Below are 144,179 nucleotides of genomic sequence, written 5' to 3'. Positions count from 1 at the left end.
GCCTATTCTTAAAGATGGGAAAGAGTTCGTGACTTGGGGCCTGCGCTTCTGCTTGGAGAGCACTGGCGAAAGTGAGACGGGCCACAGACAGACGGGCCAAGGGACGCACGCAGACGCAGACGCGCCCTGGACGTGGGCTGGCTTTCGGGGCCATCAGAGTTCTCACAGTTCGGATCTGTGCCTGGGCCCTGTGGTCGTTGATAGGTGATGCTGGTGTTTCAGAGTTCTTTGAGTTCGTTGAAGGGGGCAGATCATTGATGGTGGTGGTGGGGAGGGGTTGGGGAAGTGGAGGAACAAAAAGTGTGTATTAAGTGAACAAATGAATGGGGTCTCCGGGCTTGAGTGGAGTTCTCCGGATGGTGCGAGGGACAGAATGAGAACGGTTCCCCAGGAGAAGGGATGAGCAACGTCTTAATGTGGCGTCTGAGGGGAGGGCTCTGGAGTCTGGTTGCCTGGATCTAAGCTCCACCTGAATAAGCTTGTGGTCTCTGCGCATCAGTGTTACCATCTGCACAATAGGGCTAAGCGAACCAGCTGCCCCACCCGGGAGCTACAAGGATGGAACAAGAGGTAAAGGACCCGCACACAGCAGGTGCTCAAAAATGCTAGCTACGAAAATCCCTTTTAAAATGCTCCTTTGATGAAATTTAAATAATATTCTGGAGTCTAGTTAATACTCATGTACCAATGTAGGTTCCTTAACGGTTACCATAAGGTTTCTGTATAGTGGCTTATATATATATATATATATATGCCGTGCTGGGCTTAGTCGCTCAGCTGTGTCCAACCGTTTGTGACCCCATGGACTGTAGCCCTCCAGGCTCTGCTGTCCACGGGGATTCTCCAGGCAAGAATACTGGAGTGGGTTGCCATGCCCTCCTCCAGGGGATCTTCCCAACCGAGGGACTGAACCCAGGTCTCCCTCATTGCAGGCAGATTCTTTACTGTCTGAGCTACCAGGGAAGCCCATATATATATATATATATATGTATGTATGTATGTATGTGTGTATGTATATATATTTTATGATTACTTTAATTTGTTGATCTCTTAATTTCAAACGCATTTTTAAAATCTTGCATTTAGAGACTTTCTTGGTGGTTCAATGATTAGGACTTGGGGCTTTCACTGCTGTGGTCCTGGGTTCAATCCCTGGTCGGGGAACTGAGATTCTATAAGCTGCAGGAAAAAAAAGGAAAAAAAAAACCCCAAACCCTGCATTTATATTCTCCTCTACTTACAATTACCAATGACGGTTTTTGATATCATATTTTATGCTTCACTGTCTGCTTCTCACAGGGGACAAATGTGTCCCTGGTGAGGGTGAGCAGGGCGAGGGGCAAATGGGGACCCTCTGTACGGTTCCTGCAACTTTTCTGTTAATCTATCAATAAAGTGATGAGACAATAAAAAGTATATTTAAAAATCACATTTGTCTATAGACAATACATGTCCCTTTCATCAGTGGCAATTCCAAATATTTACTGAAATTAAGAAAATCATCAAACACACCCTCAGGTTTTCACACACCGAGGCCACAAAACCTGCATATGCCATAATTTCCCAAATGGCTTTTTAAAACATGTGGCAATTTTGGGAAACAGCACTTTCCAGATCATTGGCTGCCCCAGTGTCCTGACGTAATCAGGTGCTAGTGAGCCAGGGGTTTTGTCTATTCAACCATTTATTTTATTATGATCCCCCAAACTAAATGAGAAAGCATGATTTTAAAGAGGTCTACATGGATGGATGTGCTAGGCATGTGAAACTTAAGTTTCAAAGGCCCCTTTTGTGGCCAAGTAGATTTGGGATGGGGCCCAAGAATTTGCATTTCTATGGGAATTCCCTGGCAGTCCAGTGGTTAAGACTTGGTGCTTTCCCTGCTGGGGCCCAGGTTTAGTCCCTGGTTGGGAACTAAGATCCTGCAAGCTGCACTGTGCAGCCAGAAAAACAAACAAAAAAAAGTAGATGAGGTTGTGCATATGGAGTGCTTATCAAGATGACTGGTGCTTCATAAATGTAAAGCATCATTACTATCTTCATGCCTCAGTCTTATCAACCTCGAAAATGGGTCTATGGGAGGATTAAATGAGATTTTGTGTAAGTCCTTGGTTCATGCATGTCACTTGTGATGAGTATTAGTCCATAGGTGTACAACATACTTGTCATCAATGATAACTGTTTGATGGTGCTCAGGGTGAGCAGGAGCCCTGGCTTCCTTTCCCAGGAGCAGCTACAGAATTGGCAGGACCCAGTGTGAAATGAAAGTATTGGGGCCTCTTGTTATTTCTCTGGTGGTCCAGTGGTTAAGACTCTGTGCTTCCAATGCAGGGGGCACAAGTTCAATCCCTGGCCAGGGAACTAGGAGCCCACATGCAACAGTCACTAAGTAAAAACAACAACAACAAAAATTGTTAAGAATTTCAAAGAGGCCTTCCCAGTGGCTTAGTGGTAAAGAATTGGCCTGATAATGCAAGAGACATGGGTTCAATCCTTGGGTCGGGAAGATCCTCTGGAGAGGGAAATGGCAACCCACTCCAGTGTTCTTGCCTGGGAACTCCCATGGACAGAAGAGTCTGGTGGGCTATGGTCCACAGTGTCACAAAAGCATTGGACACGACTTAGCGACTGAACAACAAGAATTTCAAGATGGTAACAGCAGAGCCTTAAGTCAAGCATGGGGCCCTTCTGAGCATGAGAGCAGCTGGGATGACCCTGAAGTTGGCCCTGTCCTCTCCCAAGGTCCTCTGGGCAGATAGCTGGTGTACGGTCTTGGAGAAGGATGGTTATAAAAGCCTCGTCGGTCCCTTCATGCATTCGCATGCTCCCTCCTTCTAACTGATTCCAGGACCTTGGAATTCCATCTGACCCCTAAGGCTGCTCCTAATGCAATCAGGGAGACACTAGATCCCGAGTCAGCCCCCAAATCAAAGGCCGGGACGAAATCTTGGATAAATTACAGCTGTTATAAAGAAGCCACCTTTCACCTCGCTCCCCTATTCCTTCTGTTTATAGTCGTAACTCAGTGAAGCCCGCAACATTTGCCATTGATAAACCTGGCTGGGTGAGCAAGCCTGATGGGTTAAGAAGGACAAATAGAGCAGCTTCAAAAAGCGACAAAAGAGAGGCCAAATCATACTTTTAAATATGCAAATCTGTTTTTTAAAGGAATGTGGGCTGATACAGAGAGACGCGGCTAGGAAGAACATTTGTCCATAAGAAACTGTTGAATGACTTTGCAAGATGAAACCAGCTTGTGCGCTGCGTGTGAGCCGGCGGGCCTCTCCGAAGTGCTCCTTCTTCCTCTGCTGCAAACGCCGGTCCTGTCCTGCACCAACAGGAAGCACACCACCTCCCACGCCAGCGCCTTCACTGGCCAGGGGCTTGACGAGGGTGACCTCCTTCCGCTTGCTCAAATACCCTCTGGTTACCAAGTGACCCAAGTTCACTAGAAGTAGGTAAGAAGGTTTCCAGCCTGCCTGTTTGATGAACCTGTATTCTTTTAAAAAAAATTTATTTTTTATTTTAATTGGAGAGTAATTACTTTACAATGTTGTGTCGCTTTCTGCCATACCTCAGCATGAATCAGCCACAGGTGTACATATGTCCCTGCCCTCCTGAACCTCCCTCCCACCTCCTCCTCCATCCCGCCTCTCTAGGTTGTTACAGAGCACAAGATTTGAGTTCCCTGCGCCACACAGCAAATTTCTACTGGCTATCTTAATTTAACATATGGTAATGTATACCAAACCTGTGTTCTTAGCCACCATCCAAGAGAGTCATCTGGTCATATAAATGTGATTGACAAAAAAAAGATACAGGAATAACCAACATATATATGCAAATTGTGCCAAGGCTTTGTACATATTGCATTTGTACCTCACAGGTTTTGTGAGGGAGCTAATGATTATCCCCACGAGACAGATGAGGAAACCAAGGACTGGGGAAGGTGAGTGCTAAGGGCCACACAGCTTTGTGGATCAGCAGTTATCTTAGCTCGAGCTGCTGTCATGACCTACTACAGGCGGCGTGGCATCGTGACCGACTTTGACTTCTCACCGTTCTGGATGCTGCGGTGTCCAAAATCAAGGTGCCAGCAGATCTTTCCTGGTTTGCAGATGGCAGAGAGTAGAGAGAGAGAGAGGAGGCAATCTTCCTGGTTTTTCTTCTTGTTAGGGCATGAATTCTGTCCTGGGGGCTTCACCCTCATGACTTAATCAGTTCCCAAAGGCCCTACGACCAAATACCATCATACTGGGGATTAGGGTTCCCGCGTATAACTTTGGGAAGGGCACAGGCATCAGTCCATAACAGAAGTCACAGCTTAATGGACTTCCCTGGTGGTCCAATGGCTAAGAATCTGCCTGCCAATGCAGGGGACACAGGTTTGAGTCCTGGTCTGAGAAGATGCCACATGGCAAAGGGGCGCTAAACCCGTGAGCCACAACCACTGAGACCATGTGCCCTAGAGGCCACGCTCTGCAATGAGAGAAGCCAGAGCAGTGAGAAGCCCGCACATCACAAATAGAGAGCAGCCCCTGCTCGCGACAACTAGCAAAAGTCCACACGCAGGAATAAAGACCCAAGGCAACCAAAATTAAATTAATTTTAAAAAGCTTTAACTTGAGAAATCAGAAAAGAGGAATTTATTTACTTTCTTTGCAGCAAGGGAGAATCGTGCTGCCAACTGTTGAATTTCCACTTAATTTTTTTGTTCAACATGGAACACGTTTGGTCTTCAGTGCTCCAGACACAAACAGCGAGAGGCACAGGGACACGCAAGTCTTCAAAGTCCTGAAGCCACAGGGAGGCAAAAATAGGCAGCCTGATGTCAGCAATGAAAGAGTTAAAAATCCTCTTGATTGTTAGCCTCAGACATTGCAAAACCAGGCCAGCAACTTTTTTTTTTTTTCCAGAAAAGGTTATAAGTAAACACAGTATGTAATAGATCTGTACTGTCTAATTCTAAGCCATGGTCAGCGTCGGAAGGTTACAGAAAATGCAAGACAGGTAGCATATGAGGACTGAGGGTGACAAAGGTTTTCTTTTTCTTTTCTTACGATAGATTTTTCTTTTTAATTTGGAGACTATTCAAATCAGCTGAAAAGTACAGAGCACAGTATAACAAACACTTATAGTCCCACTGCCCCCAATCAGCAAATATGATCATTCTGTTGTAATCTTGGCTATTTTTAAAATAAAAAATAAAACATTACTGATTAAGCCAAGCCCACTGAACTTTTTCTCAAGGCCTCCTCCAGAAGCGATTGCGATCATGAAATTTATGTTTCCTTTTGACCTATGCTATGTTACAATAATTTTAATATTCTATATGTATACCTCTTATATATCTGTATATTTAAATGGTATAAGTGAATTTATAGAAAGAGTTTCTTGTTCTTGAGATGAGTCATGTTGATACATATGATTCTTTTCAACCGCGGGATCATATTTCCTCTCAGAAACATATCACGTTCTATTTATCCTTTCTCAGACTGGTGGATATTCAGGCTGTTTGCGATATTTTGCTTTTCCAGCAGTGCTAGGAGACTTGCGATGACCTTGTGACATTTGTTGGTGTGTGTTCCTAGCTTGTCTGGGGTGAACATATGCAGTGTTCCCTCCTCTCCAAAGTGTCACAGTGAAACTTAGTCCTACTCTGAGTCCCTGCCTTCGATGCGGGGACAAGTCAGCTTACAGTACTCACAGAGCCCAGCGCTCTGCCCAGCCTGAGACCCGGCAGACCGGCTGGAGCCCACCCTTGCCTCCGCTCCCCGCTGCAGTCCCACGAGCCCCTCCAGGCCCGGACCCCCACCACTTGGCCCTCCAGCCCCGGACCCCGACTAACGGGCCCCTCCAGCCCCGGACCCCCATTAATGGGCCCCTCCAGCCCCGGACCCCCACCATCTGGCCCCTCCAGCCCCCAACCCCCACCGCTGGGCCCCTCCAGTCCTGGACCCCCACCTGGCCCCTCTGAGCCGCCCTGCAGAAGCTCCGGGCCTCCCCCCCAGAGCTGAGCTGGCCCATCATCACCATGGGTCTCGGGGACACGCGTGCAATGTGGCTGCTGCATCCACGGAACTGGACTTCTAGCTTCCCTTCCTTTTAAATTAAAACTTCAGAACCAGTACTTCACTCAGCTATTAGATCACTTGCAAGTATCTTTAGGACAATTTGGGTATGTGAATCTACCTTTTCAATCGTAAACTTGATGAAATCGAAATTCAGATCAAATCTTTCCCATGGAAATTTAGTGTCCAAATAGATATGCTGCTGCTACAAAATCTGTACCAGACTGCAAAGACTTAGTATGAAAAAAGAAAAAAAAAATGTAAAAAATCTCATTTGTTAGTTTTTCCAAAACATTTTTGAAAGGATCATGTTTCGGAGACACTGAGTTTAGTAAAAATAAAATATGTTATTAAAATGAGTCTCAGTTGTTTATGTTTCACCCTTTTTAGCCTGGCTACTAGAAAATTTAACATTACATATGAAGTTGTTTATAACAAAATGTATTATTCAACAAGTGTAAAAACAAGTAAGTAAAATGAAAAGAAATTTAAAAACAGAGCTTTGAAAACTCAAAGAAAATAAAAATGATAATACAAGTGAAATAAAAGATATAATTAAAATAAAATATAACTTTTAAAATATTTAAGTATTAATGAGTATAATTAATATTTTACAATATTTATTCAAATAAAAATAACTTTCAGTTATTTCCACCCATTTCTTTTTCCCTCTTTAAAGCTGGCCACTAGAAAGTTTGGCACTGCTTATATGCCTTGCATTATATTTTGAAGGCAGAGCTCTGGAGAGTATCTTCCTGAGGCTGGCTCCTCACTCAGATGTTTGCTGTAACATCAACTCCTCAACGACGTTCCTCCTGACTGTACAAACTCGAGGTCCCCATCCCACGGCCTTGTCTATTCTCATCACAGCACTTATCGCCACCTGCCCTTCTGGGGCGTTTCTGTGGTGCTTTTCTCAGCACGGGACATAAATGAACATCTCGATAGTAGTCCTCCGACTCTGGCTCAAGCAATCCGCTGGGCGCTAGAATCGTGTCTGCCTCGTGGGTTATGTGCATAAATATTTGTTGAGTCAACTCACCTCCATCATTTCCAAGGAACATTTCCAAGAATTTGCAAAACAAACTATCCGTGTACACACACCACCCACCCAAGGTCTCAGGACTAGGTAACTAAAATCTAACGCCTAGAGGAGACATTTTCCATTCTGGATCCCAGGTGCCATCTGATCCTGAAAGGTGGAACCACGGGATGGGGAGAGAGAGAAAGCGAACAGCTTGGATTTACGTAGGAAGCATGCTTGCCTGCAGCTTGATAAAAGATCATGGCTGGAAGCAAAAAAAAAAAAAAAAAAAATCAATCAATCATTCCTTTCTTGATGGCTATTTTAAATATTTAGCTGAAATTGTCCTCATCTGGGTGTCAGCTGTTTTCTCTGCAAACACCCGTAGCCCTTGTGCTCACACACAACGCAGGGGGCTGGAGGCCCAGCTGCAGGACACCTTTTGTGTTTCCAATTTAAAGCTTCTGGGTTGATAGTTCACATTAACATGGAAAGAAATATACAACTTGTGGGTCGGGAAAGCAGTTTTTACTCATAAAATCCTTTGATAGTTTAGCCATCTGGTCAGAGTGCAGCCCCGCATAAAGGAGGCCCGAATAAGGTTAAAGGGCGCACTCTCTCGGGGTCAGGGGGCCCCACCAGAGTTTGCGCTAGCGGACGCCACTAAAAGGATGCCTGACAAATTATTGCGCATTCCATAGCTTTTTGCCTAAGTATTTCATTACAGTGGACAGGAATGTTGTTAATATTTTCAAACTCGAGGCTGGGCGAAGGCGAGGACGCAGCTCTGCTCAGGAACTCTTTTCGGACCACACCCCCCTCCACTGCCTGCTCCCCGTGGACGAGCTCTAAGCGTTTTATTGAATGGGTCTTTGAGGCATTGGTGCATTCAGAAGCCTTCTGGCTTTGGCAGCGGTGTGAAGAGCTATGTCCCTCCCTCTCGGGGAGAAAAAGGAAACACACTGCCTTACCCTGAATTGCCAGGAAAGCCCCTCTGCTATTTTGGGTGGGGGGGCTGTTTGGTAATAAAATAGGCAAGGAACAGCAATACTTGGAACTCTGTGCTCTTTCCGGTGTGAATGTCAACAGATGTAAACATATTTATGGCTTTATTTCTCAGAGGGGATCACAGACAGAAGGGAATTTGAGGCGATTAAGTGTCATTTTCTCCAGAGCCCGGGACAAAAGCGGAGGAAATCACTTGACTTTATGGGGTCTTTGATAACACAAGTACAGTAAGGAAATAGCGGGTCTTTGAACACTAGGAGTACACGTCTTGGATTTCTAAAAACTGCCAAGAAGTCACTCCCATCCCTTGAAATGAGAAGAATGAAGATGTCTGTGAACATGAAGATGTCTTGGTGCAGCTTCGGAAGGTGACGGTCGTTAGGTGTTAGCAACAGATCCATCCTGGTAAGAGACACAGCTTGGAGGATCATTCTGCATAAGACATTTTCCAGCCAGACATTAAGGCCAGGAGGAAATGAAGAGGTGGGACAGGTAGATGGACTGATCAGTCCAAGGGGAGGTGAGTCTGTGAGTAGGGCCCCAAGTCTCGGTCAGGGGGAGTCAGCAGGAAGATTCACTGTGGTGGAAGGTCAGAGCTTAGGGAACCCTATCCCCTCTCCAAGTCTCCCTAAAATTGGACCAGAAAGCCCCCTGGACTGCTTTATGTATCAATCCTAAATATTCATTGGAAGGACTGTTGCTGAACCTGAAGCTCCAATGCTTTGGCCACCTGATGCGAAGAGCTGACTCACTGGAAAAGACCCTGATGCTGGGAAAGATTGAAGGCAGGAGGAGAAGGGGGTGATACAGGATGAGATGGTTGGATGGCATCATTGACTCAATGGACATGAGTTTGAGCAAACTCTAGGAGATGGTGAAGGACAGGGAGGCCTGGTGTGCTGCAGTCCATGGGGTGGCAAAGAGTCAGACATGACTTAGTGACTGACCAACAACAAATAATACAGATAATGTAAAATTTACCACTGTAACTTTTCAACGTGTAAGATTTGGTGGCATTTAATCCATTCACGATGTTGTACACCTAGAAACATGATTTAGTCGCAGAACATTTTCATTAACTGAAAAGGAGACTCCCACGCCCATTAAGCAGCCATTCAGGCCTTTTTTTAAAATAGCAATTTTACTCCCGGTGGGCACAATGCAATACACACATCAAAGATGGTGGGAAATTGCTTATTGGATCTGTTTATTTATGGTTCTATTCCTCATGATAGGCTGCAAAGTCAGGCATGAGATAAGTGAATACACATGCATACATATATATATTTAGGTATGTGCATGTGTGCATGTGAGTGAGAGACAGAAAGAATAGATCAGGAGCTGGAGAAGGGCAGGGCCATTTCTCCACTGCCTGCGCTGTGCGTGCTCAGTCACATCCGACTCTCTGCAACCCCATGGACTGTAGCCCGCCAGACTCCTCGTTCCATAGGGATTCTCCAGGCAAGAACACTGGAGTCGGTTGCCATGCCCTCCTCCACGGAATCTTCCCAACCCAGGGATCAAACCCAGGTCTCCCACATTGCAGGCAGATTCTTTACTGTCTGAGCCGCCAGGTAAGCCTAAGAATACTGGAGTGGGTAGCTTATCCCTTCTCCAGGGGCTCTTCCCAACCCAGGAGTCAAACTGGGGTCTCCTGCATTGTGGGCAGATTCTTTATCAGCGGAGCTACCCGGGAAGCCCTCTCCACTGGCTGGGCACCTGCAATTGTATGTTCTGCAGACACCGAGGGCCGCACGTGTCATGCAGGCTGTTTCACCACAGGTCACATTAAAACATCACCTCGAGGGACTTTCTGGTGGTCCAGTAGCTTGTGATGCAGGGGACAGAGGTCTGAGCTCTGGCTGGGGAACTAAGAGCCCACGTGCCACGGAGAGACTAAACCTGAGTGCCATAGGCAGAGTCTATGCAGCAGAGTGAGAGACCCTACGTGATGCCACGGAGACTCTGAATGCCACACCCAAGACCCCGACACAGCCAAAGAAATAAGTCAGTTAAAACAAACAAAACATCACTTTGGTAGGCCTCAGTGGTACCAAAAGTTTATGAGAATGATTGTGACTTAGAGCATGAACGAAAAAGCAAAAAGAGAGAGAGAATTAATGGCAGTACTAACTATGTGTGAGGAACAGTACTGGGTGCTCAGGCGCTTTGCCTCTTTAACCCTCCAGAAGACTGAATTTGCAGAAATGACAAGAGTGGCCCTTTACTCTAGGTTACAGATTAGGATATAGAGGCTCCTAGAAGAGAAGGCACGGTTGAAGGTTATACGATTAATTATTGCTGGAACCACTGGGTCTAAACTCTTACGTACGAAACTCAGTGCCTCAAAGTGTAAATTTAGTGTAAACCATATACTAAAATTGCCAACATCCGCTGGATCATGGAAAAAGCAAGAGAATTCCAGAAAAACATCTATTTCTGCTTTATTGACTATGCCAAAGCCTTTGACTGTGTGGATCACAATAAACTGTGGAAAATTCTGAAAGAGATGGGAATACCAGAACACCCGATCTGCCTCTTGAGAAATTTGTATGCAGGTCAGGAAGCAACAGTTAGAACTGGACATGGAACAACAGACTGGTTCCAAATAGGAAAAGGAGTTCGTCAAGGCTGTATATTGTCACCCTGTTTATTTAACTTCTATGCAGAGTACATTATGAGAAATGCTGGGCTGGAAGAAACACAAGCTGGAATCAAGATTGCCAGGAGAAATATCAATAACCTCAGATATGCAGATGACACCACCCTTATGGCAGAAAGTGAAGAGGAACTGAAAAGCCTCTTGATGAAGGTGAAAGTGGAGAGTGAACAAGTTGGCTTAAAGCTCAACATTCAGAAAACGAAGATCATGGCATCTGGTCCCATCACTTCATGGGAAATAGATGGGGAAACAGTGGAAACAGTGTCAGACTTTATTTTTCTGGGCTCCAAAATCACTACAGATGGTGACTGCAGCCATGAAATTAAAAGATGCTTACTCCTTGGAAGGAAAGTTATGACCAACCTAGATAGCATATTCAAAAGCAGAGACATTACTTTGCCAACAAAGGTTCATCTAGTCAAGGTATGGTTTTTCTGTGGTCATGTATGGATCTGAGAGTTGGACTGTGAAGAAGGCTGAGCGCCGAAGAATCGATGCTTTTGAACTGTGGTGTTGAAGAAGACTCTTGAGAGTCCCTTGGACTGCAAGGAGATCCAACCAGTCCATTCTGAAGGAGATCAGCCCTGGGATTTCTTTGGAAGGAATGATGCTAAAGCTGAAACTCCAGTACTTTGGCCACCTCATGTGAAGAGTTGACTCATTGGAAAAGACTCTGATGCTGGGAGGGATTGGGGGCAGGAGGAGAAGGGGACGACAGAGGATGAGATGGCTGGATGGCATCACTGACTTGATGGACGTGAGTCTCAGTGAACTCCGGGAGTTGGTGATGGACAGGGAGGCCTGGCGTGCTGCGATTCATGGGGTAACAAAGAGTCGGACATGACTGAGCGACTGATCTGATCTGATCTACTAAAATCCTAGACTGGAATCCACCTGCAATGCAGGAGACCCCGGTTCAATTCCTGGGTAGGGAAATTCCCCTGAAGAAGGGATAGGTTACCCACTCCAGTATTCTTGGGCTTCCCAGGTGGCTCAGATGATAAAAGAATCCACCTGCAATGTGGAAGACCTGGGTTCGATCCCTGGGTTGGGAAGATCCCCTGGAGGAGTAAATGGCAGCCCACTCCAGTGTTCTTGCCTGGAGAATTCCATGGACAGAGGAGCCTGGCGGGCTACAGTCCACGGGGTTGCAAAGAGTCAGACAGGACTGAGCTACCAGCACAGCATAGCATACACTAAAAGGTCCATCTAAGCAAAGCTCTGGCTTTTCCAGTAGTCATGTGTGGATGTGAGAGCTAGATCATAAAAAAAAGGCTGAGCACCAAAGAACTGATGCTTTCAAACTGTGGTGTTGGAGAAGACTCTTGAGAGTCCCTTGGACAGCAAGGAGATCCAGCCAGTCAATCCCGAAGGAAATCAACCCTGAATATTCATTAGAAGGACTGATGCTAAAGCTCTAATACTTGGGCCACCTGATGCGAAGAGCCAACTCACTGGTAAAGACCCAGATGCTGGGTTTCAAATGACAAACTGTACTCAAACGACAAAGAGATACAAATATTCAGCGCTACACAGGCCGTATGTATAATCTGAGTTCTTGGAAAGTGTCCAGACATTCTTGCTTGCCTGCTGGACAACCATTTCTTCTCATTCCTTAGAACGAGATCTTGACTTTGTGCAGACCAAATGATGCCTATCCCTTGGATTCATCTAAATAAGTAGTTCTCAACTGCTTTGATTTGAAGATACCAACTGAGAAATGAACACTGTGAAAATTTAAAATGTTTATTTATTATAGCCAGTATGGGTAAGTCCTGTATCTTCAGACACTGACAGATAATCATCCCATTTTATGTAAGGACTTGAGCACCCATAGATTCTGGTGTTTGCAGGGGTCCTGAAGGATACTGAGCAGCCACTATAAATCATTTAAAATAATAATAATCCAATTGAAAGTGAAAGTGTTAGTTGCTCAGTTGTGTCTGACTCTTTGAGACCCCCTGGACTGCAGCCCATCAGGCTCCTCTGTCCATAGAATTCTCCAGGCAAGAATACTGGAGTGGGTAGCCATTCCCTTCTCCAGGGGATCTTTCTGACCCAGGGATCAAACCTGGGTTTCCCGCACTGTAGGCAGATTCTTTACCATCTGAGCCACCAGGGAAGGAAGCCCATATAATTCCGTTACATAACAAATAAACATTTTATGAAATAGGAATATTAAAAAAAAAAATTATCCAGAAGAGTGGCCTTTCTTCTTTTACACTTTATGCAAATCTTCTCCAGTCTGGCTTTAATAGAAGACGCTGGATTCTCAGATTGGCTTTTGCAGCATTTGTGCAAATGTCCACACAGTGAAAACCAGCAAATAACTTTTTAGTATTATTATAAAAATTGTTCCGCCTTCATGGCCCCTCCCACTTAGAGGGTCTCAGAGACCACAGGATTCGTGGACTGTACTCTGAGGACCTGCTGGGCTGTAGCAATCAGAGCAATTCTGTTGCCTTTCCACGGGGATTGCTGGGGAGGAGATCATGTGACCAGTCTGGCCAGAGATGGACACAAGTTGGGGAGCCTCTGGAAAAGATTTCCCTCCCTGACAAAAAGAGCAAGCCAGGGGAGAAGAAGGCACTACACTTCCTTTTCCCGTGTGAGAAGATGAAACTGGTTCTGCTGGCAGCCATCCTGCAACCATGAGGCAAGAACCTGGGAAAACGCCAAGAAAGGGGAAACAGACGGTGGGAAAGCCTGTGTCCTGCAGGACGTGACTGGATCCCCGCCAAACTGAGAGCAAGACTTGTTTCTGGAGATAATTAAATCTTTGTCTAAACCACCCTGAGTGACCTTTGTATACAGATGCATTCTACATAATACATGTAGACTACATAATACATGTATTATGTCAGTCAGTCAGTTCAGTTCAGTCGCTCAGTCGTGTCCGACTCTTTGCGACCCCATGAATTGCAGCACGCCAGGCCTCCCTGTCCATCACCAACTCCTACATACTACAGAGACTAGCAGTAGATTTTGGAAGGGACAAGGTTGGAAACTCTATTTAGGACTTTTGCCAAATTAAACAAAGCTTGAGAAAATGCTTTGCCAAATGCAAAGCTAGGAATGTAGGTACAAATTTTCAATTTATTTAGTAAAGAAATATTTATTGAGCCCTGAATTAGATAGGATTGGGTCTGGCTGTGCAGAATAGAAAACCTGAAGTAACGGTGGTTTAAACAGTTTACTTCTCTCAAGCTCACACAGGCAGTAGAGGGCCTGGTGTGTCAATTTCACGACTGTCGGGCACTGCAACTCATTCCATCTAGCCATCCTATTCTTCTCAAATCATGATCGTCATTGTCCAATAAGGAAGCGTGAGCTCCAGGGACCATGTTGGGCTTCCTACATGGTGCTAGTGGTAAAGAACCCACCTGCCAATGCTGGAGGTGGAAGAGATGCAGGTTCGATCCCTGGTTCAGGAAGATCCCCTGGAGGAGGAAATGGCAACCCACTCCAGTATTCTTGCCTGGAGAATCCCATGGACGGAGGAGCCTGGTGGGCTACAGTCCACAGGGTTGCAAAGACTTGGACACAACTGAAGTGACTTAGCATACCGGCAAAGAGGAAGGACAGGGACCACCTTCCTTCCCTAAAGCCATTACTGAGATGCTCCATGGGATACTTTCTCATAGCTTATTGGCCTAAGCATAGTCACATGACCACCTCTACCTGGAAGGGAGACTGGGAAATGTAGTCTTTATTCTGAATACCAGTGTGTTCTGCCATCAGTCATGTTTTCTGCTTTTATAGAAGAATGGATACTTGAAGATATAGTACCTACTACATGCCTCTGCTGCAACACTAATGTGTCAGCTTGTTTTAGGAAAAGTATATTTTTTATTCACTTAAATATTTTTATTCAACAATGATTACTTGAGGGCTATTTGTTCAGCCGATGAGGTATAACACAATGCTGATAGAAAAACAATCAGAAGGATTTGTTATCCAATTAGAAATAGCCTGGTTGAGGAGAACAGTTATGTTTATAAAGTTAAAAAAAAAAGCCACCATGAACATTTTTTCTTAAAGAGATAATTAAGGGCTTGTGCAAAGTTCTAGCTATAAGGGATCTCACCGTATTTTTTCTGTAAGCCTATGAAAAGTGGAAAGCAACTAAATATCTAGTTATTGTTAAAATCAATCATGGTATATAATTAACAGAAATGCTATTAAACAATACTGGTTTATGCCATTTACTTTATGCCAGACACTGTCCCAGCTCTTTACCTATATTAAATAAGGTACACTTTAAGGTAACTAGTTCCTGTGAGATAGATAAATACTATCCCCCTATTTTACAAATGAGGAAACTGTGGCCCAGGAGAGTAACTTGCTCCAGATCATACAGCTAAATGGCAGAGCTGGGATTCAAACACAGAGTCCAAACTGTAATTTAGCTTTTTTTCCCCCCTTGGTTGTGCCCTGAGGCATGTGAGATCTAACTGTTCTCCCCAACCAGGCTATTTCTTGTTGGATAACAGTTCCTTCTGATTGTTTTTCTATCAGCAGTGTGTTATATCTCATAGGCTGAACAAATGGCCCTCGAGCAATCATTGTTGAATAAAAATATTTAAATGAGTGAAAAATATACTTTCCCTAACACAAGCTGACACATTAGTAAATTGCACATTCGTGGAGCAGAAGTGGCACATAGTAGGTGCTATGTCTTATCAATCTTCAGGGATCGAACCCTCACCCTCTGCATTGGAGGCATGGTCTTAACCACTGGACCACCAGGGAAAGTCCCTCTAAAGTTGTTATCACTATTGATTTGGGCATCAGTGAATGTTTCATTTAACTCTTACTATGTTCTAGGTGTGTTCTAGGGGCTTGGGGTACCTCCTTATGAAACTTACATCCTAAACGGGGGGCAGGTTTCAGACAATGAATAATAGGTATAACAACCAATTACATGCCTAGGAAAAGCATAGAGGCAGAGGGAAGAGTCAGGGCAAAGGCCCTGGGGCAGGAACACAGGTGACACGCTAGACAAAGCGAGAGGCCAGCACGGCCACTGTGGAGTGAGTCACGGGGAGAGCGCTGAAGGGACCAGACTTTCAGGGGGCTGGGGGTGGGGGCTGGTGCCGTCATCAGGCCTCCCAGCGCAAGGCAGAAACTCTGAGCGAGGTGAGCCCAGTGGGGGGTTTTAGTAAAGGAGGGCTTTTTCATTGTTTAGTCACTAAGTTCTTTCTGACACTTTTGAGATACCATGGACTGTAGCCCACCAGGCTCCTCTGTTCATGGGATTTCCCAGGCAAGGATACTGGAGTGGGTTGTCATACCCTCCTCCAGGGGATTTTCCAGACCCAGGAATTGAACCCGCGGCCCCTGCATTGCAGGCGGATTCTTTACCACTGAGCCACCAGGGACATGAAGGAGGCTGCCATCCTCCTCAGATGTTAACGGAACCCCTCTGGCTGCAGAGTGAAAACGAGACCACGGGTGCAAGCATGGCACCTGGAAGAATGGAAATTAACACATAGAAGGATGTTCACACTAGAGCATGAATTTTCTTAAAAAGTTACACAGCAGTGTGTACAGACTGTTGTATTACGGTCACATGAGCTGTGGCTGCAGGGGGAAGCTGGGTGAAAGGAATACAGGGCGGTCTCTCTGTGCTCTGTGCAATGTCCTGGGAGTCTAGAATTATTTCCCCCAAAAGAGTACGTATAGAAAAATCTCCCAGTTGTTTAAAAAAAAAAATGCAAAAAAATGACACAACACGGAAATCTTTATCTTAAAAATGGAACACAATTTTTCTTGTGTGTATATTTTATGGTTTTTTTTTTTCAGTGTTCCCTTACTACTTTTGTAATTGAAAGAAAAAAACCTTTAAAAAACCATCTAGACTCATCCAGACCCAAGGGATCACAGACAGTAAAGAGGAAGAATGAGCTAAGCTCAGGAAAACAATTCTTTCCAAAAAGGCTGACCCGGGGCCAAGAGTAAGTGGTTTGACAGATTTGGAGGCTGACCTGACCCGAAGATGGCACATTTGAACGTCATCCGATTTATGGCCACGGCTTTAACACGCTGCGTCCAGCCCCAGTCATCGCATGTCATGCTTGCCTTGGAGGAGGCTGTCACCCCCCGGTGGTTCTATTTGTCACTGGAAACTGACATGTTTGGATAACACGCCAGCCCTCACTGCGCCGACCAGCGCTCCTGGGTGTTCGGCCCGCCCCCTCCCCCGCCATCTCTGTAACGACGTGTCTTGGGGTCTCAGTCCCCGTCCAGCAGGTGAGCTGCTTGTGGGCAGGGCTGGGGGCTTCCTGGGCCCAGAGCTGGCAGTGTGATGCCCCCTGTCAGAAGCAGGAGTCCAGGACTTCCCTGGCGGTCCAGTGGTGAAGAACCCACCTGCCAATGCCAGGGACAGGGGTTTGATCCTTGGTCTGGGAAGATCCCACAAGCTGCAGGGCGGCTGAGCCCACGGGCCACAGCTACTGAGGCCTGAGGGCCCTCGAGCTGCTGCTCTGCCGCAGAAGGAGCCGCTGCGATGAGAGGCCCACACGCCACAGCCAGAGAGAACTTTCGAGCAGCGATGAAGACCCAGCGTAGCCAAAAGTAAAATAATTTTAAAAATATAAAAGGAGAGCGACTCCAACATTTGCTTACACAGAAAGTAAAGTGAAGTTCCCTTTTGTCGATTGTGCTTAGTCTTTTCAAAAAAACCCCTAGAGGGAATAAATAATAAACAAACATGGGAGCAAAATATGAGAGCTGGTGGTTTACAGTGAGCTGAACAGGTGTCCCTCCAAACCCCGAAAGGAGCCTTGATGCATTATTAAATATCTTTTCAAAAAACAAAGCTCTGGATACAATTTTTTCCTCTCTCCCTTCCCTTGTCCCTTCTTTTTTAACACATATATACAGAACATCTTCTGTGTTCTAGAACACACACCAAGTAGGGCAGTATCGTGGAAACTAAGAAAGACAGGATCCTTGCTCTCAGGAAGCTTTCAGGGTAGGAGGCCGATGCTAAACAAAGATGCAGATAAAAACAATTAAACTACCGTGGTGACGAGTGCCGGAAAATAGACGTTCTCAGCACAGGGAGAGGGTTGAGGAGGATGGGGTGGGCCGTGAAGGCGTCCCAGGAGAAGCAACTTGTTTTGTTTTCTAGATAAAAATGCTATTTCTTATTTCCATATTCAAGTGCTTGGGATACTAGGCTAGGAGACATTTGAAAGAAGTCTGATAATTATTCCAACCAATAATAGCCAAGTTTGGTTTCAGGAGGCAATGAGAATAGGAAAAAAAAAAAGCAAAGGGCGTGCTTGGACACAATTACAGCAAGAATGTACAGGCCAGATTTAACTGTATCAGACGAGAGAGAATGGAAGTCCACCTTAGTTAACATTAAGGCCAACTGTGGGCAAGCAAAGGGCGACATGGGCGCGAGTGACGTCCCTACAAGCGAACATCCTGCAGACATCAATGCCCCAGAAGACACAGGAAGCTGGAGAGGGTGTAGCTGTGGTGTGGGGCGTCTCGCACACCGAGGACATCTGTCATCCCTGGTCGCAGGGAACAGTCTCTCTCGCCACTGTGACAACCACGATCACCTCACTGATGTCCAATGCACCCCCTGCTTGCGGCCGAAAGTCCTTGGATTGGCTAAAAGAAATGTCTTGGAAGTCCTTGCTTCCTCAGAGGGCTCCTTCAGTAGACTAGGGCTGGGTAGTGGCCCAAGGATGGGGTTGGGAGCAGGGGTTTAGGGGAGGGAGCAGAGTAGATGAAATGGGAGGGCAAAGCCTTGCTAAGGTGGGACATTCTGAGTGCATTTCACAGTGGGGAGGGGTCTGCACTGACCCCACAGAACAGGCTCCTCTTAGCATACGTGTGCCCCACTCACCCTCTCTGGGACTCCGGGCTGTGACGCCCCGAGCCTTGGGTCCTGGGTCTGCAGAGGGAGAGTCTGAAGGCGGAGCCTGATGAGTGAAGGGCACATGGTCCAGGTGGGGGCCTACGCACTTTCCGCTTCCTGGTTTGCAGACGGCTGTCTTCTCATTGTATCCTCACATGCTTGCTTTGGACCAGAGCGGGAGGAAGCAAGCTCTCTGGGGTCTCTTCTTACCAGGGATTGAATCCACGTCCTTGGCAGTGAAAGTGCCAAGTTCTAACCACCGGACTGCCAGGGAACTCCCTGTCCTACCTCCTAATACTATCACACTGGGGGTTAGGGTTTCAATATATGAATTTGATGGGGGGGAGGGCACAAACATGCAGTTTATAACAATGACTTATTTTAGTAAATCCAAAGCCTTCTACAAACGTTAGTTTAAAATATTTTTTTAAAAATTCTAGAGCTAAAAAAAAAAATTCTTAAGCAGTTTTTTTATCTGGTGTGCAATGCAGTGAAAGTGAAGTCACTCAGTCATGTCTGACTCTTTGTGACCCCATGGACGATAGCCCCCCAGTCTCCTCCATCCATGGGATTTTCCAGGCAAGTATACTGGAGTGGGTTGCCATTTCCTTCTCCAGGGGATCTTCCCAACCCAGGAATTGAACCTGCATCTCCTGTGTCTCCTGCTTGGCAGGTAGATTCTTTACTATTGAACTACCTGGGAAGCCCATAGAATAGATTAAAACTATGTAAATGGCATTAAGTAGGTCAATGGTTTAAAAACGTTAGCTTTCTCTAATACTGTTGATATGGGTCAATGTCCAAGATGCATATACAAGTGGAAAAAGCAGATACAGATCAGTGTGTCTAATAGGCTTCATTTGTGAAAACAAATAAAAGATCAGATCAGATCAGTCGCTCAGTCGTGTCCAACTCTTTGCGACCCCAATAATCGCAGCACGCCAGGCCTCCCTGTCCATCACCAACTCCCGGAGTTCATGCAGACTCATGTCCATCGAGTCAGTGATGCCATCCAGCCATCTCATCCTCTGTCGTCCCCTTCTCCTCCTGCCCCCAATCCCTCCCAGCATCAGAGTCTTTTCCAATGAGTCAACTACTCACATGAGGTGGCCAAAGTACTGGAGTTTCAGCTTTAGCATCATTCCTTCCAAGGAACACCCAGGGCTGATCTCCTTTAGAATGGACTGGTTGGATCTCCTTGCAGTCCAAGGGACTCTCAAGAGTCTTCTCCAACACCACAGTTCAAAAGCATCAATTCTTTGGCGCTCAGCCTTCTTCACAGTCCAACTCTCACATCCATACATGACCACAGGAAAAACCATAGCCTTGACTAGACGAACCTTTGTTGGCAAAGTAATGTCTCTGCTTTTGAATATGCTATCTAGGTTGGTCATAACTTTCCTTCCAAGGAGTAAGTGTCTTTTAATTTCATGGCTGCAGTCACCATCTGCAGTGATTTTGGAGCCCAGAAAAATAAAGTCTGACACTGTTTCCCCATCTATTTGCCATGAAGTGATGGGACCAGATGCCATGATCTTTGTTTTTTGAATGTTGAGCTTTAAGCCAACTTGTTCACTCTCCACTTTCACCTTCATCAAGAGGCTTTTTAGTTCCTCTTCACTTTCTGCCATAAGGGTGGTGTCATCTGCATATCTGAGGTTATTGATATTTCTCCCGGCAATCCTGAGTCCAGCTTGTGTTTCTTCCAGTCCAGCATTTCTCATGATGTACTCTGCATAGAAGTTAAATAAACAGGGTGACAATATACAGCCTTGACGAACTCCTTTTCCTAATTGGAACCAGTCTGTTGTTCCATGTCCAGTTCTAACTGTTGTCTGTTGTTCCATGTCCAGTTCTAACTGTTGCTTCCTGACCTGCCTACAAATTTCTCAAGAGGCAGATCAGGTGCTCTGGTATTCCCATCTCTTTCAGAATTTTCCACAGTTTATTGTGATCCACACAGTCAAAGGCTTTGGCATAGTCAATAAAGCAGAAATAGATGTTTTTCTTGAACTCTCTTGCTTTTCCATGATCCAGCGGATGTTGGCAATTTGATCTCTGGTTCCTCTGCCTTTTCTAAAACCAGCTTGAACATCAGGAAGTTCACGGTTCACATATTGCTGAAGCCTGGCTTGGAGAATTTTAACATTACTTTACTAGTGTGTGAGATGAGTGCATTTGTGCGGTAGTTTGAGCATTCTTTGGCATTGCCTTTCTTTGGGATTGGAATGAAAACGGACCTTTTCCAGTCCTGTGGCCACTGCTGAGTTTTCCAAATGTGCTGGCATATTGAGTGCAGCACTTTCACAGCATCATCTTTCAGGATTTGGAATAGCTCAACTGCAATTCCATCACCTCCACTAGCTTTGTTCGTAGTGATGCTTTCTAAGGCCCACTTGACTTTATGTTCCAGGATGTCTGGCTCTAGGTCAGTGATCACACCATCGTGATTATCTGGGTCGTGAAGATCTTTTTTGTACAGTTCTTCTGTGTTTTCTTGCCATCTCTTCTTAATATCTTCTGCTTCTGTTAGGTCCATACCATTTCTGTCCTTTATCGAGCCCATCTTTGCATGAAATGTTCCTTTGGTATCTCTGATTTTCTTGAAGAGATCTCTAGTCTTTCCCATTCTGTTGTTTTCCTCTATTTCTTTGCACTGATCGCTGAAGAAGGCTTTCTTATCTCTTCTTGCTATTCTTTGGAACTCTGCATTCAGATGCGTATGTCTTTCCTTTTCTCCTTTGCTTTTCGCTTCTCTTCTTTTCACAGCTATTTGTAAGGCCTCCCCAGACAGCCATTTTGCTTTTTTGCATTTCTTTTCCATGAGGATGGTCTTGATCCGTCTCCTATACAATGTCACAAACCTCATTCCATAGTTCATCAGGCACTCTATCTATCAGATCTAGGCCCTTAAATCTATTTCTCACTTCCACTGTATAATCATAAGGGATTTGATTTATGTCATACCTCAATGGTCTAGTGATTTTCCCTACTTTCTTCAATTTCAGTCTGAATTTGGCAATAAGGAGTTCATGGTCTGAGCCACAGTCAGCTCCTGGTCTTGTTTTTGCTGACTGTATAAAGCTTCTCCATCTTTGGCTGCAAAGAATATAATCAATCTGATTTTGGTGTTGACCATCTGGTGATGTCCATGTATAGAGTCTTCTCCTGTGTTGTTGGAAGAGGGTGTTTGTTATGACCAGTGCATTTTCTTGGCAAAACTCTATTAGTCTTTGCCCTGCTTCATTCCGTATTCCAAGGCCAAATTTGCCTATTATTCCAGGTGTTTCTTGACTTCCTACTTTTGCGTTCCAGTCCAGATGAAAAGGACATCTTTTTTGGGTGTTAGTTCTAAAAGGTCTTGTAGGTCTTCATAGAACCGTTCAACTTCAGCTTCTTCAGCATTACTGGTTGGGGCATAGACTTGGATTACTGTGATATTGAATGGTTTGCCTTGGAAACGAACAGAGATCATTCTGTCATTTTTGAGATTGCATCCAAGTACTGCATTTCGGACTCTTTTGTTGACCATAATGGCTACTCCATTTCTTCTGAGGGATTCCTGCCCACAGTAGTAGATGTAATGGTCATCTGAGTTAAATTCACCCATTCCAGTCCATTTCAGTCCGCTGATTCCTAGAATGTCGACATTCACGCTTGCCATCTCTTGTTTAAAAGTCAGTGTAAAAACCTTTGCTTGTCAATGTATAAAAATCTCCAGAAAGATAAACAAGAAACAAGGGTGGCTGCCTTGGGGATGGGAATTAGTGACTGCATAACAAGAGAGGCAGGTGTTTTTACTGCACAGCACTTTGTACCTTTTGAATATTGAAGCTCATGAGTGGATGGCCTCTTTTAAATAATTACACACACACACACACACACACGCAAACGATAAAAAAAAAAGACAAGCAAAAATCATAAACACCAAGACAACATAGGATTATCTACAGCAAAATTAAAAGATTCACTTGGAATTTGGCTCAAACCCTACGTCATATTTAGGGAGTGAGGCCGTCCTAACAGAAGCCATTCGAGGAATGGAATGCCTTCCACAGTCTGGTGTTGGCCCCAACGTTCCGGGATCAGTGCCGAGCTCTGTGCTGAGCTTCACCATCACAGCGGCACACAAAGGGGCTTCCCAGGTGGCTCAGTGGTAGAGAACCCCCCACCCATGTAGGCGATGCCAGAGATGCGCTTTGATCCCTGCCTGGAGAATCCCATGGACAGAGGAGCCTGGCGGGCTACAGTCCACAGGATTGCAAAGAGTCGGACAGGACTGAAGTGACTTAGCACGCACACACACACGCAATGGTGTGCAAAAGACAGACACATCCTGACATCTCTGAGGCTTTCCCTGGTGCGGGTATTCACAATTGTTTGTTTTGCTCCTCTGTGCCTTTAAAAACATTGTGTGTGTGTGTGTGTGTGTGTGTGTGTGTGCTGCCTCTTTGGTAATGAAAAGTGGGAAAAATGAACGCTGCTTAGAATTAATATAATGACAACTATATTCCCATAAGAAAACTCCCAAAACGTCTTTAAACTCAATGAAAAAAATAAATAAAAACAGACTTGTCTGGCCCTTGAGACTGTAAGGCGTCTTTTCTTTCTTAAAAATATTAAGCTCCCAACAAGTAGATTAAAAACTTTACCCTCCATTAAGTCCTAAAACAGTGAAAGTGAATGATCCATCTCCCCAGTGTCATATTTCCGGAGGGGACAGTGATTATGAATGTCTCTGGGATCTGTACGCTCCATTAAGTCCTGTTAGGAAGAATACTTTCCAGCTCTAAGACACAATTAATATCTTACCGGCAAAGGCATTCTTGAATAGATGACTGAGATTTTAATTACACTCAAGCAGAAAGTAATACTTTCTCAGGCTGGGTAAAAACACTCTTCGGAAGTAAATTTGGGGGCCATAAAGACTGGGGATTAGTTTAGCTAGTCATTTGTAACAGGTAAGTGGTTGTGCTTTAACTTCCTGGACTTAAGGCTGGAGAAGCAGAAGAGGGTATTTCAGGAGGAGGAAGGAGAGTCCAGATGAAGGAGGGGAAGGTCTTTATGAATTTTTCCACGGCTGAGAATTCATAAATAACGATAGTACTGATTGTAAAAAGGACAAAACTTCAGGATCAACATTCCTGCAAATTTGTAAGTTAACCATTCGTTCTGTTTACCCAGCGCATCCATCGTTACTACAGGGAATGCACGCATCTCACCAAAGCTGGAGAGAGACACTGGAAGGCAGCCACCAAACCTTCAGATGGCTTGCAAGTCTAGCCCAGTGGTTCTTTGTGGGGGGCAAACATACAGCCTGTGGGATCTTAGTTCCTGGACTGGGGATCAAACCAGCAACCCGCATCCTCGGCAGTGAAAGCGTGGAGTCCTAACCAAGGTACCGCCAGGGAATTCCCTAGGCCAGTGGCTCTTAAGCAGCTATGGTCTTTATCCAGGGCATATTTCATGCTGTCTGGAGATACTTTTGGTTATCACAACTGGGGGGTACCACTGGCATTTAATGGGCCAGGGATTAAACATCCCTGTTAAGCAGCCCCCACAACAATGAACTCAAAAGACCAAAAGCGCCAGAGTGGAGAAATCAGGTCTAGAGTTTGTTGAGTCATGTGTTGGAGGGTGTCCCTCGAAGGTGACAGAGATTTAGAGTAATCTCCTTTTAGAAGGGGGTCTCATCCACGATGTATCATTTCACCTGGGGGGAATTATTCAGATCCCAGGAGACACTGCAGTGACAAGAAAAACACTGGGGATCAGTTGGGGAACAAAGAACATGTTGTCATTTGTCCCAACAACAGACAACGTAGACCCGTCACCTAAGGAACAGTTAAAAAGGCGTGGAAAATAAGAAGTAAGATATTTGGCTTCTTCCTTTTGTAGGGAGGCTGTAGGGAAAACCAGAATGCTAGTTAAAAGAGGAAGTGAGGCCTCCTGGGAGCCACTCTAATTGCAATCTAATTCTTTAAAACTCTTGGCTGGGGCTCGAGGTCTGTGGGTCCCCTTGAAATTAAATGCAGAATATAGTTTACACATGTGCAGTGCGTACTTTCATCGGATCCTCTGTGGAATCTATAAGCCCCCGAAGACCAAGAACCATGACTATAAAGGGTCCTAAATACCAGTTGTGGCTAAATGCACTTTACCCCCTATTTTTGAATAAGTCACACTGGCATGTGGTGAAAATAAAATTAAACCAGGGTGAAAGAGGAGTGAGAACCAAGACTGAGGGTCCCTCACTCATCTTGGGCACAAAATGCTAAGGGAGGGTTTAAAGAAATTCAGTAATTAAGATAAATACTGTTTAAACGTAGTATCTTAAAAATGAAATTATAGAAACAAAAATATTAATGGAAAAAATCCATGATGAACAAAATATCAAAATTCAAATGAAAGCAAGGTCAGTACTACAGACTTTTTTCCTTTTGCCTCAAGCTCCACTATGACTCGGAAGAGCACGGTTACATTCATGGCTTATACAGGTTTCTTGTGTATTCTTCCAGAGAGATTCTATGTAATTATAAGCAAATACGTATAGATCAGCCACCGACCTGTACGCTTTTTGTTATACTAGCTTTACCATTTCATACCTTGACTTCTTCATTTGCTATATCTTCAAGGTTGTTGTTCCATAACAGAATGGAACACAACGTAGTATCTATTTGCGTTATACACATAGACAGCTGCCCAGGTGACTCAGTGGTAAAGAATCCACCTGCCAATTCAGGAGATGCAAGTTTGATCCCTGTGTCAGGAAGATACCCTGGAGAAGGAAATGGCAACCCACTCTAGTATTCTTGCCTGGAAAATCCCATGGACAGAGAAGCTTAGTGGGCTACAGTCCATGGGATCACAAAAGAGTCGGACATGACTTAGTGACTGAATAACAGCAAAACGTGTATATTTCATATGATACAGTTATGCAAGAAAATGTACTTATTGTCTTCTCTTTTAAAGCATCAGTCTCACTAATTGCTTTATTAATTAAACATTTTTGTGCAAAGCACCATCTTTTCCTTGAAAATCCATTTCTCGAATACTGGATGCTACATTTGTTTGCCAGGTCACATCCTATAGAAAGAAACCTCCGGAGAACCATACTTAATTAGTTCTCTGTTTTAAAAAAGTGCAGGCCTCCTTCCCTCCCTCACCGGGCTTGGTAACCTATCTAGAAATGGCTGGATGGACGTGGCGAGACTCCCAGGTAAACCGAGTGTCCTAGAGGGCACGCTGGCCTCCTCAAGTTACTGGTCACTGCTAATTAGTTTAGAGAGTGTAAACCCTTCATATTCTCAAATTCCGTTTTCAAAGAAACAGGAGGCTTAAGTCGCCACAGATGTGAATGATGTCATTAAGAGGGACTTCAGGAGACACAGTTGAAACCATCTGAAGCTGGCAAGGCACTGCAAACCCACGGAGTGGCCCTGTGCTAATTCATTTAGCCAACACAGAACCATCCAGCTGAATCTGGCAGGAGCTTAGTGCCTCTAATGGAGTCTGAAAAAAAAAAAACCTTTTGTTGTTTCAGTTTGGGCTTAAGAAAAAAGACAGTAAAGAATAAAGTTGGAAACGCATCTTTTGTTGGAAATTTGACCAGTATGTTATCAGAGGGTATTTTCCATACTCCAGTAATAGCAGTAATTTCATAAAACTTAGTTTGTGCAATCCCTTTTATTGCTTTCCTGGTTTCACATTTACTATATCGTGCAAAGTTGCTTCTCTCACGTCCAGCTCTTTGCGAGCCCATGGACTGTAGCCCGCCAGGCTCCTCTGTCCATGGGATTCTCCGGGCAAGGATACTGGAGTGGGTTGCCATGTCATCCTCCAGGGGATCGTCCCCGACCCAGGGATCAAACCTGCGTCTCTTACGTGTCCTGCATTGGCAGGTGGGTTCTTTACCACTAGAGCCACGGGGGAAGCCCATTGATTTCACAAAAAAATGTGCCGAGGGTCTGCTTTGTGGTTGGCATGCTTCCAGGACTGGTGATGTATGATGAAGAAGGCAGACAAACAAAAACTCAAATGTTACAAAATGCATTCCATAGAAAGGCAAGGCGACGAGCCCACCCACTCCAGGGGCCGTGGGTTTCTCTATCTTTTTTCCTTTCGAAGCCTCTGCTAACTTATAGTATTTTATAATATATAGTATATACACATAGTATTTTATAATGATGGGGGTTTCTTGTATGGATAGGCATATACTTATAGAGTCATACAGAGAGTCACAATAACATCTGTGAGGGGAATTAAAACCTCCCAAATTTAAAAAATATTTTAAAAATTCCTTTTTATCTCTAATCTTCACATGGATTACAATTGCTGACACTTTGAACTATATTCTACATTTAAAAGAGTTCTCTGCCTTTGATCACGGGTCTGTGTTGCCACATTTACAGGGATAAAAATGACGGCGATAATAATAAAAATCACAGAAATAAAAACGCTGCATTACCGAGGTCTGGCTGCCTGACGTGCACACTGTAAATCATGTACACCACTATAGAGCTTACACACAGCCCAAGCATGTACCGATACTCGGGCTGGCTCTTGCAATCACACAGCAGCCCCGGGATGCTGGGGGAGACCCACCCTCCCCCTGCCTCCCCACCCCCAGGGGAGATCAGAACAGGAAGGGGTGGGGGGCTGGGGCTCAGGGCAAGTCCTTAGCCATCCCAGCACAGACCTGTTCGGCTTCCAAGCACCGCATTTCCCACTCTAACATCATGTGAGCAAACAAGGAGCATCCATAAAGCTTATAAATCAACATGTGGAAACCTGGGCTGACACTTGTCGGCTGCTGGATCTGATGGAGCAGGCACACTGATTTCTAAGCCTCCAGTTCTGTGTTGTTACTAGAGGGTGGCAGTGGGTGAGCTGGGCCTCCCGGCTTCAATATGAAATGAGATAAACATTCAAAATATGGACCACAAAGGGGTCCTGGCCTATGAGGATCAAGCCAGATGCAGCACGTTAAAAAAAAAAAAAGAAAATCCATAAATTTTACAGTGCTCTCCAAATCTTTATTACTATATTATCTTTTGTTTTTGGTAGGATTATCTCATTTTTATTTTTGATTCACACACAATTTACATCACGTGAGATTAACTGTTTTACAGTGTATAATTAACAGGCATTTAGCCCATTTGCGATGTTGTGCAACCACCAAGTTATACTATTTTCATGAACATACATATACTCACATATATACACACACGTCAGCCGTGACCACGTGGGCACCTGACGGGCCTCCCTGGTCTTTGATCCTCTGGTCATTTAGTGCCCTCAAGGGCACTAGGCTCCTGCAGAAGTCTCCCAACCCCTAGGCCTCTAGCTCACACAGGGTTTCCCGCCTCTTCTCAATCCTGTCTTTGAATTTCAAAGCCTTACAATTGCACTCAACAAATTGCTATGGGTATTTAAGCATGGTCTTTGTGATATTTGCTGTTTTACAGAGCAAGTGAATGTCAGGGGCTCTGATTAGTTACAAAGCCAAAAATAATTCCGAGATAGAAAGATGAAATTTTAATTATAACCATCCTTGGTTTTAAAGACACCCAAATACTGAATAACTGTACACAGAATGCAAACAACACCCCTACCCCCACCCCCAGTGTTGTCGGGTTGCTTGGGGGTAGGACAGACACAGTGCTAACTGTTGGAAAGTTCTAGAAATAAAAGTAAGGCTCAATGACATTTAAGATCTTTGTACAGAAATACAGAAGCCAGTTGAAAGCCTTTTCCATATCTGATAACTGGAGCTATCATTTCTTTTTAAATGCAAAAAAAATGATTTGGGGCATGATTAGAAAAAAGTTGAACTGGAGTATTTGCAACAGAGTGCTAGAGGATGACTTTTAGCAGCGACACATGTGTCCACAGGAATCAGCCCTGTTTTAATTTCTAGACTAGGAATTGTACAGATTTACAAATAGGGAGAGGCCCTGGTAATTTCTAAAAAGCCACAAACAAGCTGTGCGTTTCTGTTCCCTCTGATGAAACGCTCCAGATCGGGCAGTGTGTTCGTGATCACACCAAAGTAGCAGCATCCAGTTCAAAGTGGAGGAAAAACAGTCCTAACAATGCAAGAATTTCCCAAAGTCCAAACATCCCAGGCCAAAGCAGCTCCCACAAATGGAAATGGTGTCAGATCTGCATCATAATCGATCCTCCAGATTTCCATCCACAAAAGAAGGATGTGGTCAAACAGAACAAACAACGCCAGGGACAACAGAGCAGCCTTTCTGCAAAGGTTCCCCTCCCCTCCGCCCACCAAAGTTTAGAAACTGACATCAATTTCAGCGTAATCGCTCAAGATACAATCACGGCGGAGGGCAGGGGACTAGCACATCTGTGCTATTTTCCTCTGAGAGATGTGAGCTGCTGATAAATATTCACAGCAGGGGTTTTTCCATAATTCTTGGAGTCTTCAAAAGCAAAGCCATTTTGGGAGCCCAAGCTTTTTGCTCCTGCCCCCGCACAAACATAAGGGGGAGGCAGGAGAAAAAATTAGTGAAAATGAGGGAGAGTAAGAGAAAAAAGAAAAAATTATTGATATAGATAAAAGAAATTAAGCGAGCCATAAAGTCTAGGCTTTGTTTTAACTGGGTTGTAAGGTCCTGCTGTGCTGCCCATAATCCAGCTGGGAGAGGCACCCCTGCTGGGTGGCTAATTAAAACAATTATAAATACAAAGAGGGTATCAATGGCATTCCAAGATTCAGACAAAGAGATAAAGCATTGAAGATTTAAATTGTCAATGGTCAATCTCTCTTCAGGCGGTTCTGAAGAGGAGTCAGAGTCCCCAGGAACTCCAAACTCTTTTCTATTACTGACTTGTGTCTGGTTATTCAGGACTCTGCCTTCTGTTGGGTTTACAAACATCAAAATATGTCAATGATGGAATTAAGGGAAATTTTTAGGCACAAAAAGACTTCAGTGTCCAGCATGTCAGGACGGTGGCTCTGAATTTTAAAATAAAATCCTATATGGGGAAAAAGGCCTCTGACCTGCCTTTGGAATCACTATTTTCAAAACAAGAAAACAGAAAAGATCTTGAGACATTTTCCCCGAATTCAAAGCGACAAAATGAAAGTCAATGAGAAATGTGATTAAAGAACATTTTATAAAGTACTATGGGAAATTTAAGGAATGTTGAAAAGGTAGCAAGTTTGCTCGGGTTACCACTTCAAAGTATTTTTTAAAAGTGAGTTGCACGATTAAACAACAAAAGTGAAAATCTTTCTTAATTTCTTAGAACAGACTTCTTTTTATTTTCCCCCTTTCAGGCTTTTACAGCTTGAACCCTGTGAAAGGAACACTCAGAAGTATAATAACATAGAGTTGTGTAAATTAGTTCGCTGATTATGGTAAAGACCCTCAAAGGTGTGAAACTCTGAAAGCCACAGGCAAGAGCTAACAACCTATGCAACTCTAGGAAAACGTCTGGCAACTTTCAATAGCTACAGCGCAGGACAAAATAAGTGTCAGATGTAAATTCAAATGTGGGAAGAGCAACGTCCCTGATTCCTTTAAAGAACAGGATCCAGATACTGTTCAGCAGGCGCCTCGCACCTTCTCAGCCTGTAGGGACAGTCGCTCTCTGCATATTTGGAGCTTCTCGGGACTCAACCCCAGAGCAGAAGGCATCACAGGTGTTTCCAGGGGCACCACAGGGAGGGTGGTCTGATTGCTGTCTCGAGTGGAGTGTGACCACTGAGAGCCTGCATTTCGGGGCTGGTCGGCTGGGCATCAGGACAGAGTCCCCAGAGCTCCAATTCGCCAAGGCTCACCCTTAAAAGGAACAATGTACCTCTTCCCATCCTGATAGAAAGGAACTGGTGTAGCTGGTGAAAGCGGTTCAGGAGGCAGCGGTCAAGGCAGATGCGGCTAACAAGGACCCAGTGGGAGACAGAGCCAGGGGTGTCCTTTCCCGCACCCCCCCCCCCAGCTCCTCCCCTACCATTTCTCACTTTCTCTCTCTTTTCCGGTCTCATTTTGCCTCCAGTGGGATTGAAACTTTTTGTGGGATTATCAACGCTCTCCCATTCTTCTTCCATCAAGTAACTGGAAGACGTGTATCTTTCCTGGTGTTGAAATATTATCAATAAAAAGGTCTGGGAGACTGAATGGAAACACTGGCCCAAAGCACTGGCCACACACGACCGATTAGTAAAAAGAAAGGATTTGACCAAAATGACTCCCCTGCCCCAAGGATAGAATGTTGCCTCAAAAAAAAAAGTTGCCTCTCACATGGATGGACCTAGAGACTGTCATACTGAATGAAGTAAGTCAGACCTAGAAGGAGAAGTATCCTATAACACCTGGAACCTAAAAAGAAGTGATACAGATGAACTGATTTACAAAACATAGACTCTTTTAGAGAACACACTTACTGGTGTGGGAAGGGGGAGTTTGGGGAAGAATGAGGAGAAGGGATAGTTAGGGAGTCTGGGAAGGACATGTACACACTGCTACATTTAAAATGGATCGCCAACGAGGACCTGCTGTTCAGCGCAGGGGACTCTGCTCAGTGTTATGTGGCAGCCTGGACGGGAGCAGGGTTGGGGGGAGAATGGACACGTGTATGCGTGTGGCTCAGTCCCTGAGTCCCTTCATTGTGCGCCTGACGCTATCACAATGTTGTTAATCGGCCATGCTGCCGATCTTAGTCGCTTTGGTCGTTTCCGACTCTGTGCGACCCTGTCGACTGTACCCCGCCAGGCTCCTCTGTCCATGGGACTCTCCAGGGAAGAGAACTGAAGCGGGTTGCCATGCCCTCCTCCATGGCATCTTCCCAACCCAGGGATCGAACCCGGGTCTCCTGCATTGCAGATTCTTTACCACTGAGCCACCAGGGAGGCCCATTAATACACTGATACAAAATAAAAAGTTTAAAAAAACTGTTGCCTCATAAGACACCTTTGATGCGTTGGGTATTTTGAAGTTATTATATATCCAGAGTATTAATGAAAAGTACAGAAACTTCTTTACTTGTGCACGTTCAACTCAGAGCTTTTCTGGATTTGAACAAAACTCCACACGGAGGCAAAAGCATGACAAAAACCTGCTCAACAAAAACGCCAACAGACAGTGACAGGTTCTGGGCTCTGTCACTCGAGGTGGGTCAAAATTTTTAGGCTAAGGCAAGGCTGAAACTCAGATGCATGCACTCAAGGCGCAGAGGAAAACAGGTGGCAGGTCTTCCAACGCTGGGCATGGCCTGCATCCCGCACGTCAGGAGGCATACAAGTCATTAAGCAAGTCTTCAAACATCTGAGCTTCCCATTTGACACACATACATTCCCAATGACAAAAGCAAAGCATGAATCAAGTTATTGTGGGTTTTTTGTTTGTTTTTAAATTTGGTGACACTGAGTGGCATGCAGGGTCTTAGTTCCCCAACCAGGGATCGAGCTCAGGCCCTGAGCAAGTCCTGAGCACTGGGAATTTACTTACTACGCACATGTCTGTGTGTTCTGAAGATGGGCCTTGATAGTCACGTGAGTAACAAACGGAATTCATAAATTATTATTTATCCCATTTCCTTTCGTTGCTTCCATTTCAATAAAATCACAAAATGTGTAGTTTTAGTCAGGTTTTTCCATAAAGTTATATTCTATTCACCAAAGACTATAAAATATTTTTGTAAAGAGCCAGATAATACATGTTTTAGGCTTTGTGGTCTACATATGGTCCCTTTCATATGTTTGTCTTGGTTTGTTTTTACAAACCTTTAAAAATATAAAAACCATTCTTAGTTCATGGGATAAATATAGCCCTGAGGCTGTTTGAAATAAAATCCTGTCATTTGTTGACCGCTGATTTTGACAATAATCATCTAAAAAGTTTTTAAAAATAAAATACAATGATCAAAGTATAAAAGATTTGAATCCTCATTAAAAAATTAAATGCTAAAAAGTAAATATTTCATAAACATTTTAAAATATTTTTCCTCCAAAACATTCACAATTATTTAAGATGGAAAGGTAAAATACAAATGATAATTGACATCAAGCTTTATGTAAAAATTATTTAAACAAAGCTGAAATACATAAAGTATTTGTTAAAGCCCATTAAATATGTTATAAAAATAAAACTATTTTCAATTCCAGCAGTCAGTGTTCCTCTAACTGTCAGTGTTGAGAATGTAAGCCTGTTACATCAAGACCAACGTATATGCAAATGGAGAGTAATGTGAATTAATATTATAAAATGTTCTCTGTTGCCGTGTGCAGCTGGGACCGATATCGTGCTGTTTGTAACACCTCTCGAATCATGCACTGGGACAATGAGAAACGAGAAAGGGGAAGCTCCGGCATTGCCGGGGCGATGGCCTATACAAGCATGTCACTAATCTATGGCACGGGAGAAGGCTTCGGCAGCCAATTCAGTTGTCTTTTCTGTTTCTTAAAGCACTTCCCCTGCTCAAATCCTCTATATACCATAGAGTGTGGGCCGATATTGGCAGCAAGACAACCATAAACCTTCAGGGTGTTCAGAAGCAAGTGCCTTTTGCTTGGCAGAATAGTACCAGAGATGTGAAGACGTCAGTAAGGGTAAGGATGTTTAATGCCATGGCTCGCAAGATGCCATCACCGAGAACCAGGTGCTGAGGGGCTGACTTGCCCATGATTTTAAGATTTTTTTTTTATATGGACCCTTTTTAAAGTCTTTATTGAATTTGTTACAATACTGTTTCTGTTCTGTTCTGGGTTTTTGGCCACAGGCATATGCAATCTTAGCTCCCTGACCAGGAATTGAACCCGCGTTTCCTGCACTGGAAGGTAAAGTCTTAACCACTGGGCCAGCAGGGAAGTCCCTGCCCGTGATTTTTAATAAATATTTTGTGTGCATATTTTATATTCAGAACCACAGAAGTGAAGCGTCAGGGCAGGGGTCCTTCCTGCCCAGGTCTAAAGGGAGACTGCAAAGCAGATTAAACAAACAAGGCCAGGTGGAAGGTGAAGAGCCGCTGGCACTGGGGGGCAGACAGAGAGAGGGCAGACGGGTGGAGCAGCAGTGGTCTGGGAGGCCAGGCCCTGTCTAAAGAGAACTGCCAGCGCTTTGCCCTTGCCAGTTACCGACATTAGTGAAGTGGAACTGGTGTTGCTGAGCCCTCCGACTTCTCCAGGCAATGCTAAACTCTGGGGGTGTATATTAAAAAATTGACATTAGAGATAACCCAGATTGAAAACTAAAAAAACCACATTTGGCGGCATCACATCTTTAGGCTGGACTGATGACCAAAGCCACTATGAGCAGCCTTCTGGTCTACCGCATTTTCCTATTTGTACTTATTTTTGAAGCATTTATGATCACTAATTCTTCATTTTGGATACATACTAAAGTAATGACAGAGCCAAAAGTGGGGAAGAACAAGTATGTGATTGGGTTAGAGGAGAAAAGTGAAGGTTGGGTTTACACTGATGTGTCACAAGGGCGACCTGTGTTTGGCCACTTGAACTTAGTAGAACATGGACTCAGCGGGTCCTATTTCCCGGTGGAGAAGCTTCTATAACCAAGCATGTTAGCCTGTTTCTGACTCTGCCACTAAGTTCAGACAACTTCTGAGAGACCTGCATTGTAATTCAACTCATTTTCAGTAACAGGAGAGTGAGTGGCAAAAACTGTGAGATGAAAGGGTGGAAGGATGAAGTCGGAGATCTGCGGGGAATACTTCCAGGAGATGTGAAGACTCAGGATGTGGGGTTACATCCCGTGGTTCTGGAGAGGCAAACGGAAGCTATCTGGCCTGAGAGTGGGGGAGGGAGGGAGAGAGGGGGATGCACCCAGTGCCGTGTCAGGCCTTTTGGAGCACAGGTGAGATACCTACAGAGAGGTTAAGAGGTCAGACTGTCCCAAGTTCCAAACCCAGTTTTAATGCTTACAAGCTGGAAGAAGTTGCTTCTCCCTCTGAGGTTCTGTTTCATCATTTGTGGGAGGGTGACAATGGCGACCGATCTCAAAGGGCTGCTCTGGGAAAATAAGTGGGCGGACCAAAGTCAAGGCCCAGTGCTGCTGCCGCGCCACTTCAGTCGTGTCCGACTCTGTGCGGCCCCACAGACAGCAGCCCGCCAGGCTCCTCTGTCCCTGGGATTCTCCAGGCAAGAACACTGGAGTGGGCTGCCATTTCCAGGGCACGTCCCCCAGTAAGTACTCAACCAAGCTGACCATTGTTAGAAGACTCACTGGGACCACTGGTGGGAACTTGGGAGCCATCAGCAGGAAGGCAGGCAGCTGAAGTTGAAGAGCACAGCTTGGAGGGGGCATATGTATTGGGGAGCATGCGGTGGTGCCAGTGGTGAAGAACCCGCCTGCAGATGCAGGAGATGTAAGAGCCACGGGCTCCATCCCTGGGTGGGGAAGATGCCCTGGAGGAGGGCATGGCAACCCACTCCAGTATTCTTGCCTGGAGAACCCCACAGACAGAGGAGCCTGGCGGGCTACAGTCCATGAGTCACAAAGAGTCAGACATGACTGAGCACGGCCACAGCCACGTGGATCTGGGGGAGCAGTGGAAGCAAGTGAAACCCTCAAAGGGATCAGAGGAGAAAGTCAGGTAGGAGAAAGGCCAAGACAGGATTTGGGGAAGGTCCCTGTGTGAGAATGAAAGAGAGATTTAATTTTCAGGGCAGCGTGAAGAGTAAATGTGAGGTCAGGTCAGTTCAGTTCAGTCACTCAGTCGTGTCTGACTCTTTACGACCCCATGGACTGCAGCACGCCAGGCCTCCCTGTCCATCACCAACTCCCGGAGTTTACTCAAACTCATGTCTGTTGAGTCAGTGATGCCATCCAACCATCTCATCCTCTGTCATCCCCTTCTCCCGCCTTCAGTCTTTCCCAGTATCAGGGTCTTTTCCAATGAGTCAGTCCTTCGTATCAGGTGGCCAAAGTATTGGAGCTTCAGCTTCAGCATCAGTCCTTCCAATGAATATTCTGCACTAATTTCCTTCAGGATGGACTGGTTGGACCTCCTTGCAGTCCAAGGGACTCTCAAGAGTCTTGTCCAACATCACAGTTCAAAAGCATCAGTTGGAATGACGTTTTACAAACTTTGGGGTACTGAGGAGAGGGGCGATGTTTAAAGTGCAGATTTTCAGAAAGCCTGACTCAGTGGTTCTGGGTGGGGGCCCAGGAATCTACAGGGATTCCAGCTGCAGTTAGGCAACAAGCCACTCTTGAAAGAACACTGTTAAGACAGAACATGCAGCCAGGGAGAAGAGACACAGCGGTCCCCATTATTTCTAGGTGGTTGGTTACAGTACACGTGTTTCCCCTCCAGCACCCATGCCTTGACTAACACTTTCACACATGCATTGAAGAAAGTAAAACATTTTCAAGAGAAAACAGGTTGTCTTCAACAGGTTGTATGATAGGTAAAGGAAGGGACGGTGGCTGCTGGTGTTTATTTCTTTATTTTAATGGCCAAGGGAGCGGCAGTGGTAAAGAACCTGTCTGCCAATGCAGAAGACAAGAGATACGGGTTCAAACCCTAGGTCAGGAAGATCCCCCAGAGAAGGGCATGACAACCCACTCCAGTATTCTTGCTTGGAGAATCCCATGGACAGAGGAACCTGCCAGGCTACAGTCCATAGGGTTGCAAAGAACTGGACTCCATTGTAGCAACTGAGCACAAGAGGACAAATATCTGTGACTCAAAGTTTGGATGGATGAATTAAAGTGGTTGATTTTCAAGTGTTAGATCAACCTTGCATTTCTGAAATAATCCAACTCAATCATTATGGATAGTGGGAAAGACATGCATCAGTCAGGCTTCAATCTCAGGTTCCAGGCTCCCTTTCTCTCTCAGGGTTCAGGCTGACATGACTTTATCTCTCTCTCAACAACATAATAGTTCCCTGAGACTTGGAAATAAACATCAGTTATTCTAGGGCAGTGATCTTTAAACTGTTTTCCTCTTAGACTCTATAAAATATTTAAAAAAAAACTCTTATGTGCTTTAAAGTTGACATCTACAAGATTTTCATATGTTTAAATAGCTTAAGAGGGTTCTGGGACATTGTAATGATTTGCTATTCATACATAATTTTGTTAAATGCATTGAAAATACTCTAAATATCATGTATTCTTGACCTCCCATCATCCACTTAAATCATGCATGAATAATCTGTTCTTCAGTATGGAGGTTCCTTAAAAAACAAAAAATAGAGCTACCATAAGATCCTGGAATCCTACTCCTGGGCATGTATCCAGGAGAAAAGCATGACCCGAAAGGATACCTACACCCCAATGTTCATTGCAGCACTGTTTACAGTAGCCAAGACATGGGAACAAGCTAGACATCCGTCATCAGAGGAACAGGTGAAGAAGATGTGGCGCACACAACACACACACACACAGACACAGATACACACACACACACAGACACACACACAGACACAGACATACACACACACAATGGAATATTACCGAGCCATTAAAAAGGAAATAATGCCGCTCGTAGCAACATGGATGGCCCTAGAGTCATACTGAGTGAAGTTAGGTCAGACCGAGGAGGAGATGTGCTACGGCATATGACATCCCTTACATGTGGAATCTAAAAAGAAATGATACAAATGAACTTACAAAACAGAAAGAGACTCACAGACTTAGGAAACAAACTTAAGATTGTTGGGGGGTGGGGGCAGGGATACTAGGGAGTTTGGGGAGTTCAGCATGCACACACTGCTGTATTCACAATGGAAGCAACAAGGACCTAGTGTATCGCACATGGAACTCAGCGTTGCGTGCCAGCTTGGATGGGAGCGGCTTTGGAGGAGAATGAATACATGTATACGTATGGCTGAGTGCCTTTGTTGTCCACCCAAAACTACCACAACATCGCTAGACCCCCAATACAAAATAAAAGTTTAAAGTTTGAAAAAAAAATAACCTGTACTTTAAAGTCAAAATTTTATGTCAGTATTTAAGTTTTTCTTTCTTAAATTTGCACTTCAATCCCGCATCCCCATGGAATCTGATATCAATGTAACAAACATTTTTTTAATGTTATAAACACTTTTCGCTTAGAAGTCTTTTATTGGTCACCTTATCAAACTTCTTGGCAAGGAAATTTACATATACATTTTAAAAAGTTCAGTTTATCTGGTCAGAATTGAGTTACTTCACAATGATTAATTTTTGTGCAATTGGTGAAAACAAGGTGAATATACTACAAGATCAGAACAACAGAAGTTACGTCATTGTTGAAATTTGGCCTTGAATGCAGATAGGCTCGTTATGATTTTCACTCCCTGTATATGTTTGAAATTTTCCACCGTAAAAGGGTTAAAAATATAATGAAGAAATACGTTTGCTACAAACTGGTTAAACACTCCTAAACAAAACATGTAGAATTTTACCGGCAGTAGCATGTTAACATGGGCATGAGCGTGATCCCTGCTCGGGAACGAGGCTCTCGCATGCCATGCGGTGCAGACTTCACAAAAGATGAGTGTGATTTTTAACAAGGTGGACAGTCCCTTCCTTGGTGCAGATGAAGCAGCAGTCACGATTATCAGGTTCTTGTGTATCTTCCCAGGGATGCTGGATGAGTATATGAATACTCGCATATACTCTCTCTGGTATACAAAGGGAGCCCATTGTCTGCACATTCTGTGCCCTATTTTTTGCCAGTGTGTCTTTGTGTACGACTGGGTCCTATAAATATATATGTATATATATAGACAGACACTTGCTTTTCATTTTAAAAATGTCTTCAGAGAATTCCATGGAATGAATAAACTTATAAGTTATTTATTTATTTACTATTATTAAAAAAAATATACGTGTAAAACATGTATTTATTTGGCCGTGCTGGGTCTTACTTGTGGCACCTGGATCTCGATCTTTGTCGAAGCATGTGGGATCTAGTTCCTTGACCAGGAGGGAACCTGGGCCCCTGCCTTGGGATGTGGAGTCTTTGCCACTGGACCACCGGGGGAGTCCAGAAGTATGTTATTTAGACAGACTCTTCCCTACTTGGGGGTACTGAAGTGGTTTCTGATATTATGCCTTTATAACAGGAGCTACAGCGAATCAGATCAGATCAGTCACTCAGTCCTGTCTGACTCTTTTCGACCCCATGAATAGCAGCACGCCAGGCCTCCCTGTCCATCACCAACTCCCGGAGTTCACTGAGACTCACGTCCATCGAGTCAGTGATGCCATCCAGCCATCTCATCCTCTGTCGTCCCCTTCTCCTCCTGCCCTCAATCCCTCCCAGCATCAGAGTCTTTTCCAATGAGTCAACTGTTCGCATGAGGTGGCCAAAGTACTGGAGTTTCAGCTTTAGCATCATTCCTTCCAAAGAAATCCCAGGGCTGATCTCCTTCAGAATATAATCTTCACAAAATACTGTTTTGTTCATCTCTGATTTTATCTTAGAAAAAAAACCCCACATGTTTTTAAGACCAATTTTAATAGAAAAATGCCTCCTTTCAACAGCTTAAGAAATACCTTTCATAGATTTAAAAACTCATCAGAATTGATTCTCTGGCTCAGATTCAGGTGGGAACTTTATCCCCTTCCTGGTTCTCTAATACAAACTGGCCACCCCTGGTGACAAACACAAATCTCATCTTTTGTGATTTATTTTCCAAATACCTAAGCACAGCTGCTTGCCCCTTTTCCCGAAATGACAGAGAAGGAAAGGCTAACATTTACTGAGAATTGATCATGTGCAGGTACCACACCAGGAGGTGTCGTCTCACGGAGCCCTCACGACAACCCGATGACACGGATATTGTTTGAAGATCAGAAAACTAATGCTCTGAGAGGCTGAGTCACTTACTTAAGGTCACACAGCTGGTTAAGTGGGAGAAACGGGGATTCATCCCAGGTCTGTTTAATTTCAGGAACTCACTCACTGCCTTGGGAGCCTATTATATATGCTATTCAAGCCAGCGCTGCCTCGTTCACTTTTACAGCTACTTTTACCTTCATGGAAATATTCTGAAGATAGTACAGAACCTTCTAGATATGCTTCACTCAGCTTCTCCTAGTTCACAGACTAAGACATTAATATTGGGTTCAACAGTGTTACCTAGGCATTCTGTCTGTATTTCACTGATTTTCCCCACTGATGTCCTTTTTCTCGGCTTTGGGATCCAACCCAGAAAACCATATTCCCTGTAGGATTTTCTACTACTTTTAGTTTTTAATTCCTATATTTCTCAGCTGCCCCACCACTTCTTGAGAGCAGAACTACTACTGGACATCTGAATCCATTCCAGTGTCCTAGGAGCAGTGCTGGACCCATGACAGGAAGTAATTTATGTGGTTTGGCCTGATTTATTAAGCTTCTGGCTGAAGAAGAAAACAGAAGTGGCCAGGCTCCAGAATATCAGGTGTGCTAATGAACGCCACCCCACCGCCCACCCCGACCCCGTAAAGCAAGAGCTGGGGGGAGACATCAGCACCTTGTCTGCCAGGCGCTGGAGGAAGTGGGAGATTTGCTCATAACACCAGGTCATTTCCTCCCGTCCTGGCCTGACCTCCCAGCTCTTGTAGCAACAGTCAGCAGAAGCCACGGCCAAGTCACTTAGTGACATCTTAAGGTGAAGGAAAGAACTGACAGGCGCAGGGTCCCCACAGGCAGAGGGGAGAGAGCTGAGAGGCGCAGGGTCCCCTCACTCAGAGGGGAGAGAGCTGAGAGGCGCAGGGTCCCCTCACTCAGAGGGGAGAGAGCTGACGGGGTGCAGGGTCCCCTCACTCAGAGGGGAGAGAGCTGACGGGGTGCAGGGTCCCCTCACTCAGAGGGGAGAGAGCTGAGAGGCGCAGGGTCCCCTCACTCAGAGGGGAGAGAGCCGAGAGGCGCAGGGTCCCCTCACTCAGAGGGGAGAGAGCTGAGAGGCGCAGGGTCTCCTCACTCAGAGTGGCCGTTCCAAAGGCAGAGTTTCTGTCCTTGTTTGGGTTGCCTGCCCCACGGAAATACGAAAAGTCTAGACACTGAATGGACATCAGAACACACTCAATAAAAAGAAAATTTTGCCACGTAATTCTACCTGATCGCTATGACTATCTAGTATTTACTGTGCGCAGTAAAGTGGTTTTCACAAATACTTTTGGCTGAGCCAGGTCTGGTTGCAGCACGTGGGGTGTAGTTCCCTCATCAGGGACTGAACCTGGGCCCCTGCAATGGCAGCATTGTCTTAGCCCCTGGACCACCGGGGAAGAGTCCGCAGTAAGGTTTTTTTTTTTAAATGTATGAGGTTTTGTTTGTTTGGCCACAGGCAGCAGGCGGGATCTTAGTTCCCCAACAAAGGATCTAACCCGCACCATCTGCAGTGGAAGAGTGAAGTCTTAATCCCTGGATCACCAGGGAAATCCCTAAAATGTGTGAGGCTCATCACGGATCCATCTAACAAATATATACTAAACACCGACTATGTTCCAGGTACTATTTTAGGGACTAGCTGTAAGGAATAAATGGTAGAGTTCTAACTTCTGCCCCTGACTTTATATGGATATAGAAAGCAGACCAACAATCAATCAACATAGCATATAAAGTAAGTACCATGTTAGCCAGTTGTGGGGTCAGATCCATTTAGTGACTGAGCATTTCTGCATGTAAATCCTGGAAATATGACAAGGAACAAAATAGTTCCTTAGCTTTGAGATAAGACAGATTCTAGTAGAAGGGGAGGCAATTTTAAATAGAGGGGTCAGGGAAGGCCTTTCCAAGAAAGTACCCTTTGATCTGGGATCTAAAACATAAAAAAGAGGGAAGAGGGTGGAAAGAGCATTCCAAGCAAATGGGGTAGCACATGCAAAGGTCCTGAGGTGGAAAAGAGACCAGTAGGTTTGAAGAACTGAGAGAGGAGAAGATAGTGGGGAGTGTGCAGTGAGCAAGGGAGGACTTTCAGTCCGTGGAGACAGGAAGGCCACCGGGCTAACTGGTTGCTATTTTGACATTTCCCAGAATCCCCTTCCCTGTGGTTTCAGGTTCTGTCAGTGTTGGGGGCACCCTTAAGAGGCTTTGCAGACGGAGGAACACAGGCTAGCTGGTGGCAACTTTCTGGAGAATTTCGTGTGGATCAGCTGTGCAGCTGCCCACTGAGAGCTTTCTAAAGGTTCTCGGCAGTTTCTGGCAAGCTTTAGAAAACTGTCTGACTTTGTGACACTCTGGATTGTAGTGCACCAGGCTCCTCTGTCCATGGGATTTTCCAGGCACAAATGCTGCTGTGGGTTGTCATTTCTTCCTCCAGGGGACCTTCCTGACCCAGGTATTGAACCTGCACCTCCTGTGTCTCCTGCGTTGCAGGCAGATTCTTTACCTGCTGAGCCATCAGGGAAGCCCTCCCTGTAGGCCAGAGGTTGACAATCTATAGCTCTCAGCCTATCCAGCCCATTGCCTGTTTTTGTAAATAAAGCTTTATTGGAACATAGCCACACTTATATACTTGTACATTGTCTGTGCCTGCTTTGGGGCTGCAACAGCAGATCTGAATGGCCTGCAGAACCTAGAACATTTTCATCCTGGTCCTTTTAAAAGAAGTTTGTCAATCCTGTGCTAAGATATGGCAGGCTGCAAGCATATCTTACAGATATGTATCTGTATATGTCTACGAGTGATTTCACTTATCTGAACCTACCCTTGACATCCAGCAAAAAGTTTTGTTTTGTGCAAGGAAATGATGGGGTCCAGCTAATGTCTTTGGAGAAGGCCATGGCACCCCACTCCAGTACTCTTGCCTGGAAAATCCCATGGACAGAGGAGCCTGGTAGGCTGAAGTCCATGGGGTCGCGATGAGTCAGACACGACTGAGCGACTTCACTTTCACTTTTCACTTTCGTGCATTGGAGAAGGAAATGGCAACCCACTCCAGTGTTCTTGCCTGGAGAATCCCAGGGAAGGGGGAGCCTGGTGGGCTGCCATCTATGGGGTTGCACAGAGTTGGATACGACTGAAGTGACTTAGCAGCAGCAGCTAATGTCTTGGTTGTTCGGACAAAGTAGAAGAGCTTTATTGTTCTGCCAGGCAAAGGAGGCCATAGCAGGCTAATGCCCATTAGACTGTGTCCCACCCTGGAGGGAGTAGTGAGGAGTTTTATAGAAATGGTTCATAGAGGGCGTGATAGCTCGTGGACTTTCTTCTGATTGGTTGATGGTGAAGTAATTGGGAGTCAGCATCATCAACCTTCTGGTTCCAACTGGTCTGGGGAGGTGGCGTCTATGTGCTTGTGGGCAGCATACAGTTAACATCCCCCACCTGGTAGGGGTTTCAGTATCTGTAAAACAGCTCAAAGGACACGGCTCAGAACAGGAGCTACAGTCCTCGAGGAAGAACTAAAGGTCCTTGACTTTGTTTAATGGCTTAAGTATTACTCTTTTGTCTTCGAGCTAATGTTTTAAAATTCTAATTTTGCTACTGTTTGGAGGGGCTTGGAGGAAGGCAAGACTGGGGTTGGGGGGCCATAAAGAGGCAGTTATCCAGATGAAATGTGGTGATGACTTGTACCAGGGGGGTGATGGGAGGGATGGGGTGGGAAGACGCGAGATACAGTCTAGAGACAGCCTGGCAGCAATGGACACACTAGTGTGCAGATCAGGATTAAATACTCTTCTCCACTGAAAAGAACCAGAGCCTCTCTGGGAAACAGTCCATCTCAGAGCTGGGGCAGGAGATACTCAAGAGGAACCTGGAACACGTGATACTAGAAAGTAAGGACGTGCTTAAAAAACCAGGGGACCATGCTGAAAGGACACAGGAGCCAAACTGAAAGACCTCCCAGTGGCCAAACCTGGAGCAATTTGAACAAACTAAATAAGCAAAGAGAAAAACACACGGTATGAGTCAATAAATACATGGGGAGGTAGGACAGTGCCTCCTTACAGAGATTCCCATTGACAGGTGAGAAAAGAACGACAGAATTTGAAAATCACCATATGGCAAATGGGAGCATGGACTCTTAATCACTGGACCACCAAGGATGTCCCTCAGCTATTTTTTTTTTTTTAATATGTATTTTATTTACTTGGCTGTGTTGGGACTTTGTTTCTTCTGTTTCAGCACATGGACTCTCTAGTTCGGCCCAGCAGTTGAACCACACGTGGTTGCTCCACAGCAGCTGGGATCTTAGTTCCCTGACCAGGGATTGAACCCATGTCCTCTGCATTGCAAGCTGGATTCTGAACCACTGGACCACCAAGGACATCCTCTCTCAGCTATTCTTAAGCTACTTTTACAGCAATCCTGAATCTTTCCCCCAATAATTAAATGATACAGAAACGAAAGCACAAGGAGTAGCCCTTAAAATACTAGATAAACATTCTTCTTTCCTTCCTTTTAAATATGTCAAATGTTAAGGAATTGCTTCCTTCCATCTGCCCCCTTTGTCAATTGCAGCATTTTTTCCAATTTTTAGGTTGCCCTCAGTTACTGAAAATCTGGCAAAGCTCTGCATTTTTTGTGTGTGTGTGGTGCCCATCCCATCCCCTTTCCTTGATCACTGATACGTTCAGCTTTCAAGAGTCACATTTAAATATAGGAGTAGAAAGAGTCTGTGACGCTATTAGCAATGAAAGATAATCAATTGGAAATGGTTCCCTGCCTGGCAATTCTCAAGCAGTCATCACCAGGAAACCAATTATACTGGCAGCTCCTGGTCATCATGAAAGCCTTTGTCCAGTTAGAAGCTACAGCATTTGCTGAGATCTAAGATTTATATACAAGCAGTATTTAATATTGATCAAACAAATCAAGGCACATCATATAAATTCCCAACATTCTTGAGCAAAGTCCAGATGTTTAATAATTCTTCCTTTTACTGGTGACTATAGTAACTATGTGCTAAATGTGAAATTTCTTCCCCCCCCCCAAAATATTCATTTATTTTCTGTGTTCTAGGTAGATTAAAAGTAATCAATTAAAAATTGCTACATGTGACTTCCATGCACAAAATTATACAGAATTTGTGTACACCCTCTAAAAGAAAGTGTTGTATACAATGTTATTTCTAAAAATAATTTTATCTCCACTACAAAATAAAAACCCAAGGAATGAGAAGGACATATTTGTTGATGTGTGAAGAACAATGCCACGGTTTAGAAAGAAAAAAACAGGTTATACCAGGATACAATGTCCTCAGTTCAGTTCAGTGGCTCAGTCGTGTCCGACTCTTTGTGACCCCATGAATCGCAGCACGCCAGGCCTCCCTGTCCATCACCAACTCCCGGAATTCACTCAAACTCATGTCCGAGTTGGTGATGCCATCCGGCCATCTCATCCTCTGTCGTTCCCTTCTCCTCCTGCCCCCAATCCCTCCCAGCATCAGGGTCTTTTCCAATGAGTCAACTCTTCGCATGAGGTGGCCATGGAGTTTCAGCTTTAGCATCAGCCCTTCCAAAGAACACCCAGGACTGATCTCCTTGCAGTCCAAGGGACTCTCAAGAGTCTTCTCCAACACCACAGTTCAAAAGCATCAATTCTTCGGTGCTCAGCTTTCTTCACAGTCCAACTCTCACATCCATACATGACCACTGGAAAAACCATAGCCTTGACTAGACAGACCTTTGTTGGCAAAGTAATATCTCTGCTTTTTTTTTTTAATTTGGAAGGCAATTTATTTGGAAATATATCACATGAATTCTAGTATCACAAATTTCCTATTGCAACAAAAGTATTCAAATCAGAATAATTTTCAAGAACTGTGGTTCTTTTATGGAAATGTTTTTAAAAATAGAGAGCCTTCTTGTTCTTTAGCCACTAAGTTGTGTCCGATTCTTTTGTGACCCCATGGACTGGATCTTGCCAGGCTCCTCTGTGCATGGGATTTCCCAGGCAATAATACTGGAGTGGGGTGCCATCTCCCTCTCCAGGGGATCTTCCTGACCCAGGGATCGAACCCAAGCCTTTTGTATGTCTGGCAGACTCCCCACCATTAAGCCACCATGGAAGCCTATAAAATGTGAAATTTCAAATGATTTTATTTCTACCGGGTGTTCACGATGTTGCTGGATCAAGGGGTTGGTGGATTTGATATTTGCAAATTGATATCTGGCCATCAGGACACTTGTGATATTTTTTTTTGCCATTTAAAATTTAATCAGGGCTTCCCTGGTGACTTATACGGTAAATAATTTGCCTGCAATGCGGGAAATATGGGTTCCACCCCTGGGTTGGGAAGATCCCCTGGGGAAGGAAATGGCAACCCACTCTAGGATTCTTGCCTGGAGAATCCCATGGACAGAGGAGCCTGGCGGGCTACAGTCCATGGGGGTCTTGGAGTCTGACATGACTGAGTGACTGACACTTTTATTTTCATCAGGACACTTGTGATTTTTTTTTTTTTTTTGCTATTTAAAAATTTAATACACATCACTTAACTACACAAAAATATGATCATGGATGGATTTTTTTAAAAGTCCTCCACTGTTGCTGCTACTGCTGCTAAGTCACTTCAGTCGTGTCTGACTCTGTGTGACCCCATAGACGGCAGCCCACCAGACTTCCCCGTCCCTGGGATTCTCCAGGCAAGAACACTGGAGTGGGTTGCCATTTCCTTCTCCAATGCATGAAAGTGAAAAGTGAAAGTGAAGTCGATCAGTCGTATTCGACTGTTATCGACCCCATGGATTGCAGCCCACCAGGCTCCTCCGTCCGTGGATTCTCCAGGCAGGAGTCCTGGAGTGGGGTGCCATTGCCTTCTCCAAAAAAGCCCTCCACTGATGCCATTAAAGTTACTAATGCGATGATGATAATCAGCTTGTCTAAATTAGCACAGTACTTAACAAAATAATGCTCAGTTTTGGAGAAGGGGAAAGCCAACTTGGCCTTTCAATATTACTGATGAGGATAAACTGGTACAATCTTTGTAGAAAGCAATTTAGCAACATTCAGTAAAAGCCTTAAATTTATTCATGACCTTTGATCTAGATTCAATTTTTGGGAATCTAACAGAAGAAAACTAGTCAATCCTAAAGGAAATCAGTCCTGAATATTCATTGGAAGGGCTGATGCTGAAGCTGAAGCTCCAATACTTTGGCCACCTGATGCAAAGAACTGACTCACTGGAAAAGACCCTGATGCTGGGAAAGATTGAAGGCAGGAGGAGAAGGGGACGACAGAGGGTGAGATGGTTGGAAGGCATCACCGACGCGATGGACATGAGTTTGAGTAGACTCCAGGAGTTGGCGATGGACAGGGAGGCCTGGCGTGCTGGAGTCCATGGGGTTGCAAAGAGTCAGACGCGACTGAGAGACCAAACTGAATGGAAGAAAATCCTATATATGGAAAGAGCTTTATGCATTATTTTTAATTAAAAGAAACCCAAATGTCCACCAGGGGAGTAATGGTAAGTAACATTTATATGTCATTTTGACTACATGGAAAAATGCTATGTTAGGTTACAAAGAGGGGAAAATAAAAATTTCCAAATTGTGCGGACATTAATATATATTACACTTATTATATTTATATTATATACCAAGTGTATATTACATACATATATTATTACATATAGGTGTGCATACTTACTATATTAATGATGTAAAAACATACTAAGCAGAGCAAAAGACCAAGAAAATAGAGCACAATGTTAGCAACTGATGCCTATGGATTTGTAACTAAATTACAGGTAATAAAAGTGCTTCCCAGGTGGCGCTGGTTGTAAAGAATCTACTTGCCAAACACAGGAGACACAAGAGACCCGGGATTGATCCCTGGGTTGAGAAGATGCCCTGGAGGAGAAAATGGCAACCCACTCCAGTATCCTTGCCTGGGAAATCCTGTGGGCAGAGCAGCCTGGCAGGTGGCAGACAAAGACAAGACCGAGTGCACACACAGGTAATTTTACTTTTGTGGATCATTTTGTGTTTTCCAAATTTTCTATAAGCATGAATTTAATTTATATGATAAAAATGATGGAATGTATTACAAAAGTTTTAAATTAAAAAAAAATTAAGATTATTATTTTTTTTTGGTGTGAAATATCAGTCATGCATTGCATTGTCCCCAGCACAATATTCCCTGTCCTTCAGAGGTGTGGTCACGTTCTTTGAGAATATTTTGTTAAAGGAAAGCACAAGACTGCAAAGTGAATTGCAGATGAAATAAAAGAACAGATCTACTTGGTAATTGGATTCTTTTTGGCAAAAAAACAAGGTCAGTTGCTGAAATTACTGCTCTAATTAGGTAAATTCCTATTTTATCCTGAAGTTAGAGTGCCAGAAAATCACAAACCCATGAAGGTGATAAAGTTTTCCAGACTTACATTTTGAAAGAAGTTCTGTGCAATTCATAAGCGGCATTATAGAGTACTTTTTATTTGGTTATCCAAGTATCTTCCAGAAAATAAGATTAAAAAGTGTGCACAGGTGGGTAGGAGGGTGGAGGAGACAGGTGTGGAGGCAGAGTGTGCAAACCACAGGGGTGAAATTCTCACAGAATTTTTAAATTTCAAAGGATTTTACACTTTTAAATCAGTGTGTATATTTATATTTAGAACACGGACATCAAAGTCAATAAACTGGCAAAGTGGATGAGAATCTGGCAGATAAAAGCTATTTTTTCCCATTAATACTCACTTGCTGTAAAAAGCCCAACAGGCTAGATTTTGTTCAAGTCATAAAACCTCTTGCCCACGTCTGCTTCACTTACAGAAGACGGCCACCATTCAAGTTATTTCATATCCTTGAAGACAATCTCTATTTAAAACACCAAGGGGGATTAAACGGCAACTTTCTTTCCACTTAATAATTGACCTTCAGCCACTTACCTGTCAACACACATGGTTCAACTGCACCTTTTTTAAAAACCGTTTTGGCTGCACTGGGTCTTTGCTGCCCAGGCTTTCTCTAGCTGCGGCTTCTCCTGGTGGTGGTTCCTCGCGCTGAGGAGCTTGGGCTCAGTCGTTTCGGCACACAGGCTTAGTTGCCCGTGGCTTGTAGCATCTTCCCAGACCAGGGACAGAACCCACGTCCCCTGCACTGGCAGGCAGGTTCTTAACCACTGGACCACCAGGAAGCTGTTGTTTTTTTTAAAGTAATGTGTGGTCATGACTGCCGGACTGTATCATCATTTGCTCTCATGGACAACGCTGCTCTGATCAACTCTGTGAATACTCATTTGCTCCTTTAATTCCACAGGAGAAACTTCTGTCATTGCTGGGTCAAAGGGAACTCACATTTTAATATTTTGGTAGATATCACCCAGTTGGTGTCCCTCAACCCAATCTCTTCCTAGCAGGGCATAAGAATTCTCTTTGCTCACTAACTGGCCATGGAGTTGAATTTTGTTTAAAATGAATAGGTGATTTCTAGTCTATTGTGTTCACTTATTATGTCCATTTCTTTTCCTTAAAAAAATTTTTTTTATTTATTTGACTGTGTCAGATCTCAGTTGCTGCATTTGAGATCTTTGATATTTGCTTTGGTATGTGGGATTCACTTCCCTGACCAGGGATCGAACCTGGGTCCCCTGAATTGGAAGTGAGGTGTCTCAGCCACTGGCTCACCAGGGAAGTCCCTTGTCCACTTATTTTCAAAGGAGAGGAGTTTTGTATTTGACCAAACAGAAGGGCATGAGGACGAGGTCTCTGCAGGTTTGTTCCAATCCAAGTAGGTACATTGGGAGTTACTATTAACAAAGTAAATCCAATATGCAACACATATAATGAAATCTAAAGTCACACGTGATTGATTTGAGGATTAAGGAAACTCCTGGATATTTGGGAATTGTTGGCAGCTCTTAATGGCTCATTAAAAAGTATAAATTCTAGTTAGCGAGTCTGATCGGGGGCTTGGTACATGCCAGGCACAGTTCTAGCTCTTTTACATAGACTAACTTATTTAGCTCTCATGACAACTCTGTGAGGTAGGTACTATGTCTATTTTATAGATTTTGAAAAATGAGGCATAGAGGGTCTTAAGTAATATGACCAAGGTCACGAAGCTGATAAAATGACAGACCCAGAATTCAAACCAGACACTTGGACTGCAGCCTCTGGGCTCTTAACTACTGTGCTCTATTCAAAGTTCATCTTCAGGAAATAAGGATGCATTCCACAGCCCTCCGCAAAGCTTTTTATCACAAACTGACAATGGAAAACTTCCTAACCTGCCTTTGGGTGGAGGTGTTCCAACCGCAAGGAGCTGCAACGGCTGAAGCACGGGTTACTTTTTTTGGCTTACAACAACAAGTATGATTTCAGAGGTTTGGAAGCCGGAAGTCCAAACTCAAGGTGTTGGTGGATGCTGGTGGAGCCATGCTCCCTGGAGGCTCTAGGGGAGTATTCCTCCTTGCTTCTTTTAGTTTCTAGCAGCTCCTGGCAGTACAGGCTAATTTTTATTTTGCTTTTCTCCATTTCCTCCAGTGACCACATATTGCTTTTGTACTAAGAGAACCCCAGTGACAGTTCTTAATAGAACAATTTCAATACCAAAAAGTGGCTCATCTTTCAAGTGTCTCATTCAGGCCCTATACCAACAGCCAGTCGGCATCAGGAGGTTTCATTTCATAAAATCACACAGACACCATAACCCACTGATGTCCAGTCAGTCTGCCTCCAAGAGTTCAATGTGCAACATGGGGCCAGCATCACCTGCAACGGAGAGTTGCTGCAGGCAGTCAAGACCTTTGCAAGGTTCAGAGCACATTTGGCCCTGGTAGCTACTATAATCATGATTTTTGGCAGTCACAAGACAGCCATGATGCTTCATTTATTTTTTGCCACTTCCTGCAGCTTTTAGGATCTTAGTTCCACAACCAGGTATTGAACCGGGGCCCCCAGCAGTGAAAGCATGAAGTCTTAATGATCAGACCGCCAGGAAACTCCCGAAGACAAATTTTTAAACCAAAGAATTTATAGACACAGCTAATGGTGACTGTCTATTGAAAGGGAAAATGAGGGGCTGTGATGGGAAAGAGACTTTTCACTGTAAATCCCCTGGTATTGCTTGATTAAAAAAAAAATGTATAGATTATTTTAAAAGAAAACATTTTAGGACTGCAGGACTTCTTATAAATGACTTTCGTATTTCAAGAGAGGATACGGTGAGCTTTTTAATTAAGCGAACATTTCACAAATGTAAATTTACTTATCAACTTACTCAAACCACACTAGAATCTTTAATTCTAACAGCTAACAGCTAAGGCTTTTGTATTTGAACTGTTAATATAAAACCAGTATTTGGGGACAACCCATATCAGAAAAAAATCCTATTCAAGCATTCATGTCAAAAACAATCTCAGAAATAGGAGAGCAGCTTCAAATTATGCATCATATTTTCATAAGCTGTTCTCACTGGCAGGGGTGGTAAACCACAGCCTTGGGGGTGCTAAATCCAGCCAACTGCCTGTTAGTTTGTCTTTTGAATTAAAATTTGTACTGAGATCATTGAGGATCCATGTATAGTTGTAAAGGTTACAGGGAGAGATCCCTGTGTACTCTGCCCAGTGTTTCTCATAGTAACCCATGAGCTGCTTTTGTACAACCCACGAGCTAAGAGTAGTCTTTAGATTTTTAAATGGTTGAGAAATTTAAAAATATTGTGTGATGTGCAATTACATGCAATCCAAATTTTGGTGTCTGTAAAGCATCCCAGGGACACAGCTACACACATTTCTCTAAGTACCATCCCTGGCTGCTGTTGTGTTGTCAGGCCAGGGCTGAGCAGTTGCAAGAGACTGTATGGCCTGCAAACCCTAAAATATTTCCTACCAGCTTTACAGAAAAAGTCTGCCGGCCTCTGGGCTGGAGACTAGGCTGGAGTCAGGAGAGAAATGAGTATCTGGAATAAAGATTTTTCTTTTAAAGACAAAACATTTCCAAATGCCATCTGCACCATTGACTCCCTCAGGTCTTGCTGTTAGAAGCGTCGTTGTGCAACCAGGGACAAACGCAGAACTGACAGAGAGGCAGAGACACCCGGCTCCTCTCCAAACCCAGAGACGGCCACGCGTTTGGAAAGAATTACACACAGGACGTGAGTTTCTTTTGAATCCAAAGGGATCATTTATCAAAACTACAAAAAAAAAAAGTGAAGGTAGACTGTTGCAGATGGACAAGTGACCACCAATACAGCTGAGACAACCCTTTCCCTCCTAGGATGCCTGAGATGAGTGAGTACAGATGACCCTGGGCTGGATACTAGAATCGTCTGCTGTTGTTACTCATGTGTTCTGCTCTCAGCCTTGGGTAAAATGCCTTCCGTGTTAGGCTGAAGCCAGTCTGTTGTGACCCTGCAGAAACAGGTGGTGCAGCATGAGTGTGCTGGGGTGTCTGTCATGCCTTGGGAATTTCAGAATTGCCTGATGAACGTACAGAGTCTGTTTTCTATAAGCCAACGTCCCTCGAACCAACAGGCGAGGATTGAGCCATCTTAAGAACAGCCTGTAGGAAAAGGGCTGCACACAGGCTCTACCACAGAGAGCCCTGTTTGGCGAATCCCTTCTAATGCACGGTTTTCTTTGGGGTGGGGTGAGGCAGGAGTAAATGTTTGAGTGCTGATGCTACTAGACCCAGTAATGATGGAAATAACTGCAAGTTCCAATTTTACCAAGAAAATCAGACCCCAGAATTCCATTAGCATCAGAGGTCTTAACAAAGGGACCATGGGTAGAATTTATAAGGTCCAGGGATTTGCATGGGAAAGACGATGAATCTTATTTCACTCACCTCTAACTGAAATCGAGCACCTGTCAGTTTGGGATGTAGGTACCAGAACACAGAAGCATTGCCAGGACCAGTGACTGGGTCAACAAAAGAGACCAGTAATGTTCATATATCTCTGGTGTCTCAGTGGTAAAGAATCTGCCTGCAATGTAGGAGATGTGGGTTCGATCCTGGGTCGGGAAGATCCCCTGGAGGAGGAAATGGCAACCCACTGCAGTATTCCTGCTTGGGAAATCTCATGGACAGAGGAACCTGGCGGGCGACAGTCTGTGGGGTCGCCGAAAGGTGGGACACAACCACACTCACACCCTTCCTATCTTCCAAGCTTCATATAACATCCTGGTTGCTCTAACTATCTTGAAAAAACATTTATGAGCATCTCTACTTCAAAATAAGATTGTGGTTGATTGACCCTTGAAAAACATAGGTTTGAAATGTACTGGACCACATAAGTGGTCCACACAGGGTTTGTTTTTTTTTTCCAATAATAAATTATTACAGGACTACACCTTGTGGTTGGTTGAATCCATGGAGGAACTGTGGACACGGAAAGCCCAAGGCTGACTACAAACGACAGTTATGCTAAAGGTCTGCTGCTACAACCTTTAATATAATGCTAATCAAATGCACTTAAACCAAGAAATATTTTGATAACGATTTCAATCGTTTTCCTCTGCAAGCTTATATATTTTGCTTTATTTTCTTAAACGTCAAAGAGAGGATTCATAGACTTGGCTGGACTGACAAAGGGGCTCATGACTCCAAAAGCAATGAAGAAAACTGGCATCAGGTCTCTCGAGCAGGTGGTGTTAGGTAATAGGAGGAGTTCCACTCAGAGGACACGAACACAGGTTCTAATTGTGACCATGTGCTGGACTTGGATTCTTTACCTTCATTTTCTTCTCTATTAAAACAGAAGGGTCTCAAGGTGTGAGACACGAACGAGATCCTATCCAAGTGGCTTCTGAGAGTGGCTGAGCGTGGGCTCCGGGGGCCTGACACACTGCTGGGAGTTCAAGATCAGTATCGAAGCAAAATTTGCTCAACCGTTCTGTAACCTGCCTGAGCTGGGGGAATGTAACATCAGTCATTCCTGCAATACTTACCTGCAGCACGTGGACACATAGCCCAGGGACATTTTCCAATTATCCAATAATACCCATATTCAAAATATTTTCCAAGCCAACTACAGACCTCACCATTCTTGCAAAAGATCATGTCCTTTTCCGGCCTCAACACTTAGAACTCAAATGGCTCCCTCCCCAATTCCCCCACTTCTGCCGGTGGAAGACGGCCCCCCCTGAGCTGCAAATAACGCACAAGCACAGGGGTCTAGCGTGCGTGGGCTTGACTTTCCTGTACCAGCTGCACTGAGCAGCTTTAACTTTTCCGAAAATCAGCTTTGTTCGTAATAACAAATGCAAATGGCATTCATTCTAACATCTGAATGGAATTGTGCAGGGAAATTCTAGACCACCAGAGGTTAAAGTGTCTGCCTGCGGTGTGGGACACCTGGGTTCAATCCCTGGGTCGGGAAGATTCCCTGGAGAAGGAAATGGCAACCCACTCCAGTATTCTTGCCTGGAGAATCCCATGGACGGAGGAGCCTGGTAGGCTGCAGTCCATGGGGTCGCAGAGAGTCAGACACGACTGAGCAACTTCACTTTCTTTCTTTCTATGATTCATGGTGCTTTTTCCCTCCTATCCGGAGCCTTGGCTGGCCGACTCCAGACAGGAGTCTCGGTCACAAAGGTTGAGACCTTTTCTGCACCAGTAACGTACACTGGCTCCCTTCCAAGGCATCTTTCCTTTCCTCACAGGACTGGCTATGTAATTTGGGCTTGATGCAAAATGCAAACTCAGGACCCCTGGTTCAAAAACTAAGAATTACAGAACAGCGTCAGCAGAGCGGGTACCCGAGTGCGGGACCCTCCGGGACCGTATAGGTGGCAAACATCCGTGAAGACAGCCCTGCTTCCTCACTGGGGCAGCTGTTCCCACCGGCTGCACGTCAGGACCACCTGCACAACCTCCCCTGCAGAGGCAGATTCCAGTTACCCAAGAGCTTCCCACATACTTCAGCCCGGAGCCAGTGGAGACCCACCAGACCAGAGTGACAGAAAACCTTGGAAGGATGCCATGGGCCAGTATCACAAAGAGCAGGCAGAGGGAGCCCCAGTGAAGTCCTGATAAAACAGACACATTCCTGTGTAGAATACCTTGGGTGTTCAAGGCCGATGCCAGGTCTCTTACAGCAAAGTCATCTCCAGCCTTCACGAGAACGCTGCATGACTGCTCAGAGGCAGAGGGACACACGTGACCCAGCATCTCCTTCCAGGTTTTAACTCGGCAGAGCTCCTCTAGCACCATAAGTTCCCAGCACCCTTTGCAACAGCCATGGCGTATGACCAGCCAGGTAGCAGGGGATGGAAACAAGCTTATGTGCAGCCTTCCTGCAGTGCTAAGGGGAAGCCTCCTCCTCCCCTGGCTGGAGCTTCAGTTGCCACCATTTGGGACCACGTGTTGCAGATATGGGGTGGGGTGGGAAGACAGAAACCATGATGCCTAAAGTCATAAGGTCACAGTACTAATTCTTGGTTATCCCTGTGCCCCAGCTCCGACAAAATAAATGAGAAAGACACAGGTGAGCCCATTTTTGCTTTGCTGTTTTAAACCTGTTGACATTATCATTAAGCGAAATGCCTGAAATGGCCCATTTTACAGATAAGCAAAAGGCTTCCTAGGCGGCTTAGCGGGTAAAGACTGCAACACAGAAGACTGGGGTTCGATCCCAGGTTGGGAAGATCCCCTGGAGAAGCGAACAGCTACCCACTCTAGTATTCTTGCCTGGGGAATCCTGTGGACAGAGGAGCCTGGTGGGCTACAGTCAATGGGGTTGCAAACAGTTGGACACGACTGAAGTGACTGAGCACTCCATGAACGGACAAGCAAACTGAGAATCCGAGGTAGAAACTCTAGCTGGGTGTCGGCCACACAGTAACACCAGAAGCAGGGCTGTTTGACCCCTTTCCGCCTCAACCCCGACACCTTTTGACAAAAGAAATCCTTTTGGATGAGTCCGTCATCACCCTACTCAGCTCAGCTTATTACTCTAACAAAATATAGTTTAAAATTGGAGAGCCAGCCCAGTTCTTTGGTTAAAAATGTGGACTCAGGAGCTACTCTGCCTGGGACTGTTCTAGAAGTTCCATCACCCTCGTGCTTCAGTTTCTGTATCTGGACAAGAGGCAGGGACGAGGGTGAGGCGGTTGGGGCACACCCCTTCAGTGCAAACGGATCAATCTCACTGATCAAGGAAAGTATTTTAATGCAATTTTTCTAAAAACCAAACTTAACACAGAAAATCCGCAATGAACAAAAACATCACCGTCTTAAAGACAGAACCAAGTCCTGCCTTAATTCCCAGGCTAACTTCTAATAAAATGTAAAAAAAAAAAAAAAAAAATCCAACAAAGCAGCTGACCTGCATGCCATAGTTTGCCAATTTAAAAAATAGATTGCTTTAAAACATGTGATTGCTGAGTTTTGAGTGCCCTAGGCCAGTGCCTTCCTCATCTCAACCCAGCTCCAGCTCTGGATAGCAACTGACAGAAGGAGATGAGTCAAGGCAGGTCAAGTTGTCATCACAGGGCCTGGCTCAGAGTAAGGACTCACAGCAACACAGCAGCAGGAATTGAGGCTCATTCTTTTTAAAAAATTAAACACAGGGACAAACGAACTCATGTTCCACAGTGTTTAGAAGGCAGCAGGAAGTCTTAAGCAGAGGAAAGCAAGAGGGTTATCTCCTTGATTTTTTAATTCTTCACTGGACATTTTATAGCTGCACTGAATAGACATCCAAAGGACTTAGCAGTTCCCAGTCCCTAACTTCCGTGGTAGCTCAGCTGGTAAAGAATCTGCCTGCCATGGGGGACACCTGGGTTCGAAAGATCCACTGGAGAAGGGATAGGCTACCCATGCCAGTATTCTTGGGCTTCCCTGGTGGCTCAGATGGTAAAGAATCCGCCTGCAATGCAGGAGACCTGGGTTCGATCCCTGGGTTGGGAAGATCCCCTGGAGAAGGAAAAGGCTACCCACTCCAGTATTCTGGCCTGGAGAATTCCATGGACTGTATAGAGTTGGTTACGACTGAACGACTTCCACTCATAACCTAGAACTTGGGCTTCCCAGGTGGTGCTAGTGGTAACGAACTTGATCCCTGGGTTGGGAAGATCCCCTGGAGAAGGAAACAGCAACCCACTCCAGTATTCTTGCCTGGAGAATCCCATGGACAGAGAAGCCTGGTGGGCTACAGTCCATAGGGTTAGAAAGAGTCGGACATGACTAAAGCAACTTAGCACACATATACACAACCTGGAATTTAACCTCTCTCTGCAAGGAGATCAAACCAGTCCATCCTAAAGGAAATCAGTCCTGAATATTCATTGGAAGGACTGATGCTGAAGCTCCAATACTTCGGCCACCTGACGCGAAGAACTGACTCATTTGAAAAGATCCTGATGCTGGGAAAGATTGAAGGCAAGAGAAGGGTACAAAAGAGGATGAGATGGTTGGATGGTATCACCGACTTAATGGACATGAGTTTAACCAGATTCAGGGAGTTGGTGATGGACAGGAAAGCCTGGCGTGCTGCAGTCCATGGAGTCGCAGAGAGTCAGACACAACCGAGTGACCAAACTGAACCTATCTCTTGCATGAACTCTACCGGCATAAAGGGACCCAGGAAATTTGGCATTCTGTGTGTTTGTCCTGCGTTTTAACATATCAGTTACCTTATTGCTTGCACTCAACAGCCCAGGTCAGGAATCAGCAAAGACGGCCCTCCAAATCATGGCCTGCTTTTTGTAAATAAGGTTTTATTGGCACACGGCTATATCCATTCACTTACCTGTTATCTTCAGCTGCTTTGATGACAATGGCAGAGTTGAGTGAGTGTGCTACGGAGCTGAACACAGTTGAATAGAGACCGAGGCTGGCAAAGTCCAGGATATTTCCTGTCTGGCCCTTTACTGAAAAGGTTCACCAGCCCCTGGTCCATGTGATGTCAAACTGCAAACGTTCATTAATCAACGTCCCCTTTGAGATCCATGTGCACCTTGCAAAATAGAGCTGGGTGCAGAAACTAATTCAGGGCCTCTTAACTACTGTGGCTGTTTCCAGTTTCATTTGGTGATAGCTGTATATTTTAAGTCTCATCCTCATTTCATAAAGTTTTGTGGGAACACAGACAGTCTGGCTGATTTTGTGACGAGAGTTTAGTCACAGAAGAGCCCTTATGGCTTCATAAAGCCTGAAATACTTACTATCTGGTTCCAAGCTTTTTGCTAATCTCCACTCTACTGGGGTTCCAAATTTCCTAGGTGATACCAGTGTGGATCCAAGACCCTTGATGCCCATACAGCTGTGAAAAAAAAATGCCTTCTAAAGAGGTTGATATTGTCCCTGTTTCTCTGAAGAGCTTCGACACCAGAAGTACAAGGAACGTTTATACGATTTCAATCTATGGGTTCCCACTTGAAAGGTCAACAGCCCTTCTGTTACCAGAACAGAAACACAGATAAGACTCATAACAAACAGCAAAAGGTGACAAAAGAATCTGTACAACACACCAGCAACCAGGAATGAAACACTTCTGAACGACCGAAGATAGCTCTAAAACGAAAAAGGATTCATTCTCTCTGCCATCGTTTCTGTCTTTTCTTCTTACTCATTATCACTTGCCTTGAGCCAAATGGAATCAGATGTGTTCAAAGTAACCTTCTAAAATAAGCTGTGTCTCTATTTCATAAGTGAAATAGTCACCCTTACAATCTATTCAAGTTTTGTGTTCGCATCCCTGTTCCTAGTTTATCAAAAACAATGGATCTGCTCAGTGTTTCAAAGGCACAGATATTGAGCCTGATGAGAGCACACAAGAATCTGTATTAAACAAAGACTGTATCTGAAGAAAAGAAGAAAGAAACTTTGCATAAATTATATATCTGCTGGCATTCCAAGACCTCTTAAGTTTCCGTCAAGTTAAATGTCCATTTACAAGAGGCTTGGGATTTCCCTTATTTGTTGGTTCAGCAAACATCAAGTGCTTACGATGATGAAAGACACTAGTCCCAGGCTTTTCCACGCATCGCCATGTCCCACAACGAAGCCCAGGACCCACTGGGCCCCTGCTCCCTTTTTAGGAACAGATAGACAAATCTTGAATTTCACGACAGTTACTGGCTGAGCGAGCGTTAGCTTGATCTCTGGCGCCACCTGCAGATCAAACTGCATTTTGCTTCACTGCGGCAGGAAGACGCTCAGGAATCCTAGGTGCCTTTACAGGGAAATTACCACCAGGTGGAGGGCCCTGGAGAAGCCCACACTGTGACAGACCACAAAAATGGAGCGTCCCTCTGACACCATTCTACAGACGAGCTTGCCTTTTTATTATAAGACAACAGATAAAAGGAACCACACACAAAACATATAAGGCGGATACTCTTAGAAACCACCACCCAGGTTAAGAAGAAGAACTTTTCCGGCCACCCCAGACCCTTCACATATCCCGACATCCCCTTAACCTGCTCTACGGATCCGTGTAGTGTTAGTTTTTCCACGTGGTGTAATTCGTTTGTTTCATAATCCCATCAGGGGCGATCAGTTTTAGAACTGGAATCCATCGTGAAGGAACTATCCCTATTGGACAGAGCAGTGCTCCGTGGACCCCCGATCTTGGAACCGAGTAAACCTGCTTAGACGATGCTTGCAGGGAAGACAGATACCAGGGGTGAGGTTGGGGGAGGCGTCTCCACAGGGCTGCCTTGGCGCCTGCCCTCACACCACGGTGACTGCATCCACGGCCTCTGCAGGCCTCAGGGTGGAAGCCGGCGTCCCCGGAGCTGGGGAGTCCAGCCTGGCTTGAGGGCTGGGCAGCGGCGTGGCGTCCGGAGATCCGGCCGGCTGACCACCCTCTCTGGGGGAGCTAGACGCACTGGCTGGATTCCAGGGGCGCCTCGAGCTGCCCGATGGAGACCAGCGCGCCCAGCTGCCCGGGGGCGCTGCTCTCGGGCGGGAAGGTGACCAGGCCCGAGCTCTGGTTCTCACCGTGGTCGCCGTGCTGCTTCCGGTGGCACCGCAGAGAGTCGTCCCTGACGAAGGCCGCCCCGCACGTCTCGCAGCGGAAGGCCCTGTGCGTCACGATCTTGGCCACAGGCGGCCCGCCGCCCTCCCGCGGCCCCTCCCGGCCCGGCGGGGCCCGGTTCTCCGTTCGGGCCTCGTCCCGGTGCGCCTTGTCAATGTGCTTGGCCAGGCTGCTGGGCCGCTTGGTGTCGAAGCTGCAGAAGTCGCACTTGAAGGGCCGGTCGGGGCAGTGCACGCGGCTGTGCACGCGCAGGGCGGCCGCGCTGGAACACGAGTAGCTGCACTCGGGGCACTTCTCGGGGTGCTCGGCCTGGTGCAGCCGGCTGTGCTCCAGCAGGTCGGCCCGGTCCCGGCCCTGGAAGGCGCAGTGCAGGCACTTAAAAGTGTGCTTGATGCGGATGTGCGACTTCAGGTTCGCCTTCATGGTGCAGCGGACGTCACAGAACTCGCACTTGAAAGGCTTCTCCCCCGAGTGCACGATCATGTGCCTTTTCAAGTCCGAGCTGATTTTGAACTTGGCGCTACAGAGCCAGCACTGGAAGGGGGTGTCCCCTGGCAACGGGAAGGTGCGTTTCCATTAGAGCAGGCAGGCAACACAGAACTCCCCCCAAACATGCGTTCAGAATGCCTGGTGGCAGGTAGCTGGGTCTTTAAAACTCCAGTTCCTTGTCACCTCCTACCACCACCACTTGCGAACACTGTATTAACTCACAGCAATCCCATGTCTGAGTACTACCCCCACTTTAACAGATGGGGTAACTGAGGCTCAGATAGGTCACATTATTTCACCATGGCCAAATAGCATCATGGCATCCACATCCACCCTCTTCATGACACTTCAGGTTCAGATCTAAACTCACTTGACATCCCAGATGCGGACACAGAAGGAAGATGTATGGTTATGTGATACAAAACTGTTTCTAATCAAGGTTTATAAACATGCTCACTTTGGTGTCTGGACTTCCCCTGTGGCTCACACAGTAAAGAATCTGGTGGGAGAGCTGGGTTCGAAAGATCCCCTGGAGAAGGGAATGGCAACCCACTTCAGTATTCTTGCCTAGAGAATTCCATGGACAGACGAGCCTGGCAGGACTACAGCCCATGGGGTTGCAACGAGTCGGACATGACTGAGCAACTAACACTTTTACTTTTCACTTCGTCTTTAAGTTGTATTATTACATCAGTGTTTCACACTGACAGACTGAATTTTATTTATGAAAGTAACCCACGAGTATGGCAGCAGGAGCAGAAGACAAATCATGAAATGCCATAGCCTCCTCTGTACTCCCTGGAGGGCTAAGGAGTTTAGTTCTTTGGAGGCTGTTACTTTAAACATCCCTGTCAGTTGATTATAGGCAAAGATGAGACTGTTACATATCCTACACAACCATCCTTTCCCCAAACTTCTCCTGCATTCTGTTGGTTGTGATTTTGACTCATCTAGCATCTCTCTCTCAGAGAAGGCAATGGCACCCCACTCCAGTACTCGTGCCTGGAAAATCCCATGGACAGAGGAGCCTGGTAGGCTGCAGTCCATGGGGTCGCTAAGAGTCGGACGCGACTGAGCGACTTCCCTTTCACTTTTCACTTTCATGCATTGGAGAAAGAAATGGCAACCCACTCCAGTGTTTTTGCCTGGAGAATCCCAAGGACGGGGGAGCCTGGTGGGCTTCCATCTATGGGGTCGCACCGAGTCGGACACGACTGAAGCAACTTAGCAGCAGCAGCATCCCTCTCTAAAACAAGTATTAGCTTCAATGTTTAGTCCATCAGCTTGAGAGGTTTAAGGATGCCTTTCTCTTTGCCACACTACCTCTCCTTGCTTGAGAAACAGCTTAATTTCACTTAATTTCCTCACTTCTCTTTTCTTCCTGACCTTGTCAGAAACCAGACTTTTATCTTCTGATTGTCAGTTCTCCAGCTTTTTTTCTGCTCTCTGAAAAGTTGGACCTTATAGCCAGCAACCCCAGTTTCAATTCACACTGCTTTGTTCTGACTACCGTTTCTAACAGAACTCCTCTTGGATGCAACATTCCTGCCAGTGGGTAGATACCAATGACAACTAAAAAATTCTGTTAAGTTACGCAAGTACTCTGTTGTCTCCAGGATTTTTGTTAGACTTGGCACATTTCATACCTCTTATTTCCTGCGGATGACTCATAGTCCACAGATGACACTTCACAGTTAGGAAGAGGAGATCAGTTTAAGGACGAGACATTAGGTGAGTTTTACCTGTTACTCGACAGTTTGGGCCATCATGCCAAGAGGCTTCAGCTGCTCCTCTGACCTCTGCAGCCTATATCAATTCCACGTTCAGAACACCCAAGGCAGTCAGACGCTGACTGCAAAGATTAGCTCCCAGCTCTTTGGCTGCCTCCCATTTGTCTGCTGGGACACAGGTTTCTTGACTCAATTTTGGATGTCAGTATATGCCGGTCTGCTTGCCACTTGCCATGAATTCATTGGAAATTCTAATTTTCTGACTCTCCTTATGGGCTTCCCAATCTCCCTTTTTCTGCACTGTGATGGGTTGGTTGGTTCTATCTCCTTATTTCAACAGGGTCTCACACAGGGAGGGAAAAGCTTTTCTGCAAAGCCTAATTTCTAGATGTTTGTGATTACTTTCAGGTAATTTTGCTACATGTTTCTTTTATTGGAGTATAATTGCTTCACAATGTCATGTACAACAGAGTGCATCAGCTGTATGAACACATATATTCCCCCCTCTTCAGCCTCCATCCCACCCTGCTCTTCCCACCCCTCCAGGCCAACACAGAGCACCAGCTGAGCACCCTGTGCTACACACCAGCTTCCCACTAGCCAGCCGTTTTACACGTGGCTACATGTTTCTGAATTAAGCCACACAATCAGAGTTGACGTTGAATGACAAACACCTAGTTTATTCATCAGACTTTTATTGAGATGCACCCTTCGCTTCTTGCATGCTGAATTGGATAATCACCCCCAGCTGTATTCTGCGCAGGCAAGTTAGAAAACTCAGCTGTCAGACTTCCAGTGTTTTACTAGAAGCTGTCTTCCCGGTGGGAGAAACCACACCCTTCATATCAACAGAGAAGCTCCAGTTTCCTTTACTCACACCCTGGAGTCATTTCCGTTGCCTGTGCTTTAACTAAAGCTGAGGGGTCAGAGATGCAGAGGCCTGGGACTTACCCGTGTGGGAGCGCAGGTGCACGGTGAGCTGGCTGGAGTTGCGGCTGGCATAGGGGCAGAGCTGGCACTTGTAGGGCCGCTCGTCCGAGTGGATGCGCAGGTGCTTCTTGAGGCTGCTGCTGTCCACGGCCGCGTAGTCGCAGAGGTGGCACTTGTGAGGCTTCACGCTGGTGTGGCAGCGCATATGCATGGTCAGGTTGTCCTTCCGGCTGAAGCACTTGTCACAGAACTCGCACTTGTGCGGCTTGTCTCCTGCAAACACACAAGCAAGAGTCATGGCTTCGGGGGTTTTGTCCACCAGGACGCTGGCAGAGAGATCCAACCCAGAAGGTGGGCCGAGTCCCGGGCTCTGCCTTTTCCTTCTGACCAAACGCCCGGAGACAGGAAGACACGGAGGTCTAGACAAGCGCCGTGGAACAAGAACGTGTGCTGTTTCATTCGTGGCTCAGAACTTTTGCAGACTCCCAAGGAGCAGAGATAAAATCAGGCTGAAAGGAAGTCATAGGCCAACCCTTGTTTGGGAAAATGAGAGCTTTCCTAGAAGCAGTCAAGATTGGAGGGGGCAGGTGGCGGATATCTGGAACGGCTTTCCGGCTCCCTAGCTGATGAGCCACCTGGAGAACAGTCAGGGTGACTCTTGCCTTACTTGTGCTAAACCACAAGCAGCAGAGGCACCTACCCTCCCGGGCTGCTAGGAAGGAAGGCTGCTTAGGCTGGAGAAGCATCGCCGAGGCTCCAAGCACGTGGAGGTTCCTGGAGAGCAGAGAACCCCATGCCCAGAACATCACCACCAAACTGCGTTCTTCCTTCTCCCATGATGACTCCAAACGGATCACATGCAAACAAAAACCTACTCAACAACCCACTGCTCAGGGAAAGCCAGAACCGGAAGGCATGCCCAACCCAAGAACCTGGACTCAGAGAAAATAATTCTTTCAACACCAAAACCAGATATGGGTCTTTAAAAGGCTGTTTTGGGTTGTGCGAGGCTTGGGGGATCGTTTCTTGATAAGGGATTGAACTCGGGCCCCTGGCAAGGGCAGTGCTGGGTTCTGACCCCTGGACTGCCGCGGTATTCCTCAGACACGGGTCTTAAGATGGCTCAATTAGAGGCAGGGTCTGACAATGTCCAAAGCCTAAGAATGATGACATCCTGAAGCTTTCAGGAAAAAAAAAAGGCCCAGATGAGCACACAACTCCTCAGACAACACGGGATGGTTGTAGGATGGGAAGAGTACCTGCAGAGTTCCACAGAAATTACTGAAATAAAACCCCGCACTTGAACTCGCTTCCCTGGTGGCTCAGCTGGTAAAGAATCTGCCTGCAGTGCTGGAGACCTGGGTTCAATTCCTGGGTCAGGAAGGTCCCCTGGAGGAGGGCATGGCAACCCACTCCAGTATTCTTGCCTGGAGAATCTCATGGACAGAGGAGCCTGGTGGATTGCAGTCCATGGGGTTGCAAAGACATGCAACTCAGACACGACTGAGCGACTGACAGACACACTTGAACTCGCATTCAGTGGGAAGAGAAAATAAAGCTAAAGATGACACAAGGCATCACACTTGAACCGTGTACATCAGAACAACAACAAAAAGGTAACTGGATAAGACGTGGGATGTAATGAAATGGGAAGGACTGCTTTCAAACCAGAAAAGAGAAGCAAGCATAAAAAAAGGGGCACAACAGAAAATAAGGTAATAGTCAAACTAAACATTTAGTACAAATGGATTAAATTTCCTGTTAAAAATGTCAATTACATTTAAAAAAAAGTCAGCTTAATACTCTTGAAAGGGGAAAGTGTTAGTCGTTCAGTTATGTCCATGGGCCCACAGGCCCATGGGCTGTGGCCTGCCAGCCTCCTCTGTCCATGGAATTCTCCAGGCAAGAACAACTGGAGTGCGTGGCCATGCCCTTATCCAGGGGATCTGCCAGATCCAGGGACTGAACCCAGGTCCCCTGCACTGCAGGCGGATTCTTTACTGTCTGAGGTACCCAAATAAAAATGAAAGAGAAGTAGAGAACGATACACAGTGTTCTAGAAAAATGCTAAAAGGCATCAGAAACATCAGTATTAGGCAAAACAAATCATGGTAAAAACCACTACAGATTTCATATGGAAGAGACAGAACTCACCAAGTAGATGTGAATCAAACTTATGAAACTAACATGGTTTCACAAAAGCTTTTTCAAGGAAAACTATAGGACATATTTTAAAACAACTTTTGCTCAAGAGTCACAATTAGATTACAAACTCTTAAGAGATGGACAGTGAGAGCTCCACGTTATCAAAGCCCAGAGCCTAATCACTTTTCAGAAGAATCTCTGAACTTCCGTTCCAAAGGCTGAAAGCAAGTGAACCACGTGCAACTGGAGAAACGAGGAGAAATGGAACTTCTCTGGTGGTCCCATGGCTAAGACTCTGTGCTCCCAACGCCAGGGGCCCAGGTTCGATCCTGGTCAGGGAACTTGACGCCTCATGCTGCAGTGAAAATCAGAGTTCACGGGCCACAACTAAGGCCTAGCAGTCAAATAAATACTTAAAAAAAAAAACCCACCAAAAAACCAACTAGAAGAAGTGAAAACAGACAGCACTTGACCTATAAAAACAAAAGAATGGCTATTAAAAAGGGAGGTTTGCTTGAAGAAAAGATACCAGTAGACCAGTGTTTTCAGTGTTGCCGCTACAAGCGTTTGGGGCCAGGTAATCCTTGGCTGTGCCCTGTCTCGTGCACTGTACACTGTTTGGCAGTATCCCTTTCACCTCCCCGACAAGATGCCAGTAGCACCCTCCTCTCCAGTTCTGAGACTCAAAAACGTCTTTAGATATTACCAAATGTGCTGGGGGGAAGGGGACGACACTGTACCTGGTTACGATCCATTTTAATAGACACTGGAAAGAAGGGACAGATAGATAAACTTAATCATGACTATTAAGTCAGACTTTACCCCAGCCAATTTCTGTGCATGTGTGTGCTTAGTTGCATCGTTGCGTCTGCCTCTTTGTGACCCCATGGACTGTGGCCCACCAGGCTCCCCTGTCCATGGAATTCTCCAGGCGAGAACACTGGAGTGGCTAGCGATTCCCTTCTCCGGGAGATCTTTCCCACCCAGGGAAAGAACTTGTGTTTCCTGCTTCACACGTGAGTTCTCCATCATCTGAGCCACCAGGGAAGCCGACAATCAATTATGATGAGTCAATAAAATGGCTATGTCCAGGAAGATACAAAATTACAGTCTGAATTAAGAAAGAAAACAGAGCAATAACAAATTTAGAAAAACTGCTGTATTAGAGACGTGCCCCAAGGTAAACCGTTTTTTGCGCAAATATTTGCTGTCCTTCTCAGGAGAATTAGGCTGCATGATCCCATCACTGTCGGGCTGGACATGGGATTGGCTCTGCACAATGGAGAGGAGCAAACGTTAAGAGCCAGTATCTTGGGAATTCCCAGGTGGTCGAGTGGTCAGGACCCTGCACTTCGACCAGGAGCCACAGGTTCAATCCCTGGTCTGGGAACTAAGATCCCACAAGCCGTGTGGTACGGCCAAAAAAGCCCCTAACAAAAAACCACGAGAGCGAGCGTCTGGTTGGCTACACTTGCCTCTCTTGTTCAAGATGGCCCGTAACATACCAGATCAGGGGTCGAGTTTGGTGTTTTGAACTATGTTTCAGGTGTGCAACACAGTGATTGAGTTTTAAAAGTTCTATTACACTACGGTTATTATAAAATATTGGACTTATTTCCTGGGAAGAGCAAGGATTCTTAAGTTGGGCCCTGTGGGTAAAATTTAAGGAGTTCCAGACCTTGGATGAGAAGGGATTAAGTTTTTATCTCCTTTACCTCTAACTGGAATTTACCATTCCCATACATTCCGAGAGCTCATTCCTCTTATAAGAACTGCAAGTTCGTACCCTTCGATCGCTATCTCCCCATTTCTCAAACTGAACTCATAGAAACAAGGAGTAAAATGCAGTTTTGGGGTCAGCAGGTCTGGGTGGGTCTGGGATTCTGTGTTTCTAATGAGCTCCCAGGTGGCGGTGACCTTTCGGTCTGTACCACTCTTCAGGACTCCCCTGGTGGCTCAGATGGCAAAGCGTCTGCCTACCATGCAGGAGACCTGGGTTCTCTCCCTGGGTTGGGAAGATCCCCTGGAGGAGGAAATGGCACCCCACTCCAGTATTCTTGCCTGGAAAACCCTATGGATGCAGGAGCCTGGTGGGCTACAGTCCATGGGGTTGCAAAGAGTTGGACACGACTGAGCGACTTCACTTTCACTCTTCAGGAAAGCAAGGGTAGTCTATTAAAATACTTCACAACGAACACTTTGACAGCATCTGTACTTAAATATAGTTTACTGTGATTTTATTATGCTTAAAAATATTATTCTGGGAGGGCTCTGTAAGCTTCACAAAATTGCCAGGAGTTCACAGCAGGAAAAAAGGGTTAAGAGCACCTTTAGCTGGCGTGTTCCAGAGAGGCTGCCCCACCAGCTGGGTCCTGGAGGGGAGACCACAAGGCTTGGGGCTGCCACTGACTCTGGGGACACGGGGCTCAGCGGAGCTGGCCTCTGCGGCCACTGAGATGGACATCGTCATCACAGCCTAGTCCATGCACTCTCCAGCCTCCGGGAAAAGAAAGTCGTAAACAGAGTACTGTGGTCACGTTCTACCCAATTTTCCAGCAAAAGTGTTTCCATGTTCAATTGTTTAATAGCAGAGGGAAAGAAAAAAATGTCTCAACTCACTTTAGGACAGATTAACCCTGAGATCAACACAGAGTGGGATAAAACAAACATTGGACGACAATGTCCTTTATGAGGTTAAACACCAGACAATTATCTTAAGTGCAAAACATCTGAAATTCAACCGTCACATGTTTTTTTATACTTTAATAGCTAAGTTGTGTCCAACTTTTTTGCTATCCCAAGGACTGGACTCCACCAGGTTCCTCTGCCCATGGGATTTCCCAGGCAACAATACTGGGGTGAGTTGCCATTTCCTTTTCCAGGGGATCTTCCTGACGCAGGGATCAAATCCACGTCTCCCGTGTCTCCTGCATTGTGGGTGGATTCTTTACCACCGAGCCACCCAGGAAGCCCCTCAACTATCATTCTTGATGGAGAAACCCAAAGCCAAACAATACACATCCAAAGACCCAAACCCACTTCCACAGACTTGGAGTAAAAACAAACAAAAACTTCTCAAACATGACAAAATGATTTCCACAAGGATCCTAAGGACTTGAACCACAAATGGTGGTTAAAAAAAAAAATCCAAGTAACTCCCTGGCAGTCCAGTGGTTAAGACTGGGTGCTTTCACTGCCGAGGGCCTGGGGTCGATCCCTGGTTGGGGTGCTAAGATCCCATAAGCTGCTCTTGCAGAGAGCCAAAAGGGGGCAGGGGAATCAAGCTATTTCATTAGAGTCAGGAGTAAGATTCGGATGGTTTGCTTCACCACTATTCTTCACCTCTGACCCAGAGCACCAAGGCACTCTAGATCGAGTAGAAAGACAAACACGATTTGCATATGACAATCTACCAGGGCAATTCAAAAGCATAAACTTGACCTACGAGAGTACACAAGGCAGCCAGGGGCCTGGAGAGAACATGCACAACTTCTCTGGAGCTCGTTCTGCCGCTGACAGCACTCTAATAAGTTCCCACACCCCCCATCGCTCCCCCACTCTTCATCCCAGGCTTCTCCCTGAAGAGAACCCGACCTGGTTCATCCTGACCTGGGCGGTGGGGCGGCCCGGGGCGGCAATGCTTGAATTAAGTGCTGTGTTCCCTGATTCACAGTCTTAAGTGAGTACTTTTCAGCTAGCCCACTCTGAGGAAAACACAGTTCTTGTGTTTCTTTTGTACTTTATTCCTGTGGGCTTTTCATCTGAATATTGGCACTTCTGTTGAGTGACGCTTGTTCAGACCCTTTTCTATTGGACCCATCACCAATTTGCAGGCATCCTTGCGTGTTCAGAAGATGAACTCTGCCCCATGTTGCAAATTTCTTAACTTCTTGATGATGTCTCAGTGGAAGTTTTAGCTTTAGTCATAATGTCGTCTTAGTGGAAGTTTTAGCTTTAGTCATATTTAATCTGTCTTCTTGGTGGACTTTGCTAATTGTGTTTACCTGTCTATTTTCAGCATAAATTTGTCCTCCTATATTTCCTAGTAAGTTATAGACTTTAACTTATTTAGTATATTTGGAATTTGAATGATAAATTTCCCTATTAAAAATGTCAATTACACTACAAAAAGTGTGCTGTAAACCAAAATACTCGGCTGCCTTGACAACCAGTGCCTGAGGGGTGGTTGCACCGGCGCCTTCCCTACGCTGTACCGTGTTGACTTGAAAGAATTAAAAAAACCACGGGTATTTCAGATTTGGTATTTGGCAGATGTTTCCTTAAATGTGAACTAAGTGAGCCAGTCATGTCAAGGAAAGTTACCGACAGAACTGGGATGATAACTTTTGGATTCTAGACTGCCTGGATTGCAAAACACATATCCCTCACTATCCCAGGCCTGCAGCATCCTAGCTTTAGGTATTTCTACTGAGATTCATAATTAAACATGATTTTTCTCCTACGGTACAATGAAATGGATCAACATTTGGAAGAATTACAGAAGTTGGCAAAAGCCATATTTTCCCAAATGACTGGCGTATGACTGTCAAACCAAGTATGGTTTGGAGAGCCAGTCAAGCATAAGTAAGGGCCATTCAAAGCTGAAAACAGACAAATGGAATTTAACAAGTTTGAAAAATTTATGGAAATGACTGCAAATTCTATACAGCAACTAATATTTAACAAACTACCCTTTGCTGTATTCTGGTGTAGCATTACCTGAAAAGACTATCGAAATACTCCATTTCCAATTACATTATGTGAGCAGCCAGATTTTCCTCTTACATTCCAACCTAAGGAACACACAGCAATAGACTGGACTGGGATACAGGGGTGAAAGTTCAGCTAAACCATGAAATAAGACATGTTTGCAGATGTATATACACTGTTACTTGCTTTGTTTTGGAAAACAGTCACTTCTCATAGAAGTGTTTATATATAGCGGGCTTACTGTAAATTTATTCATTTAAAAGTAAAAGTTTTGGTTTTAACTTCTAATGCAGTAACTGTCAATTAAATTCTTCGGGGGATCTTAAGGTTTGAAGCGTAAAGGATCTCAAAACGGTGGTTGGAAAATCAATGTTCTACCCATTTGGCAAAGGTCCAGCTTCCTCCTCAAGCGCCCCCTGCACACACTGCCACCCCCACCTCCCTCTCACAGCTGCGCTGAGAGGCCATGTGGTCTATATGTGAGCTCTTTTTCTGGGCACTTGCCACACAGATTCAAGTCTTCAAGCTCCCGGACTTCATTTCCACAGCTAAGAATCGCCACACCACTAAGTTCTGGCCAATTGGGCATCAACTGAAATGACGTATAACTTCCAGGACGCTGCCTTTAAAGGTAGGAGTAGGGCTTCCCTGGTGACTCAGTAAAGAATCCGCCTGCAATGCAGGAGACCCAGGTTCGATCCCTGGGTTGAGAAGATCCCCTGGAGAAGGCAACCCACTCCAGATTTCTTGCCTGGGAAATTTCATGGACAGAGGAGCCTGGTGGGCTACAGTCCATGGGGTCGCAAAGAGTCGGACATGACTCATCAACTAACACAAGCCATCTGAGACCATGCCAATCTTCAGGATATCCAAGCACCAAAACAGGACCCTGAGTCCCTGAAACCATGGGGCTGGCCACCACACTCACCAACAGGACAGAAATATGCTGGCCTTAGGCAACCATGGGGAAAGATGCTATCAGTGCTCCAGGGCCCACTCCTGCTTTTCAGAGGCAGCACAGGCCTGCCCAGCATCTCCACCCCGACTCAGGGAGCCCCACCAAGGACATGCCTCACCTTGTACTTCCGGATCCCCCTCATACTTTGTATCACTCCAATAAGACATTAATCTAGCCCCCGCCTGTCTCTCGAGGTCTTCCTGGTACCGTGGCCACAGGGGCCTGACAACCTGCAGGTTTTGGGACTGCCCCAGCGGAGAAGCACTGCCTGGTTACCCTCAGGACAGAGTCGCCCACTTTGAAGTTGCCTAACCCGGCCAACTTGATAGGGAGTCTCTCATCTTTGTTCAAATGGCTCCCGAGGTCTGCAGGTGACTGCCATCATCCTGGCACCCCTATCTCCCGAGGCTTCACGAGAAGGCCGTTCACGATCCACCCTTCCCAGGCAAAGCTGGCCCTTTGCTCTCTAACTTCCACAGCCCACTGTCCATTTCCAAGAGAGACTAGGTGTCCAGAAAGCTGTCCTCTTGACGCTGGAGCCTCAGGGTTTCAGCTGGGCATGTGGCTGCCCTTCTTGAAGCCATTTTCCAGCCCCGCTTCGTGCCTGGTGTGATGACTGAGTCCTGCTCATCATCCGGCTAGTCACCTGGGAGGCCGCTTCAGGGGCCTGGCCTGGGGGAGGCTTAGAGCCTTCCTCCCACTTCAATTCTCCACCAGCTGACAGACTGAGGTCCGGAACAGCTGCCTCGGACCAGGAGACGAAGCTGTTTGTTAGAATGACAGCTATATCCCACCAGCTGGGGACTACCTGGCTTCTTGAATTGTACTTGAGAAAAAGAACACTGATTGTGTTTAAGTCATTTAGTCTGGTTTCTGTGAGAGCAGAGAGATCAGTATCTCAACTCATACAGCCAGAGGGTGTCTGTAACGAACTAGACAGTGTGTCTCCGGCTCCGTGCACCGTGTGGTCTTCCGTGACTATTCAGTAATCCCACCGTAGGGCCAGGAACAGTTATTTTTCATGCAGCTGTTAATATATGATGGGCTTACGCTTCTATTATTTGTAACAGCAGCCGCAGGTAACAGGCGAGCCGGGCATGACAACAGGCCGTACGTGGTTTACAGAGCCTGCTTCTAGGTCATTCCTTTGCTCCAGCACATCTGGTTTCTCTGCATTCTCAACAGCGTGGTTGCTCAGAAGGCACCTTCCGTCCAGAAGCAGCCTCACCGCTCTTTTATCCACGACCCCTATGGCCACAGGGCCTCTCTGCTGACCCTCCCTCTGCCCGCCTCTCCAACCGCACCCCACGCCCGTTCTGCTCCGTCCACGCCTTTGCACGGCATTCCCTCCCCCTGGAGTCCTTCCCTCTCCTCGCCTGACTCCTCAGCCATCTTTCCTACCTGAAGAGCCTCTTCTTCCAAAAAGTCTGATATCACCAGCTTATGACAGTCTCCCCCCGCCTGTCAGTTATCATCACTGCCTTTGAGACTCTTCAGGTCCCAGCCTCTCCCACTAGATTTTGTCGTGAGGCAGAGACCTTCTGCGTCGGGCTCACCATCATACATTCGTGTTCTCGGGCTTTTTTCCAGCACGCAACTTTGGAACAAATGAACGGGTACCTACCCGTGTGGATTCTTAGGTGGCGGTCCAGATCTTTCATGCCATGCACAGTTTTGAAGTGGCAACCTAGAAAAGAAAAAACAGGTTCCCTTAACAGAACCTCAAAGAGGAAGGTACGAAGAATCTGAAATCCCGGCGAGTCAGTGCCTGAGCTCGCGTGGCCGCGCCGGGTACAGGGAAGGGGCTCAGCATGTCGCGTCTACCCTTCACCTGGATAGCAGCAGTTGAAGGTCCTCTCCCCAAGGGTTGCTGTTGGTTCCTTTGACTCGGAGGGAAGAGCCGCGACAGGGGCTTTCTGGGTGTCACTGCCGTCAGCGGAGGGACAAGGTGGTTTGGGAACATCGTTATCTAGTTCCGAAGCTGAAATCGAGACAATGGAAAGTATTACTTGATTTCTCAAATATAAGCACCATGATCAGGAAGATGCCCTAGAGGAGGAAATGCCAACCCACTCCAACACTCTTGCCTGGGAAATCCCATGGACAGAGGGGCCTGGTGGGCTGCAGTCCACGGGGTCGCAGAGTCGGATACAGCTGAGCGCACAAGTCTTAGAGCAGCTTTGGGTTTATTTTACCTTCCCCCACTCCCCCCCCCGAAAAACCCCAAACATTACAGATTAGAAGCCATGCACACTCTGGTCTCGACCATCCTCTTCACCAACTTCCAGGAAGCAGAGGGGACAAAGGAACATGGAAATGTGCCAGGGACACGACTGCCAAGATCCAGACTTTGCAGCAGAGCCTCTCAAACAACGTGGGGGAAGACCTGGTTTGTAAAATAACTTCCAACCCTCCAGGCTAGCGTTTTTAATAGATTAAACACGAAGTACGAGAAAAATGGAATAAGACAGTAGAAGCCCAAACGCTTCACATGTGACATAAAGCTGGATGTTTACTGAGTTACTTTTAAATGCTGTTTCTGAACTTATTTTAACTCAACTCAGCAACAAGTCACAGACCACACTTCAAGTATCACTGCTCTCTAGGTTAAAATGCCATTGTTTCAACCTGAAACATGAAGAAAAAAAAACAAAACAAAACTAGAGACTAAAAGACTTGAGATGGTCTGCAGTATCAGGACTTTCTGGGATCCTGATTAAACATACTGTAAAATCCATTTAAGACCCCAGGATGCACCAACACTAAATGAACGTTTAAGGGAAGTTTTTAAGGCGTGAAGATGAAATTAAAGTTTTGAAGAGTATTCTAGTAGTTTGCATGCATTCATGCTCAGTCATGTCCAACTCTTCACAACCCTATGGACTGTAGCCCACCAGGCTCCTCTGTCCACAGGATTCTCTGGGCAAGGATACTGGAGTGGGGTTGTCACGCTCTCCTCCAGGGGATCTTCCAACCCAGGGATTGGATCGGACTCTCCTGCATGGACAGGTGGGTTCTTTATCACTGAGCCACATGGGAAGCCATGTTCTAGTAGTTTGGGGATGGCTATTAGATTGTACATGTCTGATGTGCGTCAAAATAATCCCGGGCAGGGCAATGGCTGTATGAAGAAACAATCGGCCACTTTTAACTAGTGATTGAAACCGAGCCTCTGGTTCATGAAGTTCTTCGCATAACCCTCTGTTAGCAAGGCTGACCCAGGTGTAACTGTGGTTTCTGCCAGCCAAAACGGCCAGATTATTTCATAAGGTTCAATCTAAAAGGAGACTTTAAAAACGTCTATAACAAAGACCAAGTGCTCCTCAAAGACTGTAAAGTGATTTCTCTCCAAATGGACTTAAGACTCGGGTAAAAAGAGGTGCTGTCAATATTTTAAATCTGAAAAGAAAAAAATGTATTCAATAGTTTATGAATTACATCCCAGAGTCAGGGACTTTTGATCCCAGGCTTTCCAGGCGGCTCAGTGCTAAAGAATCTGCCAGCCAAGTGGGAGATGTGGGTTTGATCTCTGGGTTGGGAAGATCCCCTCGAGAAGGAAATTGCAATCCACTCCAGTCTTCTTGCCTGGAAAATCCCACGGATGGAGGAGCCCGATAGGCTACAGTCCATGGGGTAGCAAAGAGTCGGACACGACTAAGCGACTAACCCACTCAGTATTCTTGCTTGGGAAATCCCATGGACAGAGGGGCCTGGTGGGCTACAGACCGTGGGGTTCCAAAGAGTCAGACATGACTCAGTGACTGAACAACGAACAACACGGAAGGTGGATTCCGCTTTCCTTGACAGGCTGGTCAAAGCAAACCTTCTTACCATAGAAGCTGCAGAACACGCTGATGAGGGCATAGGGTTTGCTTAGTCGCGTGCTAGCTGTGTGATTACCGGCAACTTACTCAACCTTTCCGAGCTTCGGTTTACTTCGCTGTAAAGCAGCATCCCTGACCCGCCTCCGAGTAAGAAGAGATGTCCCATGTAAATTCCCAGCACGGCATCCAGCCTCCATCGCATCAATGCTATCACAGGGCTTCAGCAAAAGGGCCGCAGGCGTCACATCCAAGGAGCTACAGTGCTTGAAGCCCCTTAACAGGGACTGAACAAGGGACCTAGGCCCATGCCTTTCAACTGGGGGTCATCTTGCAACACCTGGGGACACTCTGGATTGTGACGATCGTGTGCACACGTTTGTGACGTGGCGTCTAGTGGGTGGAGGCCAGGGACGTTGCTCAACATCCAGTGATGCACGGGACCCCCCACCCACAACACAGAACCACCTCAACTGTGGGTTAAACGTAGTCTCCAAAGCCTCACCCACGTTAACTGGGGCGGGGGTGAGCCCAGGAACGTGCGTTTTAAAGCACACCAACCTCATACTACTCTCTAAGCCTTTGATACTCAAGGGGTGGTCCTCAGAGCACTAACGCCAGCATGATCCAAGAGCCTGTTAGAGAGGCAGAACCTCGGCTCTCAGAATCTGCGCTTTAACAAGATCCCCAGGTGAGGCCCATGCCCATCAAATGGGGAGAAGCACAACTCCAAACCACAGCTTCTCAAATTACCCGCGCACCAGTCACCTGGAGGGCTTGTTAAGGTACAGGTGGCGCGGCCTCCCCCGGAGGTCCAGAGTGGAGCTGGCCGCGTTTCATTCCTAACAAGTTCCCAGCTGATGCTGCTGGTCTGGGGACCACACTAATACTTTCTGCTGTGCGGGAAGAGAACTTGGCTCAGAGATGCTGCTCAAGGCTGCTGGGCAAAAGTTTTCAGCGAATCAGAAAACTTGGCAGGTCTGAAGTCCATCACTATGCCTCTCAGAGGTAGGCAAAACCTTGCATTGTTTAGCAATTCACGTGTTAAGGAAAGAAAGCCACTCAACTCCTGAGGGTTTTTAATCCCACCGAAACCAAGACGACTGGAAAGCTAAGTAGGAGGCTGTGAAGCACAGTGGTTTACGATCCTGCCTGGGAAGCCAGCTGATAAAGAATTGAATTGGAATCTGGAACTTATTAGCTGTGTGACCCTGGCTGAGTTCCTCAGTTTCCACATTTATAAAATGAGGATTTTGGTCCCCATTTCCCAGGTTTAGACAAAGATTAAATTCCTTAACATACTTCCGTAAAAGAACCTTCTGAGTCAGCACTATACAGATGCTCCTGGTTATATTCACGGATGTGCACATACACACGAGCCAGCAAATTCTCAGGGAGAGGGAAACAGTTCACAGTGCCAATGGGAAGGCAGGCAGAGGGAGACTGTTGGGTTAACGCTCTCAGAAAACTGCCCAAGGCTATAAAGGGTCACCCAGGCAGAAAACGGCAGAGCTTCAGAGGCGACTTCCTTCTTCCAGAAAAGGAAGGAAGGTGGGAAGCCTGCTCTCCTGAGACAGGCGCAGCTGGGGCGGAGACCCTTCTAGGCTGGAGGAGGAGGTGGGCCCCATCTGACGGTGAGAACTCAGGGTAGCACAGTGGCCCTATCTAACCTTTTGAGAAACTGCTGGTGTTCTTTTGGTAAGGTTGTTTTCCTGCTTCTCGTAGCTTTTCTCTGGTGGTGACTGAAGTCTACCAACTGATCTGAGTCATTCTGTCTCCTCCAGAAGCTACATGAGTTGCAAAGCCATCTGCAAATTAAGAGCAGCCCAACCTTAAAAAATGGGCTTCCGAGGTGGCTCAGTAGTAGAGAATTCACCTGCCAATGCAGGAGATGCAGGCATGTGAGTTCAATCTCTGGGATGGGAAGATATCTTGGAGGAGGAAATGGCACCCCATTTCAGTATTCTTGCCTGGAAAATCCCACGGACAGAGGAGCCCGGTGGGCTACAGTCCATGGGGTTGGAGAAGAGTCAGACTCAACTTAGCTACTGAGCGCACGCGCGCGCACGCACACACACACACACGCACTCACGCACGCACAACCTTAAAAAAAAAAGGGCAGGCCTCTAGCTCAGCAGAACAGACCCAAGACAAGTGCAGGGGAACATCAGTTACAGGGCTGTTTTTCTCTGCAGCGGTGGCCGCTGTTGAGGTGTCCTGGCACCCCCTAGTGCCGCACAACACAGAACACCCTCCCCAACCCCTCCAAACACAGAGCAAGGCTCCAGGAGGTTGCCCTCCAAGCGCCGTTTGCAGGAGTAAAAAGTAGCCCATAGCACTTTGGACAGCCATAGCCCATGTCCACTTTGGACAGCATGTGTTTCTTCAAGAACGGTCTTATTATCGCTCCCCAACAAGACTCAACATCCCCAGTACCGCCCCAATTCTTCTTTACAGAGGATCCGCAGCCCTGCCCTGCCCCCAGGAAGACCCTGGTTCTACCTGCCTATCTGCACTCTACACCTTGAGCGCAGAGACAGGGTGCTTTGGTTGCAGAAGTTTCACCCAGCCAAGCTTTACTTTTATATACAAACCACCAGTTTAGGAGTGGCTTCATTAAGCTGCTTCTCTCCTCCACTGCCTCCCTGGGAGCAGTGCGGTCATCAGAATCCACCAGAGACCTGCTGCTGGAGGTCTGCCCTTTCTCGCAGAAGAGACCAGATCCCCCTTCTCCCTTGCGGAGGCGGGGCGGGGGGAAGGGAGAAGGGGAGAAAGTTCCAGTAAGGGCTCCTCTCAACAGCTCCTGGCTAAGCAAAAGGCAGCAACTCATCGCGGGGGTGGGTGGGGTGGAGAGACCTGAAATAGGAACCTACACGGTCTTACCGGAGAACAAGATAATCACAACGGGAAGCGCCTTAGAAATGCAGATTCCCCGACTCCACTCCACCCCTGGGATTCCAGGAGCGCGGGGTAGGAGCCGGAGGAATCCAGCGAGTTCTCAAAGCTCCCCACCCGCAGGGTCTTCAGAAGCAGAGGCTGCCTCGGGACCCTCAGGGTTGCCCAGGGTCTCCAGGCTTCTCCTGGAACCCCTCTAACCCTACACCCCACCACCGTCCTGACCCCGCTCCCGCCCCACACCCTGGCGCCACTTCAGAGTAAAAATCGACACCCTCACTGGAGCCCGGGGCCCCCGGCCCTTCTCAGACCTCAGCCGGACGCCCCCGCCCCAGCTCCAGCCTCGCTGACGCCCCCGGCCGTCTCTATCGCTCGCTCAAAGCCTCAGGAGTTTTCCTCGACGGTGCCCTCCGCCGAGAGGCCACCCCGGGCAGCACCCCGGCCCCTCCCAGCTCGGTGATGTCCCAGCGCTCACCCCGAACACGCTGCACGCGCCACCGCTTTATCTCGGGGGCCACAGCTCCAGTACCCAGCGGCCTCGAGCTCCAGGAGGACGGGAACCGGTCGCAGTGCCTCCGCTCCAGCGCCTCTCTCCAGGGCCCAGCAGAAGCTCGGACATTCCGCCCCCAACACCCAGGAAGACGCCTGGGATCTCGGAACGCCCACCTCCGAGGCGCACAGCCCCAGCCCGGCGCCAAGGAGGCCGGGCACGCCGAAGGCTGCCTCCGGAGGGATCTCAAAGCATCCTTCCAAGGTGTGCTGGGGGGCAGGAGTGGTTGCAGGAGAGCGACTCGGGTAGCGACGTAATCTACCCGAGAAGGGTTAATTCACAAGGGGGTGTGTGTGTAACTTACAAAGGCAAGGGTAACAAGGTCTGAGCCCCAGAACTCTAGTTGGAAGCCTCACCGCCCCGCCCCACCCCGCCCAAGCTCAAGGGCCAGGACCTCGCATCCACGCGGGTCTGCGGAAAGTCCGAGAAAACCGCCCCCAGCACCCGGGGTCCCCGGCGCCACTCACCCGGCTCCCCCGCCGCCTCCGCGGCCGTCTCGGCGAACTCCCGGCTCGCGGACTGCGGCTGCTCGGAGCTGAGATGCTGGGGCCTGGCCTGCTTGCGCCGCGACATGGCGTTAGGATCGGGGCTCTGGCGACTCCCTGCGAGCGGCCAGCCTCACACAGCCAATTCCCGGAGTTCGGGAATTAACCAGGCTCGGCCGGAGCGCGCACGTCCTGGCAATCCTGCTCATCAGCCCAGCAGGACGGTTTATCAGGAGCCCTGGCGGCGGACTGGCCCGCAGCCAAACCTCTGGACTCCCGGGGAAGCGCGGGGCGGACCCGGGCAGCCCACACCGGCTGGGAGCTCGTTAGAAATGCAGACTCTCGGGCTCCACCCCAGACCCGCGGAATCAGAATCTGCATTTTAACAAGCTCCCCAGGTGATTCGCATGCACATTAAAGTTTGAGAAACCGTGTCTGCATTTTAACGAGGTCCCCAGGTGATTCGTTTGCCCATTAAAATTTTAGAAGCACAGCTTTCCTCCAACTTTAATGTGCGCGTGAATCACTGGGGATCTCGTTAAAATGCAGATTCTGACTCAGTGGGTCTGGGGTGGGGCCTGAGCTTCTGTATTTCTAACGAGCTCCCAGGTGAGGCGGCTGCTGCCCAGGCAGCGCTTTTAGATTCTGGCTTAATTGGTCTGGACCGAACCCTGGACATTGGTGTGTATATATATTAAAAAAAAAAATTTTTTTTTTAAGTTCCCCAGGTTATTCTGATGTGCAGCCAAGGTTGGGAAGCACGACTTCCACTCGTGGCTGCGTATTCGAATTTAAAATTTAAATTAGGCTACAATTGCAGGGTGAACCCACTGGTCCTGGAAGAGCTGGGTAAAAATGCAGATTCCGCAAGTTTTCGCTTCAGGCAGCCCAGGAATCTGTATTTCTGCGCAGCGTCTTCCCCATCCGCCCCCTCTCCTCGCCCGGTCCCGGGACTCCGGCGCCCGGGGTCCGAGACCACATAGAGGAAGCCTGGGGCCAAGAGGGGGGCGGACCCCGCCCGGCAGGTGACCGAGGCGAGGTCCTGGGAGCGGGGGGCGGTTGAGCTAATTGGCGTTCTTGCTCAGACTGGCTGGGTCTTGATGAGACCCGAGGGGACCCCTCAGAGGGGACCCCTCCGAGGGGACTGGCACCAGGTAAACGACATCCAACTGGGAGCAGAAAGCCACCTACGAGCCCCAGGTGTTTGCGCTCTTCGGTTGGGGAGTTACTTAAGGCGGGCTGTGCCCGGAGCTTGCCCGAACCTGAGAGTCACGTGGGGCCTTTGGGTAAAAAGGTTCAGCTTTGAACCCGTGGGGGCGGGGCCTGGGAATCCGTATTTCTAACATAGCCGCCGGTGAGTTTTTCTTCAGTGGCTGGTCCGGCCCCGTGCGGTTTCCGCTTCATCCAGTAATTCATTCACCTTTTGTGAAGTTTACCCTTGACAAACCCCAGGGGACTGCCTGCGAGAAGCGCATTTTTATATTTCTCAAAGACAGATGTTTTCCTCAAATTTTCTGTTGATTTTCAAGTTGTGGATTGATTGTAAACATGTCTGTGTAAAACTTGGTGAAGTCACTCAAGGTTAAATTTTCACGACGTTTATTAAAAGCAACTTTGAAAGCTTTCTTTGGGATGTGTGCCTAAGTGCACATGTGGTTGGTGGTGGCTTAGTCGCTAAGTCGTGTCCGCCTCTTTCGGCCCTGTGGACTGTAGCCTGCCAGTCTCCCCTGTCCATGGAATTTCCCAGGCAAGATACTGGAGCGGGTTGCCCTTTCCTTCTCCAGGGGATCTTCCTGGCCCGGGGGTGGGGGTTGAACCCGCATCTCCTGCGTTTCACTGAAGGCGGGTTCTTTGCTGAGTGAGCCACCAGGGAAGCCCTCCGGGCACACACACAGGGAAAGCCGTTTCAGGACATCCATGCCGGCTTGTGTTTATTGTGTGTCTTTCTGAAATGTCTCAGAAGGATTATTAGGTGGCATTTGTTGCCTCTTGTTGTTCAGTCGCTCAGTCGTGTCCAACTCTTTGCGACCCCATGGACTGCAGCACGCCAGGCTTCCCTGTCTTTCACCATCTCCCAGAGTTTGCTCAAACTCAGTCCATTGAGTCAATGATGCCATCTCACTCCAACCATCTCACTTCACCCTCTGTCGTCCCCTTCTGCTCTCAGTCTTTCCCAGCATCAGGGTCTTTTCCAATGAGTTGGTTCTTCGCATTCAGTTCAGTTCAGTTCAGTCGATCAGTGGTGTCTGACTCTTTGCGACCCCATGAATCACAGCACGCCAGGCCTCCCTGTCCATCACCAACTCCCGGAGATCACTCAGACTCACGTCCATTGAGTCAGTGATGCCATCCAGCCATCTAATCCTCTGTCCTCCCCTTCTCCTCCTGCCCCCGATCCCTCCCAGCATCAGAGTCTTTTCCAATGAGTCAACTCTTCACATGAGGTGGCCAAAGTTCTGGAGTTTCAGCTTCAGCATCATTCCCTCCAAAGAAATACCATGGCTGATCTCCTTCAGAATGGACTGCTTGGATCTCCTTGCAGTCCAAGGGACTCTCAAGAGTCTTCTCCAACACCACAGTTCAAAAGCATCAATTCTTCGGTGCTCAGCCTTCTTCACAGTCCAACTCTCACATCCATACATGACCACAGGAAAAACCATAGCCTTGACTAGACGGACCTTTGTTGGCAAAGTAATGTCTCTGCTTTTGAATATGCTATCTAGGTTGGTCATAACTTTTCTTCCAAGGAGTAAGCATCTTTTAATTTCATGGCTGCAGTCACCATCTGCAGTGATTTTTGAGCTCAGAAAAATAAAGTCTGACACTGTTTCCACTGTTTCCCCATCTATTTGCCATGAAGTGATGGGACCGGATGCCATGATCTTTGTTTTCTGAATGTTGAGCTTTAAGCCAACTTGTTCACTCTCCACTTTCACTTTCATCAAGAGGCTTTTGAGTTCCTCTTCACTTTCTGCCATAAGGGTGGTGTCATCTGCATATCTGAGGTTATTGATATTTCTCCCGGCAATCTTGATTCCAGCTTGTGTTTCTTCTAGTCCAGCGTTTCTCATGATGTACTCTGCATATAAGTTAAATAAGCAGGGTGATAATATACAGCCTTGACGTACTCCTTTTTCTATTTGGAACCAGTCTGTTGTTCCATGTCCAGTTCTAACTGTTGCTTCTTGACCTGCATACAGGTTTCTCAAGAGGCAGGTCAGGTGGTCTGGTATTCCCATCTCTTTCAGAATTTTCCACAGTTTATTGTGATCCACACAGTCAAAGGCTTTGGCATAGTCAATAAAGCAGAAATAGATGCTTTTCTGGAACTCTCTTGCTTTTTCCATGATCCAGCGGATGTTGGCAATTTGATCTCTGGTTCCTCTGCCTTTTCTAAAACCAGCTTGAACATCAGGACGTTCACGGTTCACATATTAGGTGACTTAAATATTGGAGCTTCAGCATCCATCCTTCCAGTGAATATTCAGTGTTGGTTTCCTTTAGGAGTAACTGGTTTGATCTCCTTGCAGTCCAAGGGACTCTCAAGAGTCTTCTCTAGCACCACAGTTTGAAAGCATCCTTTCTTCAGTGTTCAGCCTTCTTTATGGTCCAACTCTCATATCCATACACGACTACTGGAAAAACACAGCTGTGACTAGATGGTCCTTTGTTGGCAAAGTGATGTCTCTGCTTTTTAATACGCTGTCTATGTTTGTCATAGCTTTTCTTCCAAGGAGCAAGTGTCTTTTAATTTCATGACTGCAATCACTGTCCTCAGTAATTTTGGAGCCCAAGAAAATAAAGTCTGTCACTGTTTCCATTGTTTCCCCATCTACTGGCCATGAAGTGATGAGACCAGATGCTGTGATCTTAGTTTTTTGAATGTTAAGTTTTAAGCCAGCTTTTTTACACTCCTCTTTTACCTACATCAAGAGGCTCTTTGGTTCCTCTCTGCTTTCTGCCATTAGGGTTGCCTCTGGGGAAGTTGAAAGAGGAAATGCATGTAGCCCGGAGGTTGGGAGAGGTCTGATACCACTCTACCACAGGTGTGTGCCTGTGTTTGTATTTGCTATGGATAGAGATCATTTCTTCAGCTCAGGTGCACAGGATTGGATTAACTGATCTTTGTATCAGTACATGTCCCGTTGTCATCCCTGATGTGCATTTGTTTGGTTGCTTGTTTGTTCCTTGGCTTATTATGATATAATTAATACCAGGGAACCTGCAACCCTGAGCTGGGACCTTAACCATAACCCGCATTTCTCATATACCTCCCTTAACCCCCCCAATTTAATAGCCATCAACCGAAACCCTCCATACTTCATTTCTTTGCCTTTTTTTCCCCTTGACAAGGTTTTTTCTTTTTTGCACCTACATGTATTCCTTAAATCTTGATTTTTCAAGAACTTCATTAAAAGGGAACATAGTGACTTCCCTGGAGGTCCACTGGTTCTGCCTTCCAATACAGGGGGTGTGTGTCTCTGATCCCGGGTCAGGGAGCTAAGAGTCCCACATGCCTTGGGGCCAAAAAATCAAAATGTAAAACAGAAACAATGCTGTAACAAATTCAACAACGACTTTAAAAAATGGTCCACATCAACAAATACTAAAAAGAAAAAAGAAATGGGAATGTAATCTCCCAGGAATTAGTTAGTTCAGTTGCTCAGTCGTGTCCAACTCTTTGCTACCCCATGAACTGCAGCACACCAGGCCTCCCTGTCCATCACTGACTCCCAGAGTCCACCCAAACCCATGTCCATTGAGTCGATGATGCCATCCAACCATCTCATCCTCTGTCGTCCCCTTCTCCTCCTGCCCTCAATCTTTCCCAGTATTAGGGTCTGAATTACTCCCTCATTTATTATATTGCTGCTGCTGCTGCTGCTAAGTCACTTCAGTCGTGTCCGACTCTGTGCGACCCCATAGACAGCAGCCCACCAGGCTCCCCCGTCCCTGGGATTCTCCAGGCAAGAACACTGGAGTAGGTTGCCGTTTCCTTCCCCAATGCATGAAAGTGAAAAGTGAAAGTGAAGTCGCTCAGTCATGTCCGACCCTCAGCGACCCCATGGACTGCAGCCTTCCAGGCTCCTCCATCCATGGGATTTTCCAGGCAAGAGTGCTGGAGTGGGTTCCATTGCCTTCTCCGTATTATACTGCTGAGGTCACCCAAATTGTCACTGTTGTTCAACCATTTTGACTGACGTGTAATATTCCAGTGAGATTATCTGCTTTCCTGTTGATGGGCACTTGGGGTGTTTCCCAGTCTTTGCCTTGTGACTAATGTGGCTACGATCTTTCTGAAAAGTGTCAGTTTCTTAAATGAATGCATTCATTGGTTGGACTGTAAGAGACTGAGAAACGATGAAACAGTGGAGGCATCAACCTCACTTTCCCAGCGAAGTAAGAGGGACCACGGAGCCACCTTCTTTCCCACGCTCCATCTTATTGGATGTCTTAATTTTTGCCAATCAAGTTGATGTACAAAGATATTTCACTGTGATTTTGACTTGAAATATCCTTGCATATATTTCTACCAAAAACAAAGTGAAAAATTAGCAATGTTTGCTACAAGTATCATGACAGCAACTGATTAAAATTTGTTTCCTTTTCTGAAGGCATTGTTTTAGTGTTTTGTAATACATCCATTCAAAGTTATGATCCTAAATAAAGCTCCATGCCATGTTTGGTTTTAACGGCTTAATTTCAGGGTCATCACTAAAAAACGGAAGAGGAGAAAACTTCACAGAATATATAGAAAAAAGCAAAGGACCATTGGCTATGCTTACATTTCGGTTCTCCCTTTTAAATCCCATTCACCAGTTAATACAAATTGACTCTTCATTTTCTTTGAAATCCAGCTTGTAAATTTCATATCCCCTGATAAGCAACCTGGGGCTTCTAGAAACTAAACTAAAGAGAATGCACCACTATCTGTGTGACAAGTGGATTTCAAACCCACTGAAGCTCTTTAGGTGGAAGATATTTAAAAAGATTAGGAAATTCTGTTGCGAAGTTTAAACATGCAGATAGGCGTTTTTATAGGTGACAACTTTTCTTTATTTTCAGCAATAAAATCGCCTAACAAAGGAATCCTGGCCAAGTACTGCATTTCAAATATTCACTCCATATCATGTTCCTCTTGGAAACTAGTTATTTTCTTTTTTAGAACTTCTTTTTCTTTCTTTAGTCTTGTCTCTGGGCATGCACGATCTTCGTTACCCTCAGTTCAGTTTAGTCATTCAGCCGTGTCCGACTCTTTGCGACCCCATGGACTGCAGCACGCCAGGCCTCCCTGTCCATCAACAACTCCCGGAGTTTGCTCAAACCCATGTCCATCGAGTCGGTGATGCCATCCAACCATCTCATCCTCTGTCGTCCCCTTCTCCTCCTGTCCTCAATCTTTCCCAGCATCAGGGTCCTTTCCAAGGAGTCAGTTCTTCGCATCAGGTGGCCAAAGCATTGGAGTTTCAGCATCAACATCAGTCTTTCCAATGAACACTCAGGACTGATTTCCTTTAGGATGGACTGGTTGGATCTCCTTGCAATCCAGGGGACTCTCAAGAGTCTTCCCCAACACCACAGTTCAAAAGCATCAATTCTTCAGCACTCAGCTTTCTTTATAGTCCAACTCTCATATCCATATATAACTACTGGAAAAATCACAGCTGTGACTAGAGAGACGTTTGTTGGCAAAGTAATGTCTCTGCTTTTTAATATGCTGTCTAGTTTGGTCATAACTTTTCTTCCAAGGAGCAAGTGTCTTTTAATTTCATGGCAGCAATCACCATCTGCAGTATTTTTGGAGCCCCCCAAAATACAGTCTGTCACTGTTTCCCCATCTATTTGCCATGAAGTGATGGGACCAGATGCCATAATCTTTGTTTTTTGTGTTGAGCTTTAAGCCAACTTTTTCACTCTCCTCTTTCACTTTCATCAAGAGGCTCTTTCAGTTCAGTTCAGTCCAGTCGCTCAGTGGTGTCCGACTCTTTGCGACCCCATGAATCACAGCATGCCAGGCCTCCCTGTCCATCACCAACTCCTGGAGTTCACCCAGACCCATGTCCATTGAGTCAGTGATGCCATCCAGCCATCTCATCCTCTGTCGTCCCCTTCTCCTCCTGCCCCCAATCCCTCCCAGCATCAGAGTCTTTTCCAATGAGTCAACTCTTCACATGAGGTGGCCAAAGTTCTGGAGTTTCAGCTTTAGCATCATTCCCTCCAAAGAAATCCCAGGGCTGATCTCCTTCAGAATGGACTGGTTGGATCTCCTTGCAATCCAAGGGACTCTCAAGAGTCTTGTCCAACACCACAGTTCAAAAGCATCAATTCTTCGGTGCTAGCCTTCTTCACAGTCCAACTCTCACATCCATACATGACCACAGGAAAAACCATAGCCTTGACTAGACGAACCTTTGTTGGCAAAGTAATGTCTCTGCTTTTGAATATGTTATCTAGGTTGGTCATAACTTCCCTTCCAAGGAGTAAGCGTCTTTTAATTTCATGGCTGCAGTCACTATCTGTAGTGATTTTGGAGCTCAGAAAAATAAAGTCTGACACTGTTTCCACTGTTTCCCCATCTATTTGCCATGAAGTGATGGGACCGGATGCCATGATCTTCGTTTTCTGAATGTTGAGCTTTAAGCCAACTTGTTCACTCTCCACTTTCACTTTCATCAAGAGGCTTTTTAATTCCTCTTCACTTTCTGCCATAAGGGTGGTGTCATCTGCATATCTGAGGTTATTGATATTTCTCCCGACAATCTTGATTCCAGCTTGTGTTTCTTCCAGTCCAGCGTTTCTCATGATGTACTCTGCATATAAGTTAAATAAGCAGGGTGATAATATACAGCCTTGACGTACTCTTTTTTCCTATTTGGAACCAGTCTGTTGTTCCATGTCCAGTTCTAACTGTTGCTTCTTGACCTGCATACAGGTTTCTCAAGAGGCAGGTCAGGTGGTCTGGTATTTCCATCTCTTAAAGAATTTTCACAGTTTGTTGTGATCCACACAAAGGCTTTGGTGTAGTCAATAAAGCAGAAGTAGATTTTTTTTTTTTAACTCCCTTGCTTTTTTGATGATGTAATGGATGTTGGCAATTTGATCTCTGGTTCCTCTGCCTTTCCTAAATCCAGCTTGAACATCTGGAAGTTCCCCTATCAGGGTTCAAACCTGTGGTGCCTGCACTGGGGGCATGGAGTCTTATCCACTGGACTGCTAGGGAAGTTCCTTAGTTACTTCTCATTCTTTATATATATAACTTTTATCTTGATTTTTTTTTAAAATAGTTGTTAGGTAGTTCCCTTTCTTCACAGAGAAAGTCAATTTTTAAGGCTTGTCACTTTGTAAAATAAAAATGGAGTATATATGTAATTTTGATAATTTAAGCAAGCATTTTGCCAAGAGATCATGCATGTGAATTATACGGGAGATTTCCCCTGGTCACTCAGCATCTCCTTACAAAGCATTGCAAAGATTCCAGAGTTAGTATCCTATCATTACAAAGCACATGTACTGGGGGAGCCGGGGTGAGAATCCCGGCTCTGAGACCACGTGGCCTTGAGAAAGCTGCCCTGTGCCTCAGTTTTCCCATCAATAAAATGGGGATGCTAATACACCCAGGGTGGTAGCGAGGGTGACTGAACTTCACACATGTAAAGTACAGGGAACAGTGTCTGCTACAGAGGCGGGACTGTAAATGTGAACAGTTATTTATAACAGTAGGGTAAGAGATACAGTTATCTATAATAGCAGCAAATGCTCATCTAGAACTGGTGGTTCCCGGAATTCCCTGGAATTCCCTGGAAGTCCAGTGATTAGGACTCTGGGCTTTCACTGTTGAGGACCCGGGTTTGATCCCTGGTTGGAGAACTAAGATCTCACAAGCTTCATGGTATGACTAAAAAAAAAAAAGAATTGGTGGTTCCAGTGAACTTGAGACAGATCCTCGTTTTATGTGGGAATAAGCAGGGAGCAAACCAGCGTGTGCTGAAAGCAGCAAGCCTTCTGAGCTGCACACTCTCATGCCTTCGTGCCAGCTTCTTCTCTGGTAAATAAGTATTAGTACTCATTTAATTAGTCAAGTAATTTGTTTTCTAAGAGAAATAAATAAAAACACAATTCTCTGACTGTTCCCAGAGAAGAAAACTATAGCTCATAAGAATTTGAGAAGGTCCAAGCTCACTTACGATGAAAGAAATACAAGTTAAAAATACATTGAAGTACTATTTTATATCCTGTCTGAACAGAAAAGATAAACACACACACACCCCAGGTTAGTGGAGGGCAGTGTACGTTGTGGTCCAGCTATTCCTCTCCCAGTGCCCTTCTCAAACTGTGCGTGGGCATCACTGGGGACCTTGTTAAAAAGCAGATTCTGACTCCAGTGCAGAAGAATGACCTGGGGATCATGCTAAATGCAGATTCTGGGCAAGAAATGTGTAACAGGCATTCGGCATCATTAATTATAAGGGTGGTGGTGGTTTAGTTGCTAAGTTGTGTCCGACTCTTCGAGACCCCGTGGACTGTAACTTGCCAGGCTTCTCTGTCTATGGGATTTCCCAGGCAAGAATACTGGACTAGGACTAGATCAAACCTGGGTCTCCTGCACTGCAGGCGGATTCTTTACTGACTAAGCCACCAGGGAAGCCCAATTATTGGAATGAATATTAACCATAAAGTCCTTTTTTTTTTTTTTTAACCTATCAGCTCAATAAAAATTGGGAATGCTGATAACATCTACTTTTAGTAAGAGTGCAAGGAGGTTAGTCCTCTGGTGCATTGCTGGTGGGAGTGTGAGTGTTTATAGTCCCTTTGGAGGGCAATCCGGCAATGAGTCTGTAGACGCGCCCTGCCAACGGCCTGCCAGGTCCGCTTCCCATCGATTCTGCAGAGAAACGGGCGCACCTGTGCCAGGCGGCAGGCCCGAGCATGTCTGTTGCAATACCCCTGTCACAGCAAGAGCCCTTGGGCCACAAGCTAAACGCCGACAGTAGAGCAACGGTTAGATTCAACTGTGGCTTAGCCACATCAGGCAGCAAACAACAGTACTCAGGCAGATTGATGGTCACAGGCATGGCTAGAGCTCTAGATAAGACCGCACTGAGGAGGAAGAACAAGTCCTACAAAGACGTGAAAGTGAGAGTCGCTCAGTCGTGTCCGACTCTTTGTGACCCAGTGGACTGCACAGTCCATGGAATTCTCCAGGCCAGAACACTGGAGTGGGTAGCCTTTCCCTTCTCCAGGGGATTTTCCCAACCCAGGGATGGAGCCCAGGTCTCCCGCATTGCAGATGGATTCTTTACCAGCTGAGCCACCAGGGAAGCCCACATAGACAGAAACACATATTCCATTCCACATGTTTCCAGTGGTAAAAAAAGAATGTCCAGGGGCAAAACGTTTTAGCAGAATGCACACTGGCTATGGGATTCCCATAGGTGGCTCAGGGGTAAAGAATCTGCCTGCCACTGCAGGAGACGCAGGTTTGATCCCTGGGTCGGGAAGATCCCCTGGGGGAGGAAATGGCACCCCACTCCAGTATTCTTGCCTGGAGAATCCCATGGACAGAGGAGCCTGGTGGGCTACAGTCCATGGGGTTGCAAAGAGTGGGACATGACTGAGAGACTGAGCACGCATGCGTACTGGCCATGAGTTAAGGAAGCTATGGGCAGGGAGTAGTTTGGAAGGGGAAGGATTGGAGAGCCTAAAATATCCACAGGTATGCCTAAGAGAACATTATACTCAGTAATATTTTTTTTTAAATAGGGAGGAGCGGGTTCACGTACTACTTTATGGTTAAAAGTTAATAATTAAAATTACTAAATTATGGTTATATCATACAATGGAATAAATTCTTTGTGACCATAAAAATAGTTTCCCTGTGCACGGATGGAATATTCTTCAAGACGCGCGCACACACGCAGTAGTATTGTGATAAAATTGAACACAGTTGCATATATGCACATTCTCGCATAGACCTGTGAATGCAGAGGAGACCAGCTTGGTGGTAACATGAGTTATCGCTGGAGACACGAGAGCAGTATTTGTGACGCAGCTGTCTGAGTGATGGACATCTTGGCTATATGCCTTTTCACTCTTTTAACTTTGAAAATTTTAAATTTGGCACACGTACAAGAATGTACAAAACATAAACGTGCAATTTAAGGAATGACACCTGAATAACCATCAACACAGGAAGAAGTGGAAGATTCTTAGCACTAAAGACGCCCTTCACGCGTTCCATCTCAGCTTCTCCTTCCTTCAGCCACCTGCTTCCACAATCTCTAATTCTGTGCATTGTTTAAAAACAGCTCCATCACCTAAATACGTTGCTTAGTATTGCCGCTCGTGGAACGGTATGACTTGACTTTCCTTCCCGTGCTCCTTTAAGCCTGTGAGATTCAACACGTCACTGCAGGCAGCTGTGGATCGTTCACTGTGGCCCTGTGAACATATCGCACTTCATCTACACCCACTGCCGACGGGTGGTCTCCAATTTGTAATCACGAGCAATGGCGCTACGAACATTCTTGCACAGGTTTCCTGATTCACATGTGTACGTTTCTCTATGCCCAGAATCTGCATCTTACTAATAACAAAATCCCCTGGTGAGTCTCATGCATGGTAAGTTTGAGAAATGTAGTGTGGGAGGAATTTCTTAGGAAATGCTAAACTCTCCTTCAATGTGGCCATACTAATTTATATCCCTAGCAGCATATATGGGATATATAGCATACACAGCTGAGCCACTGGGCTTTCCTGGTGGCTCAGCTGGTAAAGAATCCGCCTGCAATGCAGGAGACCTGGGTTTGATCTCTGGGTTGGGAAGATCCCCTGGAGAAGGGAAAGGCTACCCACTCCAGTATTCTGGCCTGGAGAATTCCATGGACTGTACAGTCCATGGGGTCGCAAAGAGTCCAGACACAACTGAGTAACTTCACTTCACTTTGTCAGGATATATAACTTTTTAAATTAAAATTAAAAAAATAAAGTAGAAGCTAGTTAAATAGTCACTGGTGCTAAGTTGCTTCAGTCGTGTCTGACTCCCAACTCCTTGCGACACTATGGACCATAGGCTGCCGGGCTCCTCTGTCCGTGGGACTCTCCAGGCAAGAATACTGGAGTGGGTTGCCATTTCCTCCTCCATGATGTAGGGATTGAACCTACATCTCTGGCATCTCCTGCATCAGCAGGTGGATTCTTTGCCTCTAGCGCCACCTGGGCAGCCCGCAGTCACTGGGACACAGTGTTAGCTGAAAATGGAAATAACCATGATACAGATCCTCAGTTCCTCCTCCCCTTTCCTTTCTCCTCCGTCACTCCAGCCCCTCCCCTGCATGGACTAGAATTTGAGATGATGAGCATGAAATACTGGAGGAGGATGCTGTGTACGCAACAATGTGGATCAGGACCTTTATGGTGGAAACAGCCTCTGACTCACCGGCTGGCCCCCACAGGTGTGGACGTTCCTGAAGGTAAAGGAACGTTTTCCCAGAGTAAGCATTCTGAACGTCTAGCTGTGGGGCTGGGTGTGGCAGGCCTGGACTGCTCAGTTATCCTACCTGCTCTTGAGAAAAATGCGTTTCCAGTTCCTTCCTGGTGACACTGAGATCACCCAGCCCCACTGCCATCTTCAGGCTCGGTTAGTGTCCACACATTAGGTCACAACCGCACTCATCTCACTCTCCAGCAAAGTGATGCTCAAAATTCTCCAAGCCCGGCTTCAGCAGTACATGAACCGAGAACTTCCAGATGTTCAAGCTGGATTTAGAAAAGGTAGAAGAACCAGAGATCAAATTGCCAACATCCACTGGATCATCAAGAAAGCAAGAGAGTTCCAGAAAAACATCTACTTCTACTTTATTGACTATACCAAAGCCTTTGACCGTGTGGATCACAACAAACTGGAAAATTCTTCAAGAGATGGGAATACCAGACCACCTGACCTGCCTCTTGAGAAACCTGTATGCAGGTCAAGAAGCAACAGTTAGAACTGGACATGGAACAACAGACGGGTTCCAAATAGGAAAAGGAGTACGTCAAGGCTGTATATTGTCACCCTGCTTATTTCACTTCTATGCAGAGTACATCATGAGAAACGCTGGACTGGAAGAAACACAAGCTGGAATCAAGATTGCTGGGAGAAATATCAGTAACCTCAGATATGCAGAAAGTTCCTTATGGATGTGCATAAGTTCCATATGCATAAAATATGCATAAGTTCCTTATGGCGGAAAGTGAAGAGGAACTAAAGAGCTTCTTGATGAAAGTGAAAGAGGAGAGTGAAAAAGTTGGCTTAAAGCTCAACATTCAGAAAACAAAGATCATGGCATCTGGTCCCATCACTTCATGGCAAATAGATGGGGAAACAGTGGAAACAGTGTCAGACTTTATTTTTTCGGACTCCAAAATCACTGCAGATGGTGACTGCAGCCATGAAATTAAAAGACGCTTACTCCTTGGAAGAAAAGCTATGACCAACCTAGACAGCATATTAAAAAGCAGAGACATTACTTTGTCAACAAAGGTCCGTCTAGTCAAAGCTATAGTTTTTCCAGTGGTCATGTATGGATATGAGAGTTGGACTATAAAGAAAGCTGAATGCTGAAGAATTGATGCTTTTGAACTGTGGTGTTGGTGAAGACTCTTGAGAGTCCCTTGGACTGCAAGGAGATCCAACCAGTCCATCCTAAAGGGGACGAGTCCTGGGTGTTCATTGGAAGGACTGATGTTGAAGCTGAAACTCCAATACTTTGGCCACCTGATGCGAAGAGCTGACTCATTTGAAAAGACCCTGATGCTGGGAAAGATTGAGGGCAGGAGGGGAAGGGGACGACAGAGGATGAGATAGTTGGATGGCATCACTGACTAGATGGACATGAGTTTGAGCAAGCTCCAGGAGTTGGTGATGGACAGGGAGGTGTGGTGGGCTACAGTCCATGGGGTCGCAGAGTCAGACACGACTGAGGGACTGCACTGAACTGAACTGATGTTATGGCGCACAGTCTCCCTGACTCTGACGTATTCTACTAGCACTTGTTCCAGAACCAGTCATTAAACAAAAATTCATTTGGTTCCATCCGAGTGTGAGGTGCGCTATCGACCTCTAGGAATGCCACAGTAAGCCTTTAAGGAAGTCACCGAGTAGGCAAGAGGGAAAATAAGTAAACAGTTCCATACAGTAGGATAAAGACAGTGGCCTGGCAAAGCTTCATGTAGGAGGCAGACTCATAACCCCAGAAGTGTAGGAAGAGCAGGTCTCAGGCAGACAGAGAAATGAGGCAAAGAGGGAACAGACCGTGCAGAGATCAGCCACGGCACTTGCGAGAAACCTGTCCGGCTCGAGGCGGGCGGAATGCTGGAGCAGGAGGTGGGTAGGGAGGAGACGCGAAGGCTTTGATGGCAACAGGGTGTAGTGAAACCAGCCCTTGTTGCTTCTTCCCCTCTCTCCTATTAAACTTGGGCATTTCCAGAGCAGGTCCGAGGCCTGGTCTGGGAAGGTGACCTAACCTCCCCTCACCTGAGACGCATCAGTGGTGCTGGCAGTCATGGCTGCGATGGTGTCAGTGATCACAGAGGCTCGCCGGGTGAGCAAGTGTGAACACATCTCACACGCATCATCTCACCCGAGTCCAGCTCTTCAGAGATGTGTGATTTTGAATAAGTCTCTTAACCTCCTCTCTTGAGAGTCCCTTGGATTGCAAGGAGATTCAACCAGTCCATCCTCAAGGAGATCAGTCCTGAGTGTTCATTGGAAGGACCGATGTTGAAGCTGAAACTCCAATACTTTGGCCACCTGATGCCAAGAGCTGACTCATTTGAAAAGACCCTGATGCTGGGAAAGATTCAGGGCAGGAGGAGAAGGGGACGACAGAGGATGAGATGGCTGGATAGCATCACTGACTCGATGGACTTGAGTTTGAGTGAACTCCGGGAGTTGGTGATGGACAGGGAGGCCTGGCGTGCTGCGGTTCATGGGGTTGCAAAGAGTTGGACACAACTGAGCAACTAAACTGAACTTAACCTCCTCAAGCCTCAGTTTCCTCATCTGTAAAATAAGGATGATAATTCTACCTAACTCTAATGGCTTTTCTATTAAAAGGGAAATATATGTAAAGGGATCAACAATAAAGAATCAAGTATATTAGTTATTGTTATTATCATCGACAGCCATCTACCTACTACCCTTACACTATAATAACTTTAAAAACGACTTTAAAATGCAATAAAAACTTTAAATAAAATACTTTAAAATACAAATTATAATCTATTGATTTTATTGAGTATCTACAAAGTGCCTGATTGGCTTGTCTTGGGTCATATACCCATCCTTTAGCCAGGGGTTGGCAAGCTATGGCTCATTTGTGTGTTTCTGTAAATCAGGTTTTATTGGAACATGGCTGCACTCATTTACATATTTATCTGTGGCTGATTCTTGAGTAATTCAAAGGGTAAAGAACCTGCCTGCAATGTGGGAGACCTGGGTTCGATCTCTGGGTCGGGAAGATCGCTGGAGGAGGGCATGGCAACCCACACCAGTCTTCTTGCCTGGAGAATCCCATGGACAAAGGAGCCTGGTGGGCTACAGTTCATGGGGTCGCAAAGAGTCAGATATGACCGAGCAGCTTTCACTTCACTTCACGTGGCTGCTCTTGTGCTAGAACTACAGAACTGAGGGGCTGCAGCAGAGATGATAAATATTTACTGTCAGTTATTTCTGTGGAAACCAGCAACTCTTTGTGTTGCCTTATAGGATAAACTCACTGATTAACCTTTGCTATTGGACTGATAGCTTTGACCAAGGTCACAGGGCACTGTGATTGGCCAGGCATGGGGCACATGCCCTCCCCTCAGGAAGGCCGGCCCTCACACCCTGGAACCCGTCAAGCTCTCAGAAGGAAGGAGAACTCCCCTGGTGGTGGTAGGGGCATCTTTTTGTTTAAAGGAAACAAGGTTTGCACTATTAGACCGAAAACATCCGAGCTGGCTTTTTAGCTAAGTGCAAGGGCTGAGTCTAAGCAACGACGTGTACATTGATACAGCCCCAAATTCTGCCCAACTGGCGTCCTCAGAAAAGACCAGTGACCACAGATCCCACCAGAGCTTCTGTCTTTGGGAGTGAATCAATTAGAGTTCATTGATTACAAGCAACAGAAACTGCTGGCCAACCGCACCAGATCAGGAATTGACAGGCAGCGTGTGAGGGAGCTGAGAGCACGGCTCGGGCGACAGGGAGACAGGGTGGCAGTGTGTGAGGGAGCTGAGAGCACAGCTTGGGCGACAGGGAGACGGGTGGCAGCGTGTGAGGGAGCTGAGAGCACGGCTCGGGCGACAGGGAGACAGGGTGGCAGCGTGTGAGGGAGCTGAGAGCACAGGTTGGGCGACAGGGAGACAGGGAGACGGGCCACAATGAGGTACTGAACGAGACACGTCCACTCGGCATGCTGCAGGGCTGTCTGGGCTGCTGAAGCTGGAAACCCCTAAGCTGGGCCCCACTGCTCCCAGAAACTGCCGCTGCTGCCAGCAGGCACTGCTGAAACCTCTGCGGAAATGCTGCTCTTGTGAGTGAGCTCTGAGACTTCTTCTGGTTTGCACTGGCCTCCCAGGTGCTGTGAGTGGTAAAGACCCCGCCTGCCAGTGCAGGAGACATAAGAGACGTGGGTTCGATCCCTGGGTTGGGAAGATCCCCTGGAGAAGGGAAAGGCTACCCACTCCAGTATTCTGTCCTGGAGAATGCCATGGACTGTATAGTCCATGGGGCCGCAAAGAGCTGGACACAACTGAGCACTTTTCACATGTGTTAGGTACCTAACATATACTACTCTTTTTGTTTTTCTTTTTAAATTGAAGTACGGTGCTTTACAATATTATGTGAGTCTCAGGTATACAGTATAGTGATTCAGTATTTTTGTAGATTATATTCTATTACAGGTTATTATAAGATAATGGATATGGCTATTACTCTTTATCCTTGCTGCTTATCTGTTTTACATATAGTATGTGTATCTGTTAATCCCACTCTCCTAATTTGTCCGCTCTCCCTTTCTTCTTCCCTTTGCTAATTTTCTGTATCTTAACATGCATTATTCTATTTAACATGTATTATTTTATTTAACTCTTCTTTACATTACTATAAGGCAGGCATTGGAGAAGGCAATGGCACCCCACTCCAGTACTCTTGCCTGGAAAATCCCATGGATGGAGGAGCCTGGTGGGCTGCAGTCCATGCGGTCGCTAAGAGTCGGACATGACTGAGCGACTTCACTTTCACTTTTCACTTTCATGTATTGGAAAAGGATATGACAACCCACTCCAGTGTTCTTGCCTGGAGAATCCCAGGGACGGCGGACCCTGCTGGGCTGCCGTCTGTGGGGTCGCACAGAGTCGGACACGACTGAAGCGGCTTAGCAGCAGCAGCAGCAAGGCAGGCATGGTTATTACCTCACATTATACAGAAGACAAAACTGAGGTTCAGAGAGGTTACATCACTTGTTTGGGTCATTTTCATTCTCTGGGATAACACGGAGCTGGGATTCTAACCCACATTGATCTGACTCCAGAGCCTTTCTTCTTAACCATGTTCTACTTCTCCATGGGCCTGCTGTACAACCCAGGCTTGCGTGGGCTTTGAATGATATCCACGTGTTCTTCATAGACCGAGCTCTAACTGCTTCATATAACCCACTTTTTTTTTTTTTTTTTTACCCCTAGTGGCTCAGATGGTAAAGAATCTGCCTGCAATGTGGAGACCTGGGTTCGATCCCTGGGTTGGGAAGATCTCCTGGAGGAGGGAATGGCAGCCCACTCCAGTGTTCTTGCCTGGAGAATCCCATGGACAGAGGAGCCTGGCGGGCCACAGTCCATAGCGTCACAGAGTTGGACACGACGGAAGTGACTTAGCACGCACGCATGCATGCTGTCTACACTGGATTAGGTGGAAAGAAGCTCTGTAAAGATGATTGCCAACTTACTAACTTGCAAGAACTTTTAATACTGAAAAAATTTTAAGTTCTCATGGATCCTTCAACATAAAAATCTTTCAAATTAACCTGAACTCTGCTGATCTTTCTGAAGACACATAGTAACTTAGAGTCAGGTAGAAGTGAATGGAACCCTCTTTAAGAAAAGGTGTAAACTCTCTTAAAAGCTGAAGCATCTCCAGCGCTTTGTCCCTCTCATGTATCTTCTGGAATGCGCTGAGTCTCAGAGCCAGCAGGGAAAATGCTACTTCGAACCAAAGATGCCCACAGGGAGACTAACAGGTCTTGGGCAGGCCGAGTGGGGAGTCCTCTGGGCAGTTTTCTTTGCCTTTCTGAAAAAAGGGAACTCACAAAAATTAAAAAAAAAAAAAGGAAAAGGAAAAGGAGGTAAGATGTGAAGGAGAGACCAGCTGGATTTGCATTCACAGTTTATAAGGACAAATACTTTTTTCATCATACTTGTGTTGAAAGTGACTTTAAAGTGGTATTGTAGGGAAAACATTGTCTTACTTATTCAGGTAAACGCTAAACGCGGGCTAGGGCAATTCAGTAGACAATCGTAAATTGAGGACGTTCACAAATGGTCTCCTGTGTTAGCTTTTGCTCTGCCACAACCTCAAAATCTCCATGGCTTTTGACAACAAATCTTTGTGTTCTTTTTCACGGATCTGGGAGTCACTGTGCCTCTGTTGGGTTAGGTTCAGGTCAACTCCATGTGGCTGCTCGTTTTTCCTTGGGTCTTTATCTACACGGGGCATGTTCTTCTCGTGACGGGTCACGAGAGAGCGAGAGGAAGAGCCAAGCTGCACAGACACAGTGAGAACCCCTCTTCCCATCGGCTTCATTGGCCAGAGCAAATCACAAAGCTTCACCCAGAGCCAACGGGGCCAGGCAGCCGCTCTACCCTCCACGATACTAACGGGCGACGGTGAGTAAGGATGACTCAGTCCCAGGGAGGGGGTGCCGGGTTGGAAATAGAAATCTAATCCACTATGCCTGCTAACATTGGAAATAGGAGTACAGTCACATGGCGGAGAATAAACAGATAAAGATGATACATTTATAGTAATAGTACATTTATCTCTAAAGCATTAGGTCAAAACTCAAACTCCATCAGCTCTGTGGCGTGTGACTTGTTATTTTTCTTGGAAAACAGACCCGTGGGATATGAAACTCTGCCCTTTGCCTCATGTTGTGTTGCTGTCTTCCATCTCTAGGGCAAAGCATTAGGCGTTATTTTACAGCTTCTGGGCTTGGGCTTCCCTTGGAATGAGTGCTAAGGGCATGTTGGAAGCTACTTAGACCTGCTCTCCTGTCCTCATCATCAGCAGTGCCGCATCTCTCTGTCCCAGACTGGATAATGGACTACACGGTCTCTTTATATACATGATATAAATGTGGTATGGCTCCTCTAGAAATAAACAACTCTCCCAGGAGCTAACATTCCCCGAGGAGCACCATTTGCTTATTTACTTTTTTGGCCTTTTCCTTTTGGAAGAATGCTAACAGTCTTATATTTTACTCTCTCAGATCAAACACAGATCTTATTCTGTGTGTGAGAAGCTCAGAGCAAAGATTCTACCCTTGAATTTCCCAAATTATAGCTGTGAACCAACATGCAGCAAAACACATCTGTCACTCACATCTGGGGCGGGTGCGGCAGGCACACCAGCAACAGCTTCCCAGTCCCATTTAATATTCCAGGGAGGTCCAGGGGTGGGTGGGGGTAGAGAAGAATCCCAGATTTACCAGACTGGATGAAGGTCGTGACCAGAGACAACATGCTGATTCGAATGGGGGTAGGTGATTTGAGCGTGGGCTGTTGGTTGAAACATTACAAGGGAATTTGCTGTGTGACCTTGGGTGGGTTTCTTACCTTTTCTGAGCCTTTGATTCTTTAGTATTTCCCATGTTGTCTGGATCAGAAAAACAGTCAGCGGTGCTATTTCTAAAACACAGAGTCTCAGGCCCCCTCACAGGTGCTCTGTATTGGTATTCCCAGAGCTGGGCTGAGGCTGTGGCCTTTTTAACACTGTTTCCAGGTGATTCTTACACCAGGCAAATTGGGAAACACCTTTTTCTGCACAATGTGGGTAATAATTGTGCCTCTCTTATGGGCTGTTAGGAGGATGAGATAACTGCGTTCAGCATTTAGCACCATGTTGGACAGAGGAGCCTGGCGGGCTACAGTCCATGGGGTTGCAAAGAGTCGGACATGACTGAAGTGACTTAGCGTGCATGCGTGCATGGCATATCCTGAGTCAGTAGATGTTAGCTTCTTATCACTGAAAATCATTGTTGCTATTTATTTAACAAAAGTCTGTTATGTGCCTCCCATGTGCAGGTGTACTAGGGCAAGGGTCGGCAAACTACGGCCCAACACACCTGTTTTTGTGTGGTCTGTGAGTCAAGAATGGTTTTCACATTTTAAAAAAATGGTTGGAAAAAAAATAAAAGAAAAATAATAGTTTGTGACACTTGAAAACTATATGAAATTCAGATGTCAATGTCCATAAATAAAGTTTTGTCGGAACACAACGATACCCTCTCCTTCACTGTTGTCTCTGGTTTACAGAAGTTTGCTAAACCCTGCTCCATAGCGAGGGCCTTGAGTTGGGGTTCTTGTGTTTGCGGAATATAGAAAGATTTCTCAAGAGCTGTGTGGGCATGACTGAGGAAATCAATTCTCAGATCCTCCACTTCTAAGTGTACGTTCCCCTAAAACTGACCATCTAAGAACGCACCCAGAAGGCGACTGACGGTGCCGAGGCCAAGAGAGTCAGTGCTCCGCTGGGAAGGAAAGCTCAGGGGGTTTTCAGTTCTTTGCTTTTAACAAAATTGACCCAATTAATTATGATTGATCGTTGTATGATCATTTAACTCAGAAGGAATTTAAATAATTGAGAAGCATTGCTGAAACAACACTTTCTATGTCCACATCCTTACCTATGTGACTGAGACTTCTCAGGGTTTATTTACATCAATAAAAAAGAAACCTGATTCTAGCAGCTGATAAAAACTTTTCAGTAATGTTCATCACAGATATATAAGCTGATTAAAAACTAGGCCTATCAGTAAATTTTAAAAATTTTAATTATCAAAACATGTTTACAACATAACAACAACAAAAAGTTGTTTCTAATGATAATTTGATGTAAAGAAATGTTTAAAGCTTGGAGCCCTATGGTCAAAGGGCATAAAAAATGTGTTTCAATTTATAGAACCATAATTTTATTGCTGAGTATTTGGATGAAATGATTAGCTTCAGATCTGGAAGGCTCAGAGACTGGTTCTTTCAATCTGATTGGCTGAGATGAGAGACTTCCCGACTTTTCCCCCCAGCAACACTGCCATTCTATCTCAGTTTTGCCGGTCACTGGATCAGATCAGTATCAAACTTTTCATCTCCACGAGAACAGATTTTAAAGATGACTTAAAAGAACCCTCTGTCCAAAGGTATTATTCCTCTGCCAGGACAAAAGAAATACCAACCTATGTGACCTTTCTGAGGAATATACTCAGGAGATTAATGGAATAAGGATAAAAATCAGAGTAAAGATATGAAATACAGAAAAAGAGTATAAGACACTATGGTGAATAATGAATGTTGTAACTTTGATTATATCTCAGTGGATGAAGGAAACGGCACCCCATGCCAGTGTTCTTGCCTGGAGAATCCCAGGGACGGGGGAGCCATGTGGGCTGTCGTCTATGGGGTCACGCAGAGTCGGACACGACTGAAGCGACTTAGCAGCAGCAGCAATGGATGATGGTAATTTGGGAATTGTAACAGAAGGGACATTCTGTAGGGTAAAATTTAACAAAAGCCTGGAAGTAAACAATCCAGAAGCTATCTCAGCAAAACCCAGGATTTGGGGAGGGGGGTGTAGAAAGAGATGTGGTCCAACAGTCTCCTCTTAGGAGGACGCAGATTCTTAATGCAAGGTTGGCGCCTGGTGAATATTTATATTTGATATAACAGTAGAGGAAGCAATTTAAGAATAATCACTAAAGTTTAGAAAGTAACTATTAGCAGAATGGAGACATATTTAAGAACTATTGAGAACAAAGTGAAAAGCTAAAAAGGGAAAAGAAGAAAATCACAAAGTTTAATAACTAGTAAATATTAAATAAGACAGAAATGAATAATACTAAGTATATGTTACTATGATAAATGCAAACAGTTTGAATTTTCCAACCAAAGACAAAGAGATGCTATTACAGAAAGATATTAAACCACAGAGTGGGCAAAGATAAACTGAGCAAATATAATAAAATATAAAATAAGTCTTAGAATATTGTCACAAAATGAAGTATAATTTAAGGCCAAAAGCTTTTAAATGGAAAGATCAGACATAATGGATAAATTGTAAAATTGACAAAGAACACATCACAGCTACAAAATTATATGCATCAAACATGTGACAAAATAGATTAAAACACAGTAATACAAGAAAAGCTTGATAAAAAAACATGATAGTGAAAGGTTTAAAAATACTTATTTCAAAGTTTACCAAATAGACAAAAACTAAGAGGGATTCAGAAAATCTGAATAACAAAATCAACATGCTTAATTCATAGATCTCCATCATACATTTACAAAAATTGGTCATGTGCATGGCCATAAAGAAAACTAATAATTACCCAAAGCACATATTCTACAGGTCATATTCTCAGATCAAAACATTAATATCAAAACCCAAAATGTAGTTGCACAAATTGTACTTACTTAAAAAAATAAGAAATAAACCTCTTGGGTTTTATCCCCCTGACCCACCAAACCAACCAACCAACCCTGAAACTGGAATAACAAAGAATCTAGAAATTTTTGAAAAGACACTTCATATAAAAATCTGTAGAGATATGGATGTCAAGAAAATTTCTGAGAGACTTGGAAATAGGCAAAAAAGATTACTGGCTGGTCCTGAGAGATCCCAGGCCTGGGATTCCCTAATTCTATAGGGGTCAACACCTGTCAGTGTTTTTGAGATATTTTACAACTTTGTGAGTTACAGAAACATACGATAATGCAAAAAACATGTAAGAATGCAAACAGACTTTGTGGGTGGAATGCAGCTGGTGGTTGCCCTGTAGACACTGACCAATTTTGCATCTGTGAACTCACTTCAGTATTCCTGATTGCCTGTTTAAGTGTTCATTCACTGAATTCTCCTTGGAACCTGTTGTAACATCTTACTGATTCCTTCATTACTTAATGAATTAAATAAAATTGCTAATGTCTGTTCACTTTATATTTGTATGACTGTCATGATTTTAAAACTTCGAAAAAAATGATCTTTAAGTCATACTGGAAAATATATAGGTTTAAATACTTTTACTATTAAAGGCTGAAAATAAGGCTGAACTTAATATAGGAAATTAGACTAATAAAATAAACTGAAAGAAAAACAGGGGAAAGAATTAATAAAGGCAATACTGAAATAAAGATAAATGCTGAAGTTAATAAAATGGAGGAGTAGAGAAAGAATAAATAAAAGCAAAAGCTTTACTTTTACACAAACAACAAGATAAACTCTTGGCAAACTACCTAAGGAGAAAACTGAAAATACCAAAAACAAACAAAACAAAACAAAACAGAACCCAAAAAACCCAAACCCAACAACAAAAACAAAACCAAACCAAAAGTCAAACAAAAAACCCCAAAGACCTTTCACCAAACCCCACAAACAAACAAACAAACAAAAAAGGTAATCAGAAAGCTGTGAGACCAAAAAAATACCAAAGATTCTAAATAATTTTAAGAGACTAAACTAAGTGGAATTACATACTACAGATTTGAAAATTTAGAGTGAAATGAATTTTTTTTCCCTTTTGCAAAGTCTGTAGTACCAAAATATATATCAGGTTGAGATATAAAATCCAAATAGAACATTAACTACAGAAAAAAATTGGAAAGTTTCATAGGAATGTATAATGAAAAAGGGTATCCATGTGACAGACATGGGGTTCATGTCCTGGGTGCCCAAGAACCCAAGGAAAAAAATGAGAGCATGTGAGTTTAAAGTTCATAGGTAAGAAAAATGCAAATAATCACAAGCCTATGTGGAGGCATCAGGCAGATGCAGATCAAAGCACAAGCTCGGGGAATGCAGAGTCCTGATTGCCATTTTCACATGTCAGATCGACTAAACCTCAAAAGATCAGTAACACCCGAGGTTGGTGATGGCTGGGGCTCATATCCCAGCCATCAAAGTGATACTTTTTGAATTTTGAAAAAGTCATCTGAGTCTACGCAAGTGCAAACTACAGAAACTCACTGACACTCACTCTGAGAAATCTAACCTACAGAAAGAAAATAAAGCATAAACGAACACGAGGGATTATGCAAGGCATTTACTATGGCAGTTTGTGATGGGAGACAAACCCCCAAACAACCCAAATATCCACGAATGTGGAGGTGGGTGTTTACAACATGGTAATTCACACTCTGTCTTTTGCTTAAAAACAGTTAGGCGTTGCTGTCCTGACACACGGTACTGTTAGTAAGTGGGACAGTAAGAGCCAGGTAGAAGGAAATGTACACAGTGTAACACTATAAAAATAAGGAACGACTTTTACTGGGGCTCAGACAGTAAAGAATCTGGAGATCTGGGTTTGATACCCGGGTGGGGAAGATCCCCTGGAGTAGGGAATGGCAACCCCCTTCAGTATTCTTGCCTGGAGAATCCCATGGACAGAGGAGCCTGGTGGGCTACAGTCCATGGGGTCACGCAGAGTCAGACATGACTGAACGCCTAACACTTTCATTTTTCACAGCAGAGAGAAATGTAGATAGTGCCATACTACAAAAATAAGGACAAACCTCTCCTAGTTAGAGAACTCACTTACCTTGGGTGGGGTAAGAACAGGCTGGAGGTTATGGTCTTGGTTTTTGTTCAGCTCTATATACAGTTTGTCATGAAGAACAAGTTTTCCTGTTGTAGTTTGTTAAAAAAATCCAAATATGCACGTGTGTGTATATGCATGTATGTGTATGTGCCTTAGTAAATGGAGAGCCGCAGCTCTGTGGAGATATAATGGTATAAAGACAAGTACAGTATATAAAGAGAAACCAGTGTGCTCAATTCAACCCCAGCTCTGCAACCGGAGCAGGAAACACGCACAAGCACAGAAAATAGAGAAGAGAAGAAAGTACAGCAAAATGGTCACAATTTTTACATTGGGTAGTAAAAATTGTGTCTTTGAATTTTTCTTAATATATATGCAAATGGTCCCCAATTTATACGATGGCTCAACTTAGAATTTTTTTAACTTTTCGATGGTACAAAAGCAATATGCATTCAATGGAACCGTACTTTGAATTTCGCTCTTTTCCTGGCTAGCACTCTGCAGTCTGACCATCTCTCCCAAGGCTGGGCAGTGGCAGTGACACAGCCATGGGATCCCCAAGATGGACAGTGATACACCTACAGCCATTGTGTACCCCTACAACCCATGGCTGTCCGTTTCTGCAGTCAATACATTACATGAGATAGTCCATATCCTGCTACAAAACAGGCTTTGTTGGGCCTTGTACTAGCCCAGCTGCCGGCTAATATAAGTGTTCTGAGCATGTTTAAGGTAGGTGAAGCTAAGCTATGTTTGGCAGATTAGCTGCATTAAATGAATTTTTGACTTAATGATATTTTTGACTTAGTAATATTTTCAGCTTAACGATGGCTTTATCAGGACATAACCTGTTTGTATGTTGGAGGAAGAGTTGTAACATGGTTCCCATGTTTTCTATCTTGACTATATAACATTTATAAGCAGGAAAAATATCATTTAAGAGTTGAAACAAGGGGCACACAGGGAAAAAAGAACCATGTAGAACATAGGTTCGTGAGGGTTTCCCAGCTAGAATTTAGTGGCTGAATATTTTCTCAAAGAGCTGCAAGCAATAATCCTAAAGTGATGAAATAACTAAAATACTAAGAGTAAACTGCAAGTTGTTTTGATTTCTTATCAAACCACAGTTAATGATGCATTATTACCATTGCTGATATGAAAATAAATTCTGGCAAAGAAGATATATGAATTATCAAGCCTGTGTTCAAACAGAAGGGGTCAAAAATAGAAGACAAAACCCAGCTTGAACTCTGTGTGTCTTATGGAAAGCTGGCTTTCTAACAGGCAACCCTTAAGGTTTCTGGCATCTCCATTGTGCATAGTTTCTTAGTTTGTTATTACAAAAAAAGGGGGGATAATATCTTTATATAAAAGTGAGTTGATATGCATGAGAATTTGAATAAGTTCCTGTGCTGGGGAAATTAAAGTGTTGATGACTCTGGTAAAAATGTACCTAAAATGTTCTCTCACTTTAAATATGCTTCTCTCCCAAGTGTAACCCCCCTCCTGACCAATCCTTGCTGATGCTCTGTGACAGCACGTTTCATTCATGTAGGGTTTATTAAGAGCCCATCCTGAGTTGGAGATAATGCTAGAAGCTGGAAATCAGAGATGAAGACCCTAATTCAGGTCTTTCAAAGTGAACGTGTTATTTGCTCAGTTGTGTCCCACTCTGCGATCCCATCAACTATGTAGCCCTCGAGGCTCCTTTGTCTGAAATTCTTCAGGCAAGAATACTGGCGTGGGTAGCCCTTCTCGTCTCCAGGGGATCTTCCCGATCCAGGGATCGAACTCAGGTCTCCTGCATTGCAGGTGGATTCTTTACCATCTGAGCCTTTCCCTTCCCTGAGACCCAGGGAAGCCTCCGGTCTTTGAAGTACGGAGGCTTGAGACTACTCTCTGGCGCCACCTACTGATCACACAGAATTTCAATTCAAAACAGTAAAATTTGAGTTTTCCTCTCTGTACAGCCCACACTTCGGAAAAACATAGATGCTTTTCCAATCTCGTTTGTCTGATCCCTGGAACTGCATGTATATTAATATCTAACGCAACAGTATCCTCGAAAATTGTCCTAAAGGCTAATAGGAACTTGCATTATATTAGCATCTAAACAGAAATGTCAGGTTCGTCACTCTGAAGTTTTAAAATAAAAACGTTATTTGGGTCACTTTAGGCACCACACATATTTGACTGTGAAGAAGGTAAGACGCTTACATACTACTCATGAGAGAGGACTAAGAATCTTTGCTTCTTCAAGTTCTCTTTAATTATATAACACACCCCCCAATAACCCAAATCATACGGTGACTCTAAAGATCATTAACATTTGTTATGTTTGAATCATGTATCAACTTATTAGGAAACCTTTCCTCTCCCTCCTTCATTTGCACTAAGCTGTTTTAGTCAAATATCCATGTAGCATTATGTAGAAAATGGTCCTTCATGCCAACAGATTTGTATCCATGTATTAAAACACGATTGATTACCCCAAACACTTGGGGGATTTCAGAATGGAAGCTTACAACAGGCTGAGAAGTACCATCTACTACACAAATTTAATGAGATGGAAAAATCCTTTATTAAAGTTGGGAAATCAAGTTGGAAGCAAACAGATATATTCACTACTCATTTCATTCCAACCCCTAAATGGGATCATGTTGGGATCACTGAAGACTCTACAGCAGTTACAATATGGTGATTCAGAGGTCTCAAAATCATCACAGCGTAAAAAAATTACAGTGAGCAGTATAAAATTGCAATTTATTTTGGGGGCGAGGCGTTTTTCACAACAGCCCTTGAAAACAGTAAAAGCAAACCTCTTACAGAATTCTCTGACTTCTTTTTTGTGTCACTCCCTTTCCCCCCCCTTTCTTTTGTTTTATAAGCTCTAGTCTGGGATGGAATCCGCGGGACAGAGCAGGGCTGGGTGGGCACCTCCTTGGATGATGGAGTAAGTCTGCTTGGGGAGCTCTTGCTGGGACGTGGAGAATATGGGCGGCGCCGTGGTGGCCACTGCGATGCTCTGGCCTCCGTCGCTGACCACGGTCACTTCAGCGGCCCCCTCCTGAATCAGGGCGTTCAGGCCTTCGAAGTCAGTGCACGTGATGCCCGAGCTGGTGATGAAAGTCTGGTTGCCAGAGCCTTCCTGGGGGCCGCCCGGGGTGGTGGGGATGAGGGTCTGGTGCAGAGTGGCGCCCTCCGTCTGGTCGTGGGTGGTCAGCAGGACAGCCTGCTGGGGCAGCGCCGCGGCCTCGCTGGGGCAGCCCGAGGGCGGAGGGGGCGCGATCAGGTTGACCTGGCGGAGGATCTGCAGCCGGCTGTTGCCCCGCAGCTCCTCGGGGTTCGGCGCCACCAAGGTGGGCTGCACGATGTTCACGGCGGCCGCCGCCGCCTGGACGATGGTGCTGGCCTGGGGCACTTGGTGGCCGACGATGATTTTGACCCTGCCCTCGCTGAACTGGGGCGCCGGGGTGGGCGGGAGGGGCACCTGGAGGTGCCCCACGGCCAGGGGCGCGGCGGGCGGCTTGCCGGCGTCCACCTGGAACTGCAGGACCGTCACGTCGGCGCCCTTGCCGTCGCCGTACTCACTGTGCTGCCGCTTGTGGCTGCGGAGCGAGTCCTCGCGCATGAACGAGGCGTCGCAGCGGTCGCAGTGGAAGGTCTTCTTGGCGTCCAGCTTGGCCGCCTGGCGGCCGCTCGACCTGCCCACATCTCTCCGCTCCGCGGCCTCGCTCTTGAGCGCGTCGCCGTGGAACTTCTTCACGTGCTTGGCCAGGTTGCTGGGCTGCTTGGTGTCGAAGCTGCAGTGGCCGCACTTGAAGGGCCGGTCGGGGCAGTGCACGCGGCTGTGCACGCGCAGGGCGGCCTTGCTGGGGCACGAGTAGCTGCACTCGGGGCACTTCTCGGGGTGCTCGGCCTGGTGCAGCCGGCTGTGCTTGCGGAGCGTGGCCTTGCTGTCCCCCAGGAAGTCGCAGTGCGGACACTTGAAGCTGTTCCCGCTGTGCTTGATGCGGATGTGTGACTTGAGGTTCCCCTTCATGGTGCAGCGGACACTGCAGAACTCGCACTTGAAAGGCTTCTCCCCCGAGTGCACGCGCATGTGCCTTTTCAAGTCCGAGCTGATTTTGAACTTGGCGCTACAGAGCCAGCACTGGAAGGGGGCGTCCCCTGTCAACACAAGGTGAGTTTCGATAAGAACAGGCAGGCAACAACCACAGCGGATCCCCCCGAAGCACACACCAGAAACCCGCGTAAACCGAGGCGGGCGGCTGGAGACCTTCTAACTGCAGCTCCTAGCAGCCCCTGGGAGGAAAAAAAAAAAAAAAGAGGGGTCCGGGACTTCTTTCCTTTCCCCAAACTTTCCCACCACCGCCATCATAATACCCGGAAGGAAAATGGAGACTGAAAATCAAGCTGCTTAATCGTGCCCCGTAAAATAAGATTTGTGAATACGCTCAGTGTATCCTTTAAAACAATCAGGCTAGCTCTTCCTACGGTTAATGTGCTCGCTCTGCTACGGAACCGTTCACAGTTGTATAATTTTGTATAATCCGTTGATTCTCATTGAGTTACGTGTTGTAACAGATTCAAGGGTACATTTTCAAATCAGTCAGCTCCGTGCTCACTCATCAGAATATCCTTTTTACAGTGATTGAGATGCCCCGCTTATACTTCATGTAGATTTTTATCATTAAAGATGTGTTTATTGCGTGCAACTTATTTATCCCACATCGCCAGCTGCGTTCTTTACTCTTGGAGTTACAAAATCCAGCTGCTTGATTTTTTTTTTTTTTTTAAGATTCATGTTCGGTGAAAGATGAACAGGAAAAGCGCAACTGCAAACATCTGAAAGGACACGGATATTCCAAATTTATTTCCTCAGTGAATGCCAAGTCCCAATCGTCTGATAACTGAAGCAAATTGGTGAGCCCACCCATTGCAATGCTGTTTGAGCAAGAGAAACAGCAGCTAAGAGTCTTCCGCGGCTTCTGGGAAGGCAGGTGCCCTGCTGAGCATTCCACAAGAATGGTCTCATCTGAAGATCCCGACATTCCCATGAGGTGGGGACCACCGTCAATGATACTCTCAGCACTATTTATGAATGAGGAGACTGAGGCCTAGAGGGGCTGCATCGCTGGTTCACAGTCACTGGGTGCGCGGCAGAGCTCGGGTTCCAGCTGGTATTTTTAGGTGCTGGGTGATTATCTGTACATACGACCAAGGCTTTCTTACCATAAACTTAAAAGACTGGGATTGTGTTCCAGCTTTTTGGTACAAGACCTATAACATCGTCGTGAGATGCTCGATAAATGCAATTAACAATGGCGGGGAGCAGATTAAACCAGCTTTGAGAAAATGAAGTTGCTCCAAACCAAACAACGCTTTGCATGACTACAATGCCACTAAGGCCATTCACACAAAACTCTCGAACAAGGAATGTAAGGAATGCAGACTATGGGCCAAATCTGGCCCACAGTTCACTTCTGTAAATAAAGTTTTATTGTACCACAGTCGCGTCCGTCTGATGATGTGTTGTTGATGATTGCTTTCATGCCGCAACAGCAGAGGTGAGTAACTGTGACAGATGGCTGTGTGGTCTGCAAAGCCTACAGTATTAACTATCTGGCTCTTGATGGAAAACTTTGCTGGGCTTCCCTGGTAGCTTGGTGGTAGAGAGTCCGCCTGCCAAGGCAGGAGATGCTGGTTCGATCCCTGGTCTGGGAGATGTCACATGCCTTGGAGCAAGTAGCCCTGTGTGCTGTGACTGCTGAGCCCTCACGCTGCAACTGCTGAGCCCTTGCGCCCTAGAGCCCGCGCTCCACATGGGAGACATCACTGCAGTGGGAGCCAGTGCACCCCGACTGTGGGGTGGCCCCCACTTACTGCACCGAGGGACGGCCCACATGCAGCAACAAAGGCCCGTCATAGCCATAAATAAATGTATAAAACCATTAAAACAAAAAAGAAAAAGTTTGCTGACTTCTGCCTTAGAATGTTGCTCATAACCTTGTTCATGCTATGGGGCCCCCTTTGGGCAGTGAAATCCGTGGACCCTTTCTCAGGACAACGTTTAAATGCACAAAGTGAAGTGAAGTCGCTCAGTCATGTCCGACTCTTTGCGACCACGTAGACTATGGCCTACCAGGCTCCTCTGTCCATGGGATTTTCCTGGCAATAGTACTGGAGTGGATTGCCATTTCCTTCTCCAGGGGATCTTCCCAACCCAGGGCTCGAACCTGGGTCTCCCGAATTGTAGACAGACGCTTTACCGTCTGAGCCACCAGGGAAGTCTGAAATGCACAAGGTAAACTAAAATAAAAATCAATAGGAAGACACGGGAAACTAATTGTACTGGAAGTTACCAAAAATTGAAAGAAAAAAATCTGTGATTTGGCAAAGTGTGTGCTTTATTGGAGCATGAAGTGACAAGCCCCAGTGGTGGGTCTAGGGACTACAATAATTTCTAAATAGAGAAGAAAGTAAACTATATTTCGATCTATCAAAAATACTTGCAATAAAAAGATCTGGGACTTCTATCAACAAGGTCACACATACTGTAATCAGAGTGGATGCCCATGTTCAGAACTGAAGGACACATCACATCCGGTAAGATCAGTGAGAATGAAGATGTAATTTTCTGCCTCATCCAAGTTCACGGACCTCCTAAATTCTACTCATGGACCTCGGGGTGGAGGTGTCTGTGACTTCAGAGGAAGAGCTGTTGGTCCAGAATGTTCTACTAGGCATTCCAATTACATCATTGCCCCAACTAGTGACCATCTGTTTGCCGTTTTTTTTTTTTTTTCAAAGCAACCAGCAAAGGTCAAACCTGGAAAAACCAGGTAACCAAATCTCATAGCTGAGTTGCAGAGCTTGACAGCACTTTCTGACATGAAAGCAGAGGCTTTAAATCTCTTCATCATCTTTTTCCTTTTTAAAAAAATTTTTATATTTTCTTCTTTTTCCTTTTAAAGTGAAAGTGAAAGTCGCTCAGTCATGTCCGACTCTTTGCGACCCTGTGGACCAAAGCCTGCCAGGCTCCTCTGTTCATGGAATTCTCCAGGCAAGAATACTGGAGTGGGTAGCCATGCCCTCCTCCAGGGGATCTTCCTGACCCAGGGATAGAATCCAGTCTCCTGCATTGCAGGAGGATTCTTCACGAGCTGAGCTACCAGGGAAGTCCTTTTCCTTTTAACCGTAAATTAATTTCTTAAATGAGGCAGAAATATTAGTACCAGTCCCACAGGACCAGAAATTCTCAAAGCTAATGACTACATTCGTTCCTGCCCACTACCTGGTCCCCACAGTATCTGGTACCTGGTGGGACTCAATGAATGGTGCTCAATGGATAAGCAACTGACGTATTTAAGCTGACAGAGCTTTCTTGAGTTCAGGTTGCTGCTAAGACAAGGTAGTTGATCCAAGAGATGAAAAGCTAAAAACAAACTCCTATTAATCTTACAACTTATAAAAATTTACAAGTGCCACAGATTTATAAAAGGGAAACGAATGTTCCATGGAGACACTGCGTAAGTGGCATACAGTTAAATTTTTAGAAAATATACCTTTTCTAGACCCACTTAAATATGCTACTATAAATGGCAAGCTTTCCCTCCTAAGTTGACTCTGACCCACCTTGGTAAATGCATCCTTCAGTGCCCCTAACTCAGGTGGGAGAGACTTCTGAAGAAAATCAAATGGCCACCAGTCATGCCAACGTCTTAACTTGCTATAGTCTTAATGTCCCCAGAGGTCCCCACCTCCTAGCCCTCTCTGCAGCCACGGCCTCTTCCAGGTATGTGGTTATGCAGGCTGTCCCGGCAGGGGCAGGGTGACCTTCCATGACCCCCAGATGATAGCCTCAGTCGCGTCCCTGGGTTTGGCGGATGGTGTGCCAACTAGACTTGACGCAAGTAGCGCCTTGAACCAGGGCTGGTGAGTTAGGCTTTGCCCACGTGCACCTCTGTCACCCACTGCCATGACAGGGTCAATCCTGTCCTTGCCTGCTGGTCCCAGAAGGAGGCAGAGCAGAGCTGGACTGCTGCAGCTAAGGCCACTGGACATCCAGCCCACAGCCCTCAGATTCTCAGATCTGTAAGTGAGCCCAGCGAAGACCAGCAGAGTTGACCAGGTGACACTCAGCTGATCCCTGAACACGCGCAGGGAAGGCACGCTGCTGCATCCACCGAGGTTTTCTGGGGCCTTTTGTTACACAGCATCACTGTGACATTAGACAGCTGAGACACATATCAGTGTCCAGAAGCACAGTGCTGCCTTAACAGGAAACTATGTAGCGCTGACCATGGGCCTGGGCGGCGGGCAGAAGCAGGCAATGGCCAGCACCGAACGGCAAACGTTTGGTAAAACTGCCGCCTGTTGTGACTCAGAAGATAGAAAGTGTACCCGCTGAAGTTTGGACTTCAGCAAAGAGATCAGTTCTAAGCAGAACAGTGAAAGTATCTTACAAGCTGTGTCTGATAAGGTCCCATAGGAAAGAAACAAACTCGAACAAGAACAGGCCATTTCAAGACGGAATTTAGAGACAATATAGAAAGCCAAAGATGTGCTGGTCTGGATGAAACTTCTCGTCTCCAACCAGCAAAAGATTTTCAAAGTAAGACAAAAGCCTGGGGACAAAGATCATATCCAAGGAGCTGATCTCTGAGGGAAGGACAAATGAAGAAAGAGGGGTGAAAGCCTAAGGGTCCTGGTTAAAATCTCCAGACAAATAAAGCTGGTGCTGGCCAAGTCCTCTCAGCTGGACAAGGATTCCCAAAAGTCTCACTGGTTTCAACCTCCAGAAGGCTACATGCCCAAAGTGTCTATAATTAGGTTTAGAAGAAAGGCAAGTCTCCAAGAGGAGTACGGGTGTGGCTTCTGGCACACGGATACACAGGAGATGCACAGCGTTTTTAAGGCAGCTCTACTAGCAACAGCGTCACCAGTCTAGAGTAAAATAAAATCCAGAAAGATCCCAAGTTTCTCTAGGATGGAAGCAGGTGGAGAAAGTTTCTCAAAAGTACGTTTCCACTCCTTTTCAGAAGTGGAGAAGGAAGGCCAGCACAGGATGCTGCAGGGGACAGAGCCCAAAGCCAGGCAGCTAGGCCAACGCTTATTCAAGAAACACTCCCTGTCCTCAGAGTGGGGGGACCTGGAAGCACGTTTCCCGAGAGAGTTCAGAAGTCTGTGGACCAGTGACTGCCAAGTGCCTCCCTTTCCTCCCCTTGGAATGGCAGGATTATTCTCAGTATTCTGACTGTGTTTCACTGCAATTTTTGGGAGTGTGGGGACAGACAACTTGTCTTTCTATTTCAAATTCAAAAGGCTCTAGGTCAAGAGAAGCCATATCTGTACCTGATGGAGATTATAGGATCCTGGTCTGTAAAGCTGATTCTATGATTAGATGTGACTTGTGGGGGTCTGGGGAGAGCAAGAATGCACCTGCATGTCAGAGAGAAGCGAATGATGGTGGAGTGAACTCTGGTTGGTGTGAAAACGGCCTTTGCCATGTAACCTTTGATGACCCTCCACTGTGGGTGAGTTCAGCCCACCCCTTGATACCAGGTCCAATCAGGTAACTGACTTTAGCCAACAGGATGCAAGCAGAGGCTTGCAATGAGCTTACACATAGGGGCATGCTTGTTTTGTCTGCCATCGTCCTGAGAAGGACAAGCTTGGAGTAGCCCACTGGTCCCAGAAGGAAGCCATGAGATATGTGGACAGAGCCAGACTGACCCAGCCAAAGCAGGGGGATAGCCGGCAGAGGCCCAGCCAAGGTCAGTGGACACCTGGCCTTTCCCACATACATGATTAAGCCCGGCCAAGATCAATGGAATGTCTAGCGAACCGCCTGCTGACCTGAAGTATGTGAGCAGTGAGTGCTTTTACTAAAATAATATGCCACTGAGATTTTGTGGTGGTTGTTACACAGCATCAATGAATCAAAAGCTAACAGACACACACTTGCTAAAAGGAAAACGTACATAATTTGTTAAGTTACCTACTCTGCTGAGTTTTTCCATCAAGCTGTCCCATGATGAAGTGATGAGTATTCTTTAAAAAATCACTGAAATGTCTAACCACATGTTGTGCAAACATTTACTAAAAAGGCATTTTATATCTCTATTTCATTTAGAGCACCTTCTTGATTAAATACTAGTGGGTGAGTTACTAAAGAAATGCATAAAGCTGGAACTTGACTGTCCTCCCCTGTTGTACAGAGAAAGATGCTGCTGAGCAGATGACGAGCAAGACGGCACAGTGGGGGGTGAACTGGCGCGCCAGTTCCCTGCCCGAGGTCGTGACTCAGCGCCGGAAGGTGCCGGTGCCTGAGCGCCAGGCCGGTGGGCGCGCAGGGCGAGGGCCGCACGGGGGACTTACCCGTGTGGGAGCGCAGGTGCACGGTGAGCTGGCTGGAGTTGCGGCTGGCGTAGGGGCAGAGCTGGCACTTGAAGGGCCGCTCGTCCGAGTGGATGCGCAGGTGCTTGTTGAGGCTGCTGCTGTCCGCGGCCGCGTAGTCGCAGCTCTTGCACTTGTAGGGCTTCACGCCCGTGTGGCAGCGCGTGTGGGTCTTCAGCTTGTCCTTCCGGCTGAAGCACTTGCCGCAGACTTCACACTTGTGGGGCTTGTCGCCTTCAGACAAGCGCGTGCGGCAGCAGGGAGCAAATGAGAAAGGAAAAAGGCTTACTTCCCGCGGCCTTAAGAAAAGAGTAAGGCAGAGTCGCCCAAGAATGTTTTGAAACTCCCCCCCAAACTAGACGGATGGGTTTTAGTTGCCAATAGACAGCTGGTGGGGAGCTGCTGTACAGCGCAGGGAGCTCAGCTTGGTGCTGCGTGATGACCTAGAGGGTGGGTGGCGGGGTGGGAGGGAGGTTCAAGGGGGAGGGGATATGTATGTTATATATATATGCTTAAATATATATACACACATAGCTGATTCACTTTGTGCTACAGCAGAAACTAAAAGAAGATTGTAAAGCAATTATACTCCAATTAAAAAGTAAAACTAGATGGGGCTCCCCTAGTGGTTCAGCCGAGGAGACTCGGCACTCCGGATGCCAGGGGCCAGGGCTCAATCGTTGGTGAAGGAACTAGATCCCACAGGCCGCAGCCAAGACCCATCGCAGTCAAACAAAGAAACGATAATAATGAAGAAAGCTAGATGGGTAGCTGGCAAAGAGCTGGCATCTTGGGAGACGGGGAACTGCTTCTATTTTATTAGGATTTTCTAATGTTTCTGACAGTGAATATGAATTCCTTATCAATTAAAAATAGCTCAAATTTTAAAGTGCAGCTAAGTAAAAAGGAGAAACATTGTCTTTTATACCCACTTGTTCTTTTTTCTTTTTCATAACAGACACAGCCTAAAACTCAAGTCTCTGAGATCATGGCTGACCAGCCTAAGAATACATTTCTCAGCCTCACTTGCAGCCAGGGGTGATTCTGCGATAAAGTCATCATCAATCAAACGGCAGAGAAGGTAAACGTGTTCCTTTCCTAAAAGGAAATTTCTTGACTTTTACTTTTTCTCTTCCTACCTGTCTTGCCAGCGGTTACCAAGACGTGGAAGTGAACAAACACGTGAGGTCATCACGGCTGCGGACGGTGGATATGTGCCCAACGCACCGACACTAGAGGGAACTTCAGCCCTCAGACGACCTCCCAGAACACGCTGCCTATCTGCCTAGACCACCTGCTGATCTCTGGACAGTTATGCGAGATGGACACAGACCCCTACCGTGTGTGAGCTGGCATCTGAGCTTCTCTGTTACAGCAGCTTAATCTGTATTCACTAACACACTTGTCATCTTGCCACCCTTGAAAGTGAAGTGAAAGTGAAAGTCGCTCAGTTGTGTTCTACTCTGCGACCTCATGGACTGTACTATACAGTCCATGGAATTCTCCAGGCCAGAATACTGGAGTGGGTAGCCTTTCCCTTCTCCAGGGGATCTTCCTAACCCAGGGGTTGAATCCAGGTCTCCCGCATTGCAGGTGGATTCTTTACCAGCTGAGCCAAGGGAAGCCCAGGAATACTGGAGTCGGTAGCCTATGCCTTCTCCAGAGGATCTTCCTGACCCAGGAATTGAACTGGGGTTTCCTGCATTGCAGGCGGATTCTTTATCAACTGAGCTATCAGGGAAGCCCTGCCACCCTTGAACACCTGCCAATTTTTTGATGTATATTTTTCTGATGACTTTTGTATGTGTGTGTGTACATTTGGGGGTACAAAAGCCTTCCTGGCCAATATAAATTTAAACACTTATTTTTGAATGGTACTGTGTCTCTCAATGATTTTACTTAACCCTCTCAACTTAGATTAGAATCCAGGATGGCCTTGCCTTCTTAGCCAAATGCAACACTGTCTCCCTATTATTGACTACTTTCTTATACTTGAAATAATTTCAATCATGTTCATATCATTAAATTTCTAGAACATAATTGTTAGGGGTGAAGTATTTCACTGTATGGATGTACTGTAAATTAATGAACCAATTTCCTACTTGGCCATTGAAAGAATGAAGTGGATACACACGCATATGGCTGTGGAAAGACCTCCAGCGTTAAGGGAGAAACAGCAAGCCGCAGTGATAGTGTCTACGATATTAACTTCATAAGAAATGGAGAAAGTACACTTTGTGTCTGTTAAAGCCCAGTATGGGCTTCCCTGGTGGCTCAGATAATAAAGAATCTGCCTGCAATCTGGGAGACCTGGGTTCGATCCCTGGGTCAGGAAGATCCCCTGGAGGAGGGCATGGCAGCCCACTCCAGTGTTCTTGCCTGGAGAATCCCATGGACAGAGGAGCCTGGTGGGCTGCAGTCCATGGGGATGCAAAGAGTCGAACACGACTGAGCGACTAAGCACAGCAAGCCCAGTATAGGCGTGCCAAAATCCAAGAATGAGACACGCTGGACTATAAAGGCTGATGACTTTTGGGCGTGTATCGGATACGAAGGAGGCAGGCAGTGAGTCAGGATTTCACTTTTTACATACCAAACGCATATTTTTACCAAATCCTAAATCGCTAAGTGCTCAAGTCAATTGTCAGTCAAAGGTCATCATTATCTTCATAGAATAAACCTCTGGGATTTAAGAATACATCTACAGAAGTGTACTAAAGATTATAATTTTATTATTAAAAATGTTCATAGTCAGAAAATCCAGCAACCATCACTTCTCGTTACCACCAGCTGCTACAGCTGTGGGTGCCATGCTGCGTACTCCGATGCGGGACAGCGGTGGAGCCGGGCGGGTGGTTTTTGGCCAGCTCTGCTGGCAGAGTCCTGCTCCCGTTGGTCCTGGCCACACCCTCTTCTAAGGCAAGGGCGTTCTGTCAGCGCCCCGACTTGAACATGTTAATGGAGACGCTGCAGTTATACAGAAACTACCTTACAAGCCCAAGCCTTACAAGCCTCCCTGGACCGGGAGGAGAGGACGCTTCCTGAGGATCTGCAGCAGTGAACTTCAGGCCACTGTCCTCACTTATACTTTATAATATTTCCCTAATTTTCATAAGTCATGATAGCACTTTACTCTTGCAGTGATGGATATGCTATATGTGACTGATGGAACTTCAACATAGGAAACCCACCAGGAGAGAGTATTGCTTGGTACATTGAGAATGCTTACCAATACCTGAAACATAATAATTTCAGAGTCTGATAACTCGATGAAATTCAAATGACAAGATGCTGTGAGACTGATTAGACCTGTGGCCAAGGAATATCTGAGATAACTGCTGGATATTTTATCTTCTTCATTTTACCTTATAGATACTTTATCTGAGGCTAAGTAGCAGATTTTGGGCAATTAGTGATGCCCAAGACAAATTTCAGTGTCCCTCCCTTATATACATGGATACTCATTGAATTTATATATGACTGTATCATTTGACTTATAAGCATCTAATACTTTGTTAAAGATAGCCTAAAAGCAATTCCTTCTCCATGTGTAAAGTCTGGGAGACACAAAAATGATACATTAAAGAAAATTAAATCACCAGAAATCATCCTGGTTTTCTTTTTCCATGCATCAGTCTTTTTTTCTCCCTTGAAAATAGTTTTTGTCAAATTTCCCCTTGGAAACTGCAAAAATAACACACTCAGGTATCCATCCAATGATGCAGTGTAAAGATACCTAAGTGAAAAGTTACTATTCTCCCCCTACTTGCTCTGTTTACCAGTAATTACACACACACCATATACACATATGCTTACAAGATATTCTCCTCCAGATGAGAAGAGCAGGTACATTTAAATTGTAGTTAATTCTGGCAGGTCAATTTTCAAAATGCCCATACCTGTTCACATTTCCACTCCTAAGTTTGCTCATATCGATTCTAGCACTGAGCTTTCTTGCTCTAAACATTTTCTGCCAAAATCATGTGTAGAAACAGCGTCTTGTTTTTATTTCATTTGTGTTGTATTCCCGTGATGACCAGTGAGGTCTGTGTCATATCATGTGTTTGACTTGTCTGGACCCCCAGCTCCCAGCAGAGGAGGGATGTGTGTGACCACTTACCAGTATGGATTTTTAAATGACGCTCCATGTCCTTCATACCATAGGCAGTCTTGAACTGGCAACCTTAAAAAGGCAAGGAAAGATCAATGACAGAGGGAAACAGTTACTTTAGAACGGAGACACAGTGAAGCAACTTCCTTAACCAACGGACGAACATTAATACCAGGTAACAGGACCAACAGCGTCCGTGTGAATCCTGATACCAGGCATCAGGAAGCACATAACACCGCTTCTGTGTGTCCTACTCAAACTGCTGCACCTAAGTCTAATCAGACAAACCCAAAGTGATGAACATTTTATGCGATAACTGGCCTGTTACTTTGCAAAACTATCAAGTTCATGAAAGGCAAAAGCTTAGATTAAAGGAAACTAAAGACCCATGTCCAAGGAGTGGCGGCTGTATGGGCACAGGAGGGCCTAGAGGAGCTACTCCACGTTCAAGGTCAGGAGGGGTGGCGGTGAGGAGATACCCCTCATCCAAGGTAAGAGAAACCCAAGTAAGACAGTAGGTGTTGCAAGAGGGCATCAGAGGGCAGACATGCTGAAACCATACTCACAGAAAACTAGTCAATCTAATCACACTAGAACCACAGCTTTGTCTAACTCAATGAAACTAAGCCATGCCCATGGGGCCACCCAAGACGGGCGGGTCATGGTGGAGAGATCTGACAGAACCTGGTCCACTGGAGAAAGGAATGGCAAACCACTTCAGTATTCTTGCCTTGAGAACCCTATGAACAGTATGAAAAGGCAAAATGATAGGATACTGAAAGGGGAACTCCCCAGGTCGGTAGGCTCCCAATATGCTACTGGAGATGAGTGGAGAAATAACTCCAGAAAGAATGAAGGGATGAAGCCAAAGCAAAAACAATACTCAGTTGAGGATGTGACTGGTGATAGAAGCAAGGTCCGATGCTGTAAAGAGCAATATTGCATAGCAACCTGGAATGTTAGGTCCATGAATCAAGGCAAATTGGAAGTGGTCAAACAGGAGATGGCAGGAGTGAACGTCAACATTCTAGGAATCAGCAAACTAAAATGGACTGGAATGGGTGAATTTAGCTCAGATGACCATTATATCTACTACTGCAGGCAGGAATCCCTCAAAAGAAATGGAGTGGCCATCATGGTCAACAGAAAAGTCCAAAATGCAGTACTTGGATGCAATCTCAAAAATGACAGAATGATCTCTGTTCGTTTTCAAGGCAAACCATTCAATATCACAGTAATCCAAGTCTATGCCCCAACCAGTAACACTGAAGAAGCTGAAGTTGAATGGTTCTATGAAGACCTACAAGACCTTCTGGAACTAACACCCCAAAAAGATGTCCTTTTCATTATAGGGGACTGGAATGCAAAAGCAGGAAGTCAAGAAACACCTGGAGTAACAGGCAAATTTGGCCTTGGAATACGGAATGAAGCAGGACAAAGGCTAATACAGTTTTGCCAAGAGAATGCACTGGTCATAGCAAACACCCTCTTCCAACAACACAAGAGAAGACTCTATACATGGACATCACCAGATGGTCAACACCGAAATCAGATTGATTATATTCTTTGCAGCCAAAGACGGAGAAGCTCTATACAGTCAGCAAAAACAAGACCGGGAGCTGACTGTGGCTCAGACCATGAACTCCTTATTGCCAAATTCAGACTTAAATTGAAGAACGTAGGGAAAACCACTAGACCATTCAGGTATGACCTAAATCAAATCCCTTATGATTATACAGTGGAAGTGAGAAATAGATTTAAGGGCCTAGATCTGATAGATAGAGTGCCTGATGAACTATGGACTGAGGTTCATGACATTGTACAGGAGACAGGGATCAAGACCATCCTCATGGAAAAGAAATGCAAAAAAGCAACATGGCTGTCTGGGGAGGCCTTACAAATAGCTGTGAAAAGAAGAGAAGTGAAAAGCAAAGGAGAAAAGGAAAGATATAAACATCTGAATGCAGAGTTCCAAAGAATAGCAAGAAGAGATAAGAAAGCCTTCTTCAGCGATCAATGCAAAGAAATAGAAGAAAACAACAGAATGGGAAAGACTAGAGATCTCTTTAAGAAAATCAGAGATACCAAAGGAACATTTCATGCAAAGATGAGCTCGATAAAGGACAGAAATGGTATGGACCTAACAGAAGCAGAAGATATTAAGAAGAGATGGCAAGAATACACAGAAGAACTGTATAAAAAGATCTTCACGACCCAGATAATCAAGATGGTGTGATCACTGACCTAGAGCCAGACATCCTGGAATGTGAAGTCAAGTGGGCCTTAGAAAGTATCACTATGAACAAAGCTAGTGGAGGTAATGGAATTCCAGTTGAGCTATTCCAAATCCTGAAAGATGATGCTGTGAAAGTGCTGCACTCAATACGCCAGCATATTTGGAAAACTCAGCAGTGGCCACAGGACTGGAAAAGGTCAGTTTTCATTCCAATCCCAAAGAATGCTCAAACTACCGCACAACTGCACTCATCTCACATGCTAGTAAAGTAATGCTCAAAATTCTCCAAGCCAGGCTTCAGCAATACGTGAACCATGAACTTCCAGATGTTCAAGCTGGTTTTAGAAAAGGCAGAGGAACCAGAGATCAAATTGCCAACATCCGCTGGATCATCGAAAAGGCAAGAGAGTTCTAGAAAAACATCTATTTCTGCTTTACTGACTATGCCAAAGCCTTTGACTGTGTGGATCACAATAAACTGTAGAAAATTCTGAAAGAGATGGGAATACCAGACCACCTGACCTGCCTCTTGAGAAACCTATATGCAGGTCAGGAAGCAACAGTTAGAACTGGACATGGAACAACAGACTGGTTCCAAATAGGAAGAGGGGTACGTCAAGGCTGTATATTGTCACCCTGCTTATTTAACTTATATGCAGCATGAGAAATGCTGGACTGGAAGAAACACAAGCTGGAATCAAGATTGCCGGGAGAAATATAAATAACCTCAGATGACACCACCCTTATGGCAGAAAGTGAAGAGGAACTAAAAAGCCTCTTGATGAAAGTGAAAGAGGAGAGTGAAAAAGTTGGCTTAAAGCTCAACATTCAGAAAACGATCATGGCATCTGGTCCCATCACTTCATGGGAAATAGATGGGGAAACAGTGTCAGACTTTATTTTTCTGAGCTCCAAAATCACTGCAGATGGTGACTGTAGCCATGAAATTAAAAGACGCTTACTCCTTGGAAGGAAAGTTATGACCAACCTAGAGAGCATATTGAAAAGCAGAGACATTACTTTGCCAACCAAGGTCCGTCTAGTCAAGGCTATAGTTTTTCCAGTGGTCATGAATGGATGTGCGAGTTGGACTGTGAAGAAAGCTGAGCGCCAAAGAATTGATGCTTTTGAACTGTGGTGTTGGAGAAGACTCTTGAGAGTCCCTTGGACTGCAAGGAGATCCAACCAGTCCATTCTAAAGGAGATCAGGCCTGGATGTTATTTGGAAGGAATGATGCTGAAGCTGAAACTCCAGTACTTTGGCCACCTCATGCAAAGAGGTGACTCATTGGAAAAGACTCTGATGCTGGGAGAGATTGGGGGCAGGAGGAGAAGGGGACGACAGAGGATGAGATGGCTGGATGGCATCACCAACTCGATGGATGTGAGTTTGAGTGAACTCTGGGAGTTGGTGATGGACAGGGAGGCCTGGCATGCTGTGATTCATGGGGTCGAGAAGAGTCGGACACGACTGTGGGACTGAACTGAACTGAACTGAAAGACACATGAACGCTAAATGCCATGTGTGATCACAAATTGGATCCTGGACTAAGGGAAAAATACTTTTCTTTTGATAAGAGGACTTTAATGAGACAGTTGGCAAACTTTTGATAAAGTCAGCAGTTTGATAACAGCATTTATCAATGTTAATTTCCTGATTTTGATGATTGTACTGTGGTTATATAAAAGAATTTCCTTGTTTTTAGGAAATATATATTAAGATGCTTAGAGGTAAAGGTCATGTCTACAACTTTGAGGGAAATATATGTACATTTAGAAAAAAACAGGGGCTTCCCTTGTAACTCAGTTGGTAAAGAATCTGCCTGCAATGCAGGAGACCTCGGTTCAATTCCTGGATTGGGAACATCCCCGGGAGGAGGAAATGGCAACCCACTCCAGTATTCTTGCCTGGAGAATCCCATGGACAGAGGAGCCTGGCAGGCTACAGTCCATGGGTTTGCAAAGAGTTGGACAGGACTCAAGTGACTAATCCAGCAACCACCAGAAAAAACAAAGCAAATGTAATATGTTAATATTTGGGAAATCCAGATGAAAGGTAAAGGCTGAAGGGAAAAGAAGGGCTGGCAGAGGAGGAGATGTTAGTTAGCTTCACCGACTGCAATGGACATGAGTTTGAACAAACTCCAGGAGACAGGGAAGGACAGGGAAGCCCAGCACGCTGCAGTCCACGGGGTGGAAAGGAGTCAGACACGACTTAGCGACCGAACCATAACAAAAGGGTGCTCAGAAACTTTTTGTACTACTTTTGCAACTTTTCCCTAAGTCTGAAATTATTTCCAAATAAATTTTTTTGTTTTCCTTTTTTAAAGTAGGTAAGGGACAATTTTTCTGGATATCTTCCTAAGCTGTCGTACCAAGAGAAAGTTACAGTAATCTGAAATTCTCACTGTTCCCATTCAAAGGTCCTTGGTTGTTAAAGTCTTAGGGCCCAAGTGCATGGTGACCAGAGACAGTGAGAGGTGTGTCGTATGTGATGATGGAAATTCTGGGGGGTTGATTTCTAAGCCCGGCAGTTTGCAGCTGGCTTTGCCCAGTTGTCGGGAATCCAGGAGCTCAAGCCCTGGACCTGTTAAACGTCACGTTCTCTACACAAGCAGGACTCAGTGTCGCCTCTACCTGGATAGCAGCAGTTAAGCCTCTTCTGAGCTGGTGGGGCTGTGGGCTTTTTGGCACGCGACTTGGCAGGGAGGGAGATGACGGTGGCTGCCTGGTTTTCGTTGCTTTCCGTGGGCAGATACGTTTGATAGCCATGTTCAAACACAAATTCTGGAGCTGAAACTAAAAGACAGGATGATTATTAATTTTCATAATATGAATCCCCAGTGGCTACTGCCTTTGCCTACATTCCTTTGTGAGAACGATTAGGTTGGATTGTCTTCCCACTGTTCCTTGCTGCTTAGGAGTGATCACGCGACCCTGTTCTAGCCAATGAAACACTAGAGAACATCTGCTGCGGGGGCTTCTGGAAAAGATTTTCTCCCTCATTAAAAAAAAAGGTGGGGGCAGAAAGAGAGGTCGTTGAGGAAAACTCATTCTTGCTGCCCTGGTTGCCCTGCTGTTTGTCTTTGGACATGCCTGATGAGGGTGTGATGTCTGGATCTGAGGCAGCCACTTTGTAACCATAAAGGGAGATGCTGGGCCAGAGCCCTGAAACCTATTCAAATCCACACTCATTAAGTAAACAAGAAATGCCCTATCGTTTATACCAGGTAGGTTTTCTGTTAACTTCACCCAAATGCATTAGGTACTGTACTTTCATAAACTTTATCACAAAATCCTTTCAAAAACCAGAAGGGAGCTGACTAAAGGAATTCTGGGCAAACTACACATACTCTCTAAACACAAACGAGTGTTTGTGTTCAAGCACTCCTAAGACCAACCAACCCATAAATCAACCTATATTCTCACTGAAGTTTTGAGGAAAAAAGAATAAAAAGAAGACCAAACATCATTATCATCTTTGTCTTTAACATCTGTCATTGTAACAGGTAAAACAGGCAGTCCCAAACATCTTTTCTTAAAAGTGTTTTTACTGCTTTGTTAATTAAGTTTACAGTTTGCAGTTTGGGAATATGTATCTTCTTTCTTCCTTTATTACATGTCATCGCCACATGGAGATCTGGCTTCAGACAGGAGTAAACACGGCCTGTGGGGCTTGTTCAGCTGAGCCTGTCAGGCTGAGGGGCCTCCTGATGATTCTGAGAGCCAGCGTCGTATTCTGCTTCCCAAACTTCAGTCACGGAGGCGCCACCTGTGACATTTCTCCGTTGTATTTACAAAGTACACTTCTTAAAATCAACACGGGCGTGACATCACTTCCTATTTCGGCTTTGCCTGCAGCAGGAATACCCACTCCAAAGGTCTGAGGTGCCAGTTATATTTTCTCTTCAAACAAACATTCTCTCTCTTTGAAGCTAAGATGTTATAGACGGTAAGATGTCACATTATTTTATATACAATAAATTTTTAAAAGCTGTCAATTCAGCACATGATAACACACTGCCTTCATATTCCTTGGGTATTTCACATTATTGATATTCCTTAGAGATTTTACATGTATCGAATGAGTTCTCTGAGGCTTCACTGAACATTTGACAGGAAACCCACGTTCCTGGCACGCAGCTCTTGGGCACCTTGAGCAATGACAACCTCATCCCAGTGTGTGGCAAAGAACACCCAGGTGTTCGGCATTTGCTGTTTGAGCAAACTCATGGTTTCCCGTCTTCTCAGCTGAAATATGTAGGGGGGAGTTGAGTGGCTTTTGTTTAAAGCTGGCAGAAGATTCTGACAAACTGAAGTCCCATCTTCTTGCCAAGTCTCTTTGGTGACCTGATCAACCACACCTGCCTCTTGGTGAGATGTTTCCTCTACTCTGGGATTTAGCTATTGGTTTTCAAAGTGTGGTCCCCAGCCAGCAGTGTTGGGTCCCCAGGCAGCAGCAATGGACTTACCTAGGAATTTGCTACAGAGGCAAGTTCTTGGGCCCCACCCCAGCTTACTGAATCAGAAACTCTAGGGTGGGCCCAGCAATCTGGCCTAACAAGCTGCCCACGTGATTCTGATAAACACAAGTTTGAGAACTAATGGTGCAGACCATGCTTTTCCATGCAGCTCAGCAGTAACCTTAACTCAACTTTGTCTAATCGAGGGACTCCATCTCTCTCAGTTGTAGCTTTGCAAAACCCAATGGTTGTTCCTCCAGCAACAAAATTTGCTTCATCAATATCAAATGGACCCCCTACTACTATTTCTAGGTATTTCTGGGTACAGTTACTTTTCATCTTCAACCTGAACCATCCTGCAGTATCTCAGGAGACATTTCAAACAGCAATTAAACTCAACACAGAGCTCCAAAAAAAAATGCACACATCTCTGCCGAAGTGAGTAAAACAGTGATTACTGATAATAATCCAGGTTATTCACAAACGTGCAAAGACAATTCCCTGGTGACTGCCTCCGGGCTGGCAGCCGTCTTGCTGATTCCAAGGCGCAGCCCCGTTTCAGGCGTTACAATGTGTCTCTGAACTGATGTGAGTCCAGGCTTAGCCACTTCCCACGGATGGGACTTCAGGCCAGTCGAGGAGCTCCTTTGAGCCTGTTTCCCCGCCCGTCAGTGGGGATAATCACGTGCCCACTTCACAAGGATATCACGAAGCTTCATGAGGGCATCCATAGTGCAGGATATGGGCACAGTTGAGTCTTAATAAACACTAATCCCTATAGCTGAACAAAACTGGGCACCAAACTCTTAGCGGGAATGATCAAGGCTTCGGGGAGCAACCACCTCCACTTGCCTGGGACTGAGGGGCTCCCCTGGTCACAGGACCCAAGATAAAACTAGGTCACGCCACTGTGATGCCCCAGCTCGTGGGAAAGAAGACAGGGGCTGGGGGGGTGTGACGGTGGCCAGGCACTCCCTACGGTCGGGCTGCGGAGTCTGTGACCCTCCGGGAGGCGAGTCCTGGGTTTGGAATGATCCTGAGCCTGGGATACCCACCGTCCCTGGAGACAGCCGGGCCTGTCCGCTAACCACCCCCCGCCCCGCCCCCACAAGCCTTAGCATCTCTTTTGTGGTGAGTCACAGCAAAGGGGAACCCTGAGAGTATTCTGGGGGGCAGCTCCTTTTCAGAAATCCGGTTTGCAGATATTTCCTCCACCCAGGAAGCTGTCTTTACATCCTGTTGGCTGTTCCCTTAGGTGCACAGAAACCAGCGCAGTCCTGCTGGTCTACTTCTGCCTTTGCTGCACGTGCTTTTGGTGTCTTTAGGGGAGGCATGCAACCGGAGGGGTCATTGGTGGGCGGCGGTCCCTTGTCTGTCTGCAGATTTGGCGTAAATAGTGGAATCTGAGTGTCCAGCAGACATGAAGGCAGCCGGGACAACCCCAAGCACCCAGATCTGCTGAGCCGGGGATGCGCGTCTAGCAGAGATGTGACTTCCCCCCAGGGAAGAATGTTCTCAACCCTTCTTTCCACTGGGGTGATCTGTAGCATGAGCTGCTGCTTTCTGGGGGTGTGGGTGGGATGGGGGTGTCTCACTTTTAACTTTCTGTAAGAGTTCAAGGCTTCGTCTCCCCTGTGGGTACAGCTCTTACAATCAAGTCCAGTGTTTCTGGATCAGCCCCCACGCCTCCCCCTCCACCCCCAGCAGCTCACAGCCTCACACCTGCTTTCGGTTTTGTTTGACGCTGGGGCTCTCCCTGGCTTGCCAGTGTGCCCAGCCGCACGTCTGAGACACACAGCTTGTTACACGCAGTCTCGGTTTGTAGCAGGAGCACCTTGGGTGTTCAATTATTCACCCATGATGTTGCTTAACAAGTAAGACTGTCACATGAATTTCATAGGGAACCAAAACCGCCCTCTGAGCTTGGGACCCACTGGATGTGCTAGACCGCGGAGCTCACAGGGGCAACTGCAGCCCTTCCCACGAAACTGCTCTTCGGACATCTGAAGTCATCCACGTCTCCCAAGTCCCTTTGCTTCTCCTTTCTTGTCTTCAACCTAAAAACTCCAGTTTTAATCCTTTTCTCTTTTTTAAAATTAAAAGTGTATTATATTGTCAAAACAAAAGAAAACACCAACTAGAAAATCCCGGGAGCACAGAAACGCGGGGAGAAAACCTGACCCATGCTGTCCCCCCGTGGCAGCATACCCCTGCATGACATGCTCGCTGAATTCTGCACCTTCCCTCCGAAGCACTCATCTCTGCTGTAACTAGTTATGTGGCACAGTATCTGATGCCCTTCCTCTCTGCCATTCGGTTGGATGAGCCCAGTGAGGACGTGCATTTCCCTCCATCACTGTTTCCTAGAACCTCGCGTGGAACCTGGCACGCACAGGGGCTCAAGGAACACCTGTTGAGTTAGTGATGGATCAGATGGCCAACGTGTTCTTTTTACACAGATTTTACAAAGAACTGAGATCATGGCTTAAATCATTTTGTATTCTTTTCTTTTTTATTAAACGATTAAACAATATTGCTATGTGAAAGCATTCTGCCACGTTATCAATTCATCCAAAAACAATTTCTTCTGGCTACATAACATGCCACATTTGGGCTGTTCCAGCTAAATGAACCCTTTCTTCTTTTTTGGACACTGAGTTGGTTTCTAGGGGTTTACCTTTATTAATAACACCTATCCAAAAATTTTAACTTATCTCTTTAGTTTCTCTGGATACCTTCCTGTAAGCTGAAGAACCGGGTCAAAGTGCAATGGTCATTTTATGGCTTCGTGACTCATAACTATAAGATCCTTTAGGAAAATCTAAATCAGTACATATTCTCTCCTTCACCTTGGCTATCACACACACTATCTGTCAGGACAATATGAGACCGTTTTAGTTTAATCTGCATTTCTTTCATAATTGGTAAAAAAATCCCTTTTCACTATATTTTATTCATTCACATGCCTTCTTTATGAACTGCCTGTTCAGGCTCTTAGCTCTTTTTTTTTTTTTTTTTCTATTAATTTTTACTTTTTTCCCATGACTTGTAAATGATCTTTACAAATTAAGGCTTCTGATTCCTGATCCCGCCCCTCTCTCTGCGGCAGCTGGCTGGTCTGGGGGCAGACAGGGGCACAGAAGCTGGACCAATCAGACCCGCTTGCCCTGCGGTTAGGAACTGGGACAAAGACACCGCGGCTTGCTGTGGACATCTATTGTGAAAAAAGAAGCACCCATGTGCCAGACACTGCCACCAACAGAGTTCCATTCTTTCCTGCCTTTCTCCCGGCCCAGGGGCTCTCAAAACTGATCGGAAGCAGAGGTTCTGATGCGAGGTCTGGGTATAGTCTGGGTGTGTTTATAGCTGTATTTTACTAACGTTTTCCGTTCTTTTGCATACCAGCTTTCAGAACTGCTGCTCTAGACTATTCCAGTAGGGTAGTGGCAGGAGTGTGGATGGCCAGAAGGGCTTCGGGGCTGGATTCCACTGCTAAGCCCCTTCTCTGTGACCCCTTGCTGGCCTGGCAACACCAAGACAGTGGGACTGGGCCTGTTACCCTTCCTAGCCAATGGCATCTGGGATTCCTGGGGAAGCGTTTCCTCGCTGTTAAAGAGAAGGTCCCTGTCCCCATCCCTGAGCAGGGCTGAGAGAAGACTTGAGGAGGAAAGCTGCCACCTTGTGGCCATGAGGGGCATTACGGCCGGGAGAGCAAGAAGACGCAGAAACCCTGGGTCTGCCCTGCCAGCTCTTATCCTGAGATACACAGTGTCTCACAGTCCAGCCCTCTTGTAGCTTAGTGTTATTAAGAGCAACCGAAACCATCTGAACTAACCTGAGCTCGCACTGGCTGGCCCAGACTCCCAGGACCCTGCTCAGAACTACCCAGATGGGATTGTTAAGGGAGGGGGCTGGGGATCCCCGTCTTACTGAAGCTCCAGGGGGCTCTTTTGAGAAAGGCTGCGATGAGGACTTTGCCAAGGGTGCTGAGGGGCTTCTGCAGCCCGGGAGCTCGGCTCCCAGCCCCGGGTCTGGCTCCGAGCCCCTTGCTGGCTCTGTCACCGCCATCAAGCTATTTAACGCCTTTGTGCTTTAGATCATTATGGGTAAAACAGGGATAATAATGATTAGTAGCCAATATATGTTGCAAAAATTAAATTTTAAAAAATTAAACGTTAAACTCATTAACTGAAGTTGTGAAAACCTACTTCACATACTGAGAAAACTGCTTGGCACAATAATAAGCAGCACGTAAGAATTAGCTGGGCTTCCCAGGTGGCAGAGCAGTAAAGAATCCGCCTGCCCGTGCAGGAGACGTGGGTTCCGTCCCTGGTGTGGGGAAGATGCTCCAGAGGAGGAAATGGCCACCCACTCCGGCATTCTTGCCTGGGAAATCTCGTGGACAGAGGAGCCTGGTGGACTGCAGTCCCTGGGGTCACAGAGAGTCAGACACGACCGAGCGACTAACACACACACACACACACACACACAAGAATCAGCTATGACTATCATTATTGCCAGATTCCCCTGGCAACTCACTCCCTAGTTTGTTTTACTGAATTGCTCACACACTCAACAACCTTTAGTGGCTCTCTAGCTCCTTCAGAATAAAGGTCAGGTCAAAGCAGGGGCCGCTAGTCCATCCGCGCTATATCATCTCCAGCCACTGTGGTCCGATCTCCCCTTCAGCAGCAGGGACCAGCTTCTCCACCTCCAGGCCAGCGGGAGGAAACGCCCCCGAGTCTTCCTACTTCATGTTGAGAAAACTGTCTTCCTCCCAAAGGCAGGTGAGATTCTCAAGGTCTACCATGCGTTTGATCTCACTCATCATTTTTCCCCATGGCTTTCCCCGCCGAGACCAACCTACTCCATGAACTCTGCACGAGGGGGTACTGGTCACACATGGCTGGGCTTCTATGTCTTACAACTAAGTTCTCTTCCGCTCCCGGACGAGCTTGGAATCCTCCAAGAGAAGCATCTCCATTATCTCGGCTCCAGCGTCTGGCAGCCCCCCAGTCCCAGAGCCGCCCCACTGGGCCCTCATGATGGAGCTGGCGCCACGCCAGAAACGTCACAGGCTTGAACGCGTTTAATCCGAACTGCGCCCCCTACTGCATTTACTTGGTAACTTTTACTGAGCGCCTAGGATGTGGCAGGCCTGGGGCTGGGCGGCTGGAAAGCAAGACTGATTAGTCCCTCCTCCAAGGAGATTACGGGGTATCCCTCATAGCTCAGCGGTAAAGCGCCTGCCTGCAGTGCAGGAAACGCGCGTTCGACCCCTGGTTCAGGAAGATCCCCTGGAGAAGGGAATGACAACCCACTCCAGTATTCTTGCCTGGGAAATCCCACGGACAGAGAACCTGGTGGGCTACAGTCCATGGGGTTAGAAGAATCGGATACAATTTAGTGACTAAACCAGGGAGATTATAGTCTAGTAAACTAGAAGTTAAACCACTACCTTGCTTACTACTAATCAGTTGTTTTGCAAATACAGAGTAAGGATCATCTGAAATTAAGAAAACAAAACAACCGACTACTTTGAGGCCCACAGGCCAAATTGAGCCTTCAGATAATTCTGTTTTTTAGGCTTTCAAAATCAGTTAGGTGGGCTGGGTCTTTCCCAGGTCAATGACCTTTGGCCAAAGACCACCAGGGACATATCTGTAGTTGAGTAAGTTGATTACTCCTTACAGTTAAGGGGACCCTCGCCCCACGGGGGCTGTGGAGGGTCTCAGTAAGAGGGTGCCTGGAAGCACGTAGAGTTTTAGATGTTTGGGGCTCCTGTTAGATGATTCTGCGAGGAGGCTTCAAGGAAGCCTGCACTGGAGGCTGTCAGGAAGTGGGGACAAGCCTATGACTTGATATCTTAGCGACTAGTGCTGAGATGCAGAGAAGGCTAGAGCAGCAGATAAAAGCGATAAAGCAGCAGATGAGCGGGGTTCTGAAGCTCAGGCATGACGACAGAGGAGTTCTCTTTCCAGCCTGTCCCAGCACAGTCAGAGCTGCCCTGTCCCATGTGGATGTTCTGCGACTCTGTTCAGCAGGGGAACAGCACGGTGTGCCCCGGGGAATTAACCTAGCTCCCAGGGACTCCGACGCCCCCTGGCTCTCCTCTGCTGGTCATCCACGGCCGGCCCACTCCCCCTCACAACCCATCTGCTGCCCTACTTACTGCCCCTGCCTGAGCCCAGGAGCACCTGAATTCACTTCTCTAGCTGAAGACTGCTTGTTACTAAATAAACTGATGGCAACTCTGGTAAGGGCTAGCTGAGGAAGTGGTGAAGGACCTCACCCTCGGGGTGGGCAGGGACGGAGAAATCATGGCTAGTTTCTAGGTGGGTGACTTTTAACCTGGGTCCTAAAAATGTAGGAATGAACCAGAAGAGGTGGGAAAAGTCAGTGATAGTTCAACTAATACTGTCTGGAGGCTTGCCATGAGTCAGGGCCTGTGGAAAATTTTCCATGAGCTGTTTCACTTAATTTCTACAGCCCCTGATTCAGTAAGTAAGTAGTGAGAACTAACCCTGACAGCTTGAGTGTCTGCCATGTAGGAGCCCCTGGCAGCGACCCTCTGAGGTGAGTTCTATCTCTACTCTCCCGTTTTACAGCTGGGCAAATGGAGACCCTGAGACCCTAAGTCACCTGCCCTTTCAAAGCTAGCGGGCAGAGAATTAATTTTACTTTTTATCTAACAAGGCAACCCACTCCAGTATTCTTGCCTGAAAAATCCCATGGACAGAGGAGCCTGGTGGGCTATAGTGCATGGGGTCACAAAGACTGAAGCGACTGAGCAGGAGGAAGGGTCTGTTTTAATCAAGGACTGAAGAGGGACCAATAGCCCTGGACAAGGTCTGGGTGCGGGTATTGAGAGGAATCTGCCAGGGTGGGGGTTGGGTGGTGAGCATCTTTCCAACTGGGTCGAGGCCTGCAATCCCCTGGGGAGCTTGTTAACAATGCAGATGCCTGAGCCTCAGCCAAGTGGATTCGGAGGTGCAGCCCCGGCACTAGCGGCTTTAACAAGATCCCAAGGGACCCTGGTCCAAACTGCTGCTGCTGCAACACCGAAGCCCAAACTTTGGGGAAGCTGGACCCAGCAAACCGAAATAAACAGTGTAAAAGAAAGGGCGGGGGGAAGCAAGATGCTGCTTGTTTGGGGGCAGAGCTGCAGGCACACGCAGGGAGAGCAGCTGGGTCGGGCAGAGACTCAGCACCCTGCTCATCTCACTTGGGCATGCATCTTGATGCTAAGAAAGTGAAAGTCGCTCAGTCATTTATGTTAATAAAGTGAAAATCGCTCAGTCGTGTATGACTCTTTGCAACCCCATGGTTCCACAGTCCGTGGAATTCTCCAGGCCAGAATACTGGAGTGGGTAGCGTTTCCCTTCTCCAGGGGATCTTCCAAACCCAGGTCTCCAGAATTGCGGGCAGATTCTTTACCAGCTGAGCCACCCAGGGAAACATTAACACCCTTCATGTTAATAAAAGCAGTCGTCTACTGAGTCCAATGACTGTCCTAGGTCCTTTATTTGTATTACTGCAGAGTCTCACAATAACCCAATTATATTAGGCACCTAATTCTACAACCTAATAGTATTTGTTTGTTGTTTACTCACTAAGTCACGTCTAGCTCTCTGCGTAGCCCGCCAGGCTCCTCTGTCCATGGGATTTCCCAGGCAAGAATACTGGAGTGGGTGGCCATTTCCTTCTTCAGGGCATCTTCCCAACCCAGGGATCGAACCTGGGTCTCCTGCAGTGGCAGGCGGGTTCTTTACCCCTAAGGCACCTGGGAAGCGCACCTACTGGTATTAGGTACCCTTTTTAATAATCCCTTTCTGCAGACGAGGAATCTGAGTGAGCGACCTGCCCACAGCCCAGGGCTGCCGACTGGGATAAGGTCCAGCAGCCCGTCTCCGGTGCGCGGCGACCCGTCAGCTCTGCGCGGTGGGGAGCGCTTGCGCAGTGGGCGCCGAGGCGTACCGGGCGGTCGGCGAAGCTGAGGCGCGGCTACAGTGAACAACGGCGGGGCCGTGGAGATGCCGCGAGGCGGGGGGTCTCCGAGCCGAGAACTAGGACAGAGGAAGGGGCGGTTACGTGGTGTGCGGTCAGCTTCACCAATGGACGTGAGGCGTGGGCCCCTGTGCGTTCACTCCACACAGAACCAGTGCTGGGAATACGATGCTGCGGGTCAAATGCAGCCCCTGACCTCGTGGCGCTTACGCTTCAGCAGTGGGACAGGCCTTACGTTTGTTCTGCAAACGATCATTTAATTACGGGGACCTGATCTGAGAGAACAATGCCCATGTGTGTGGTCTCAGAGGGGGGCTCTTTGGGGCGATGCAGTTAAGTCCAGCTCTGACACACGCACCAGCGTTAAGTCAGCTCCAGGCAGAGGGGGCAACACATACAAACGCCCCGGGGCTCAAGGAAGAGTGGCCTGCTTGGAAAACAGAAAGGACGTCATCACGGCTACTGTGAGTCAGAGGGGGCGGCGTGTCCTGAGATGCAGCCAGGTCCTGTGTGCAGATGGTCCTAAACCTTAGGTTTTGAGGGTGGGCTGGTGTCAGCCAGGTAAAGGCGAGAAAGGCAGAGGCCACGGCAGCAGGGAAGGCTCAGAGCCCAGCGAGAGGCAATGGCCACAAACAAGGGTCTTGGGGCCTCCCCGTGCTGGGGTCTCGGGTCTCAGGCTTCACACCGGGTGCGGGGTGACTGGGAGCTTGTTTCTGAGAACAGAGAACCCAACACTCAATCTTCATGGAGAAGACCACGAGGGCAAGGGCCAAGGGACCTGAGTCCCAGGACTGTCCTGAACCTGTGCTGGGACACTGACCATCTCTCATCTCCACCTGCAGCTTCACTCTGTCCAGCTGTAAAACGAGAAGGTGGTACCAGGCCCATCTCTAAGGTGGGTTTCCGTTCGAACATTTTCTTGGTGATTTCCTCTAAAATGAGATTAAGAGAAACTTGGGAGAAAGTGGGAAGACCTCAAGGTAACCTGATGAAAGTTTCCGAGGTGATCAATTATATTTCAATGCTTAACACATTTCAGCAGAAACATTATTTTGGATGCATTAAGGAAATGACCACAAACTTCGCCTGCTGCCAAAAAATTCAGACACAGCATCAATGTGCAAATGATAAGGTAAAAGTTGGTACCCTCACTTCAGAGATTCTCCACATCTTAGCTCCAAATTAACTGTTTGCAAAACATTGAAAACAAGTCAGAAGTTGCAGATGGGCTCGATCAAGCTCACAGATGTATTTTGTTTGACCAACAAAGTTTTTTTTTTCCCCCTCATTGCCTGACATGTGGGATCTTAGTTCCCTGACTGGGGATCAAACCCGTACTCCCTGCAGTGAGAGGACCTTCTTAACCATTGAACTGACAGGGACGTTTCCTAACAAAGTTTTAAAATTTGGGAAATTTTACATTTTTCAGTTGCTCAGAAAAACCCAAATATCTAACTGATTGAATCCAAAGAGCAACTTTCTCTATTTCACCAGTGTCCCCACCATCCCCTAATGCCTTCTGCAAGTTGACATCTTTCATTAACATTACTTGCCTCATTCCTGTTCTAGAAGCTTCCTTGAATATAATACATATGCATATATATGCCTGTTTATATTTACCTTGAGACTCTATGTGGGTACACAGATCTAGCTTCCTTTTCAGACTAAGTCACATTCCACTGTCTGAATTTATTCATCTAACTGTTACATTATTATTCATTATCCATCATGGCATTTATTTATCTAATCTCCTCCTGACATATACATTACAAAGGTTCCATTTTCTTTACAGTATATCAGTAAACACCCTTGTACATTTTTACTTGTCAAGTTTTATAGGATAAATACCCAGAAGTGAACATACTGGGTAAATGTGTACATTTTAAAATTTGAAATATTTTAAATGTAAGAATTAAAGTTTGAAAGATATCACAAAATTGCCCAGCTTATATGAATGGATATCTCCAGAAAGGAAAGGAAAGCAGTATTTGATTTGCATTTCTTTATTACTGAGGGATGATGAGTCAATGGCACATCCTTGTATATTTACTGGCTCTTGAATAGCAACTGCTGCTCTTTGTTGACTTTTCCATTAGTCTTTTTATTGATTTTTAGGAGTTTTTTTTTTTTTTTTAATATATGAAGGATATTAGGCCTTAGTCATATATGTACTGCATTTTCTTTTCCCAGCTGTCTTTAAGCTTTTTTTATACACTGTTTTTACTGTGGAAAAATGGTAACTTTATTTACAACCACATAACAATTCTTTTTCTTTTGGGGGAGCAATCCTATAACCTGCCTTCTTTGGAAGGCACAGTATTAATATATTTTTTGATTTAAAAATTTGAATGCCTTTAAAAGCCAACAAATACATCCTCTATTTTCCCATAGGATGCAACAGTGTGTCTACCAACCATCTCATAAATGGGTGACTTACTGGAGTTATCTGTCTCGTCCCTTAAGGCAGATTATAAAGGAATAAGCATAGGGGTGTGAGTGTTTGGGTCTCTCTGCATGTGTGGACTTCCCTGGTGGCTCAGACGGTAAAACGTCTGCCTACAATGTGGGAGACCTGGGTTCAATCCCTGGGTCGGGAAGATCTCCTGGAGAAGGCAATGGCACCCCACTCCAGTACTCTTGCCTGGAAAATCCCATGGACGGAGGAGCTTGGTAGGCTACAGTCCAGGGGGTCGCAAAGAGTTGGACACAACTGAGCGACTTCGCTTTCACTTTCTTTCTTTTGCACGTGTATAGTTTTTACTCTACAACTTTGATGGTTTCATTGTGCACGTTTAACTTTTGGATCCATCTGCGGTTTCTTTTGCACGTAACCAAGAACTAGGATGAACTTTTCTGTTTTTCCAGTTGGCGGCACAGGGAAGGGGAGTCATAAGTACTTGTTTATAGATTTTAAAAATTTCTTAAACATTTTTTTTGTCCTTTACACAAATAATGCAAATTCAGGAATCACACATATTTCCACCACCCCCAAATAACCACTTTTTCCTTTTTTACCATTTCCTGCAAGTATTTTTTTCTTAGTATATAGCTTTTTTTTCGGTTTAGTTTTAAAAACCTGGTTTTGGTCTGTTAGTTTTGTTTAGCACATGACAACAATTTATAACTGCTACCACTTAATGTTTTAACCTAGCAGTTCCCAAACCTGGCCAGGCAGCTAGCTTCCCCATGGAGCTTGTTAAAAATAATGAATCGGCAATCCTAGGGGGTGGGCCCTGGGTGTCTATATTTTTAACAGGATCTGAAGAGGCGTCTGGGACATAGCCAGGCCAACTCTGAGTGACTGCCCCACCCCCCAACCATACCTGTGATCGTCTGGGTTTCGGAGGTGATGGTTCGAGTGGTGGTCTGAGTCTGGGTGGCAGGCACCGTTTCCTCCGATACAAACTGGACCGTGCTGGGCGCCGCCCCAGATGTGCCGGTCAGCTGGCAGCCACTCTGCTTGTGAGCTACAAAGGCGTCCAGATTGTTAAACTGCTGCTTGCAGATGCCACAGATGTGGATGTCGGGAGTCAGCTCCACCAGCACTGCTGTGCCACCTGGAACTCCATGGGACGAAGGGGGAGTCACAGGTTAATTTCAGACAGCTTGAAATGAAAACACACACCAGACCCACGGTGAGAAAAACGGGCATGGTGGCAGACGTGGCTAGTTGCTGGCCCAACATCTATTCCACTCCCCTCTTCTTGCGCACAGAACCCCAGTTCCACCCCAGCAGCAACATACCCACCCAAGTAATGCTCCTGATTTTTCCCTGTGGGGGCACTAGTGGTATCTCATGCAAGAAGGTTCTTCCCTGCACTTCAAGAAAGCTACCTTGCACTTCAAAGGACCATCGCCTATCTCAACTAAAACGTAATTGTACTTCTCAGTCATTATGAGAGCCAATGCTCCCGCTATTCCAACCCTCTCCCCCATCATGAGAACCACTAGCCTGAATAATTTTGGTTCATGACATACTTGGGAATCCCTCCAGCACAGTGCTGGAAGAGCTTCAGGGAAAAGCATGATAAAAAGGGAGCTGACATGGTTGGCACTGTTCACCTCTCCCTTCAGCCTTGAATGCAGATGTGATGCCAGGTGCTTCTGCAGCCATGTTGTAACATGAGGTAAATAGTAAGATCTCTACAAAAGTTTACTTCACTGATCCCCTAAATCAACCCTAGAATCAATCAATTCCAGACTTCTAATTAGGCCAGTATAGTTCAGTTTTGTTACTTGTAAGCAAAATTAATTCCTGACAGGCATTATTTCACTAAGGTAATAATATCAAGAATTAATATTGTATTTAACACTTGCAAAGCGCTTACCACAGTCCTGGCACTATATTAGAAACTGCTATGTAAATGTTTGTTAAATAAAGAAATACAATGACTAAGTCTCTAACTAATAAGACAAACTGAATTTTTATTTAAAAAGTTTTCTTTGCCTTATTACAAGGAAATTCATGTTTATAACAGAAAATTTGGAAGAGAAGCAAGGAGGGAAATTACAGTCTTTCCACCTATGGCTACCATGAACATTACAAAATATTTTCTTCCATTCATCGAATTAAAGATTGTGCATTGTAAATTAACCTTTTCCCCAATACTGCTCTACAAGCATTATGCTCTATCACTAAAATCTCTTTATATATATATAATTATTTAATGACAACACATTATTCCATATTTTCTAAGCCTCATAATTTCTCACTTACTGTAAGCTTTGTATATTATTCCCAATTTTCCCTGAGTCTAAATAGTATGAAAACCACCTTTGTGCATATACAGTTGGCATCTTTGCTTCATAATTTTAAAAAAATTAGAAAATATTTGCATTATGTCCAATGTCCCATTACAACCAAGACAAGACTCTCTGTGCAGAAATACAATTTGGTTGACTTCTAAGAAAAGATACTCTGCACTGAGCAAGGTAGGTTTGTAAGCCATCTTGTAAACACTGAAATCAATGGACGGAAGGACAAGACATTTCTCTTCTCTGGAACACTGTCTTCCTGTAGCTACCGAGGTGCCCAAGCTAAGAGGAAGACAAAGAATCCAAGAGACGTAGTGACTGCATCATTGAGATTCCTTAATGGTAGGACTGATATCCGGGAGGAGATGGGGTGAAGTTTCTGCTTCATAAGATGGTTACGAGAATTAAATGAGATGGTGCTTGTAGAAGGCCAGCGCAGGGATCCCCAGCATGTCACCTGATGGGGTTATTACTGAGGTGTTCTATTTGAATTTGAAAATATCCCCTCTGAATATCTGTAATGAACTGAGACCCAATAGAATACACTGGGTCTATTTTTATTTTTGGTATCATCAACACAAAGAATTCCTTTATCTTTGCCAGGCTTTTCTGTCCATGGGATTCTCCAGGCAAGAACACTGGAGTGGGTTGCCGTGCCCTTCTCCAGGGTGTCTTCCCAAGCCAGGGATCGAACCTGTGACTCTTCCGTCTCCGGCATTGGGAGGCGGGTTCTTTACCACTGGCGCCGCCCGAGAAGCCTCTTTATCCCTACAAAGTTCTCCAAACCTGTCTGGGCATCAGAATAAGGGCTAAGGTGGGGTATTTAAACACGGATAAACACGGACACATCTGACCCCCACTTCAGAGAGTCCTAATGGAGGTGGGGTGAACGGGGACTGAGGTTTAGGGAAATCGGCGCTTTTCACAAGTTATGCAAGGAACACACAGACATGTTTAGGAGCCAGTGTCTTCCAAGTCGTTAACAGTAACATCTAACAAGTGCCAGGGGTTCCCAAACTTCCTGTGCCTCCGAATCGCCCAGGGCAAGCCCATCCTCCTCCCTTCAACCCCGGCCCCACCACCTGGTAGGTGGGGCCCAGAGAGCTTTTTTTTTTCTCCCCTTTTTAAAAAAATAAGCGCTGGAGCTCCCAGGTGGCTGGTTCGCGCTCAGCCCCACACTTAGGGAAACAACGAGCCCGGCGAAACCACGGGCTTGAAAAAGGCTGTCATCATAATGAAAATGAACCCCAAACTCAAAACTCAAAGAAAACGCCCACGGCCCCATTCCCCATTCAGATCTCCACCTTGAACGTGGACAAGGCTTTTCAGGAAGCCGGAGAGCCCAGCCAGCCAGACCTCGTGCAGTCCTCCGAACCCCAGACTTCAAGGATTCGGGGCCACCGAGACAGAAGTTTTCCCATAAGCGTGGCCGCGGTTACCCCAAATCCACCTCCAGGCTGCGCCGGGGGCGGGGAATGCCGCGAGAGGGTGGGCGATGGTCGGAGCCGCCAGCCCTCCCCCACGGCCCCCTGCACGGGGGGCTCTTTGGAGGCTGGCGAGCGCCCCCGCCTCGCGCCGGGTCGGGTGCGCCCGCCCCCGGCCCACCCCGGCGCCTCCTGCCCGGCGCGCCCGCCGCGGTCCCCGAGACGCCGGCTCGGGGCCGTCACCCCGATTTCGGGGCCCCGGGCCTGCCCGCTGCGTCGCAGGCGTGCTTGGGCCCGGGCCCTGGAGCGCGCACTGCGCCCGGAAAAGCACTTACTTTGCACCGAGCCCGGGAAGCTCTCGCCCTCGTTGCTCGCGTTCATGGCCGCAGACTGGGGGGCGAGGGGGGTCCCCGGCCGGCCGGGGTGCAAGGGCGCGGGGCGCGCGGGTCTACATGGTGCAGGGACTTTTCCTTTTATTTTTCCACCCCCCCAGCCTTCCTTCTCCCAACTCCGCGAGGCGGGGAGGACGGATGTACAGCGAGCGCCACTTCCGCTGCCTAGAGGGCGCTGGCCCGGCCCGGCCGCACCAACCTGGCTTCGCGGCTGCGGCTCCCGGGGGAAGAAGCCGGCCAATCCCGGCACCCGGGCCGCGGGGTCCCCCCGGGATCCGGACGGCGCACACGCGGTGGGGCGGCCGCGGGCAGCGAGGGACGCGCCCCCCCAAACCCCGGGCTGCAGCAGCCGGCGCCCTGCCCGCACCCCGGAGGGCTGGGCCGGCGCTTTTGGCACCCCCCACCCCGGCTCTGGCGCCTTTGCACCTGCCGCTCTGGGCGTCTGGGCCCCGCCGAGTCGGGGCAGCCGGGTCGCCCCGGTAGTTTGCAGAAGAGGACCGAGCCGGGCAGCAGTTGGGTGGGTGTTTGCGGGGGGGGGGGGGGGGGGTGGCGGTCACAGGCTTGGCGGGTGGGGAACGCCGGCTGGGCGCATCCGCAGAGCGCTGGGCGGGCCCCCTGCCCAGTAGTGAAATAAAGAGGCCCGTGCTCACGTGCTTGGGTGGCAACTGGGATCGGTCGCTGGGGCAAGACCCCTGACCCCGGGGGTCCGCCCACTCTTCTGCGCACCACCCGGAGAGCTTGTTAGCACGGAGGCCGCGGGGCCAGCCCAGAGTTTCTGACTCGGTGGGTCTTGGGGGAGGCCCGAGGACCAGCATTCTAAGTGACAAGGTGAAGTTCCTGATACCGGTGGGCGCTGCTGCCCCCGATCTGACCCCGCGCTCGGCTGACTTCACCTGCCATTCCCTCCTCCCCTCAGGCGTCAGCCCCGAGCTCTTTTCAGCCTCAAGGCTTCTGTGCTTACTGTTCGCTCTGTATCCACCTGCCACCCTGCCTAACGCCCTCGGGTCTTGATTTCAAATGCCGTCCACAGAGAGGCCCTTCTTGGCTAGCCCCTGTTCTAATCCTGCCGTGCCTCCATCCAGTGGCTCCCCCTGTTACTTGCTGGTCTGCTTTATCTTAGAATTTATCAAATCTAACCTGGTAATCTGAGGTATCTCTATCTGTATCTACCAGTCTATCCATCTATCTGTAGATCTATCTATCAGTCTCTATAGACAGATACACAGATTTATTCGTTTATTGCCCATTTTCCCTTGCCCCTTACATTCAATAAATCCTCAAAAACCTGGAATGAATAATAAAAACCTCCCTGCCTCGCTGATACATCTATCCCCAGAGACTTGGCCTGGTGCCCGGCATATAGTAGGCCCACAGTAGGCCCACAGTAAATAGGGTGAGTATAACTGACGGAATTATCCTGCGGTTTCCATTGAGGGTTTGCTCATTCCTCCAGCAGCAATATACTTAGAAGCGTCTGCCGTGTGCCAGGCAGCATGCTAGCCCCTGGAGGTACAGGGGTGATCCTATTTACTTCCTGCTCTAATAGAACTTGGCTGGTGGCTAGCGATGCAGTCCATGCTAAACAGTCAGATCAGCAGTGTAATTTCTTGAGAGTAGTATGATCTCAGAAGACGTGAAACGAGCATGTGATGGTGGCTTCCTTGGCCTATCTGAGCGAGCAATGTGTGAATGAGGCTGCTGCGCTGGGGGCAGTTCCAGCCTGGGGAACTGGCAGGCGCCGGAGCCCTCAGCCACAATGCTCTAGACAGGAACGGGCCACCCCGCCCCCCAGCCCCACTGCGAGTCTCACCGCTCTCCCCCAGACCCCCCTCACTGCTCCTGCTCAGACACGCCCAGCTCTGCTTTTCCTCCTCCTTCTGCCTGGATTGCCTTCCCCTGGTCTTTGCAGGACTTGCCAAATGGAAGGTCACTTTGTGGCGGAGACCTTTTCTGTCTCTTATCTGAAGTACTTACCCCCTGCTTGGTATGCTCTGCACATCACCTCAGTACACCTACTCCTAGTCAATATGACCCAGAAAGGCACTGCAGCATAGGGCAGTGTTTATTTTTTTAATGCTTGATAAATGAATCCCCACCTGGATGAACATTTCCAGCCTCATGTCCCTTGCCAGCCAGTGTTACCCCAGCTCCCCAAGTCCAGACAGGTAAACACCATACAGAATTCTGTTGCTGCAGATTCCTCTTGTTGAGAGCAGTATTTTTTATTTTTGTCAGAAGAGGAGAAACACCAAGGGGGCTTGCTAAGGAACAAATTCTAAAGTTCCAACCCAGATCAACTGCACCCAAATTTCCTAAGGCAAGACCTGGTAATTTGCATGTATTTCACAAGTGCTTCAGGTAATTCTTACCACTATATAATTAGGGGCCTTACGAATCAGTGCTTAAATCTGCCTGTCCTGGACACACACTATTCCAAGGTGATGTAAACCCTGGAGCTGTTTCGCTGTAACCAGTTGGGTGACCTTCCTGGGAGACTCAACTGCTCTGAGCCTCAGGTATCTATAGTCTGGAAACAGTAATGGTCCCTACGTCCCTACGTCCCTAAGGTCTTCTCAGAGGAAAGTGAAAGTGGAGGCCTTCAGTCGCTCCGACTGTTTGCCACCCCACGGACTGTAGGCCACCAGGCTCCTCTGTCCATGGACTTTTCCAGGCAAGAGTACTGGAGTGGGTTGCCATTTCCTTCTCCAGGGGATATTCCCCACCCAGGGATTGAACCCGTGTCTCCCGCATTGCAGGCAGACACTTTACCATCTGAGCCACCTGGGAGTCAATATATATAAAGTGCTTAGAATACTACCAGGACAACTTTAGCATGACTGGGCAACAGCTGTTTAAAAAAATTTAATATTTACCCCATGTCCAAGGGCAAAGGAGAAGCCCCAGCAAGACAGGAGGAGGGGTGAATTTGCATTTAAAATCAAACCCCATTCCCGCAAGAGACGCTCAGAAGGCTCAAACATACCTTGTGCACACCAGGACCCAGGGACCCCACAGAGACTGAGCCAGAACTGTGTCTGAGTGTCTCCTGCAGAGGAACGGGTCAGCAGTGGCCTGTCACAGGGGCAGGGGCTCTGGGTGCTGCAGACCTGGGTATGGCATAAACCCTCTTGGAGGAGGTCGTCATTATCCCCACCATAGAGCCGCCAGAACTTACACAGGACAGGGAAATAGACTCTTGAAGGGCACAACAGAACCTTGTGCACCAGGACCCAGGAGAAAGGAGCAGTGACCCCACAAGAGGCTGACCCAGACTTGCCTGTGGGTGTCTGGGAGTCTCCAGCGGAGGCGTGGGTCGGCGGCGGCCTGCTGCAGGGTCGGGGCAAGAGTGCAGCAGTGCATCATGGGACCTTTTGAGGGAGGTCGCCATTATCTTCATTAGCTCCACCATAGTTTGGCTCCAGGTAAATAGCAGGGAGGGAACACAGCTCCACCCTTCAACAGAAAACTGGATTAAAGATTTACTGAGCATGGCCCTGCCCATCAGTTTCCCCCTCAGTCTCTCCCATCAGGAAGCTTCCAGAAGCCTCTTACCCTTCTCCGTCAGAGGGCAGAAAGACTGAAAACCACAATCACAGAAAACTAACCAGTCTGATCACATGGACCACAGCCTTGTCTAAATCAATGAAACTGTGAGCCATGCCGTGTGGGGCCACCCAAGACAGATGGGTCATGGTGGAGAGTTCTGATAAAACATTGTCCACTGGAGAAGAGAATGCCAAACCACTTCAGTATTCTTGCCTTGAGAACACCATGAATAGTATGAAAAGGAAAAATGATAGGATACTGAAAGAGGAACTCCCCAGGTCGGTAGGTGCCTAATATGCTATTGGAAATCAGTGGAGAAATAACTCCAGAAAAAGAATGAAGGGATGGAGCCAAAGCAAAAACAATACCCAGTTGTGGATGTGACTGGTGATAGAAGCAAGGTCCGATGCTGTAAAGAGCAATATTGCATAGCAACCTGGAATGTCAGGTCCATGAATCAAGGCAAATTGGAAGTGGTCAAACAGGAGATGGTAAGAGTGAATGTCTACGTTTTGGGAATCACTGAACTAAAATGGACTGGAATGGGTGAATTTAGCTCAGATGACCATTATATCTACTATTGTGGGCAGGAATCCCTTAGAAGAAATGGAGTAGCCATCATGGTCAACAAAAGAGTCCAAAATGCAGTACTTGGATGCAATCTCAAAAATGACAGAATGATCTCTGTTTGTTTCCAAGGCAAACCATTCAATATCACAGTAATCCAAGTCTATGCCCCAACAGTAACGCTGAAGAAGCTGAAGTTGAAAGGTTCTATGAAGACCTACAAGACCTTCTAGAACTAACACCCCCAAAAGAGGTCTTTTTCATTATAGGAGACTGGAATGCAAAAGCAGGAAGTCAAGAAACACCTGGAGTAACAGGCAAATTTGGCCTTGGAATACGGAATGAAGCAGGACAAAGGCTAATAGAGTTTTGCCAAGAGAACGCACTGGTCATAACAAACACCCTCTTTCAACAACACAAGAGAAGACTCTACACATGGACATCACCAGATGGCCAATACCAAAATCATATTGATTATATTCTTTGCAGCCAAAGATGGAGAAGCTCTATACAGTCAGCAAAAACAAGACTGGGAGCTGACTGTGGCTCAGATCATGAACTCCTTATTGCCAAATTCAGACTTAAATTGAAGAAAGTAGGGAAAACCACTAGACCATTAAGGTATGACCTAAATCAAATCCCTAACGATTATACAGTGGAAGTGAGAAAGAGATTTAAGGGACTAGATCTGATAGACAGAGTGCCTGATGAACTATGGATGGAGGTTTGTGACATTGTATAGGAGACAGGGAACAAGACCATCCCCAAGAAAAAGAAATGCAAAACAGCAAAATGGCTGTCTGAGGAGGCCTTACAAATAGCTGTGAAAAGAAGAGAAGCGAAAAGCAAAGGAGAAATGGAATAATATTTGCATTTGAATGCCGCGTTCCAAAGAATAGCAAGGAGAGATAAGAAAATCTTCCTCAATGATCAGTGCAAAGAAATAGAGGAAAACAACAGAATGGGAAAGACTAGAGATCTCTTCAAGAAAATTAGAGATACCAAGGGAACATTTCATGCAAAGATGGGCTCAATAAAGGACAGAAATGGTATAGTCCTAACAAAGGCAGAAGATATTAAGAAGAGGTGGCAAGAATACACAGAGGAACTGTACAATAAAGATCTTCACGACCCAGATAATCACGATGGTGAGATCACTCACCTAGAGCCAGACATCCTGGAATGTAAAGTCAAGTGGGCCTTAGGAAGCATCACTACGAACAAAGCTAGTGGAGGTGATGGAATTCCAGTTGAGCTATTTCAAATCCTAAAAGACGATGCTGTGAAAGTGCTGCACTCAATATGCCAGCAAATTTGGAAGTGGCCA

The 144,179-nt window shown here is 46.3% G+C and overlaps 1 protein-coding gene and 1 long non-coding RNA gene across 5 annotated transcripts; one reads left to right on the top strand and one right to left on the bottom strand.

The window, feature by feature from the left end:
- Nucleotides 1–58,697: 58,697 nt before the first annotated feature.
- ZFP64 (ZFP64 zinc finger protein) lies at nt 58,698–138,874 on the bottom strand. Of its 4 annotated transcripts, XM_025263273.3 has the most exons (9): nt 138,683–138,874; nt 135,492–135,731; nt 122,336–122,497; nt 117,472–117,534; nt 113,334–113,585; nt 72,207–72,356; nt 72,000–72,062; nt 62,584–62,835; nt 58,698–59,964 (listed from the first exon to the last, which is right to left on the bottom strand). In XM_025263273.3, the coding sequence occupies exons 1-9, from the start codon at nt 138,726–138,728 to the stop codon at nt 59,255–59,257; spliced, it is 1,938 nt and encodes a 645-aa protein (XP_025119058.2). In that variant the 5' UTR covers nt 138,729–138,874; the 3' UTR covers nt 58,698–59,254. The 4 variants fall into 4 exon arrangements, with proteins under 4 accessions (XP_025119058.2, XP_025119059.2, XP_025119056.3 ...); XM_025263271.3 differs by lacking the exons at nt 58,698–59,964; nt 62,584–62,835; nt 72,000–72,062; nt 72,207–72,356 and adding an exon at nt 105,508–107,120; XM_025263272.3 differs by lacking the exons at nt 58,698–59,964; nt 62,584–62,835; nt 72,000–72,062; nt 72,207–72,356 and adding an exon at nt 105,508–107,120 and having other exon boundaries at nt 135,492–135,725.
- Nucleotides 130,598–132,224, top strand: LOC123329115. The gene is made up of 2 exons (XR_006544272.2): nt 130,598–130,737; nt 132,000–132,224. It is a non-coding gene; the product is annotated as an uncharacterized LOC123329115 (long non-coding RNA).
- Nucleotides 138,875–144,179: the final 5,305 nt, after the last annotated feature.

The sequence above is a fragment of the Bubalus bubalis genome, chromosome 14 (assembly GCF_019923935.1).
Source record: "Bubalus bubalis isolate 160015118507 breed Murrah chromosome 14, NDDB_SH_1, whole genome shotgun sequence".
NCBI classification, from domain to species: Eukaryota; Metazoa; Chordata; class Mammalia; order Artiodactyla; family Bovidae; genus Bubalus; species Bubalus bubalis.
Note: the sequence above shows the minus strand (reverse complement) of the source record. Positions and strands in the feature narration are given on the sequence as shown.

Bases quoted from the DNA above. Each gene is read 5' to 3' on its own strand.
- ZFP64 (XM_025263271.3), bottom strand. From the start codon at position 138,728: ATGAACGCGAGCAACGAGGGCGAGAGCTTCCCGGGCTCGGTGCAAA. The intron at 117,535-122,335 runs GTAGAGGCGACA...TGCCTTTTTAAG, and splicing joins GCTTAACTGCTGCTATCCAG to GTTGCCAGTTCAAGACTGCC. The intron at 107,121-113,333 runs GTAAGTCCCCCG...TTGTGTTGACAG, and splicing joins GCACCTGCGCTCCCACACGG to GGGACGCCCCCTTCCAGTGC.